Below are 144,179 nucleotides of genomic sequence, written 5' to 3'. Positions count from 1 at the left end.
ATGTTGTATGGGTTTTTTAAACACAATCATTTTGATTGTGTTTTTTTTCCCCGCTGTTATATGATGAATACCTTCAAGTCACTGTTTTTTGTGAAATTTGATACATTCTGAGAACAGCAAAAATAAACCATTTAACATGTATAATTAATTCTGTACTGTTTGCATTTATGATGTACATTTAGAACTGTGTAGGAGGCATGGAGAAGGAGAGGCTTCTGTAAGTGTCAAAGTTGTTGCATACAGTGCTCATATTCTACGTAGTCTTTCATATGATAGACTACATTTCCACAATGAGATACCTAAGCAAAGGAAACACGGGTGATATGATTGTGGAATGAGCAAAATAAATTGCACGTTTTTCAATTATATTACCTGTGTTTCCTAACATTACACATCACATTGTGTAGATGAGGTTTAGGCCTGTTCCTGGAGACAGAGGAGGTCTGACATTTGTTCAAGAGTGCAGTGGACATGACTCACTTCGCTGGTAGGCCTCCACATGTATTATCTCCTCTGTATTCTTCAACAAACCTAAATTCCATCTGCAACCCTGAGTAGGACTTACCTGAAACAAATCTGTGCATAGGTTACACCTTATTGGCATCTTCAAACAATCATTTAAAATGTTAGGGTCAGATTTATGGTGGCCGTGCGCCTCTTTTGCTCCATTGTGGGTCACCTTTGTGTAAAAGATGCACCATGTCGCAAGATAGGTTTCAGTTCATCTCCAGCAAGATACCATCAGTTTAAAATGTATATAATTAGCACTGTGTAGGGAGCATGCAGACGCTGAAGCTTTTGTAAGTGTCAAAGTTGTTGCATGCAGTGCTGCACTTCTGGTTACTGTTTAATATGCTGCACTACATCTGCACTATGAGATACCTAAGCCTAGGCAACACAGGTGATGTGATTGTGAAATGAGGTAAAGAAACTCCACATTTTTCAATTACATCACCTGTGTTTCCTAAGTTTACGAATGACATTGTGCAGATGAAGTTTATGTCTGTCCACGGACACAGAAGAGGTCTGGCCTTTGTTCAAGAGTGAAGTGGACATGACTTACTTCATTGGTAGGCCTTCACATGTATTATCTCCTCTGTATTCTTCAACAAGCATAAATTTGATATGCAATCCTGAGTAGGCCTCACCTTAAACAAACCTCTAGAGATGCCATACCTTATCGTCATCCTGAATCAATCATTTCAAATGTTAGGGACATATTTATGATAGGTGTATGCCTCTTTTGCGCCACTGTGCGTCACTTTTCTGATACAGCGGCGGTGCAAAAGATTTGCTATGAGGCGACAAAATTACAAATTGATGCATCTAGGCAGATGTGTCATGCTGTAAAAAACCCGTGCCACATGAAACCGATGCAGCAGTGATGCAAACGATGCACCATGTTGCAAGACAGGCCTGACTTCATCTCCAACAAGATAAGAAGCTAAGTCTTCTGTAAATGTCAAAATTGATGTATATACTGCTCAACTTCTATGTACTCTTTGATATGCTAGACTCCATCTGCACTATGAGATACCTAACCAAAGGCAACACAGGTGATGTGATTGTGAAATGAGGAAAAGAAACTCCACATTTTTCAATTACATCACCTGTGTTTCCTAAGTTTACGAATGACATTGTGCAGATGAAGTTTAGGTCTGTCCACGGACACAGAAGAGGTCTGGCCTTTGTTCAAGAGTGAAGTGGACATGACTTACTTCATTGGTAGGCCTTCACATGTATTATGTCCTCTGTTCTCTTCAACAACTCGAAATTTCATTTGGAACCCTGAGTAGGCCTCACCTCAAACAAACCTCTGGATAGGACACATCTTATTGGCATCCTGAAACAAACATTTAAAATGTTAGTGTCTTGCGACAGCAGTGCAAAAGATGCACCATTTTTTAAGATAGGCCTCACTTCATCTGCATCAAGATACTGTTAGTTTAAAATGTATATCTTTAGGACTGTGTAGGGGGCCTGGAGAAGCAGAAGCTTCTGTAAGTGTCAAAGTTGTTGAAAAACTGTTTGTCCTTCAATCTTTTCCCTTGTCTTTTCTAATTTTTAAATACATGTTTTAATATTTTTCAAATGTTTGTTCTCTCTTTCACAGATTGAAAGTATAAAAACAAAAAGTGAGTAAGTTAATGACAATTATAAGGTAAATGTTTTGTACTCTTTTCGTTACATTTCTATCACATTCACCTACTAGTAGTTTGACAGCTTCATTTCTTTAACCCTCAGTTTCCTGCCTTTGCTACTTCCCTCATTCCTTTCTCTATTACCTACTTACTCTACTCCTTCCACTCCTTTTCTCAGTCCCTCTCTTCTCATAGTTCCTCACTCTTGTTCACTCACTCCGTCTCTATTACTCTTAGTGTCTTTGACTGATCACTCTTTCAATACTTGTTCATTATGCTTCTTCTGTGTAGTTGAAGCACACTAAGGGGCATATTATGAACATAGCCAATAAAATTATTGCTGTTTTTATTGGCAGAAAAGTGTTGCAAAAGTGGTTTCAGCGGCAGTTTTCCGCCGCAAAAGCAGCTTTAGCGACACATTTCTGCCGATAAAAGCTGCAAAACTTTTATTGCCTATGTTGATGATATGGCTCTATGTTATTTACATTTCTTTGCTGTTTCAATTAATCTTTTTCTGTTATTTTTTCTTTTTTGTTTTCTGTTTTTTCTCTCTGTTATTCCACATGTTTTACTCTGATTTTGAACATTCACTCACATTCTCCAAGAAACTCTTCTTTGTTATTGTTCTACTCTCTTTTTTTTCTTTCACTTCCTTATCTATTTTGTTTTTCACAATTATACCCTCTTCCATCTTTTCTTCGGTAAATAGATCTATTAAACAGTATCTCTGGTTTACTCCCTATAGCTGTCTTTCTTTTAACATTACTCTCTGTTTACTTCCCTTATACTTACTCTTCTTTTTTTTTTTTTTTTTTGGGTTCGCTCCCGGTTCGCGAACCGGGAAGCGAACGGGGAAGCGAACTAAAAGAAATAGAGCTTGCCAGAGTGCTAAACATTCTAGCAATTTTTTTTTGAAAGGAGAGGTAGTTCTGAAAAGAACTTTTTTTTTTGTTTTTGTTGTTTTATATATATATTTTTTTTTGAACATTTTTTGTTTTTTTGTATTTTTTGAACAGTTTTATGTTTTTTTTTGTTTTTGATGGAGGGGAAACAACAAAAAACAGGCATTGAAAAGGGCTCAACAGGAGCAAAAAAAAAATTACTGTCTGGGGCGGTTAGGGCAATTGTGATTTACATAAGCTACGTTGATTAACGTAATGCTCATGTTACCACATGATAGCAATGCACCGCAGTACATACAAGTAAATTTCATATGCGCAAAATTCTCCTGGATGTTTGGCACGGTTTCCCGTGCCTCTGCTCCTGTCAATGATATTAGTGATGTTGACCTGGCCACAGGAGTTGTTGTTGGGTTATCTTCCATGTCACGTATCTCCGCCCGGCTGTAGTTCAATGGATGCCACCTGTTCATGTGACGATGCATTGTATAGTTTCCGTAGCTATATTTTTTATCAGTGCATCTAGATAACCGGTCTTTGCAAATCAGGCAGGTGACATACCTAGCATTTACTTTTTTTTGCCCTCGAGGGAGTGAAAAAAACTGCCAAATAAAGCTGGCTTTCCGACGGGAAACCCGGGGCACCTCCTGTAAGAACTGTGGTCCTTCGGTCTCCTCTTTCTCTAGTTCATCCTCTTCCTCCTCTGTCTGGCTGATAAACTGGGGAGGTGGTCCTCTCTTCCCATGTGGAGGTGGTGGTGGGGGTGCACCAGCTGAAGCAACTACTGAAGCCATTGCTCAACTATCACAAATGGTCTTCCTCTCACAAAGATGAAAGTCAGAGTGAGGAAAGAAGGAGGGGTTTTCATCATTTGGGAAAAACAATAGTTCTTAACCAATCAAAAGTGTTATTTTTAGGTCACCTGACCTAGCCTTACATCATTATGAAACCAAAAAGGGATTGAACCAATGAAAAGTTTTATTAACAAGTCACATGACCTCTTACGCTTAAGTTACGCGCTGCGGAACGCGCCCCGGATCGCTTCCGGGTCGCTGCGCTTCGCGCCTCGGTTCGCGCTCCGGAGCACTTCCGGGTGCGCTAACGCGGCGCGTCATAAGACGCATTACGCGGCAACGCGATACGTCGCGCTTTCGCGACGCGCCGCGGATCGCTTCCGGGGAGCTGCGCTTCGCGTCTCAGTTCGCGTACCGGAGCACTTCCGGGTGCGCTAACGCAGCGCGTAATAAGACGCATTACGCGACAACGTGATACGTCGCGCTTCCGCGACGCGTCACGATGTTGATTTCTAACGCGGCAGTTGCGCTAACGGAACGTTTACCGGTTCACGGACTGGGTCGCGGCATCAAGATGAGCTAACGGAAAGCTTCCCGGTTAGCGAACCGGGAGCGAACAAAAAAAAAGTATTAAAAAAAAATTATTAATAAACATATACAATATATTTTGGGATTTAAAGAAGAATATATTTTACAGCTACAGATATTAGCTTTTAAAAAACCAATGAAATTCACTGAAAAAACCATAGGTTATAGACCATATATAGTTAGGAGTTAGCATTTACAAAACCTTGAAAATTCACTGAAAAAACCATAGGTTATAGACCATATATAGTTAGGAATTAGCATTTAAAAAACCTTATTTTACTCACACAAAACCATTGAAATTCCATATATAGTTAGTTGTACTAACTATATATCGCGCACCCGCAATCCACTGCTGATGATGTCACATATTACATCATTCATGAAACGGTCAGTGCTTTAGAACACTATCATATGCACTCATACACCTATACAGACACTCACACTCTGCCACTCATCCATGGAGTTACTCACACACCTAGTCAGTCCTGTAAAGAATCAATCACACTTCCATTTTCTAATCTATACAGTTAAACATAGAGTACCTTACATTTTCAAACATATACTAACACATACTTACTCTCTTATACAATCATTGATACAAGTACACATTGATCTGCACAGAGTCACACATCTCCCAGCCAGCCACACACACACTCAGTCTCCCATACAAATACTTGGACAATCAATCAATAACCCATATAGTTACTCATATAGCTACTGATCAACACATGCAGCAGTTTACAGAACAACAGACGTAATGATGCACAAATTAAGACAGTTTAGTCACTAACCCATGCACTCAGTGAGACACATTTAATCACTCACTCATAGAGTCAGTCACGCACCTACTAAATCCTTCATCCAGACACTTATACATCTACTCATTCTTCAATATGTAAAACATATTTAAACTTTACAGAAACACACAGTCACTGGATGATGTCATCAGTGATGTCATCAGTGATGTCATTTGAGATGTCATCAGTGATGGCATCAGTGATGTCATTTGAGATGTCATCAGTGATGTCATCAGTGATGTCACTGACCATGTCATGAATGATGTAATATGTGACATGATAAGCAGTGTATTGCGGGTGCGCGATATATAGTTAGTGCAACTAACTATTTATGGAATTTCAATGGTTTTGTGTGAGTAAAATAAGGTTTTGTAAATGCTAATTCCTAACTATATATGGTCTATAACCTATGGTTTTTTCAGTGAATTTCAATGGTTTTTTAATAGCAAATAACAAAAGCTTTAAAATGTATTTTTCTTTAAATCAAAAAATATATTTTACATGTTTTTAATACAATTTTTTTTTAAATTATTTTTTTTGTTTCGCTCCCGGTCCGCGAACCGGTTAGCTTCCTGTTAGCTCAATTTGGTGCCGCAACCCGGTCCACGAACCGGTAAACGTTCCGTTTCCGCAACTGCCGCGTTAGAAAACAACATCGTGAAGCGTCGCGTCAGCGTGACGTATCGCGTTGTCGCGTGATACGTCATATGACGCGCCACGTTAGCGTACCCGGAAGCGAACCGGTACGCGAAGCGAGGCGCGAAGCGCAGCTTCCCGGAAGCGAACCAGGACGCGGCGCAAAGCGCGTAACGTAAACACAACAGGTCATGTGACTTGGTAATAACACTTTTCATTGGTTCATTTCACTTTTGGTTTCCTAATGATGTAAGACTAGGTCATGTGATGTAAAATTAACACTTTTCATTGGTTTAGAACTATTGTTTTTCCCAAATGATGAAAACCCCTCCTTCTTTCCTCACTCTGACTTTCATCTTTGTGAGAGAAAGACCCTTTGTGATCACTGAGCAATGGCTTCATTAGTAGCTTCAGCTGGTGCTTCCCCACCACCTCCACCACATCCAAGGAAGAGAGGACCACCTGCTGAAGTTATCATTCAGCAAGAAGAGGAAGAAGACACCACATAACATGAGTATTTGTAAAGCGCACGTTCACCACTACGGGCATCTTGGCGCTGAAATAACAGATGTTTGTTGTTACCCAACTCAATGGTACTCATTTTATCGACCCCAATGGATGAAAGGCTGAGTGGACCCGCCGGGATTTGAACCTGTGACCATGAGGTCGAACACAGGCCCCTGCAGTAGACGCATTAGACGCATTAGTCCACTGAGCCACCAGACCCGACTGGACCCGAAGAGGAAGAAGAGGAAGAGCAGGAAGAGAGGCATTTTTTGCGTGAGGAGCCCATGAGGTCTCATGTCAAAGAAAATTATATTTGGCAATTTTTTACATATCCCCGGGGCCCAAAAAAAGTCAATGCACAGTACGTAACTTGCCTTATATGTAAAGATAGACTGTCCAGAGGGACCGAGAAGAAGTACAGTTACGGCAATTACACAATGCATCGCCATATGAGTAGGTGGCATCCTATCAACTACAGTGCTGCGCAGTTACGTGACGAGCAAGATAATCGCCCTTCTATGGCCAGAAGATCAGTTGTACAGGAAGTGACGGGACCAGAGGCGAGGGAGATGGTCCCAAATATACAGATGAGATTCGGGGAAGTGAAACAAGTGTGCGTGCGTTGTAATCAGTTCATTTGCTACAGAGAAAGTAGCATCAATCTAATCAACAGAGCTATCGACAATCATGTTTGTCCGAAACGCCCCAGAGAATAAATTCTTTTTTTTTTTGTTGCTCCTGTTGAGCCCTTTACAATGAATCGTTTTTGTTTCCCCCCCAAAAAAAAACCAAAAAAAATATAAAACCGTTCAGAAAATACAAAAAAAGTAAAAAAATGTTCAGAAAAATAATAAAAAAAATATAAAACAACAAAAACAATTTTAAAAAAAGTTCTTTTCAGAACTACCTCCCCGTTATAAAAAAATTGGTAGAATATTTGGAACTCTGCCAACCTCTATACCTTTTAGTTCGCTTCCCAGTTCGCTCTCCGGTACGCGAACCAGGAGCGAACCAAAAAAATTGTTTTAAAAAAAAGAAGAGTAAGTATAAGGGAAGGAAACAGACAGTTATGTTAAAAGAAAGACAGCTATAGGGAGTAAACTCGAGATACAGTTTAATAGATCTATTTACTGAAGAAAAGATTTAAGAGGGTATAATTGTGAAAAACAAAATAGATAAGGAAGTGAGGAAAAAAAAGGAGAGTAGAAGAATAACAAACAAGAGTTTCTTAGAGAATGTGACTGAATGATCAAATTAAGATTAAAACATTGGAATAACAGAGAGAAAAAACAGAATGCAGAAAAGAAGAAGTAACAGAAAAAGAATGATTGAAACAGCAAAGAAATCTAAATAACATAGGGGCATATTATCAACATAGGCGATAAAAGTTTCGCTGCTTTTATTGGCAGAAATCTGCCGCTAAAGCCGCTTTTGCGGCAGAAAACTGCTGCTAAAGCCGCTTTTGCAGCAGTTTTCTGCCGATAAAAGTAGTGATAATTTAATTGGCTGTGTTGATAATATGCCCCTTACTGTGCTTCAACTACACAGAGAAAGCATAATGAACAAGTAGTGAAAGAGTGATCAGTCAGAGACAGTGAGAGTAATAGAGACGGAGTGAGTGAACAAGAGTGAGGAACTATGAGAAAAAAGGGACTGAGAAAAAGAGTGGAAGGAGTAGAGTAAGTAAGTAATAGAGAAAGGAATGAGGGAAGTAGCAAAGGCAGGAAAGTGAGGGTTAAAGAAATGAAGCAGTGAAACTAATAGAAGTTAAATGTGATAGAAATGTAATGAAAAGAGTACAAAACATTTACCTTATAATTGTCGTTACCTTAGTCACTTGTTATTTTTATACTTTCAATCTGTGAAAGAGAGAACAAACATTTGAAAAATATTAAAACATGTATTTAAAAATTAGAAAAGACAAGGGAAAAGATTGAAGGACAAACAGTTTTTCAACAACGTTGACACTTACAGAAGCTTCTGCTTCTCCAGGCCCCCTACACAGTCCTAAAGATATACATTTTAAACTAACAGTATCTTGATGCAGATGAAGTGAGGCCTATCTTGGAACATGGTGCATCTTTTGCACTGCTGTTGTCTCACAAAAGTGACGCAATGGCAGCGCAAAAGAGGTGCACAATCATCATAAAACTGTTCCTAACATTTTAAATGATTGTTTCAGGATGGCAATAAGGTGTGTCCTATCCAGACGTTTGTTTCAGGTGAGGCCTACTCAGGGTTGCAGATCAAATTTAGGCTTGTTGAAGAGTACAGAGGAGATAATACATGTGCAGGCCAACCAATAAAGTTCAGACTTCCTCTGTTTCCCTGGACAGGCCTAAACTTCATCTGCACAATGTGATTCGTAATGTTAGGAAACACAGGTAATGTATTTGAAAAACGTGCAACTTCTTTTGCTCATTTCACAATCACATCACTTGTGTTTCCTTTGGTTAGGTATCTCATTGTGCAGATGTAGTCCAGCATATGAAAGAGTACGCACTGCATGCAACAACTTTGACACTTACTGAAGCCTCAGCTTCTCCATACCCCTACACAGTCCTAATTATATACATTTTAAACTGACGGTATCTTGCTGGAAATGAACTGAGGCCTATCTTGCAACATGGTGCATCTTTTACACAAAAGTGACGGAACAGCGGCGTAAAAGAGTCACACAGCCTTCATAAAACTGCCCTTAACATTTTAAATGATTGTTTCTAGATGCTGATAAGGTGTAACCTATCCACAGATTTGTTTCAGGTAAGTCCTACTCAGGGTTGCAGATGAAATTTAGGCTTGTTGAAGAGTATAGAGGAGATAATACATGTGCAGGCCTACGAACGAAGTGAGTCATGTCCACTGCTTTCTTGAACAAATGTCAGACCTCCTCTGTATCCTGGAACAGGCCTAAACCTCATCTACACAATGTGATGTGTAATGTTTGGAAACACAGGTAATATAATTGAAAAACATGCAATTTGTTTTGCATATTCCACAATCACATCACCTGTGTTTCCTTTGCTTAGGTATCTCATTGTGGAAACGTAGTCTATCATATGAAAGACTACGTAGAATGTGAGCACTGTATGCAACAACTTTGACACTTACAGAAGCCTCATCTTCTCCATGCCTCCTACACAGTTCTAAATGTACATCATAAATACAAACAGTACAGAATTAATTATACATGTTAAATCGTTTATTTTTGCTGTTCTCAGAATGTATCAAATTTCACTAAAAACAGTGACTTGAAGGTATTCATCATATAACAGCGGGGGAAAAAAACACAATCAAAATGATTGTGTTTAAAAAACCCATATAACATAACCAATCAGAAATCAGAACTCCTCAAAAGTAACTTACTTTCCATGACGTCGAAGGATGTCCTATGAACAGCTTACACTCGGTTGTGCTGTTTTTATTTTCAGCCCGCCACTTTCTGAAAGAAAACCTCCATCGTTTTGAAAAATATGTTACATACAATAAATGACTTCTCGCTCTCTACCACACGTTTCCACAAGGCCAAATCATGTAAGAGCCATTTATAACTCTTGGAATTCTTGTAAGCAAATCCCGTCATTTTCTATTTCCGCAACTTTCAGAAAGAAAACGTTCAAGATCACTTTCACAATCCTGGACTAGTAATATCTTACCCTTCTTGCTCACTCATGTTCTACATTTCCTATGACACTGATACTGCTTACTATGAAGCAGACTTACACTACCTCTATGACTACTACAATTATTTAATTCTCTACATCACTTTTAATCACAAAGCAATATAAAACAGTAGATAAAATTATATCAACCCCTAGAATCATTATACGCCAGTTACCTACCCTAAATTCTCTTTTCTGAAAACAGAAAGTAAGAATATTTTTAAGTAAAAAGGCAACATTGTATCGTAGTCAAATGGGAATAATTTCCGAAACAGCAAATTTTTTTACATTTTCAATAAGCTGTGTAATAAGCGGATCTTGTCAAATGACCATCATGCCATATAATAGCTGCAGTTACAAATGTTCTTCCTAAAATCAACGACTGTGTAGCCACAACATTTGTAATTAAAGTTGAAGACTTACTTTCATCAGGTTTATATAGTTGGATTTTTAAAATGACATTATAATCAAAACTTTGGACCAATAATCTAGACAGCATTGCAGACTTACATTCCCTCTACTCCATGTTTTGATTGGCTGCTTGAATTAGCTTATAAAAAGAAACAGTTTTTCTGAACTCATTCAAAGTGCAGTTATTTTTCCATGACGTCAAGTGTTATGGTAAGAACACCGTTTGCTTTGGGAAATACTCTGTTGTCCTTCAACTAATCTCTGCCCACCACTTTCTATAAGAAAATCTTCTTTTTTTCCAGGAACTATTTAAAACTCAAAAATAACTTTTGACTCTGTACTACACTTATCCTCAAGGCCAAATCGTGTAGGAGCCATTAGAACCTCTTGAAATTCCTCAGAGCAAATCCCGAGATTCCTTCTCTAAAATTTTGGTTTTAAAAACACCAGGTAAGAATTTTTAAGGTCAACAGGCAATTTTTTTTTGAAAATTAAAACAGAATCGTTGCAGAATGACCAGCCATTTCTAGACTTTAAATAAGCTGTGTAATGTCCTGATGTTATTGAAGGACCATCATGATATATAATTGCTGCAGTTACAAAAGTCCTTCCTGATATTGACAACTGCGAAGCAACAACATTTTTAATTAAAGTTGTCAATTTTGTTCCATCAGGCCTACATCGTTGGAACATTAAAATGACATACTGGCCATATGTTCGTATAAATAATGTTGACATCATTTCAGATTTACATTGGCTACACTCCATGTTGTGATCAGCTGCTTTTACTAGCTTATTAAAGGAGACTGATTTACTGTCTGGCAAAGTTAAATATATAAATCTTTCTGAGTCTACACTAGTAAAACTTTATTTCCTACAGATCTCGCAGTCATGCTGCCATTGATAAGAAAGCCCAAACAGGTGATCTACATCTACACCTTCAGCATGCAATACATCAAGCATATACATTAAAAACTCCTGACAATCTTGCTGAATGTTTTGAGAGAATTGTGTTTGACCTGAACATCTGTCTAACAGATTTCGAATTTCAGACACACTTTCTATTTTTGTTCTATCAGTGCTACATTTCTCTAACACAGAATTTAACAAACTGCAAAATCTTTGATCAGAATTGACCACAATCTCTTCTTTTACATTTTCTAGAGAAAACAAAACATTAACCACTACATTAGCATAGAAGTTGACACCAGAACTGTTTTCAAATTGAAAACCAACAACATCTTCAACAGAATCCTTTTTGTTTCTGCTTATAATTTCAGGTTCATCGACTTTTCGTCTTTTTGCTACAACCTCCCTAGTATTGGTCACATTTCTTCGTTTCCGGCCTACCACACGTTTCTCAAACAAAGGATATTGAGGCAAATGTGGCGCATACTCTCTTCTTAACCTATTGTATTCCTTAACACAATCTAGATCCGCACAAATGTTTGTGACATCACACTCAATCAAGTACAATCCCGATAAAGTTCTAACTCGTGACAATGCCACATATGCCATACCCTCCTTGAACACAGAACTGCCAATATTCACCAATGCACTGTCTACACTTAAACCTTGCGATTTATGGATTGTCACCGCACATGCCAAGCAAACAGGAAATGGCTTACGGCGAACATATAAGTCTTTTACAAGCAAAAATCTAGCAGAACAACGACCAATTAGCTGTACTTCCTCAATGCCATCAAATTTAATTTTTAAAAATTCAATTCCATCTCTATTTCTGTATTTCACAAAATCCACAACATTACCCATTGATCCATTTACCAGACCTCTTTCAACATGTAAATTCCTTCTTAAAATTATACGGCAGTTTAGGCACACATTCAGAGTCTTTTCAAAACCTGCAGTTTTAGATATAGTCTTCTCTAATGAATCCAATTTTGTTTTCAAATTATCAGACAAAATAATTGTTGATCCCATATGCTCTACTCCGTCAATAGCTTCCAGTTTCACAATCTCTTGGTTTTCTAAATGCAACATTTTGTTGTTGAAGATGGCACATTCTACAAGAGTTGGCATCAAACATATTCCAGATTTCTTCTCAGTAATTTTCTGAAAAATATTCTCAGGCACAACGTCTTGTTCTGGATATAAATTTGACAGTAATCGTGCATGTAAAGCTTCTTTCCCATGCTCGGTCACTTTTCCAATTCTAACATCTTGTAGAATATTCTTGTAATCTTCATCCTTCGCCTGACGCATATTTTCATGCAGTTCAGCATAATTGAAGTTTAACCATATATTGACGTTGCCAATGCTCCCTAGGCACTTCCTGGTATCTTCATGCGTGAGCATTTTGAACACAGGTTGTCCTTTCACTGGTGTCAGCTGCAGAAGATCTCCGAAAACAATGATGTGTTTGCCACCAAATAACACATCATACTCTGTTTTAAGAACTTCTTGCATTCTCAAATGCACAAAGGCAAGCATGACATTGGAAACCATGCTTACTTCGTCAATGATAAGAAGTTTCATTTTCCTCAAGACTCTTGAAACTTCACAACAAGCATCTCCAGATAACCTGTGGTATTGTCATTTGTTGTCATGCTCCACTGGCAGCATCAGTAGACGATGCAAAGTAATACCTTTAATTTTATGTGCTGCCAGTCCAGTTGGAGCGGTGACAACACAAGACAGCGATGACTCAGTCCTTTCCTGCAAATAACATGAAATTGCTTTAATGAGGAAACTTTTTCCAGTTCCCGCTTCTCCACTCACGTACAGTCGGACAGGCTTCAACGACGTACATGAGCACTCTTTCTTCTCATGACTTAATCCATGATCAATTTGCTTGGTAACTTCGTCATATATTTTCCTCTGCTCAACGTTGAGTTGTCTTTCCAAATCTTCTAAGTTTACCGCATCCTCCTGAGCATGTGCCATGGCTCTTTCCACTTCATTCATGGCAGTGGCAGCTTCATTTTCGATAACAGGTCCTCCTAGTGGATCCTGACTCAATGAAACAGAACTCTGACTGTCCTGAGAACTGTCTCTGGCAATCTCGGCTGCAATCGTTGCTTCCTGCTCGATTTCCGCATTCAACATTTCTAGATATTTGGGAAAAGCAGGACATTCTATGGTCTTCTTGGCGGCAGTGAAAGAGTCTTCGTAACAGAGGAAATCTCCAAGCAGTTCCTCTTCTGCATGCCAAGGCTTGAAAAGTTGCAAAAGTGCTAAATAGAAAAACTCCTCACTTCCAATTACAGCATACACTCCTTTCTCAATATCTTCTTTGATGTTCCTCTTGAATATGTAATTTTGTAGAACCTCATACAGACAAACATTCTCGAGGTGACTGCTTCGATTTGGATAATATGTATCCAACATGTTGGTCTTCAAAATATTGGTACTGTTCGGCTCCTTTTCCGCCAAATACTCAATTTCCCGCACAGGTTTCAGAACTCGATTACGCGTTGCAGCAAGACCAAGACTCGCCCAAACGATACTCCTGGATTTGGCATAGAGACTTGCTGAAGACAACCGGTCAGAACATTCGTAAGCTCCAATTTCTCGATGTGACAACATCTTCAGACTGAAACTGTACAACTTCTTGCTGAGGCTCTTTTCATGGGAAATGTCCTCCCACATATCCTTCAATTCTGTCTTTTCTTTTTTGGTGATGTAAGATGTCACATACCGAGCCACAGCCATACAGTTATCAGCCACAAACTGTATATCCATGTTAGCATTCCACATGGACAAAATCACTGGGTTGTAGTCGTTGATGTACTTGGACTCTTCGTTCCTTTTCAAATTGTATGTGTTTTTAGGTGATTTCTTCATCACATTATGTCGCAGCGAAGACATCAACCTGTTTACTCTTCCTTTAGAAATCACCGGTCGTGGAAAGCTGAAACGACATTTGGTGTAGAACTTGTCCTTGTTTCTGAATTTACGACGACAGTACTTTCCACAACGATGGCTTTGGAAACGTAGAACTTGTTCTCTTAGGCTTTTCTTCTCCTTTGCGTTTGGAACAGCACACGTAGAATACTGTTGTATGAAACTCATCACTAAGTCTTCTGGATCTGTTCCAAATTTAGGTGCATCCTTGATCCACAGCAGCATATGTATATGAGGAGCACCTCTTGCTTGGTACTCCTTTCTCCAGAAGAAATCCAACACCTCTCCAAGAGGTGGATTCTTCTTATTCATGATGAAAGACATCATAGCTTCAAATCTATGATTGAAGTACCTGCATACATTCACTGGATCCAAAGAGCACAGTTCTCCGGGTGTCTTGAATTCGATATTTTCAATGTTTCCATTTGCCTCTCGTAGAAATTCAAGTAAGTCTTCCCAGCCATACTCGGCACAGCTCAGAGTGAGGAACCATGTGGGAGTTCCTAAGTTCCTCAGCATACATTTTAAATCACCATGACGACTGTACCAGTACTCATTAGTACCACGCTGACACGCCAGGAGATTAATCAGGTGACAATCCAAAATACTGTCTTGCACATTGACTTTATCCATAAAGTCACTTGCAGAGATGTTTGGCATCTGTATACCACTTTTCAAGATGTGGTTCACTGCATATGACAGTCCAGACAGATCGCTTTCAAACAGGAGATGAAACAAATAGGGAATGCATTGTCGAAACCTAGCATCTTCTGCATACAATCGTAAAGTCCGGTATTCAGAAGCAGGAATTTGATGAGATCGCTCATCATATCTTCCTCCTTGACCTGTTGGAAATAGCTGTGGGAAACACAGAGCTTCCAAACTTTCCTCCCAAACACTAATGGGACTCCCTTTGGCTTGTTTCATTTGAAACAACTCAATAGCATTCCCCATGACTTCCTTGGAATGCAAAGGATGAACACTATAATGTTCATATATTTCTTCACTAGTAGAGGATTCTACTTTCTCAATTTGACCAGCACACAAATTGCTATCCTCTTCCTCACTTACTCCCTCTTCTGCAACATATACATTCTTATAGTACTTATTATTTTTTTTCAAATACAATGTTGCCTTTTTGACTTTCCTAACATGCACTAAATCTTGCCATATTTTCTTACTCTTTGTCGGAACCCCATTAACTAAGATAACCAGAGGTTCCTCTTCCACTTTTTCTACTCCAATTGTATTAATGTTTTTCTTCAAATCTAGAGGCAAATAAACAACTCTTCCCTTTAATCCTCTCTGTAAATCTGATGGAGGCAATTTCCCTGTCTTTGGCTCCATTCTTACAATAGCCTGAAAGGGATGGATACTTTGAATCAAAATAGATTCATAAGTATTTAAATCCTTCAATTCAGAAGGAATCTCAACCAATTCCAGATTATTATGAACCGCTCTAGCAGGCATCTGGTTTTGATTTAATTTGTTACAACAATGAGTACACACACGTTGATCTGATCCCAAATCAAAACAATTTTCCACCATCAAGTATGTTGCAAAATCCTTCCATTCACTATTATTTTCCCTTTCACTTTTTGCATATAAATCCACTAACTTAGTCTGATTCTTATAATAAGTGTGTCGACAACACACACAAGTGAAATTAGGCCTCTCACTTGATTTCACCTGAAACGTCGCAATTTCCTTCTGAAAATTATCTGTACTGGAAACCTGTACACTATCTTCCACATTACCCTCTTCTTCTTGGTCAATTTCAACATTCTCCTCTTTACTTCCAAAATAACAAAACTCAATTTCTTCACAAATATTCTTCACATCTATTTCAGAACCATGCAAAAGAGCAGCGCATAATTGTTTAAGCATAATTGCTGGACTCTTAGCATAATACAACACTCTAACTAATTTCCTCACTTTATTATGATGCACTGCTAGCATCCTGAAATGATGAAAAACACTCTGGCATACTCTCCTGGAAAGACAAGCCAGTGAATGACCATGCAAACCTGTCACTTCTCTCACTCTGCAAGGATCTAATTCTTGCAACAACATCATTTTCTGCTTCAAACTTTTCTTATTAAATGTCCGTACAAAATCACAAAGCAAATTGATGGAATCCTGTTGTACACTGCAAATACTACTACACTTCCAGGTGTACACAGGACCCTTAGGACGTCTTCCTAAAACCTCATTACCTAACACCTCCTCTGTCTCTGTTGTCACAAGTTTTTCTTTTTCAACTGGACAACCATCTTTCACCTCATAAGCTCGACCGCTGGTGTCAACTGCATGCACCAAATCATTATCCTGGAAATAACTCTCCTCATTGAAAAATGCCTCACAACTTGAACTATGCATCCATTCTCCGGAAAAAACTTCACAAAAATTACTACGATTAACTATTCTCTTCCATCTACTATTTCTTTTGAAATCATAAATTGCCTTGTTTAGCTTCCTAATTCTATTGATTATCAAAATAAATAACTTTCGTTTAATTTCAAATGCCTGATCAATAACTTTCTCAACTTTTTTTTTTCTCTTATAAAAAAACACTTTCTGTTGACCTTTCTTAATATTTTTTAACAAATTGCCAATTATCCTGTTGCGGAACATTCGTTTACGAATGTCCCTAAATTGTTGTTTCCTTCTACTATCATGCACAGAGTTATCTCTTGCTCTAGCAGTAACATTTTTGATTGGCCTTTCCTTTCCGTTTAAATTGCTTCTCTTTTTCTGTAGTACTACTTTTTTTTCTACAAATGTTTCTTATGAATGTTTTCGTGGTCTTACCCGGTGCTTTCTTGGTGACTTGACAAGTTTTTTTTGTAGAGGAGTGGTGCAATAATTGATGGACCTGCTGTCTTTGACGTTTTGTAGCCTTTCTAATTCTATCCTTAGTTGGCATTCTCAAATTTTGAAATGATCTGCAGTTGAATCTGTGGTAAAATATAATAAAAAATGTTATTAACCACTATTACCAAACAGTAAATCAATAACAGTCATCAAAAACTTAACACACTACTTGTTATTTTTACATAGAACAATTTTTAGTGCATTGGCAAATTTAGAAATCACAAATAGTAGCAAAGAAATTGAATGCTTCTACATTTTACCTGTGTTGTTTTATATGTGAATCTGAACTAATTTTATGAGCATATTTTATTATTTTAAAAAAGACACTACACACAACCTATTTTTGAACTTTTGTTTAATTTTAAATGAAACGGTTTACATTTTTACTTCTGATTTCCAGTAACTCTTAAAAATAAATGTTTATAGTTCCATAGGCTCAAGCAGATCAGCTTCCCACCCTATGTCATACAATTCTGACAAATCAGCATCCTCATCATATTCTTCATCATCCTCAGGATTTAAATCATCCAAGGGATCTACTTCCACTGACGTTTCAATGACAAATTCAATGATAAGATCGAGATCAACTGATTGCTCATTATCACTCATGCTTGATGTTGTCGTTATCTTTAAAAAAAAAGAACAACAATGAGATGTTGCAGAGTAAGGCACAAATCTCAGACACTATAATAGTAAAATTGTTTAACAAGAGTATCATTTTGCAGCTATTATTTAGCCGTGTCCAGCGATGCTGAAGAGGTGAGGCCTATGTCCAAGTTTTCAGTAAACAGAACTCATCTCTTCTTAACCTTGGATAAGCCTCACCGACTCTGTGTCCCCTGCACATACTTAAATGTAAAGGGGCAGATTTATGTTAACTGGCACATCCCCAGGGATGCACCAGTTAACGTGCACCTCTGCTCTGCCACCCATGGTGTGCCGCATTTACAATGTGGAGCACCATTGAGTAAAAACAGCACAGATGCGTCACGCATCTGTGCCGCAAAAGCAACACATTGCACGAGTCACGTCGTAAACGCGACATGTCTACTGCAATGCACAGGAGGAAGCCACACATTGCATGGTGCTTCACTCCTTATGCCTGTTTCAAACAGCCATAAGGATTTGATTCAGCAATGCTATAAAGCTGACTCAGTGAAATCTTCTAAATTTCACTGTGTTAGTTTTACAGGGCTTTCATGCAAATGAATGCCCACCCTGCAACAAAACACCTATATGAAACATGACGCAGGTTTCATGTGGCACAGGACTTTACAGCATAACACATCCGCCTAGATGCATCAAGTTGTAAATATATCACAACATAGCAAATCTTTTGCTCCGCCGCTGCATCACAAAAGTGACGCACAGCGGCGCAAAAGAGGCACACACCTATCATAAATCTGTCCCTAACATGTTAAATGATTGATTCAGGATGACATTAAGGTGTGGCCTATCCAGAGGTTTGTTTAAGGTGAGGCCTACTCAGGGTTGCAGATTAAATTTACGCTTGTTGAAGAGTACAGAGGAGATAATACATGTGAAGGCCTACCAATAAAGTAAGTCATATCCACTTCACTCTTGAACAAAGGCCAGACCTCTTCTGTGTCCGTGGACAGACCTAAACCTCATCTGCACAATGTCATTCGTAAACTTAGGAAACACAGGTGATGTAATTGAAAAAAGTGGAGTTTCTTTTCCTCATTTCACAATCACATCACCTGTGTTTCCTTTGCTTAGGTATCTCATAGTGCAGATGGACTCTAGCATATCAAAGAGTACACATAAGTTGAGCAGTGTATACAACAATTTTGACATTTACAGAAGATTCAGCTTCTTATCTTGTTGGAGATGAAATGAAGCCTGTCTTGCAACATGGTGCATGTTTTGCATCACTGCTGCATCAGTTTCATGTGGCACGGGACTTTACAGCATAACACATCTGCCTAGATGCATCAAGTTGTAAATATATCACAACATAGCAAATCTTTTGCTCCGCCGCTGCATCACAAAAGGGACGCACAGTGATGCAAAAGAGGCATACATGGCTATGTAAGTTAAATAATCAAAATCTAAATTTGCCAAGCACACATGGGTGTGTATTTACAAGGACCTTCCACCACGAGGAAATGTCTTTAATTTAAATGGGAGAAATAACATCAAAGGGACTCAAATGCCTTTTAAATGTACCCCAAGCAACCTATGAAACTCTACCACTACATATCAGAAACCTAATTGATTTCAGAAATCGTTTTTAAACACATCATCTAAATCAATGATATACCTACATTCAAGGGGAAATGACTTAAAATGGCCTAAGACACATGAAAGCGTTTTTTTAAGGTCCTTGCACCATTTTTGGGTCACTTTTAACATGGCTATGTTAGTCAAAGAATTAAAATCTAAATTTGCCAAGCACAGATGGGGGCGTATTTACAAGGACCTTGCACCACGGGGAAAGGTCTTTAATTAAAATGAGAAAAATAACATCAGAGAGACTCAAATGCCTTTTAAATATACCCCAAGCAACCTATGAAACTCTAGCACTACATATCAAGTAAACTAATTGATTTCAAAAATCGTTTTTAAACACATCATCTAAATCAATTATATACCTACATTCAAGGGGAAATGACTTAAAATGGCCTAAGACACATGAAAGCGTTTTTTTAAGGCCCTTGCACCATTTCTGGGTCACTTTTAACATGGCTATGTTAGTCAAAGAATTAAAATCTAAATTTGCCAAGCACAGATGGGGGCGTATTTACAAGGACCTTGCACCACGGGGAAAGGTCTAAAATTAAAATGGGAAAAATAACATCAGAGAGACTCAAATGCCTTATAAATATGCCCCAAGCAACCTATGAAGCTCTAGCAGTACATATCCAGAAATCTAATTGATTTCAAAAAACGTTTTTAAACACATCATATAAATCAATTATATACCTACATTCCTCGGGAAATGACTTACAATGCCCTAAGACAAATGAAAGCGTTTTTTAAAACCGTTGCACCATTTTTGCATTACTTTTAACATGGCTATGTAACTCAAAGAATTAAAATCTAAATTTGCTAAACACACATGGGGGCGTATTTACAAGGACCTTGCACCACGGGGAAAGGTCTTAAATTAAAATGGGAAAAATAATATCAGAGAGACTCAAAGGCCTAAAAACGTTTTTAAACACATCATCTAAATCAATTATATACCTACATTCATCGGGAAATGACTTAAAATGCCCTAAGATACATGAAAGCGTTTTTTTAAGGGTCACTTTTAACATGGCTATGTAACTCAAAGAAACAACATCTATTTGTAAAACACTTGACACAAAGCAACATTTTGAATACAGAACTTTCTTCATAATTTTCTCCCTAAAGCATACTATTGTCTATCTAAATTAAATTAATCTTTTCTCACCTTAGCAAATACTTTATGAGTTTCAAAACAGTCTCAGAAACACACCAATTTGTCTTCAGAAGAGCAAATGGTATGCACTCTAGAGTCTGCAGCCATGACAAGCACAGAAATGCTGTAATTCATCACACATATCTCTCATGTCACCCAATCAAAACTCTTCCCTCACTTTTTTCAAATCAACACCCTTCCCCCCTCTGCCCTTTCTGCCTTTTTTGCATAGCAACCACCTCCTGAAAGACCTCTGATGTTTGCAAGTTCACACAACAATGTTTCAATTGAACTCTGAACTCTCAGTGCACCTGCATATCCAGTGCAATCTTTCATAAAATGATTTTTTCTTGACCATTCAAATTACATCTTTCAAAGAACGCACCCTAACTTTCTGTTTTCAGCAATCAAAATCCACCAATCACTGCTACTGCTTCCTTAACACAGAAACTCCACAGTTGTTTTAATTTTAAACTCTTATTTTTTCAACTGCCATTTCATTGCCACACTTCATCTGACTGCAGCAGAACCTTCTCTCACCATGTTTTCTGTCTGGATTGTTGGACATAGTTACATCTACTGGGCTCAGAGGTATGCTGATAACAGAAATTTACCTAACCTCAATTTACAAAATGTGGAAATTAAGTGGATTGGCAACAGAGGATTAAAATGTCACCAATTGATACCATTGGTGAAAACCTTTATGCATTTGCCTAAACCTGACCTGTTAATTTTGCACTGTGGAGGTAATGACTTGGGCACTTTGACTGGGGTAGGTCTGGAAATGCTTTTAAAGGACACCTTTGAGCAATTGATGGCACTTTTTCCTCAAACTGCCTTGGTATATTCAAATATATGCCAAAGACAGAAATGGAGGTGGTCAAACCAATTTTGTCCACAAATTGAGAAATCGAGGAAGCATGTAAACAAATCTGTTTCAGCTTACATGAGAGATCATGGAATGGGCTCCATGTACAACAATAACTTGCGTTACTACATGCAAGATATCTACAGAGAAGATGGAGTTCACTTCTCAGATGAAGGGAACAGAGTTTTCATTCTGAATTTAAGACTGTGCATTGGTACCTACTTATAAGTACCTAAATGTACCATAAACCCAAAAGCTCTTCTCAGAGCTACCCTACATCTGATCACTCACAATTATTATTTTACTCTAACTTTTTTCACTAATTTTCAACAAAGTACGCTCCCCGGAGCGCTACCCGGTACGCGAACCGGAAGCTAACCGCGCGAATTTTTTTTTAAAAATGGTTTTTTTTTCGCACATATGGGCCTCCTCAGCCATCCTCAGAAAACCTAGGGGGTCAAAATACGTCTACCATGTCCTCTTCTACCCATTCTGAACATTATTTGCCCTCCATCTTGTATCTTAATTCGACCGAAACACAAAATGGTGGACTCCCGTAACGCTGCAGGTTCGCGTACCGGGGCGCTCACCGGGAAGCGCTCCATTAAAAAAGGTGGGAAAGTAATTTACAGAAGAAACCCTGGAGACACTTTCACCAAATATAGATTTGCTCATACTACATACCAATCCCTACCATTTTCACAGATTTGGTTGTAATTCCATTTAGCCATTTAGCCTGTAGACCTCTCTAAATACCCTGAGGTAAATTACTTCACAAAACACATCTGAAGTGTTTGAATTGACAACCAATTAAAATGTTACTTTCATTTTCTACTTTTTTTACCTGGCGCTTTGATTGGTTATGTACCTGAATATATATAAAAAAAAGAGAGAGAAAAACAGCCTTTTTGACTACTACTTCCTGAACTACATTGCAAGATCATTTTCACTCACAACTTAAACTTGTTTTTAAAAGGTAAGATATTATTTCATAAATTTGAAAACGTTTTCAGATAGTTATATACTATCCCTCTGTAAGAGTTAGACATTGAGAAAGGCTTGTTTATTTTAATTATGGATTGATTTAGGTTTCTGTGGTATAATTATGAATTTACATAGGCTTTCTCACAGGCACTTTTTAATAGTACTACTTCATGCCTCAAAAGTACCTGTCTGAACTTAAACCCAACAGTGCCCTATCTCTACTGATATATTTATTTTGTATTCAAATTTCAGCACAAAAATGCAAGGAGAACAGAACGTTTGCTTTGAAATTGTCCTAGACATGAATAATGAGGAAATAATTGAACCCATTGACTTGGAATTCATGGATGAATCACGGGACCATGAACTTCTACAATGTGTAGAATCTGTGGATTGTTTACTTCATTATGATGACAGTCAAATGTGGGAAGTTATGTTCACTCAACAAGAGGACATATCGGACAGTCAAATGTTAGACGTTCTATTAAATTTTGAAAAAGAATCAGAAAAATAAAATTATATTTAATATTAAAAAATTGTTTGAGTCTTTAATCATTTTTATATGTAATTCATAAACTAGTACCAAATTGATTATAATGTAAAGTCAGACTTATAGTATACTGTGCACAATTCCAAAAATACATTTATATTTAATAATCATTAATACTGCTACTTAAATAAAAAAAACAACAACAAAAAGAACAATCAATAAACATACAATATTTCAAAATATCATAGTCTATCATTCTTTTTTCCTTATAGTACGCTCCCCGGACCGCTTCCCGGTTCGCGAACCGGGCGCTCCCCACGCAAAAAAAACAAAAACATTATTTATTTATTTTTGCCCTGCGGGGCCCTTTTAAAGCCTCCACATCAAACCTAGGGGGTCAGGGAGGATCTACTATGCCCCCTTATGGTCATTTCCCCCTTTGTTTTGGCCTCCTCTTGTCTCTCGATCCTACCGAGAGACAAGATGGCGGCTGCTCCAGACTGTTTAGAATGTTGACAGACACAGGAGAGCCAATCAGCTTCGCTTCGCGAAGTTCCGTTACGCGTCAAGTACGCGAACCAGGGCGCTGCCCGGAGCGCGCTTACAGATATATATTTTTTTGGAACATTAATTTATCAAAATCCACTGGAGCACATATATTGAGACCTAGCAAAGGCACATCGGGCTACCAGTCCCTACAATTTTGCCAAGTTTCGTGCAAATCCATTCAGCCATTCGAGCTAAAAGTGAGGCCAACAGCCCTATGGAAATTAACATGGGAAAAACGTGTTTTGGGACCCCCTTTTTTCTCGGCCCCCCCTTGACGAACCCCCTTCAGTGGCTGCTCAGAAACAAAATGTTCCATTTTCCTGAAAATTTCAGCCAATTCCGTCCACAAACGCCAAAGTTATTAGACATAGAATTTTCAAAAATCCCATAGAGAAGAAATCCTAACTATATATACCTACTGGCGACTGCCAGTAGGTAATATATATATATATATATATTCACCTACTAAATCCTCCATCAGACACTTATACACCCACTCATTCTTCAATACAACTTGGCCAATGCAATTTCTAATTATAATCTTCTTTAAACCTCTGTTTTTTTCAGTGATTTTAAATTATCATTCCATTCTCAACCTAGTGAAAACAGCCGGTATCCCCAGTTTTCCAGCAATAGCTTCCGCCCCAAAAAAAAGCCACAAATAAGAGCAACAACTAAAGGTAATAATATGCAGAGTAAGCGTTCCCGTGCAAAAAGAACACAAAAAGACCACTTCGCAATATTTTCATCGAGCAGCCAAATCTGGGGTGTGATCCAAAAACAGGCAATAAGCTGCTTTAGCAGTATAAATCTAACATTTGCTTTTTATTGGTGTAAACCAGGACAACTACCTACAGTGTGAAAAGGAGCCCAGTCTAGAATCACAGCCGAAGAAAAAGCCATGTCATAAAGTTACTGATCATGCAGCTCCGATACCCAAAAAGACCACAACACCCACTGCCACCAGCATCAGGAGTTTGTCTCCAGACCACCCTCTTCCCTACTACCATGGAGGCAGTGCAGAACAGGACAGTGGACCTTCCCAAAACAGAATCTTCCCTCAGCCACACAATACTTGAATATTGACAGATGTGGCAACCAAGTATGTGTGAAGGACGCAAGTCACCCAAGTGTAGTGGTGATATGCTGCACAGACCTCACTATGCAGAGCACAAAGCTCTCCATTTGTGCATATACTGCTGGTGCTTGTAGTGTTGTGGACAATAGATGAACTATACACAAAGGAGGGGAGAGGGTCAAAAAATGATTCAACTCCACCACCCCAAACCCTCAAGGCAAAGTATACACACAAGAAGGGGTGGAGAGATTAGAGTATACGTGTAACAACACGAAACAGAAAAAATACATCTGTTTTGAAAAACTGCCCTCACTCACACACAGCATGTGTGTGACAGGCTGGCAGATAATCAACGTACCTTACTCCTGCTTGAGCAAAAATGGATCTACCGACTCAGGAGTCATATTGTGGGACTCAATGATGACATACCGTGGCAAGCTCTGGGGAGATAACGTACACCCGATGTGTTTTGGCCAGAAGAATAATCTGCAGACTGTCCTCCTCATTAAACTTACCAGGGGGTTCCTATTTACTGAAATAAGATAGTGGGATCTGAGCATATTCCTGTCAACATCGACAAGAGCCCAAAGGGGCCTCGCGCTCTGCATCCTCCACTGTGTTTGTCTCCCTTCACCCACTAACTGAACAGTTTTCTTTCTCTTTTTCTAACAGACTAATTGTCCCCTCCCTCGCTTCCCCTGGTTATGTCTGGTTTTGGTGTTATTTACATCGTTATTGGTTGGTGTTCCTAGTATGATTTATATCATTACTGGCATAGATACCAGTTTTAATACAGAGGGGAGGTTGTTTTCCGATCCTCGGGAATCCTAGCTGTGGTGTGGTTATCATCCATGGTGGGGCGGTTGCGTGTGGCTATTGATCCATTGATAGAAATAATTTGCACTCTGTGAGAGGGGTGTCAGCAATCTGCCTAACCCGCAGGAACAATTTCTGTCCCACGCGCCCTGGAGGAACTACCTTTCCCGGCATGCTTGTGCGTCTCACGTGTTAAAGTCGTTACGTCGTCACGTTTCTGACGCGAGTCACGTGGGGGTGTCAGGACGTTTGGAGACGGTGATGGCTGCATAAAACATTGAGACTCCGGAGCCGCTACAGGCTGCGCAGTTGGGGACTTTCTGCCTTTGACTTTCAACATTTTGACTGGATGTCTACCGGACATTGTTTGTTTATAACTGCCAATGTGGGCAATGGATGACCGCTCTATGGGATGTAATTACATCAGCTTCACTGACAGTGGGGCTTGGCATGTGTTAACTTGTCTTTGTTCTGAAACAGAGGTTGTGCTCTTGGTAGACCTCCCTGCGTGGCTCCACTTCGAGTTTGTAATATTAATAAACTCGGTGAGTACACAGTCGGGGCCTGTTTTTTGTGATTATACAGAGTCAGTGTGGATGAATGCCTACTTGTAAATATGATAGACTGAAGGAGGGTATACTTACAGTAAGGTGTGGTGATCTGTTTTACGCAGCATTATACATTTTAACATTTCTCCTTTTTATTTACTTAAAACGCAGGGTGGTAAATGTGTGTGGATAATAAACACTACAAGTAACCATAGAATGGGCACATGGTAGACACTACAAAATTGGATGCTTGAGAGGGGAGTCCTTATTCTGGCACATAAATGTAAACGTATATATTATTATGCTTCTTTTCAGTCTTTGTATCCCGTGTTGTTGGGAATCTCCTCCACATGTGACGATTGAGTCATGATCACTAGAGAATAGTTTATTTTGGCGCTCTGACCGAATTGCGTTTGTGCCAATACCAGGACTGGGAACGATAGATGTCCTGAGGAAGACCGGGGTGACCTTTGAGGCGCAGTAAGTCGGTCAAAACATATTGGCACAAGCAGTACCAGGAGGGGTGTTTTGAGAACCTTATCTTCTCCTCTAAACACAACCCATCCTAATTTCTTTTAATTCTGGTTGAGGAACCTATAAATAAAGGTCTGATTGGTATCCTAAAAAACTGTTTTAGAGCAATTTCCCATTAACTGCACTTTGTCGATTCAGCATTCCCAGTTACAGGGTGATATTCACTGATCTATCACTGTGGTTGTTATATTTGTATTTGTGTTGTGTCTTGTGATCTCTAATTTTTTATTTTCTACCCCTTCCCTTATGCTCAGCCCTGAGTGTGGCTACACCAGGGCGTTTTGTAAGCAGACCCGATGATAAAGCATGTCACATACTTTTGTGCAACCATGTTACCTCAGGCATTGGGGAACAACTCGGTCATGTAGCTGTTTTGTCCCCCCCCCTGAAAGCGGAAGCGGAGTGGGCTGGTCCAACATACGCCACTCTAGCGTTGCAGTATGAACCAACAGGCTGGGGCTCAGGGCGTGGTTCACTTGTGTAATGGCCAACACATCTGCCAGAGCGATGGCCCTCACCCTGCCACATGGCTGCCACCATGACCTTGAGCCTCCTTGACAGAGGCCCCCTGCGAACCCAGCGGCACAGCGCCGCAGAGTTATGTCAGTACATACTACTGCCTTCGATCTACACTGCGCACAGCAGGGCTCAAAATTCAGATGGAGTGGTGTTTGCAGATGACGCAGTCCAGTAAGCAGGACACATTGCTTGCCTGGACCCATGGTTTTTCCAGTGAATTTCAATGTTCTTTTAAATGCTAATTTCTAACTATGCCTACAAAGATAGGACATGCGAAGAAAGAGGAAGAAAAGTGCATATAGAAGCATGACAAATGCTGAAAGGGTCAACAGAAGTCCTGAAAGACAAAGAAAAGTGCAGGAAGAAGCAAGAGATGTGCAGAAAGTCCTCCTGTGCCCAAAACATGTTACTGACTGGTACTGGTGGTAACTTACTCTGACTAACTAGGACCAGTGCCAGTGCTAAGCTAAAAGACACTTAGAATACCGTGAAACTACTTACATACACTTGGGAACACTATGCGTTGGGGTACCCCTGTGATTAGCATGCCCTCCTCTGTATTTGCCATGAGTTAGTGCATGGGTCACTGCATGCATACATGGATACTGAGTGGATGATTAGAGTACTGCAAGTAGAGTGCATGGTGCATTTATTAGTGCTTGGGTTTTGGTGGAGTGATTGGATGAGGGCATGGTGCTGGCTGGGTGATTGGAGGTGTGCATGGGTAGTGACAAGAAGATGGCTGGACTGCATCAATAGTGCTCAGGGGATTGCAGCAGTGAATGTGTTAGTGCCTGGGTCATTGCATGAATACATGGGTAGTGTTTGCATGATTAGAGTGATGCAAGGGCAGTGCATTGTTATTTTATAACTGCTTTGGTTTTGGCGAAGTGATTGGATAAGTACATGATGCTGGATGGGTGATTTGAGGAGTGCATGGGTAGCAACAGAGGGATTTCTGGAGTGCATGGGTAACACCTTGGTAATTGGAGGAGTGAATCAGTACTGTGTAGGTAGTTAGAGGTCTGAATGGGTAGTGTACAGGAGATTGTAGCAGTGCATGTGTTAGTGCCTGGGTCATTCCATTAGTACATGGGTACTGACTGGGAGATTAGAGTACTGCAAGGAGAGTGCATGGGGAATTTATAAGTGCTTGGGTTTTAGTGAAGTGATTGGATAAGTTTATGGTACTGGCTGGGTGATTGAAAGAGTGCATGGGTATTGATAGGGTGACGGCTGGACTGCATGGGTAGTGCTCAGAGGATTGTAGCAGTGCATGTGTTAGTGCCTGGAACATTGCATAAGTACATGGGTACTGAGTGGATGATTAGAGTACTGCAAGGACAGTGCATGGTGAATTTATAAGTGCCTGAGTGTTGGTGGAGTGATTGGATAAGTGCATGGGGCTCTCTGGGTGATTGGAGGAGTCCATGGATAGTGAAAGAGCGATAGCTGGACTGCATGGGTACTGCTCAGGGTATTGTAGCAGTGCCTGTATTAGTGCCTGGGTCATTGCATAAGTACATGGGTACTGATTGGATGATTAGAGTGCTGCAAGGAGAGTGCCTGGTGAATTTATAAGTGTTTGGGTATTGGGGGAGTGATTGCATAAGTACACACATGTCATATCAGGCCCCGCCCCCTCCCTTCAGCACTGTGAAAACGCGCCCATGGTGGGTTTTAATTTTGGTGGATTAATTCCCTTTGGATCCTGATGGTCCCTGGGGGCCAACTAGCCCACCAGGTACCTCCAGTAAGCGCCACCGAGCTGCGTTGCAGAGAGGTGGTCTGAGGCCACGTCCCTTTTTACAACTCTGCAATGCAACTCTGTAGCGCTATCTGGGCATAGTTGTTGGACTCGTTGGCCCCCAGGGACCCTCAGGATTCAAGGGGACTTAATCCCCCAACTTAAAACGCGTCACAAGGTGCGTTTGTACACTTGTCACATTAGGCAACGCCCCCTCCCTGCACCACTGTGCAAGCGCACCCCCTGGAGCATTGTAAATGGAGGGATAAAATCCACTTGAGTCTTGAAGGTCCCTAGGGGCCGCCTAGCCCCCCAGCTACCTCCAGTAAGCCCCACAGTGCTGCCTTGAAGATAGGGGTGTAAAAGGGGCATGGCCCCTCAACACCTCTCTGCAACGCAGGTCCCTGGTGCATACTGGAAGCACCTGGTGGGTATGTCCGTTCCCACGGACCCTCGCATTGAAGGGGACTTAATCCCCCAATTTACAATGTGCTAGGTGTGTGTTTGCACACTTGCTATGTCAGGTCTGACCCATCACTTCACCACTGTGCAAACGTGCCCCCTGGGGCATTTTAAGTTGGGGGATTAATTCCCCTTGAGTCCTTATGGTTCTTGAGGGCCAACTATCCCAGCATGTACCTCCAGTAAGCACCACAGAGCTGTATTGCAGAGAAGTGTAAAAAGAGGCGTGGCTTCTGAACACCTCTCTGCAACACTGCTCCCTGGTGCTTACTGGAGGTACCTGGTGGGCTAGATGACCCTCAGGGACCTCAAGAGGGACCGCCAAAAAGTATTCATGCGGCACTGCCAGCATGTAGAAACATCTGCATACAATCCAGCTTCGCAATCTTGTGTAGGAGGAAATGAGGCGAGCTGCACAAAATCCAGCACCAGCAGTTGCAAGCACCTCAGGAGCTTCATCAGCTATACCTCCTATGGTCATAGGGCCTTTCTGGAGCAGCACTGTGTGAAGTGTAAAAAAATCATCTGCTATGGCGAGCAGTCAGTGGAATGATCTTTAATTCTAAAAGTTACCTGTTTACTTTGTTCCTTTTTTTGTTCCGTTTTTAGAAAAACACCCAAAAAACTACAAAATTGTTCATAACAAAAAAATTAAAAACAAGAAAAATAAAATACAAGTTCTTGTCAGAACTACAGTATCTGGTTAAAAAAAAGAACTATAATTGCATGGTAATGTCTGAAAGTTTGGTTGAATATATGTATATAGCATGATTGACTGAAAGAATGCATTAGTAGTTAATAGTGATTTTATAGAGGAAGATCTATGAGGAAGTACTGCAGTGTGGCACTACAAGCCTTTTGGCGGTACCACGCTGCAACACTTCCAAAGCACAGGGATGCAACATATTTGTTTGAATAAGTTGCATCTCTGTGCTTCCCTGTGCAGTGGCGCACAAACTGTAGCCATGCGCTGGCACAGGCACCCTTGCTCAATGGTGCAAGGATGCCTGCGTCTTAGGGAGATTGTTTTTGTGCAGGAAGGGACACCTTCCAGTACAAAAACAATCATTAAAGGAATTTTCCTCCTTCAATGTGTTCTCCTTGTTGTGCCTGCTACACCACCTCTACGGTACACCACCTCTACGGTGGTGCAGATTTCACACGCATCTCCAGATGTATGATTTCTTGTCAATCTTGAGATGTGTATTGTTCCATGGGTGTTGTGTGGGAACATACACAGCAACACCTATAGACCGCACATTCAACACAAATTGCTGCGTGTGAAGGGGTCGTATTTACAAGGAGAGGAAAAGCCATGTACTGTGGCTTTTCCTCTCATTGTAAATATGGAGGTGCACCCAGTGTCACCACTACATCATGTACTGATGGCGCAGAGGGCTTGTAAATCGGTCCCATAAGTGCTTAGATATTGGCGGAGTGATAGGATACGTAGATAGTGCTGGATGGCTGATTTGAAAAGTGCATGGGACCAACAGGAAGATTTCTACACTACATGGGTACTAACTGGGTATTTACATGAGTGTATTAATAGTATGTAACTGGTTAGAAGTCTGCATGCATAGTGCACAGCATATTGTAGCTTTATTAGTGTTACTGGCTAGGCCATTCCTTAAGTACATGATTAGTAACTGGAATGATTACAGTGTTGCAAACATAGTTTATGCTCAATTTATGAGTGGTTACGTATTGGTGGAATGATAAGATAAGTAGATAGTCCTGGATGGGTGATTGGATTGCATGAGATTGATAGGAAGATTCCTAGGATGGATGGGTACTACTTGGGTATTTAGTGCAGTGTAGCAATAGTATATTTGTAGTTAGACATCTACATACATTCTGCACAGAATATTGTAGGTATATTTGTCTTAGTAGTTAGGTCGTTCCATATGTACTTCACTAGTAAGTAGAATGATTATAGTGCTACAAACTGGTGAATTTATAAGTGGATAGATATTGTCAACATGATTATATAAGTACATAGTGCTGGATGGGTAATTAGAGAAGTACATGGGACTGACAAAAGAATTCCTAGGAAGCATGGGTAGCACCTTAGTATGTGACTGTGGTTAGAGGTCTGCATGCATAGTGTATAGAATGTTGTATGTATACTTCTCTTAGTAGCTAAGACATTTCATAAGTACAACTCCAGAAATTGGAAAGATACAGTGCTGCAAACAGACTGCAAGGTGATTTTAAAAATGCTTAGGTATTGGTGGAGTAATAGGATAAGTAGATAGTGCTGGATGGGTGATTGGAGATGTGCATGAGTAGCTGGTAAGAGGTTTATATTCATAGTGCACTGCTGAATGTAGTAGTGCATGGATAGTATTTCAATTACTTAATCTTACCTTGACAGTAGTAGATATCAAAATATTCTGAACATATTTTGCAGTTCTTTTTTATAACTAAAAACTTTCAAACTTTAGAATTAGGATCTGTAAAATAAAAGAAAAAATACAGGTATATTATATAATATTTTAATTTTGTAAACACAACATCATTTTTTTCTTCCTCATCTCACCTTGTCAAGCCTCTGCGGAACTTGTACAGCCATGTTCACTAACTGGGGACCACTCGGCTTACCGCACTCGCTTGGGTCACCTGACCCATCCCCTTTTCGTACGGGGACGTGGTGTAATCATTGGACCAACTAGATCAGTCTTAGACTTCGTCCCCAACTCATTAGAGGATGCCAGATGTTAGTTGACTTATCCTCTACACCCTCATACTCCAGCCGGGCCATAATAAATGATGCTTTAGGCCAGTCCTCTCTTTTTGGGGGGAGGGGATCTTTCCATCTTCTACAGATCTCTCTCCACGCCAATAGGATCATATATAGTACCAGACCTTTGTCCTGCCTTGAAGCAGTCTGACAGAAAAAAAATCATCTCCAAATAAAACTAAGGAGAGATTAACCTCCACCCTAGTTTTAAATACTTTCAAAAGAGTATCCCCCACCTCTTCCCAAAAATGTTCCAACTCTGTACATTCATAGATGATATAGATGTCATTGGCTAGTGGAGTATGACATCTCGGACATTTAGGTGGAGGTGCTGGGGCAAATTTTGCTATCATATAGGGAGTATAATAAAGTATGTTAATGACGAAAAAGTGATTCTTTTTCAAACAGGCCGGTTTTATAGACTTATATAGTGTCTTTAGAGATGGCTCAAAAAGGGCTTCTGCCTGAGAGTGACTCCATACCGCCTCTGAGGGAGGGATCACAAGATCTTCAGCTTTTAATAGGTGATTGTACCACATAGATATTTCCTTTTTAAATGGTAGGGTGGATTGGCACAACCTCTCAATTTCCCCATTTCCCTTTATCTCCTACCATTCTGCACCGCACCAGGATACTAGCTGAAGATATTTGAATCTGGATAATCCAATCCCTATCTTTTGCCCCTCAGATATTCCAATGGATGTACTCCTTCAAAATATATCAATTCCATCCAGGTGGAGATTCCCGCCCTCTTTATTGGTAGTGCCAATGTATCTCTCAAACATTCTGGGTTTCCGGGCGAGTCCCGGACAGGAGCCAGATCTGAATAATAACCAATCCCCCAGCTGATCCTCGCCCTGTGCCACAACTCCAGAGCTGCCCTTAGAACCTTCAGACGAACCTGCTTGAAAAATCTGGGGGATCCAAACTTATACGTGAAAGCCTTGCCTCCACCTCCCCCTTCCACTCTCACCATTTCTCCCAATAATCTACCCCAGGACGACCCATCTGGTTTCACAAGTAGCAACCGAATGCTCTTCAACTGGAATGCTACTGCATACAGGCTGATGTCGGGAAGAGCCAACCCTCCTTTAATTAGTCTTCGTCTGAGCTTTTTCCAAGTTAGTCGAACCCCTTTATCCCCCCATATAAAGCTTCCTATCTTACTCTGCACCTTGCTGATATTCTTTTTTGGGAAGGTTAGAGGTATAGTGGAAAATAGATAGGAAAGCTTGGGGAGAATGACCATTTTCACGAGGTTAATTTTCCCATAGATGGTTAAGGGAAGATTTCTCCATCTACTAAACAGACGATCTATTTCTCTGGTCACTCTATTTAGATTTAGCTGGGAATTTTTTTCCAGATCTTTCACGATATATATCCCCAGATATCGAAACTCTGAACTCACTGGGCCCCTCCATTGGTCCAGATTCCAACACATGACCTCTGTTTTTGATCTGTTTGCCGCATAACCTGATATAGACCCGAATTCTACCAACAACTCCTCAACCTGAGGAATTGCCGCCACCGGATCAATTGTATATAATATCAGGTCATCTGCGTAGAGGGCCAATTTGGAGCTATATAGCCCAGACTGGTACGGGGCAATTGATGCATTTAGCCTCATGGCTTGTGCCAGGGGTTCAATATACATATTGAAAAATAACGGGGAAATAGGGCACCCGTGCCTAGTACCTCGCTCTATACTAAAACTAGATGTTAATAAGCCATTTAGGAGGATCCGCGCAGAGGCTCCCTGATAACAGTTCTGTACGTTCTGGATGAATACGGGCCAAACCCCGTTACCTCCAGGACCACCCAGAGGTACACCCAACACACTCTGTCAAATGCCTTGGCCGCATCTAATGCGACTACGGCCAAGGGTTCCGATCTTTGTATGGCTAGATCTATATTCGCAATTAGGAGGTGAGTCTGATCTTCAATGTACCTTCCGGCCACAAACCCCTTCTGGTCTGTATGGATCAACTTGGGTGCCAATTTAGCCATTCTCCCCGCTAGAATGCCCATAAAGATCTTATAATCATCATTCAGCAGGGAGATTGTCCGATCCGAGTCTGTCCTTAAGGGGTCCTTACCTGGCTTCAGAATTAAGACAATTATAGCCTCTTTACATGAATTAGGCACTCTGCCTGCAGGGGAATAAACCAAATAAAAAATTGTACCCAGAACAGGAGACAACTCTTCTGCTAGATGTTTATATACTTCACTTGGAAGTGCATCCGAGCCAGCAGCTTTTTTATTTTTCAATTTCTTAATCTGTTCTGCTATTTCCTCTACTGTAATGGGGGCAGCTAAGCTGTTCCTGCCCTCCTCAGATAAAGTTGGCAGTATTTTATTGCTCAACCATAGACGTATCGTGTCTGGGGATTGAGCGAGATGTTCTTTGTGAAGATCTGAGAACAGCGAGAGGAGACAAGTTTGCATTTGCTCAGCTTTACTCGATATTTCGATATTTCCCCATTGCCATTAACAATAAGTTCTTTAATATCGTTCTTAGCTCGATCGACTCTGGCTTTCCAGGCCAATAGTGCTCCTGCTTTTTTCCCATACTCAAAATTTTCCATGCTTCTGGAATTCCATTGAGCTCTACAGCTTGCATCCAGTTTCCCTCTATAATCCTGTCTTGCCTAGTCCAGGTCCTGCAAAACTTGCAGAAGTGGCTTTGAGTCTTCACTTTTCAAGCCAGTCCTTTCCTGCTCTAACTGAATTATTCTTCCCTCGATGTCCTTAAATGTCTTAGCCTCTGCCCTGTTCTTAGCACATACGATGCAACGTAATCTTTCCCTTAAACAGGCTTTACAGGCATCCCAAATAAAATCCAAGGTTGAGGAGCAAATATTATGTGGGAAAAATACCAAAGAAAATGACTTAATGGATTCAATATCATCAGAGTTAAAAAGCATAGCTCACTTTAACGTCCATCTCGACTATACCTACAGACCTTTGCTCAAAAAGACAAACTACAATGGAGCATGGTCTGAAAGATGACTAGGCTTAACAGTAATCTCCTCTATATCAATAAGAGATTGTCTATCTATAAAGACATAGTCAATCCTGGAAGATTGTTCGAATTTCTTACTATAAAATGTAAAGCCCTGCTGCATGCCTTTCATGGCTCTCCAAACATCTGCTAGATCTAAGTCATGAATCATGTTTAACAGTGTACGACGTATCTTGGGGTCTCCTATAAAGTAGTTCAGATTGGACCTATCATTTTTGGGATTCAATAAAGCATTGAAATCTCCACCCAGGATATCAGGCGGTGACTCCAAAGTCAATATTGATTGTAACTTGAGCAAGTAGGAAGAATCGTCAATGTTAGGACCATATAATGAAGCACATGTTATGTCTATGTTGTTTAATGCCATTTGGGCCACTAACCATCTCCCAGAGGTATCTGTTTGAGTTCTCCTCATAGAGCAAGAAGTGCCTTGTTTCACCAATATTGCCACATCTCTGCTGTGCGAGGTCTGATGAGACACACTGAAATATTTTATCCAATGAACTTTGGAGAAAATTAAACAGCTTTCTGTTAGGCTCAAATGATCTCCTGCAGGAGACAGACTTGGGCGCTAGACAATTCCAAATATTTAAGAATTAATCTCTGCCTTGAGGACATCTCATTCCGTTAACGTTCCATGAGGTGAAAATCGTCCGACTACCCCTTAATCCTCCGCCATCTTTCCTGTCTACCTGTATAGCCTTTGTTTCAGACTCCTTGACTTGACATGACACAATGTAATGTAAGGTGAGATGAGATTATTTTTTTAGTTTTTACACTATGCTCCCCACCCGGGTGTCCCCCCCACCCCTCTCCCTACATCCCAGTGCCTGTGCCCCTTTGCCCCACGAGGAACCCTCCCTTCTAATAGGCAAAGATTATTTGGCTCCTCCTCCCCACCTGAGATGCAAGATATATTTAAACTATGTTCCTGCTGATATGTCACTCTATAGTACTAAACGCTGAGCAGACAAAAAGGAAATTGCTTTCTTCTTATTCAGTACTTATTACTATTGAAACGAAAAAACCATCCCCCTACTCCTTCTCCCCCTGCTCCTCCCTGATCTTTACAATCAGAGCGTCGGCCTCCTCTCCTGATTTGATCTGATGCATACAGTTATTCCACATCACCCAGAGTAGTGCAGGGAACTTAAGCTGTGCCTTTGCCCCCAACCCATTCAGCTCTTCCAACCTTTTCCCCAGCTCCCACTGTCTAGTAGCTGTTACATGAGAAATATCTGATCTGATTTGGAAGGAGAAGGGATTGGAGCTATTGAATTCAATTGACCTTTCCTTAACTGAATAAGTCATTTCTTGGACTAAGTCCACGTCGTCAACTCCTTTCAAGACTGTTCCCTTCAGCAGCGAGATCACATACCCTTTTAGATCGGCCCCTTCTAGAGCTTCAGGGACATTCAGCAATTTTAAATTATTCCGCCGGGAGTGATTTTCTAGGCATTCAATGTCCTTTTTCAGCTCTCTATTCTGTACAGACAATTTAGCTACTTCCACTTCAGTAGATCGGATCGAGTCCCTCATCATCGGGATTTCTTTTTCCATAACTTCCGTTCTTAGTGTGACATCATTCAGTCTCTTAGTTAGCGCTTCACATGAGGCTTGAATTGCTGCCTGATTTGCCTGGGAAGTTAAAAATCTACTTGCCATCTCGGCTTGATTGTTCTCTGAAACAGTAAATCTATTAGTTATTTCTTCCTTCATAGTCAAAAGGATATACGCTAATGTAGAAGAAGTAACATCAGATTTGCTAGTATTTTCCGCGGTTGTTACTGCAAATTCATCAATGGTGATATCATTATTTACCGCTTCTCCTGACCCTCCTTGTTTTTTCCGCACATCTGCACAGGATCGAACCGTGTCGTAGACTTCTGAATTACTGGTTGCCAAAACTGAATATTTATTCGACAAACTTACTACAACATAATTTTAGCATTATGTAATGTATTTAGTTTGACTTTTTTGCTGTTTTCAGAATTTATTGAATTTCAGTTTGGATAGTGATTTCAATGTTACTCATCACATACGAGCGGGCAAAAAAAACAATCAATAAGATTGTTTAAAAAAACCAAATCTGTGTTAAAAATATTTTCAACATAGCCGACTATCTCTGCACATTACATAAAAACAACATCCTCAATAGAATAGCATATAATACAAATCTCACATATATAAAATGCTTCTTTCTAAGAGAATGTTGTCACTACAATACAAAAGCACAGAAACAATAAGTCAATCAACAATTCTTTATAATTTCCTTATACTCTAAATGATGTCCTTTTGCTGTCAGAATATCCCAGAAGACTGTTTAATTCATGTTAATACCTTTCCTCTAGGCCAAAAGACATTCCTGAAATCCTTCATACTGAAATTGTCCAAAGTATGTGTATTAATGTGGATTAACATATTCCCAATAGGCCGAATTATGTTCTTAGTACATTGTCTTTAAAAACATTAGGTATGAATTTGGTAATTCATTAGGCAAACAATATCTAAACACCAAGGGCCTTATTTATGAAGGCCTTGCGCCGCCGGTGCGTCACTTTTAACATGGGAAAAAGTGACGCACCGGTGGCGCAAGGCCTTCATAAATGAGGCCCCAAATCAGTATCATTACAATATGTCCATCCTTTATTACATTTTTAATAGACAGTGTGATGTCCTGATGTTGTAGAAGGACCGTCGTGGAAAATAATTGCTACTGCTACAAAAGTTCTTCCTGATATAGATAGTTGACTTGCTACAATTTTTTTTATTAAAGTTTCCAATTTTCTTCCATCAGCTGTACAACGTTGTATCATTAAAATTACATAGTGTCCAAATCTTTGTATAAATAATGTTGATAACATTTCTGATTTGCATTGGCTACACTCCTTGTTTTGATTTGCTGCTTTAACTAATTTGTTGAAAGACACTGTTTTACAGTCTGGTATTGTCAAATATATAAATCTTTCAGTGCCTATGTTAGTGGTAAAAGTAAATCTATAATTTTCACGTTCATGTTTCCATTTACAACGAAGTCCAAACAGATTTTCAATTTGTATTCCTTTATCTTCCAATATTCCAAGCACATACATTAGAAATTCCTGAGCATCTTGTTTGACATTCTGTGTAAATTGTGTAGAACCAGAACATATATCCAGAAGATTGCGAATATCAGAAACACTTTGTATTTTACTTTTATCAGTTCTCAAATTTTCATAAATAGAATGTAACAAGGAACAACATTTTTGTTCTCGATTCTCCATAATTTGCTGTTGCAGACTTTCTAGAAAAAATACAACATTTACCACTACAGTAGCATATCAATATATACCTGAACTATTTTCTAACTGATATCCGACAATCTCTTCAATAGTGTCCTTTATTCTTTTTGCTTGGAATCTTAACATCAACTTGATTTTTTTTCTTCTCTTTAACTTCACTACAGATATCATCATATCTTCTTTTTCGACCTTCTACACGCTTTTCATATACAAGATATTCATCTAAATTGGGAGAATACATTCTTCCTAACCGATTATACTCTATCTCATCAAAATCAATCAAATGCAATCCGGATAAAGTTCTGACTCTGGACAAAGCAACATATGCCATACCCTCTTTAAATACTGTACTTCCTATGTTTACCAAAGCACTGTCTACACTTAAACCTTGAGATTTATGAATAGTCACCGCATATGCCAGAGAAAGAGGAAACGGTTTTCTATGAACATATAAATCTTTAACAAGCAACAAACAAACTGAACAACGACCAAATTGTTTTACTTCTTCAATCTGATCAAATTTGATATTCAAAAATTCAAGTCCATCTCTATTTTTATAATTAACATAATCCATTGCTCCATTTACTAAACCTTTTTCCACAGCCAAATTACGGAGTAAAATTACCCGACAGTTTACAAATAGATTTCAATTCCTTTCTAAACCAGCAGTTTTAGATATAGTTTGTTCTATGGAATCCAATATTGTTTTTAATTTTTCTGTCAAAATAATAGTGATTCCTTTATGCTCTATTTTATCAATTGCTTCCATTTTTATTATTTGTTCATTTTCCATCTTTAAAAGTTCTTAATTTAATGTAGAACACTCGCACAGTGTTGGCATTAAGCAAATTCTAGACTTATTTTCTGCAATTTTTTTGTATATTTTTTCAGGAACTATATTTTCATTTGGAAACAACTTTGTAAGTGGTCAACTTTGCAAAGCTTGTTTGCCATGTTCTGTCAATACACTGTGATGTATTCCTATTGGTTCTGTATCGATCCCCCTATTCCTGACCCTGTTCTGGTTAACAAGTTAACTAGCAGCCATCCCATGATGCAGAAACCGTTATCTGATTAAGCCACACCACGGCACAGGAACGTGTTATCTGATTAGGTCATAACGCTTGCCATCTAATTAGACAAGCAATATTCCTCCAGCCCCTGATAAGGCATACGGAGTTCTCAAAACAAATCAAACCTATGACAACCTGGGAAAAACCCTGCGGCCATTGTTTTGATTTCACCGAGAACTTCAGCAAAAGAATGTGCTAACGACCAGTTCGTATGACATCCTTATTGACGTATATATGTCCATCCTTACGTCAATCTCGGCACCTTACAGGTATAAATATTACCGATATTGCCTTAAGCAAACACACGCGGTGGTGACGAGATCGGAGCAGCCAGACTTGCCGAAGCCCAGAGCAGAGCAGACCCCGCTGGCGCAGCCCCGCCTTCCTGACGCGCTGAGAACGAGACGCTGCTTTCTCCTGCCGAGAAATCCAGCTCCGGCGCTTCCGAGCAGCCCTCGCAGGCAGCTTGGAATATCGAGACCAAAGACGAGAGATACCATCCCTCAACCATCCTAGATTCCAGGTACAGAACTGAATAACCCCTTGCAGAGAATTCTTGAGTCAGTCACTTGGCAAAACAAACTTAACTTAAACTGCTACTTTCTATTCCCGCCCACGTATTAGGCTTAGGTCAGGTACACTGGGGTAGGCGTAGTTAGAAACACCAGTTGAGTACGATTAGTCAAATGTATATGTGTATGTATATATTTTATCCATTTTAAACCACCATATGGCTTAGAAACCATATAAATGTTTTTACAGTATTATTTTATACTTCTGCTTTTATTGTACGCACTCTACTTAACCATAAGTATTGCGATAATATCGATCCATTTCTCTTGTACGAGAAAAGAGACTGATCAATAAATAACATCTTTTATTGAACACGCCCGTCTCTTCCTTTTCTCTACAATCTGGTGAGACTAAGAATGCACGTACTGACTGAGTAAAATAAGTTGTCTTTTGTTTTCACACGACTCTAGAGATACACTCTTGATTAGGGGAGAGCAAAGTTGTCATGTTCTATGGTTGTCAGAAACTAAATCCCTTCTTGTCTATCCAGGGAGGTTCAACTCCTCCTTGCCTATTCGAGAAAGTTTCTAGTGAACTCTGAGCTAGCTGGCAAACCCAAAACTTTAAGTCTAATATCGACAATAGAAGACCTAGTTAACGTCTGGTCTAGGCCTATACTATTGAAGGTATTATTCCAATGCGCAGAGCCTATTGGGATAATAGGAACTACACTACAACATCAATTCCTATATCTTAAAGAATTGTTCCATAATCAACATCATTTGCCTGTCTCATATTTGTAATGAGTTCTTTGTATTCAAAATATGACCAAATGTTTACGTTTCCAACACTTCCCAATGACTTCTTAGTGTCTTCATGAAAAAGCGTTTTAAATACTGGTCGTCCTTTTATGAGAGTGAGTTGCAGTAGATCTCCAAAAACTATCACGTTTAGTTTCAAATAAGACATCATATTCTGTTTTTAGAATTTGCTGCATTCTTAAATGCACAAAGGCAAGCATTAAGTTTGAGACCTTGCTCACCTCATCAATAATCAGAAGTTGTGTTTTCTTTAGCACTTTGGAAACTTCATACCAAGCTTCTCTAGATAGCTTGTGATATTCCAATTTTTTTCATGCTCTACAGGTAGCATTAGCAAACAATGTAATTTAATTCCTTTAATGTTGTGTGCTGCCAATCCAGTTGGAGCAGTTACAAAACAAGACAAATGTGAGTCAGTTGTCTTCTGTAGATAAGTGGTCAAAAGTTTAATTAAGAAACTTTTTCCTGTAGCAGCTTTACCACTAACAGGTCGAAATGACGTGCATGGGCATTCTTTCTTTTCATGAAGAAAACCATGGTCGATCTGTTGTCTTATATTTCTTTTTGTTCAACATTTAGTTGTTCTTCCAAGTTTCCTAAACCCGTAATATCTTCTTGAGCTTGATGCATTGCTGTTTCCACTTCATTCATGGCGATTGCCACTTCATTTTCAAGAATTGGCTGTCTTAGTGGATCTTGACTCAATGGAGCAGAACTTTGGCTATCTTGAAAATGGTCTCTATCAATCTCAGCTGCAATAGTAACTTCTTGATCAATTTCTTCATTCAACATTTTGAGAAAATGTGCAAAAACTGTGCATCCGTACGCCAAGGCTTGAAGAGTTGCATAAGTGCTAAATAGTAAAATGTTAACATGAGTTTCACAACTCAGTTTTCTGTGATTAATAAGATTTCCTTTGCTTTGTTTCACCAAACATCCTTCTGAACCAATCACTGCATAGTTTCCTTCATTTATGTTTTCTATAATATTCCTCTTAAAAGTGTAATATTGCAGCACTTCATAGAGACATATGTTTTCAAGAGGATGACTTCTATTTGGATAGTATGAATCCAACATATTTGTTTGACAATATTTGTACTTTCCGGTTCATTTACTGCTAAACATTTGATTTCTTGTATTGATTTAGGTACGCTATTTCGCATTGCAGCAAGACCTAGACTCACCCAAATGATTCTTCTAGACTTTGAGTATAAACTTGCAGATGACAACCGATCTGAGCATTCGCACACTCCAATCTCTTGATAGGATAACATCTTCAAACTGAAACTGTGATATTTTTTACTAGGACTCTTCTGGTGGGAAATTTCTTCCCACATTTCTTTCAACTCTGTTTTTTCTGATGTTGTTATGGAAGATGTCACATACCGAGAAACTGCAATGGAAATATCGCAACATATTGGATATCCATATTAGCATTCTACGTTGAGAGAATAACTGGATTATAGTCATTGACATACTTTGATTCTTCACTTCTTCTTAAAATAGACATATTTTTGGGAGATTTTCTAGTGATGGAATGTCTCACAGCTGCCACGAAACTGGACGTGAAAATCCAAATCAGCTTTTGGTAAAAAACATTTTCTTGGACTTGTACTTCTGTCGACAGTATTTGCCACATTGAAGATTTTGGAATCGTAACACTTGGTGCCTTAAGGTGCTTTCTTCTGTTCTTTTTGATAATCTTCAATAAAAGATAAAACAGTTTCATCCGAATCAGTTCCAAATTTAGGTGCATCCTTGATCCATAACTGCATATGTATATGAGGTGCACCTCTAGCTTTATACTCCTTTCTCTAAAAGAAATCAATAACTTCTCCAAGAAGAGGATTCTTTTTATAGCAGATAAAAAAATACATCATAGCTTCAAACCTATGATTGAAATATTTGCATACATTTACAGGATCCATAGAGCACAATTCTCCAGCTGTCTTTTATTCATTTTTTTTTAATACTTGAATTTGCTTCTCGAAGAAATTCAAATAAATCATTCCAAGCGTATTCAGCACAGCTTAGGGTAACAAACCACGTAGGCATTCCTAAGTTCCTAGGCATGCATTTCAGTTCTCCATGAAGACAATACCAATACTCATGAGTACCAAGCTGACATGCCATCAAATTTATTAGTTGAGATTTTAAATGGTCATCTCTCTGTCTGATGTACTTTATTCATGAATTCATTTGCAGAAACATTTTGAAGATGTACTCCTGTCTTTATTATGTGATTGACGGCATGTGAAAGTCCAGACAAGTCACTCTCAAATAAAAGATGAAATACATATGGGATACATTGTTGAAATCTTAGATCATCTCCATACAATCTGGTTGTCCGATATTCTGATGCAGGAATCTGCACTGATCGTTCCTCATATTGACCACCTTCTCCAGTTGAGAACAGCTGCGGAAAACAACGAGCTTCCAAACATTTTTTCCCATACACTCATGGGAATCCCCCTTCGCTTTCTTCATTTGGAATAATTCAATAGTATTCCCCATCACTTCTTTTGAATGAAATGGATGTACAATATAATGTTCATAAATTTCTTCTCTTTTGGACATGTTCACTTTTTCAATTTGACCAGTTGACGTTTAACTATCATCTCCTAAAAGTATTTCTTCTTCTTCTACATACACATTTTCGTAGTATTTGTTATCAGATATAATGTTGCCTTTTGAACTTTCCTGACATCCACTAATTCCTGCCAGATGTTCTTACTCTTAGTACACCATTAACTAGAATAACTAGTGGTTCACTTTCTATATTCTCTACACCCATAGTTTCAATATTTTAATTTAAATGTAGAGGTAAATATACACATTTTCCTATTAATCCTCTCTGTAAATCTGTAGGATGCAATTTACCTGTTTTAGGCTCCAGAGGAACAATAGCCTGAAATTTGTGCACACATTGAATCAGAATAGACTAATACGTGTTTAAATCTATCAGTTCTGGAGGAATAGTTACCAAATCTAGATTATTATAGACAGCTCTAGCAGGCATTTTATTATCGTCTAATTTGTTATAACAATATTTACAAATATGCTGATCAGTACCCAAATCAAAGCAATCCTCTATCAACAAATAAGTTGCAAATTCCTTCCACTTATAATTATTTTCTTTTTCACTTTTTAAATGTAGATCAACAGTCCTAGTCTGGTTTCTATAGTGAGTTTGTCAGTAACAAATACAAGAATAATTTGGCCTTTCACATGAACTCACCTTAAACTTGGTAATTTGGTTTTCAAACATTTCTGTAGTAGTATTTTCCCCATGTTATTCAACATCTACTTATATTAATGTCTCACTTTCTCCAATCTTTTTTTCTGGTCCGAAGTAACGAAACTCTATTATATCACAACACGTCTTCACATCTGACACTGACCCACGCATAAGAGCACTGTTTAACTCATTTAACATTATTGCTGGACTTTTTACATAATACAATCTTCTGACTAACTTCCACATTTGAGAATGATGTACTGCTAACATTCTAAAATGATGAAAAACACTTTGACACACTTTTATAGAAAGACAAGCTAGGGAATAACCTTGCAAACCAGTATTTTTTTTCCCTATGCAAGGATCTAGTCCTTGCAACATCTTAAAATGATGTTTAACACTTTTTTTTACCTTACTCTTGGAAATAAATTGCGAAAAATTTCAATAGATTCCTGTCGGATACTACAAATACTACTACAATCCCGAGTATACACTGGCGCTTTAGAACATCTCCCTAGAACTTCATCAGCTATCACTTCTTCTACATTTCTGGGAATCATCTTCTCTTTCTCAATTGGACAACCGTTTCTAACCTCATAAGTTCGCCCACTGGTATCAACTGCAAGCAAGCAATAATGTATTGGTTTGAAAATAACTCTCTTCATTAAAGAAAGGCTCTGAACTTGAACTGTGTTCATTCACCCATAAAAATATCACAAAAGTTACTCCTGTTAATTAGTCTCTTCTTCTTACTTTTGGCCTTCATAAAATGCATTGGCTTATCTAGTGATCGAATCATGTTTAAATTTAAAATGAATAATTTGCTATTTAATTGAAAAGCTTTCTCAACAATAGGTTCAATCTGTTTTATTTTTTAATACAATGCTGTCCTTCTTTTATATATCTTCACATCTTTCAACAAATGAAACACAACTCTATTGTAAAATATTTTCGTTCTCCTTTTACCGTACATTATTTCTTTAGAATGCGATTTGTCATTATTTTTTTTTTTATTATTATTATTTTTTGTTTTTCAGGCATTGTTTGTACTTTCCACAATGTGCAAACTCTTTCTAGGTTTTGAAAGTTGTTTAATACATTCCTTTGTTCTCTTATGGCAAGTATTTTCCTTTTTTCCTATATGTTGTAGTTCATCTAATTCTAACTGTTGTGTTTTATTCAAGTAACACTTTGTGTTATTCTAGTCATGAAGCATCTCAAGAGAACGGGTTATTTTCCCTCCCCAATACCACAAAAACAAATTCCATCGAAATATTGCTTGGAACCATTCTCCAGGAGTTAAGAGATTTTAAACATTCCCAAGCCCAGGAGATCTCACAACTGCACAGCAGGCTCACGAAAATGGAAGAATGCTTTGGGAGTCTTCCTTCAAAGGTCACCGAAGCTGAAACCAGGATTTCATCCCTGGAGGATTCGCTATCAGCAATACAGAAAGATCTGCTGGTAGCCAATAGAGAAACCGCCCAGCTCGTAGAAAAACTGCAGGACCTTGAAAATTATAACAGGAGGTCAAACCTACATCTCGTAGGCATTCCAGAGGGACTGGAAGATAAGGATGTAGTCAAGTGGTCAGAGTCCCTCTTGAAAAAAGCCATACCCGAGCTCCAAGGGGATTTAACAATTACAAGAGCACACAGAGTCCCGGCATATAAACCCAATAATCTGAAATATCCGCGCACAATTTTGCTTAATTTTTTTTATTTCAGGGTGAAGGAGAGAATCTTAAACACTGCATACTCTAAGAAATCATTCAACGCAGAAGGTGTAAATAATTTTCTAATCTTTTCAGATATGTTGGCGGCTTCTGCTCACAGACGTAGAGACTTTGTTAACAGACGTAGGGACTTTGTTAAGATGATCAACTCTTTTAAAAGCAAGGGAGCCCAAGCTATGATCGTGCAGCAGTCAAAACTTAATGTATAGGCCAAAGGGAAGTTTTTTATCTTTACAATTGTACACGAAGCCCAGACTTTTCTAGAAGGCCTAGGAGTATAGCTTATAGCTGATTCCCATTCTGTTTCATATTTTCTAGTATATTTAGGAGCATAGCCTATAGCTGACCCCTGTTTTGATTTGCAAGGCGGGGCTAAGGCGACGACAGGAAGCACACAAGGATGCAATGAAATGGCATCCAAAAAGAAGAAACTAAAGAGAAGGACGGAAGTGGAACACAGGGAGGTTCCGTCCACTCTAGGGGGGGATTGGGGGAGTTGGGGTGGTGAAGGGAGGTGTTGCAGGGGAAAAAAGAGAGTTCATATATTGAAGAATTGTTTGTTCTAATATTAAGATTAGCTCAGACACGGCATAGACAAGGTCATCTGCCCTTAACATGGCTCTAATGTGGATAAGGTTCCGGCATTTTTGTAAAAGGGGTATGGCTGAGGCCCCTGTTTTTATGCTTTTGTGTTTTTACACATGGAAGGATCCGTCAACAAGAGAATAACGTTCCGTCTCCTCACCCACGCACACAAAGCCCTCTACGACCTAGGACCCGAATGCTTCAACACACGCCTGTCGTTTTATACTCCCACCCGCCAACTACGATCGTCCAGTCAAGCCCTCGCCGCAATCCCGCGCATCCGTAGATCCACCATGTGGGGAAGATCCTTCTCCTACTTAGCGGCCAAAACCTGGAATTCTCTCCCCACCCACCTCTGCCTTACACAGAACCACCTCTCCTTCAGAAAGCAACTACAAACTTGGATATTCGATAAGTAAAGCACCCCCCTCCTCAAGCGTCTTGAGACCCTCTGGGTGAGTAGTGCGCTATACAAATTTCTGAACTTGAACTTGAACTTGAACTGCTGCTATTAACATGTATACTGCTCATTTGCTTACTTTGCACAAAGAAAGGGTTTGCTGCTATTAATATCTGCACTGTTTATTTGCCTATTGTGTATAAAGTAAGGGTTTGCTGCTACCTATATTTGCTGCTATTACATCTGCACTAAGTATTTACTTATTGATGTACAAAGAGCTTTTGTCTACTTGCCTATTTGCACAAAAGATAGGTTTTTCGATATTTATTATATTTCTGTACTGCACTGTTTATTTGCCTATTTTGCACAAAGTAAGGTTCTGCTGCTATCTATATTTTCTGCTACTATATTTGCACTGAGTATTTACCTATTGCGTACAAAGAGTTCTTGACTATTTGCCTATTTGCACAAAGAGAGGTTTTTAATATTTATTATATTATTGTACTGTTAAATAACCCTTTAGCATACGTACTTAATATATCCATTCTTTAGCATGTTTTTAACTATGGCCTTTTTAAAAAAGCAAGTAGCATGCTGAAGTTTATCTCTTTTAATGCAAATGGTCTGAACAATATTCGGAAAAAAAAACGCTATTGAATGCTGGTTAAAAAACCTAAACCCTGATATTATCTATTTACAAGAGACCCATCATAGAGACCTTGTCGATGCAGATAAAACATTCAAGAGCTGGGCTGGCCATACGATATCCTCCTCAGCTAGATTGTCACAGAGAGGAGTATGTATACTGATAGGAAAACATCTAGGTTTTACTCTGGCAGGCACAGCCACAGACCCCAGAGGTAGATGGGCAGTTGCCCATGGTAAATTACATACTGTAAATATAATCCTTGCTACAATCTATGCTCCCATCTTAGACGATTTTCAGCCAATCCTACAGTTAAAGAATGCTATAACTGGCCTTCCCGGGTTAATAGTATGGGGAGGTGACTTTAATTTTTTGCAAAATACTGTATTGGACTCATCTAAAAAAGATCGCCATCAGAATAAACCCCAATCTGTTTTGGCGATTCAAAGTTGTAAATTAGACCTTGATATCATGGATTATTGGTGAGTCAATCCTCTCAAACGAGAAAATTCATGTTTCTCGGCAAAGTATAATTCCGCTTCAAGATTCGATTTTTTTTTAACCTCCCATGAGTTAAAGCTACATAACTATGTTCATCTACCAAACGCTTTTTCAGATCATGCGGCAGTCTCCATGGAGGTAAATTTGCGACCACAAGACATAAGCCCTATTAAACGATGTTTTTTTAATAAATCTAACCTTCTAGATCCTCAATGGTGTGCATAAATTGAAGAATTCATTGAGGAGTTCTTTACACGCAATAGAGGTACAGCCCCACTAAACACGACTTGGGATGCATTTAAGGCCACTCTACGGGGGTTAATTACATCTAAAGATATACCAAAACATAAGGCAAGAAAGGAGGAGAAGAGCAGATTACAAACAGATCTTACAGAGGCAACCCAAGTACACTACAGGGCCAGAACATCATATTCTAGCCAAAAACTCTCCGAGGCTAAGAGTAGGATGAGGGACTTCTATTATGCCCTGGGCGAAACCAATTACAATTGCTATGCCCAGAGGATGTATGAGGATAGCGAGTATACAGGGAAGCTCCTGGCTCGGCAAATTAAAGAAAAACAGGCATTCACCAAATGGGGTCGCACACTGCTAATACACCAGCGGGATCGCCCCTAAGGACCATGGTCATTGTAGTACCGTTCTCTGCGATGCATCTTCTTTCGAATTTCGCGTATCTTCAAATCTTTGCCATCCCTGTACACGTGTTTCGGGGTATTTACCCCTCATCAGCAGGGATTAGGCTATCTTCTGGGGTTGCTGCATGCTGCCAAATATTACCAGTTATAGTACCACACAAAGGCGCGCAGGTGCGGGGTCCCGAGCTCGTCAGCTCCAAGAAACAAACATTCACCAAATGGGGTCGCACACTGCTAATACACCAGCGGGATCGCCCCTAAGGACATGGTAATTATAGTACCATTCTCTGCGATGCATCTTCTTTCGAATTCTCGCGTATCTTGAAATCTTCGCCATCCCTGTACACGTGTTTCGGTGTATTTACCCCTCATCAGCAGGGATTAGGCTATCTTCTGGGGTTGCTGCGTGCTGCCAAATATTACCAGGTATAGTACCACACAAAGGCGCGCAGGTGCGGGGTCCCGAGCTCGTCAGCTCCAAGAAACAAACATTCACCAAATGGGGTCACACACTGCTAATACACCAGCGGGATCGCCCCTAAGGACCATGGTAATTGTAGTACTGTCTCTGCGATGCATCTTCTTTCGAATTCTTGCGTATCTTCAAATCTTCGCCATCCCTGTACACGTGTTTCGGGGTATTTACCCCTCATCAGCAGGGATTAGGCTATCTTCTGGGGTTGCTGCGTGCTGCCAAATATTACCAGGTATAGTACCACACAAAGGAAAAGAAAAACAGGCGCGCAACAGAATTGATCAACTAACTGACCCAATCACTAAAATACACGCCAAGACCACAGCCTCAATTGGTGAGTGGTTCCTGAAACATTATGAGGGAATCTATGAAACAACAGAAGAGGCCTCATCTGATTCAATAGGGGAGTTTTTAGCTCAACTTACAATCCCCAAATTAGATGATGAAGACAAGAAATGCCTCATCGAGACCTTTTCAGAGTCTGAGTTAGACGAGGTAATCGGCTACCTCCCCAATGGTAAGGCCAACGGTGACGATGGTCTTCCAATTGAATTTTTAAAAAAATTTGAAGGAACTCTACGTAAAGAACTTTTAATCTTAGTAAACGATTTGCTCCAAGGAGGATCCCCCCCAGATTCTTTCCGCTCAGCTGTTGTAGTTAGTATTTTAAAAAAGGGAAAGGATAGGGAGAATATAAACTCGTAGCGACCCATAAGTCTACTAAACACAGACTGAAACATTTTTACTAAGCTTTTAGCAAATCGTTTGAATAAAATAGTGGGAAGTCTGGTAGCTAATGATCAGTGCGGTTTTATAGCAGGTAGGCAGCTCCATACAAATACAAAGTTTGTATTGGAGGCACTAGATTTTTTTAAAACTAATAAAGTGTAGGCCCAAATCTGGTTCCTAGATGCGGAGAAAGCCTTCGATCTAATGTCCTGGGACTGCCTATTTGCTATTTTGTACAGTTTTAATTCCCCAAATGTTTTTATTTCTCTGTTAAAAGAACTATACTTGAACTCTAGGGCACAGATTATCATCAATAATTCTAACATCGGTACATGCAAGGTCACTAGAGGTACCTGACAAGGCTGTCCCCTATCGCCAATATTATTCGCATTATTTATTGAACCTCTAGCGATCGCATTTAGAAATATACGAACTAATACAGTCCCGCAGCTGGTATGACTAATATAAAATTATATGCCGATGATATTGCCCTGTTTTTAGATTCTAACCCGCTAAGTCAAGCGAAAATGTTAAAAATATTTTCCGACTTTCAAAAACTAGGGGGCTATAAAATTAATGTTAACAAGACGGAAATTATTTTATTAAACTGCACTGTAGACACTTTAATACCAGAATTTAGGCAAATTTATAACCCAATGCCGAAGAGATATCTGGGAATATTCAAATCGGACAATTTAGACGACTTGTTCTCACTTAATTATTCACCGCTGCTAAAAAAGGTTGAGTCCCTTTTAGAACGCTGGAATTTATTACCCCTGTCCATAATGGGCCGAGCAGCATTGATACGCATGTCGATCTTACCTCTTTTTAATTTTTTTTTTAATGCAGCACCCTGCGCTATTCAGGTCTCCTTTTTAAAAAAAAATGGATTCCCTAATATCTTCATTTCTTTGGCCCAAAAAGTCTCCAAGAATTGCACTTAGCACTTTATATCTTCCATTTGCACAAGGAGGGTTATCCCTCCAAAATATAAGAGAATATTATTTTGCATCTTTTGCACACCATAGTTTTATGTTTTTCTTTTTAGACACGAACGAGGCAGACAATTTTTTTATGAAGAAGATGTTGCCAGAGGTAAAAATAATCGATCAAATTAGAGTCACTAAAGATCCCAAAAAAATCCGCTACAAGTCCCTCCAATGGATTTTTAGACAGAAAACCTAGTTTCTGAAATCCCATTCTGTTCCTAGGATAAGTAACACAACAGATTTGAACAACTTCAACCTAGGGGAAGAGGGATGTATGGACAGAAAAATAATAAACCTCTGGAAAGAAAATAGTTTTGATAAAATCGATAACTTCCTGGCTGGTAACAGGTGGAAAACATGGGATCAAATTGCCAGCCAGGTGAGCCATTCTCATTCCATTCTGAAATGGTCTTTTTTTATGTTGAATCCAATACTCAGGGAGCTGGATATAGGAAATCTTTATTTTAAGGAAACTATCTCTACAGCACTGAAAAGATAAAACTAAAAAAAAAGATGAGTACTTGGATTAAAATACTAAAAGAGGACAAGAAGCAGGAATCCTCTAGTAAGATTATCGAGAGGTGGAAAAAAAGGGAGGATATTGAAATCAATCAACAAATTTGGGATCAAATAAATAAATTTAATAAAACAATCTTCCGCGGCACTAATTTTAAACGCAGGCAATTTTATAATAAATGGTAGATTTACAGAACCCCCTCTTACCTCCACAATATCTTTCCCCTAGTTGCCGATAAATGTTTTCGATGTGAGGAAAAAGGGACTTGGAAACATATTGTCTGGGAATGTCCTAAAATCCAACCGCTCTGGAGGGAAATTGAAAAATACCTCTCCTTTGAGCTTAAAGCTCCTTTAATATTCGATGATCTAGTCCCTGTTCTAGGCTGCTCAGTGACCAACACCCAACATGACGAATTTCTTTTCATAGCTTCTCTAATAGCTAAATCACTTATACTGCAGTCCTGGAAAACCAACCAAGTACCGACCTTTCAGGCATGGAAGGCTAAATTATTACGAACCCAGGGCAGGGAAAGAAAATATGCGCTTAGATCAGGGTCGCTAAAAAAATACGAAAAGTTTTATAGTGTTTTTGTTTGTAAAAGACACCTTCATAATCACCAGTCTGCCTATATGCACGTTTAAGCACTTTTTGCACTTTACAATTACTTTTTGCACTTTATAATCATGTCGTGGATACCTGATCGTTGATTATTCATTTATATCCATATGCCATGTACTCTACTAAAGTTTTTTACAAATGTATTCTGTAATGCTGATCTTGTTTTTTATGAACTTTCAATAAAAATCATTTTTAAAAAAAAAGCCTGCACAGAGAGTGGCAGTGGGATTGAGGCACTGCAATAGTACTACCTAAGTTATTGCAGCAGTGAATCAGTAGTCTCCAGGGGGTTAGCAGACCACATAAGGTGTGCACATTTGACTGTACCACTGCAGTTATTAAGGCCTGAGTCATTGTACGAGTGAATGGACAGTGACTGGATAGTTAGAGGGCTGATCGTTGACAGCAGAGTCAGTTTAAAAGTGCTTGTGTTTCAGCACAGTGATTAGATGAAGACATGGTTCTGATTGGATGATTACAACACTGCACAGAGAGAGACAGTGTGATTGGGGCACTGCAACAGTACTACCTATGTTATTGCAGGAGTGAATCAGTAGTCTGCAGGGGGTTAGGGGACCGCATATGTTGTGCACATATGACTGTAGCATTGTATCTATTAAGGCCTGAGTCATGGTACAACTGCATGGACAGTAACTGGATAGTTAGAGTGCTTGTGGTTGACAGCAGAGTGAGTTTAAAAGTGCTTGTGTTTCAGCACAGTGATTAGATAAAGACATGTTTCTGTCAGGATGATTGCAAAAGTGCACAGAGAGTAACAGTGTGATTGCTGACTTGCATGTCTACTAGCTGGTTAGAGGTCTGCATGCATAGTTCACAGAATATCTCACCTGTACAAGTGTGTACGGTATTTCATAAGTACATAACTAGTAACTGGAATATATATAATGCTGCAAACAGAGTGCATAGTGAATTTATAAGTGCTTAGGTGTTGCTGCAGTGATAGGATAAGTAGATAGGGCAGAATGGCTAATTGAAGAATTGCAGACACATTCCTAGTTTGCATGAGAACTAATTGGGTATTTACAAAAGTGTATCAAAAGTATGTAGCTGGTTAGACATCTGCATACATAGTACACATATTAACATACCTGTAGTAGTCTTACTGGCTAAGGCTTTCTATAAGTTCACAACTAGTAAATTGAATAATTACAGTGCAGCAAACACAACGCATAGATAATTTATCCACTTCCATGCTCATGATGGCTCCACATCCTCATGATTTTGGAAAAGGGGGGTGGTGATGGACAGAGTTTCTGAATGATGCAGAATACTCTTACCAAGTCAAGAGATCATGGTTTTAATCCATCACCGTTTTTTAGCTCAATGCACCATCCCAGCTCAGAACCTGGCTATATGCAAAATAGTCTGTTCCTGTCCCAGTGCATGATGGGAACAGGGCAAACCAAACTACCAAGCCAATTCTTTTACTGGGAAGGAAACAAGCTGTCCATCACCACCCCCTTTTCCAAAATCCACATCCTCATGAGCCACGGGCGGCGTGTGCTCATGACAGCATGGAGCCGTCTTCAACTGTTGCACCGCCTGCGTGGCACTAATTCCCAGCCTGTGCGGGGAACTAGTGAGTGGGCGGGGTCATAACGGCTCCACGCCGTCCTGAGCCCACGCTGCCCGTGACTCATGATGGCGTAGAGCCGTCATGAGTAAGGGAGCGCTGCGCTCACCACCGAGCCCAGCCCGCTCCGCGGCCAAATTTGCGCCACGGCAAAGAGGTAATAAGTACTTAGGTATTAGGTCACTGAATGAAAAAGTGTATGGTGCTCGATGGGTGGATGCAGAATTATCTCAGTACTATCAGAGCAAGCAAGCAAAATCTTTATAGGATTAAACTACTGCATACATCTCTACTGCTACTTTACCTTTCTACAGCTACTTTTAATGTTACTTCTAGCCAAATTCAAAGCAGATACCATTCACATTTCTCTTCTATACGTCTCACCATATCACTGAAAAACATAAATGACTGTCTCTCTACTACAACACTTACTACAGCGCATACATTCACAAAACAAACTTCAAATTGAAACCAAACACCAAAAATGATGTTGCATATTTTAACTATACCTCTTTAGAGACTTATAAAAACTAGTCTCATCACTAATACCTTAACTCAACATATACATTTCCAATTTGAATCTAACTCCTAAAATTATGCAGTATACTACTAATGTACATATCCACACATTAAAACAATCAGAGATAATCAGCAATCCCTATTCCAAAATACACATAATACTATACAAAGTGTACATTAAAAACATTTAAATACATTACAAAAAACTGCAATAAATACTTCTTCATTACAAAATATATGACCAACTTCAAATTTTATAAATTATATTTTATGTTTAAAACAAAGACACCACATAGTACACCTCACAAATTGATAACTCACCTTTCAAATTAATTTATAGATTCTGATGTATCTGAAACACACACCAGATGTTCTTATGCACACAATGAATACAGTGCACCAAAAAATGGCAAAGTGTCCTTCTCATTCTGCACACATATACATGTAAATATCAAATCACATTGCTTCCCATGTTAATTCAAATTCTAAGACACATTTCTATTGGTTACACATTTCAACCCATGCTAACTGACCTCTAACTGAACCAAAATTGCTTCTGGAATTTTCTGGAGTCGCGCCTGGACCGTGCACTGTAGGCGAAGGAACTGCAGATCCAGAAAAGACTTCAAAAGTATATTACAAATAACTTTTTTTTATTAGTATTTTCAAAGACATAGCATGTCCAAATATTTGAACAACATGCAGACCACTGTACTACAGCATCCTTCATCCCGATACAATAATTGTGTGATGTTACCTTATGTTAACTTTACCACAAAAAAGAAGAAACATTTAAATAGACTTAATCAACCTGGTTAGTGTGCAAATATTCAATCATGCAAATAATCAATCAAATATTTCCAATAGTCCCATGGCCTGGATCCAGTAGGCAGTTCTTCTGCGTAAGTCTTCTACACATCCTGACAATATGCCATATCTCGTAGCCACTGTTTGACTTAGGGGTTTCTCTTCTCTCTCAACACAGTGAAATTTGTCACTTGGCAATTAGTAGGGCAATCATACAAAATGTACGCTTAGCAGCACTGACATTTTGGAGTAACCCTAGTAAACATGTGCGACTAGAGCAAACAACATCAGTACCCAACATTTCACCCAGTATCTGTGTAACCTTTTCCCCAAAATCCCGTACCGCTGGACAGAGCGATGCAGCAAATCTGCTGGTTCAGCCCCGCAACATTTACATGTCACAGCTGCACGCAAACCATATCTATACAGTTTAGCTGGAGTGTAATAGGTTTGATGCAAGTATTTGAAGTGCAATATTCTCAGATTTCCATTGGGCGTCAGCCTTTCTGTAAGGGAGCACGTTATCGACCACTCTTCCTCTGTGAGGTGGAAATCTAGCATATCATTCCAATTTGCAAGCGCTCTATGTGTTGTGTCTGCGATTTCCTTCTGCAAACTATTGTATAGCCTAGACACCAAATGTTTGTTACTGGGAGTGGTGATTAACATTTGTAACACCATTAATTGTGGCGTCTTCGCCGGATAGGTGGGATACAACTTCTTAACTGTCCCTTGAAGCCTATGATATGTAAAATGAAACAATAGAGTTTGATTGCTAATTTAAGTAAGGTCATGTGGCATTTTAATTGTGCCGTTATGGTAGAGGTCCCCCAAAGTTATCTAAGCCAACCTGCTGCAACAGTCCCATGCCCACCTCTTCTTGCGTAACCGATAAATCTGGATGATAGTGCAGTGGCAGGGCAGGGGCATATAATGGCAATTTATGAGCTAGGCTACCCATCTTGTGCCAGGCAGCATTAGTCGCATCAATAGTATTAATGTCTTTATTGTGTAAAGGTGGCCTGTGATGATTGATTACCACTGTTAATGGGATTGGCAATTCATCTCCTTCCTCTATAGCCACGTGTGTGAGATAGGGGATCTGGTGGTACCAATAGTGCGCATATTGTGCTGGCGCACATAAATAGTAAAGCAGGAAGTCGGGTACTTTTTTTTTAATAATACAGTGAAAACACCTATACACTGAGCGTTTGTTGTACCCCTGTGGTTGTCATGACCTACCCTATCAGGATCTAATAAATATTAGGGCAGGGGGATTACATCTACCTAGTAGTTCCTAGCCCAAAATAGGGCATGGTAGTTTAGAGGTCAGCATCTTTTTCTGCACTTGCATGTGTGCACTGCTGAACCCTAAAAGTAGCCCTGCGTGGCAGGACTGCTTTTAAAAAGTAAATGATGCTCAAACTCAATTTTGGGGTTTGAGGCACCTACACATTGATATCCTACAATGTTTTGGCATATTAGGAACCCCCTGGGTCTTCCCTATGTGTCCCAGGGGTAGGGAGCAGGTAATTATATGTAAGCATGGGCTGAAAATTCATTCCGCTCACGGAATTTGCGGATTTGCCGCGATTTCGCGATCCGCGAATCTCGCGAAATCGCGGTAAAATCCACAATCAGCAGGGACGAATTTTCAGCCAAGCACTTACAGGGTTACAGCAGCAGGTGCAAAAGTTGAAGCTAATTTTTTGTAACCTTTTACAAAATGGTTACAAAGAAATTAACTTCAACTTGGGCACCTGCTGCTGTAAGCCTGTAAGTGCTTCCTGGCGCCTCGTTGCCTACTTGCAACTATTCTCTGACCGTGCTCTGACCCTTGAAGCAGGGTCAGAGAATAGTTACAAGTAGGCAATGAGGCGCCTGTCACGAAAATTAAACCGCAACAGGAAGCACTGACAGATATAAAAACAAGCATTTGCAATGCAATAGGTCTCGCATTAGGAAAGTTTGAGCTATTGGTCTTGTAAATGACAATTTTTTTTATTTATGTGTTGGTTTTGAAAATAGCTAAATTAATAGCTTTGTCATTTACAATGCCAGTAGTTATAACTTTCGCAAATGTGAAACCTATAGCATTTGTAATGCAACATGTTTTGTATTTACGTGACTTAGCTGCATTGATATTACAAATTAAATGGCTTTTATTTTTTTAAATAATTAATACTTAAATAAAAGTGATTTTAATTTAATAATGGCAATAGCCTAAACATTTTGTAAATAACTTTTGTGAAGATTATGTTCAGTGTATTTATTGTGAGGAAAATCCAAGAATAGAAGTGAAATATTAACATCTTCTTGTAACATTTGTAATAAAGTTTGAAACATTGTGTCATATAGCTACTGTATATCTTTATAATGCGTTAAGTTAGCATAGGCTTATTACATGTTTAAACACCATTTTTCCTTTTGCTGCTTCTGCACACGACACTCAATTGTTGATTTAGCTTTCAACCTACTAGTTTGTTGTGGTTTACATGAGAATAATATGTTATTGCTCTGATATCAGCTTTTGCTTAATAAACTATGTCTGTACAGAGAGTGCTGAAGCTTCAGGAATAACACGATACGGAATTGTTATGAGGTCTGATCTTCGCGCCTTCATAGGCATAACATAAGTGCAGCTTCTGCCAACTTTGGGCTTTAGGCGGGTTTTATATTGCTTTGCTTGAGGCACACAAACACACTTGATGCTGTTCGCATGCAGAGAGAGCTGGTGTATGCTGATGTGATCTCTTCATTCTAGGATCCTGAGGTATGGGCCCGCCCTAATTCAACCCAAAGAGACCTTCTTAGCTATTAATATAATATGTGAGTCAGGGAGGGTGAGAAATAAGTGTTGTTAACCCTTATTCATTACAGCATGTTAGCATGCTGTCACCATTTGCTTTCTATGGACTAGTAACTATGCTGATAACTTTGCTTCTGATAATATGTCGCCTTGTATTATCTAAGATACTGCGCCTGAGAAGACGGCATTAGTAAATAAATATTTCAAATACGCACGTGTCCTCATTTACTCCAAGTTCTGATTTGAAATGATTGTATAACGAAAGAGTGCTCATGTGTTCCACGTAACCTGAGGTATTGTAAGCTCATGTTCTGGTTTGTCTAAACATTGGGAGTTTGTCATGACCAATGAGACACTGTAGCTAGCTCGGTAAGGGGTTTGTTGGGTACTAAGGTGAGTTTTGGGTCACCCTAATTCGCTGAGGTTCCAATCCTCTGTGCACAGTTCTGTGGGAGAACAGAAACCCTGCTACATGGCGCCCAACAGTTGGTGGTCTTATATCATGACACTCGAGTAGTATATCATTCAAACCTTAACCCCTTCACTGTCGTTTCCGGAAAACGGTGGTGTCGGTGAAACCTGCCTATTTTTTTAAATAGGTCTTTTTTCAAGCTTGAATCTATCTAAAACGGTTTCTTTGAATTACTACCCAGTTGTGCTACAAAGTTTCCTTTGTTCTTCAGTAGTTCCGGTGCAATCATGGTGCAGGCTGTGGCTATCCCGCAGCATAGTCGCATTGCGTTGCGCAACCATTTACAGGCTTTCCAAGTTCCATTGGAGGGCTTGGCTGTGATTTTAGTGGTGTGTGCAGATCCGGCATACCCTTTCGAGTTGTTTTATTCGTGGGTAACGTTTCCGGTAGTGGACGCTAATTCTAACGTGTTCCACACCTACACACCCTCACCTGTACCGGCTGAATATACACCGTACAGGGCACTGGAAAAACCTATTGATCATTGGCAGCATCGCGTTTGGTTTGATGGCGCCCTACCCCACTCTTTATCCGCTGCGAGGTTGGGTCCTTTGTCCATTCCAGGCACAAATTGGCCTGCATTGGGTGGATTCACCCCGCACCCGAATCACAGCGCTTGTCCCCTTGCGGATATTCGCAGACTACATGTTGTCTCGATTGCCGTGATTCGTGCATTAGTGCAATACATAGGTCGTCATCTCCCGGGTGGTCCCCCGGGGGGTCCAGCCGTTCAAACGGAACATGGCGGTTTAAGGCTCAATCCGGTTATGGTCAATTCAGTTTTTGGTAAGCGCCCCGATGATAAAGATGAATTCCCTTTCTGGCTTGCCGAGAAATTTGACCAGCTGGAGGCTGTGTTTCCGAATTCTACTCCTGCTGATAAACATAGAATGTTAACGATTACTTTGCCTAAGGATTTAACTCCTGAACTCGTTGACTGTGAAAGTTGGGGAAAAACTTTTGCGGCCGTTTATACGAGGTGTTTCGGCACCCCGTCTATGTCCGTACTGCCTACGATCGTTAAGCGTGTTCAGGATGATCACGGACCGGAAGCAGCGGTTGAATTGGGTATGCGCCTATGTGGTTCTTTTGAGATTGTTAGCGATCTCATACTCTCCAATATAAAGGGAGATGCAGTGAACTTTCAGGTGTCGAATGCTTTGGCTGCTCTGCCCGATGCCGATAAACCCCGACAGATTGTTGTGGCCGCTAATAAAACTATTGGTCGCACAAGTAAAGGTCTGAAATATTTTGCTGTCAAGGAGAAGAAACAACCACAAGTACAGTCTGCTGCGGCAGATGTCCAGCCCAAGTCCAAAAAACAGAATTGGCCTAAAAAACAGAATCAGGGGAAGCAACAACAGCAGACTCAGGAATCATATCCTGCGCCGCAAGTTCCTGCGCCGACAGAGAGAGTTTATGATTTGCGCGATCGCGCGATGATTAAATCACCTGATCGATTTCAGGTTTCTGATCAACGCTCTCCTCGTTCCTTTCAGGACTCATCGGCCCCGAAGACCGGTGGAGGAGGAGGCGGAAGGGGACGTGGTGGCCAACAAGGACGTGGCCAGCCCCGCCAGGCAGACGGCGCAGGGAAGCAGGAGGATTCTACGCCAAAGAGACCGCAGTTTGCGAAAAAGAAAGTTGCAGCCTTAACAGCGCATCGATATGCCACAGATAGTGAGAACGCGGCTTCGGAACGTGGGCTCTGACCTTGCTGGACAGCGCGGCGGAGATTACCATAGTGAGAGAGGCGCTGCGTCCACTACTGAGGGTGACAGCGACTGATGTCTACGTTGTAATAGAAACAGCTGATACAAGACTTGCTCCCCCTGAAAGACTTTATGAAATTGTCCTGTTAATTGAAGGTGACATACAACGTACCATTAAAGGGGTATTTTGGGAAAATCTTTCTTCTACGTATGACATTTTGCTTTCGGAGGCTGACTGGCCCCCACCTTTTGTGCTCGCGGCGCCGCGAGGGGAGGAGGTGATCCTCCCCAGTTTCGCGAACACTGTCTCGAAAGAGCATGCGCAGCATTTTGCAGAAGAGTGGGCTCGGGCTCTCGCACCTGCTCTGTACCGTAATCAATGTGGTTGGGATAAATTGTCCCCGAGCCACGAAATTCCCTTACGGTCTCAGCCGCAGCCTCAACCTCAATATCCCATCCGGCGTGAAGCAAAAGCTTCCGTCGCGGACATCCTTGATCAATTGGAATATCAGGGAGTTATTGAAACGTGTGTGTCACCAATGAATAATCCTCTTTTTACTGTGACCAAGCCTGACGGATCGTATCGTTTGGTTTTGGATTACCGGCATTTGAACTCGCATTGCCGTAACTGTGCAGTACAGAATACTCACGGCTCTGCCCTAGTGGATAGTCTTGTGCGTAAGCATTTTAAAACAACGCTTGACATTTCCAACCGTTTTTATGCCCACAGATTGGATAGCTTAATCTCCCAATGGACCAGTTTTACGTGCGCTGGGGTCTAAAAACAATTCCGGCGTCTCCCAATGGGCTATAAGAATAGTCCTGGTATATTTACCGCACGCATAGTCTCTCTTTTAGAGAGAATCGATCCAGATGCTTGCTCGTACGTGGATAACATATATCTCACAGACGACGAAATTTGGGAGCATCTGTGTCGTGTAAATTCGATTATTTGTACCTTTGCAGATATGGGTTACAAATGTAACTTTGCAAAATCGCACATTGCTGAGTACACAGTGTTGTTCCTGGGCTATGAGCTCAACAATGAAGGTAGAGGTTTGGCTCCTCACTTCTTGGAGAAATGCGCCCAGTTGCGCGCTCCAACAACTCTGAAAAAATTACAGTCATTACTGGGCTTTTTAAATTTCGGGAGGACATACATTCCGGAATATGCCCAGCGTATCAAGGCTTTGTATGCTTTGATACAACCTACTTTTTCTAAATCATGCTGGCTGCCTGAGCACTCGGCCATCTTGCAATCTTTGCAGGCTGATCTGCTAGCTTCTAAATTTTTATTGACTCGTGATAACCACACCAACCTGGTGATAAGAATTATTCCTGGGACGGTGGGTTTCACGTACTTGACTTTTAATGAAGGAGACACAGTACCTATTGCTTACAAGTCACACTTGTACACTTCGGCTGAGATGCGATTTCCCACTGTGGAAAAGGTTTTAACAGCTGTGCAGATGGCGATTCTTAAGGAACGAGCTCTGTCACAGGGGAAACGCATGTTGGTTGTTACACCCTGTCCTCATTTGGAGGCAGTCACGAAAGCCAGTGTCCAAATTCAAAAGCTTTGCACCCTCGGTGGATTCAGTGGGCTGCGTCCTTGACGTCCTCGGATGTCACGTTTATTTTTGACGCCTCATTGGGGTCGCAAGAGTACTTGCAGTATGAATTTGTTCATCCTGCTCCTCTAGCTATGCGACCTTTGGATGACTTCCATTGCATCATTTACACTGATGGTTCGGCGCAGGTTGCGCATGGCTCTGAACACGCCTACGTTTCCGCATGCGCCATTGTGGTCGGTGCCATGGTGACCGATGAGTTCCAGTCCTAGGCAGTTCACACGTTGCCTCTGGGAGATTGCACCGCACAATTGGCTGAGCTTCGTGCTCTCTTACTAGCGTTGGAGTACGCAGATCCTAGTGTGACAACTCTTATTGTAAGTGATTCTTACTATTGTGTCCAGTCTTACAATGAAAACTTGTTCTTTTGGATTCAAAATGATTTTCGTGATTCCAAGGGTAGCACAATAAAACACAAGATGATCTGGGTTCGAGTGGCAGAGCTTAAGGCTCAGTTGCCGCTCGTTTTTGTGATTCATACTCTCGGCCACCAGCGTGTTGGAGTCCACGCTGTCGGTAACTCGCTTGCTGATGAAGCAGCGAAGTCAGTGGTATCTACATACTTAGTTGCAGCAGTTACTAGGTCCAAAAGTAAGATTGACAGTGACATCTTGGCGGCTGTTGCTGCCACTGAGAAGGGAGGTAAGCATCCTGTGGGTTTCCCTTCGAAGTACACATACCACTTAAGTCCCGAAAAGGTTCCTTTTGTGAAAATTCCTGATGTTGGGGAACGTTTGATTCCCAACTCGGATCGCAGGGCTGACTTGAATTCAGTGGCTCATGAAGGTGTGGCGTCTGTGCATGCGGGCGTCTTGGCCACTGTAACTCAATTACAACAACGTTTCTGGTGGCCGGGACTGTACAAACAGACGCGTGATTATGTCCTTCTTTGTGACATTTGTCAGCAGATTAAACCTTCGACTGCTGCGCGTCCGCCACAGACACAGTTGTACATTTCTAATAAACCGCTAGGTTGTGTTTATTTAGATAACTGCGGTCCTTTTTCATCTGATACTGCGTATAAGTACATCTTAGTTGCAGTTGATTCATGCACACGCTTTGTATGGGTCTGGCCCCATCGCAGCACTGATTCACGGACTGTCATTAGAGATTTGCGTGTCTTTGTAGGGATTTTTGCCTGTGGTACCCTCCATTCGGATCAGGGTCCGGCTTTCGCCTCTAAGGCGTATAAGGATGCCATGACTTCGATGGGGGTCCAAATCAAGTTTTCGTCTCCCTACAGACCTGAGGGTAATAGTGTAGTGGAGCGAATGAACCGTGATTTAAAGCAATCTTTGACAGCCCGAGTTATAGGCACTGGCAGAAACTGGCTGGCCCACCTCAATGGCGTGCAGCGTGCTCTTAATAATCTCCCTAGAAGGTCTCTGGGTGGGCGGACTCTTTGGCATCAAGATGTACGTCCCTGACCTTGACGGTCTAGACTGCGTGGCTCGCGCCACAACCTTTGACGTAGATGAACATTGTACTGTTTTACAGAATCTACAAAAGACCAGAGACAGTCTTGCAAAGGAACATTTGCCCTCCACATCGGATGTTGCGTTGCAGATCCCGGTAGTCGGCTGGCTACCCCAAGCTGGAGAAGTGGTTCGTGAGAAGATCAATAACAAGAAAGAATTTGGTCCTTCCTATCGAGCTCCGGTTCCAGTGCTTGGAGTGAAGGGCACAAGAACAGTCATTTTACCACCACTTCCTGGTCGTAAGGAAAACAGGTTTATCTCAATTGACAATGTCAAGATACACAGAGTGGCCGATTCTTCTTAGCATGACACCGGCTGTTTCCTGTCCTTCCATTGTGAGAAATTCAGTTTTGCCCACTGCTTCTAATCATGAAAATGAAGTGGCCATCGAATTACCTGCAATTTCCAGTCCTTTATTAAGTACTTTGCCCGGTACAGATCATGATGAATTAGACTATACCTACCCCACTGACTTATCCATGCCTGACCTGCAAGCAAGTCTGGCCACAGAATCCAGATTTTCATTTGACTCTGTTTCCAATGCCTCGAAGAAACACTCACGTTTTTCAGTTTATGCCAGCTTATTTAAAAAAACATTTTTTAATTCCCCCTTGGACATATATTTGGTTGGTGCTTTTTTCATTTTACCTTTTTATGTCAATTGGATTTGTGTTTTATTTTTTCCGCTTGGTAAATGGACACTATGTCGAGGAAAGAACATGCATTCGACATCTCAATGGAACTTTGGCCCCCCTTTCCTCATCGCATTCTGCACACAGACTGAGAAGAGACTTGACATTTGTTAACATCACTGCTTGGCCTGTCCTTGATGGGATAGTGTGGGATGCCGTTAGATTTCAAATTCATGGCCCTACTGAGGTTGTTAATGTCCCTAATGTGCTTAGAGTTAATATGGGGGATGTGGTGAAACAAAACATACGTTCTGATGATTGGGATGTTCAGGCCGTAGAGTCTTTGTTTTCTGATTTGAAATACTATGCTGCCTTTGATGCTGAAGATTTGTACTTAGAGTCTGCTAATTATGGTGATTTGTTTTGCTTTCAATATTTTGGCAATCACTTCTTGCATAAAACAACATCCAGAAGGAATACTGTAAATTATACACAATGGGAGCATTGCCCGGCTCCTAAACAAGGCAGTTCAAGTACTTTTTTGAAAAAGTACACTTATTTTACTGACTTCAATCAGTCTAATCCCGAGTCATTTTATTTCAAAATGATACAGAAGCCTATGTCCAAGGTTAGACTTACCGATACCAAATTATTGTACTCGAAGTCCTTTCTGGATCAACTGGCTGTTGGCGGCTATGAATTATGGAAGGAAACTATTGACCTAAAATCTGTTTGGGGTTAAAAAAACTGGCAGGTACAGGCACTGAGGCTTTGCACCGTGCATGTCTCATCCCGAATCAAATGTTGTTTTTGAATTCCACTATTTCACAGACAACGTGCTTTGGATTGGCTACTTCTAAAAAACTAAATTTTCCATCTATCCCAGAGTTAGAAGATTATTCTGGCTGGAGTAATTATACTCAGTTTTCGATTAGGGACTTACAGACCCTATTGCTGAATTTGTCCTTTAACATATCCAGTATGGACCCTATGGGTTGGCTGGTGTGGCACAAAAGTGCTGATACATGCCAGCACCGTTTTCTGGGTTTGTCTGATGGCTTTACACAGGTCAGACCTGATCCACGTTTTGAAACTGAACATTCTGTCACAACTTACTCTGTGGGTAAATTGTGTCAGAGTTGGCTGAAACATTCTAAATTGTCTGCAGTTAAATTACATCTTGCAAAGCTGAATGATGATGTAGATTTAAATGATTTCATAAAAGGCCCGGCTAGTGGTAGATCAAAAAGATGGATATATGCTATTTACAATGAAATCTGGAAGACCTCACAGATTGAGGCAGCGACGCGACTTAGAGCTATAGATCAAGCAAATCTAGAGAAAGTGCTTGCAGTAGTTGAGAATAGTATTAACATGCTTTCTTCCCGAATTTACACTTTAGATAACATTGTGTCATCTGTAGTGGATATTGTACATGATGAAGTTTCTGTGTTGTACCACGGTCAGAATCAATTACGTTCTATCATGCAATTTGTATGGACCCTTCAAACGCTTGAATCTGGCAAGGTGCCATGGACCTACATGAATGTTTCTTGTCTCTTTTTGCCCCCTTTAATTTAACTAACAAGCAGCGCATGCTTTCTATGCGAGATGCTTCTTTTTCAATGTTACATATTGAGAGATTAGAGCCCTTGCTTTTTTCTGTGGCAGAAGCCTCCGCTGCAACGTGGCTTATCCACGGATTAATAACTTTACCTTTTGCTTTGTATAAGTTTACAAATTGTATGAAATATGTTGCCATAGGTCGCTATGAGCCTTTAGGTAGTGCATTTGTCCATGAAGTGTGGTCCCTTCCTTTCACTTATAGATGTTTGAAAGACGGCCAGGAAGTTTATCTGAATGGGGAGGAATGTACAGAAACTCCAGATCACTCGTTAATGTGTAGGCACATACAATTACACGGCTCTTGCAACCAGGACCGACCAAACTTAGCCTGTGTTTTGAAAGGGACTCCTGTACCAGCAATCACCCCAACTTTTACCTTACTGGGGAACGGAAGTTATTTGCTTTTAAATAATGAAGATTGTTGCGGGTTAATTAAAGGTGTAGCTTATGTGGTAACCGTAACTGAACGTGTCGTTTGCTGCAGAAATGTCCTGTACCCACCCACAAATGAAAATAGGGAGGTTTCCATTTGGCCACGCATCTCAACCTTGAAAGCAGAGTTCAACGGCATGAGCAGACTGAGGGCTCTATTGTCCCAGAAAGAAGTGGCCTTGAGTTCGGCTCGGGAAACTTTCATGCTTCACATAGCTAACACCTGGACTGAGGTTCAGGCACTTTTAAATACTGATTTACCGTTGCATTTTGGCGAAATGATACATTCTATCTTGTAACGCGTCCTCCACAACTGGGCTGGCGCATTTTTTTAAAACCGTTAGCAGCGGTCTTGTTACTTCATTTGAAAAAATATTTGGAGTGATCCCTGCTTTCTTCCATTCCATTTTTTCGAGTTTGTTTGGAGGATTCCTGGTTTTACTGGCACTGGCGGCAGGTGTTCTAGTGGTCCTTTGCTTCCTTAAATATGGATGCCCCACATGTGGTAGAAGCCGCCCAGCCCCTTCTGGCGCTGTTTTGCAACCGGATGCTTGAATATTATGGCACGCTGCCGCTTGCGATTTTAAGCACGGCATATGGATTATCGTTTCGATATTCCTACTTCACCTGTGTCCATCCTGTGTTTCATTGCCTAAGCTGTGATTGTGACTGGGCCATTGATTTGTGTCTCTGCGGACCGGTTTCTCCTGAAGTCGACTTTAATCAGCTGATGAGTCCCATCGTTACTCACGAGTTGGTTTGTACTGGCGACAGGATTATGGCCTTAGCAGCGATGCATGGACTAATGGGTCCTTGGAACATTCTTACAGCAGCGCAAGATTTCTTGGCACTGAGCTTTCTTGAAAACCCACCGAGTTGTCCTCTGATGGTAATAGAGGCTCCAGTATTGGGAGCTCATGTTTGTTCTTTTCCCCTTTTGAATTGGATGGCTGAACTGTTTTCGGATGAATACGGTGATTTCCTGTTGGAGGCTGTTGCTGCATATTTTGCATATTCGGTCTTGCCTTGATGAACCTTATTGGTTTATGATGATGCCCCATTTTTTGCATTTTTTCACCTCCCAGTCCTATTGGCTTGAGTGCTGTTGATTTCTGAAATTGAAATGTTTTATATTTTGATTTGATTACTGTACTTTTCTATGATAATAAGGTTTTTCATAGTTCTTGAACTCTACTTTCATGAAGTTGCCCTCATCTTATCTTATCTTATCTGTCCTCGGATCATGGGGGGGTGTCATATAGCTACTGTATATCTTTATAATGCGTTAAGTTAGCATAGGCTCATTACATGTTTAAACACCATTTTTCATTTTGCTGCTTCTGCACACGACACTCAATTGTTGATTTAGCTTTCAACCTACTAGTTCGTTGTGGTTTACATGAGAATAATATGTTATTGCTCTGATATCAGCTTTGCTTAATAAACTATGTCTGTACAGAGAGTGCTGAAGCTTCAGGAATAACACAATACAGAATTGTTATGAGGTCTGATCTTCGCGCCTTCATAGACATATCATAAGTGCAGCTTCTGCCAACTTTGGGCTTTAGGCGGGTTTTATATTGCTTTGCTTGAGGCACACAAACACACTTGATGCTGTTCGCATGCAGAGAGAGCTGGTGTATGCTGATGTGATCTCTTCATTCTAGGATCCTGAGGTATGGGCCCGCCCTAATTCAACCCAAAGAGACCTTCTTAGCTATTAATATAATATGTGAGTCAGGGAGGGTTAGAAATAAGTGTTGTTAACCCTTATTCATTACAGCATGTTAGCATGCTGTCACCATTTTCTTACTATGGACTAGTAACTATGCTGATAACTTTGCTTCTGATAATATGTCTCCTTGTATTATCTAAGATAGTGCGCCTGAGAAGACGGCATTAGTAAATAAATATTTCAAATGTGCACGTGTCCTCATTTACTCCAAGTTCTGATTTGAAATGATTGTATAACGAAAGAGTGCTCATGTGTTCCACGTAACCTGAGGTATTGTAAGCTCATGTTCTGGTTTGTCTAAACATTGGGAGTTTGTCATGACCAATGAGACACTGAGGCTAGCTCGGTAAGGGGTTTGTTCGGTACTAAGGTGAGTTTTGGGTCACCCTAATTCGCTGAGGTTCCAATCCTCTGTGCACAGTTCTGTGGGAGAACAGAAACCCTGCTACAATTGAGAGAACATATTTGAACCAGTTGTTGTTGAATGGTTGCGCAGATTGATGATGCTGGGGTGGCGCTGAGTGGTGCTGTGGTGGTGCTGAGTGGTGCTGTGGTGATGCTGAGTGGTGCTTTGGTGGTTATGAGTGATACTGGGATGGTGCTGAGTGATGCTGGGGTGGTGCTGAGTGGTGCTGTGGTGGTGCTGAGTGCTAATGTGGTGGTGCTGAGTGATGCTGTGGTGGTGCTGAGTGCTGCTGTGGTGGCGCTGAGTGGTGCTGTGGTGGTGCTGATTGGTGCTGGGTTGGTGCTGAGTGATGCTGTGGTGGTGCTGAGCGATGCTGTGGTGGTGCTGAGTGGTGCTGTAGTGGTGCTGAGTGATAATGTGTTGGCACTGAGTGATGCTGTGGTGGCGCTGAGTGATGCTGGTTAGGTGCTGAGTGGTGCTGTGGTGGTGCTGAGTGATAATGTGGTGGTGCTGAGTGATAATGTGGTGGTGCTGAGGATGCTGGGGTAGCGCTGAGTGATGATGTGGTGATGCAGAGGGCAGAAAGGCACTAAAAGCAGTCTAACAAAGGGCAGCAGGGCAGAAAAACAAGGGAAAAACGAGTCTAACAGAGGGCATAAGGGCACAAAAAAACAGTCTAACAGAGGACAGAAGGGCAGAAAAACAAGGGAAAAAGAGTCTAACAGAGGGCAGAAAGACACAAAAAACTAGTCTATCGGGGCAGAAAGGCACAAAAACAAGTCTAACAGAGGGCAGAAGGGCACAAAAAACGAATCTAACAGAGGGCAGAAGGGCACAAAATCAAGGGAACAACAGAGGGCAGAAGGGCACAACAAACGAGTCTAACAGAGGGCAGAGGGCAGAAGGACAGAAAAACAAGGGAAAACTGAGTCTAAAAGAGGGCAGAAGGGCACAAAAGACAAGTCTAACGGGGGCAGAAGGGCAGAAAAACAAGGGAAAAACGAGTTTAACAGAGGGCAGAAGGGCACAAAAAACGAGTCTAACAGGGGGCAGAATGAATCCCCCCCTGCATGTTTGTCCACGAAGATGCCACCTTTTTGTGCAATACCTCTACTCAACTGGAGTACTTTCTACTGTCTAATCAGTAAGTGCTCCCTCGTTGGCTAAATGTATAGGGGCAGATGTACAAGAACTGGCCCATCCCTAGGGATACGCCAGTTATTGTGCGCAGCAGCTCTGCCACCCATAGTGCGCCGCATTTACAATGTGGTGCACCATGTGGCAAAAACAGCAAAGATGCATCACGCATCTGTGCCGTAAAAGCAGCGCATTGCTGGAGCTGCGTCGAGCTTGCGACGCAGCTCCAGCAATCCTCTGGGGGGCCCTATGTCTCCAACATCAAGCCTTGCGGCTGCTTCAAGCAGGCGCAGGGTTTTGACGCAGCATTGGCCTAAAAGTGACTGAGTGAATTCTTGTAGATTTCACTCAGCCACTTTTAGGAGGCGTTCCTGCACAGGAACGCCCTCCCCTGCAACGGAACGCCTCCTGATGACGCAGGGCTTTACAACGTGACGCATCTCTCAGATGCGTCATGTTGTTAATACCCAGCACCATGGCGCATCTTTTGTGCTGCCGCTGCATCACAAAAGGTCTCGGTAGAGGGTGGGAGTGGTGAACCAGAGGGTGGCAGTGATGAACCAGAGAGTGACACTGATGAACCAGACGGTGGCAGGGGTGAACCAGAGGGTGACAGTGCTGAACCAGAGGGTGGCAGTGCTGAACCAGAGAGTCGCAATGGTGAACCAGAGGGTGGCAGTGCTGAACCAGAGGGTGACAGTGGTTAACCAGAGAGTGGCAGTGGTGAACCAGAGGGTGGCAGTGGTGAACCAGAGGTGATGTGATGAACCAGAGGGTGGCAGTCGTGAACCAGAGGGTGGCAGTGGTGAACCAGAGGGTGACAGTGCTGAACCAGAAGGTGGCAGGGGTGAACAAGAGAGTGGCAGTGCTGAACCAGAGGATGGCAGTGGTGAACCAAAGGGTGGTAGGGGCGAACCAGAGGGTGGCAGGGGTGAACCAGAGGGTGGCAGTGGTGAACCAGAGGGTGGCAGTGGTGAACCAGAGGGTGCAGTGCCCATACACGACGGCATGGGTAACTTCGCCATGCAAGCGGCCCGCAAACACGCAAAAAGCCCCGCGAACACACAAAAAATGTTGCGAACACGCAAAAAAACAAAAATCCGCAATTTCGCACGATTTTGCGGATTTTGCGGATTGCGGATTCGATTTCGCGCTTTTTGCGGAACGCAAATTCGCAAATTTCGCCCATACTTAATTAGATGGTAGACCCTTATAAAAATGAGTTTTATATGCCCTGGGTTAAGTGAAATGTCACATTTCACTCCCCACATTGTGATGAAGTGCTGCCCAAATTCAACTTTGATGCTAGGTGCCATGTGGAGAGGCAAAGAAAATTCACAATCCACCCTACACCCTACATCACCACTGATGGCAGGCAACACCGGCCGCACCATGTTTGGATCAACCCAGTGTCCAGCACTTCCAGGAGGAAGCCTTGAATCCCCAGACTGCAATCCCAATGTCTCATGCTGCACCATCAACACATCAGTGTCCTCCTCTAAAACAGACACTTTATCCCCACTGAGTGTAGCTTCATCAGCACTGAGAGTAGCTTAATCATCAGTTGATTCCTAGTGGGCAGAAAACTCACTGCCAGAATATTGCACTACCTCCTATCTCTCAGATGCACTGTCAGTCTCATAATCCTGCTCAGAGATAGATTCAAAAAGCATTCCAACCACCTGCTGAGCAGTAATTCTATGGCTAGCCATAATCTTTACTAATAACAGTAACTTGTCAAACAAGTCAACAACAACAAACACTTTTTAAAATAAGTTATAAACAAAATGTGTCTTTATCACAAATACCTATATACTCCAAACTATACCACTCACTTGCCAGAAACCGCTTGACTCACCACCACCTACTCTGCACAGACACAGTAAGGAGCAACAATATCTCACTAAAAAAGACAAAGAAAAGAAAATTACACATAAGACAATGCAAAACATGCTTAAAACACTAACTAAATATGCTGCCATTATGACACCACTTACAAAAAAATTCACTCATGCATGACAATAATACTAATTTGGAGTACATACAACAAAAATGTTTTTCTCACCCAAAAAAAGAGCCGACCAAAACTGCAGAACAACCACTGCTGAAACCGCAAAAAAAGATTCAAAATCTTTATACTAGCATAAAAAGAAGAAAAACATTTCAATCACATATGCAAATAATGCACCAGTCTACACACAATCCACCAGCCAAGCTAAGGGGTAGGTGGGCCTAAGAGTATAAATAAAATATTCACCTACATAAAAGGGGAGCAACCCTTGCTCTTGAGGCCACTCCCCAACACAAGTACTTAAAAACCCATGTTGTCTAGTGGCTTCTGCCCCCCTTGGTGGCATATGGGCCTAAAACATACAGCTAATCAGGCACCCAAAGAGGGCAGAAATGGCCACAATCTTCCTACCAAAAAGCGGACCAATCCCTGGTGGCCTACTGGCCATACAATTAAATAAATCAGCCAATCTGCCCCCTCAAGGGGCCACTCTCCACAGACATATCCCTGCTGGACTAATGGGCCCAATTCTTTTTTTAAGAAAGGCAAGGTCTGCCCCACTAGGGGGCAGACACAGCCAAAAAAATTGCCCCCAAAGAGGAGCGATCTTTGCCCACAGTGCCAATATCCACACATAAATGCCTTGTGGCCTAGTGGCCATAGAAACAAATCAGCAAATCTGCCTCCTTGGGGAGCAGACACAGCCACACACATTGCCCCCAAAGCAGAGCAACCCTTGCCCAAGGGGTTACTCCCCACAAATAAATCCCTGGTGGTCTAGTGGGCCCTGTATAAAATAAACTTGCGTGAGCTGGCTCCCCATGTGGGCAGACATCCCAAAACAATGCCCACAAAGGGGGGGCACCCCACAAATTAATCCATGGTGGTCCAGTGGGCCACTAGAAAAATTGCAAAATCTGCCCCCCAGTGGAGAAGACAAAGCCAAAGAAGATTGCCCCCAAAAGGGGAGTGTACCTTGCCTAAGGGGCGGCTCACCACAAACAGTTAATTCAATTTCAAAGTAAAAAAAATCCCTGGTGTCTAGTGAGCCTTCCTGATGCCCGATCGTGCAGCAGGAATGCTCAAATGAGGCATCCCTTTTCTTTCCCCGATGAATAAATGAGACACACGAAGAATAAATCAAGACCAATTGCAAAAATAATGCTTATTTTTATATACATTTCAAGACCAAGATTTCGTTCACAAGTATATTTGTTGATTTTCTGTATGTTGTCATTTAGATCCACTTTTTCGTGGTATGCTATGTTGTGGTGCTATTAAGGGTTTTAGTGGGAGGACCTATCCCAACACGATTGAGATTTGTTGCTGTTCTTCAGTGGTTTCAATAACATACACCATCAGTGGTACCTTTCCACACATGGAAGTACATACAAGTATATTTATTCATATGGCATCACTATTTCTTTCCCATCTTCTGTGATATGGCATTGAACACTGACTCTCTACATATAAGTCTACTCACGTGGAATGTCAGAAGCCTTGGTGACCCCCGGAAGTGTCGACAGATACTGACATATATCAACAGACATCATGTACATATAGCGATACTTCAGGAAACACACACTGACCGCTGCAGATTGCCCTGCTTTGGAAGTAAAAGGGCCTCAGATAGGGTTTTCTCATCGTACTCGTCGTACTCTCGGGGCACACTAATTTTGGTTAAGAAGTGCACTCCTTTTGTTTTGTGTGGTTGAAGGGACCCTTCTGGTAGACACTGCATACTTTGGGGTTTCCTGGGAGCACAATCTGTCACTTTGGTCTGTTGCTATGTTTCTAACACCGACTATCCAGATTATTACACCTCTTCCTAGAGACAAATTCTAAAAGTTGGCTCCACCTATATTCTTTGGGGCTGAGATTTGAATACTGCGCTATGCCCTTCACTCGATCGCTCCCACCCCCAGCCCCATCACTATACTAAAACTCATGAAATCATTTTGCAGCTATTTTTGGCCCATAGGCTCTTGGATGCTTGGAGGCATAGTCACCCAGGGCAGAGAGAAGGCACTTACCATACCACTGCTCGCGCCGCTTGGTCTTGTCTTGACTACTGGATTGTCTCCTGTGGGGTGGTACCTTGCATTGTCTCCAAGACTCACATGGCTAGAACACTTTCAGATCATTTGCCTGTAGACCTGCGAATAGCTCCCCCGCTCTCCACAGCAGCCACGTTCTGTTGGAGGCTGGTACCCGAAGCGCTACTTGACACGGTCTTTCGGGCAGAATTAGGCGAAGAGATTACGAGTTTTTTTACTCGCAACAAGGGCACAGTGGAGAAAGTGAGTATGCTGTGGGAAGCTTTTAAAGTTACAATAAGCGGTTTATGCATCGCTAAAAGTTGTGGGGTACTCTATGATATCAGACGTAGTTTGCGTCAACTAGAGAGTGAACTCAAGCAATTGGAGACAAATATATGGTGAGAAATTTCAGGCACTCAGAGAGCTAAGCTATGGGACAAACTCACTGAATGTACTGATACTGCAGAGCTGGATATTCGCTTTCGGGGTAAATATTTCACTGCACATCGATACGGGGAGTGGGAGAAACCGTGGAGGAAGAATTATTTTCTTGACATCTTGGATTCTTCAGGGGTGCATCACAGAGATAGTCGGGATATCCTGAGTGCCTTTACATCCTTTTATAAAGACCTGTATAATGCTCAGCCGTATTTGAACCCTTTTCCTAATGGTATCACCTGGGTTGGCTTTCGAGACGAACGAGTTTTGTGAGGCTATTATGGGGCTGAGATCAGGAAAAGCCCCAGACTCCTATCGGCCTGCCTTCTGACTTCTATAAGTCCTATATTGATCAAATGATACCCATTCTGAATGAGGTCCATATGGAAGTGCTGGAAGCTAAAATTCTCCCTGACACTATGAGAGAGGTGCTCATCATTTCACTTCTGAAGCCAGGCAAGCCTGCGGATCATTGTGATTCGTATAGGCCTCTGTCTCTTATTAATACGGATGCAAAGATGCATGCAAAACTCTTGGCAAATCGCCTTAAACTCCTAATGGAGAAATTAGTACTTCTGGACCAAGCAAGTTTCCTACCCGATAGGGCGACCTCCCACAACCTGCATACACTAGTGTCTGTAATGCACAATTTTGACCCTTAGCTAGCATTCGTGGCTGTCTTTTTAGATGCCACAAAAGCTTTTGATTCAGTAGAATTGGACTATCTGTTTACCATACTTCAATGCACGGGCCTTCCAAATGGGTTTCTTTCATGGATACGTCTCCTCTTCACCTCTCCCACGGCTCGGGTGAGAGTCAATAGTCATACTTCCCCCTAATCAAGCTTGAACAAGGAACCCATCAAGGATGCCCCCTCTCCCCCTTTCTCTTTGCCCTGGCAATAGAATGACTTGCAGCAAGACTTAGACAAAATCATCAGGAAAAGGCCCTTCGCTGCTTTCCATGTCCTATATTGATTTCTCTATATGCGGATTAGGTCACCCTTTATGTAAAAGATCCGATTCACAATCATAATCCAAATCTGCAGGAATTTGTGAGATTTGGCGGGCTCTCAGGAATAATCATTAATTGGGCTAAATCCCAAATGTTCCCAATTACCTCAGCTGCAGTGCCATTTGCGCTGGATTATCCCATTGAGTGGTGTTCGGAGGTAGTGAAATATCTAGGGGTATATATCACCAACAATTGTGGGGAATTGCTGTGATTAACTATGGTTGCGCTCTTGACCGTCTAACAAGCTGTATCAATAGATGGATTGCCCTCCCCCTCACCATTGTGGGCCATATATCGCTCATAAAAATGGTAATTCTTCCCAAATGTTTTTCTTTTTTTCTTAATATACTGCAGAATCCCGGTAAGCCCTTTTTAACATGCTTCAATCATAACTTGTACGATTGGTCTGGGGTGCTAAGCAACCACGGTTGCAGTGGGACGTATGAGGTACTGGGTTTTTCGGAACCGGTACCGAACCGGTAACCCAGCGGTGTCAGGGTACACCCAAAGACCTTGAGTCCTCTTCTGATTCAGACCACAGAAACTCAGAGTCTTCTAGGTGAAGTCAAGGATCAATTTTATTGGCTGCAACCAAGGTAACAAGCATCCTAGAAGTACAACAACACAGGATGTATATTCTCAGGAGACTGCTCGAATTCACAAAGTCAGGCTTCGCTTTTTATATGAAATATTGTGCTTTAGGCAAACAGTCTTCTAATTTTAGTATACCATAGACATGTTACCATTACAAAGAAAAAGCAAAGTCATGATGACAAGGCCATAGTTCAGTTTGTCTGGCCCACAATAAATTACCCGGCAAGGTCCAACATTCTCATCAGATATCGGTGGACCCCCAATAAAACCGGGCACCTCCCCATCATAAAGCAAGTGAGAGCGAAAGGAGCAGAGACAGGAGTGAGCAAGATTCGGCAGGGTGTGTGTGCGATGAAAAGGGTTTATGGCCTGCCTCCTTGATGCTATCTCGTTCGGCCACTGGGAGAGGAACTGACCAAACAGGTTCGGCCTGGGGCAATGGTTCCAACTTGCCCAGGTCAGGGAAAAGTCAATTAAGGTGTACGTGTCCCTTGGGATCGAATTTAGCTGTATTATAAGCCTATGTAAAGGGCAACTCACAAAATGGCTGCCGTACACAAAATGGAAGCCAAGGGTTCAAGACGAAAATGACGATTTCTAGGCGAAATCGTGACTCGAATATAACGAAAATGCTTGTACATAGTGTACTAGCCATTCTCGGTCTTTTGATACCAAATTCGTCATGTTACGACGAAGTTTTTATTCTCGAGTCCAGAATTATTACACGAGTCCAGAATTTTCAGAACCACAAACCCTCCTTTTGCCCTTACATAGGCAAATTAACCTAATCTCATGCTAATCTGAGTCCAGGTCTATATTCCTAAAGTCACTGAGATGTTGCTGTAAACTTAATCTAGTACTTAGCTAGTCTCTTGATACAGGTTTCCTTACACATGATGTAACACAGAGGCCACATATTGCAGGAGCACACTGCACACACAGACAGAACAGGAAAAAAATGGCTAAGACCATCCCAATGACCATCAGAATTTTCCATCCCCAGCCGGATATCAGTTCCCATAACCACCCAATTAATGACCAATCTCCTTTATCCACATGAATAGATTCGGAAATCTTATGCAGTTTGGAGATGGCCTGGTACACTGTTGGAGCGTTATCTGGGATGAAAACACAGCAACTCGATTGGATCAATCTACATACCCCACCTCGGTCTGCAAGTATGACATCTAAAGCGACCCTGTTCTGAAGGGTCATAAGACGATCCGACTGGAGCTCAGCAGTCAAGTTACTAAGGGCACCAGCAGTTTCAATCACGGTGGACTCAACAACCCTTGTTAATTGCCTTATGTTCCTGCTGTTAACCATGGGTCCCCAGAACGGCAGAAAACCATTTTGAAGTCCCCAAATTCTTGACCTGCAGTGTCTTCTTTACTCAAGACACCTCTAACTACCCTTGTCTTGTGGTAATCTGCCGCTGCTGTGTAGGTGGGAGGCAACAGGAACTAAACAAAACATGAGCCCGAAAAGTCAGGGGGCAACCATGTATAGGCTCTATCATGGCAGATGAAATAAGTACCCTTAGCTGCTAAAAACGCAGGGGAAGTCTGAGACCCAAAAACATACGTTTCTGTACAGACACTTTTCCCTAACTAAGCTCTGGGATTCTTGCCAGTACCTTGCAGACACAGGTGACCCTGATGGGGTACAACCCGAATCGGGGACGATCTTTTAGTTTGCGGTTTCTCACTTAAAGTAGCTCCATATCCGGTCACGTTCCATCCTATATATGCAAATATCTCATCTTCCGGGGTAGTTTCATAAGAAATTTCTTCCTTAATCATGTCAACTATACCTTTGACTAGGGCGCTAGTCTTGGGGTTGTCTTTTACAGAACGTAGGGGGTGGACTTCACGTGCGTATATGAACATTGTTCTGTATGCCCACACAGAACCATTATGGCTGAAAGGCAGGACCAGATAAGGGATACCTTTATCCGTTGTGTGAGGCATAAGACCACACACCCAACAGTTAGTTGTGTTCATTACAAGTTGGTGTTGGTGCAAGAAATGAACAAAGGAGTTATTAATAAACTCTAATCTCCTAGCTGATTCGTGTTCAGGGAGGAGTTGAAAAGAGTGTGGGAAACAGTAGAAGAAGGAGGTATGGGCGATGCAGTGGGTGCAAATGTTACTCGAAAAGACAATAAAATATATCCTATTAAAAATATCATCACACTGAATAACATGAAAATGCACAATATCAAAAAGCTTTTCTTTGTCATAATTTTACATAATTTGTGTTTAAAGTTTCCTTGGCAGGTCTCTCCATCACGAAAAACTCCATCCTCTCTAAAGTGCTGCCCGCGATGGGAGGTTGATTCTGCTAAGGAATGCTTCTGTCAGTCTAGGGCAACTCCCTTGGACCAACCAGAACTGCCGACCTAACGTCGTCAGCTGCACCCCAAAGACTTTGGGCAATCGCGGCCCTAGCAGCGTAACCCGGATGGCGGTTCGAAAAAGAAAAATAAATACGTTTCTCAGATGGGAGAGCTGCACTTTCAAAAATAGTACTTGGAGGGGAAAAAAACACTTTTATTAGTTTGTAATTATTAGTTCGTATTTCTCGGCCTCAAATTGTATCTTTGCTTTCCGGGTATGGTGTGATCCCGGAAAAGGAGTTCAGGCTCTGTAGTGTCCAATGGAACTGACGGTGATACAGCTGGTTGCAAGATTTTGTCACTCTCTTGTTCAGTCAGTGTTCCTTTTACTCGTGCATCACTGAAAGGCAGAAAACGTAGCACGGTGTCAGTCTCGGAGTCAGCGACACCCTTCTGGACCCACTGGTCATACGGCATAGGCAGGGGGATCCGCTTGCAGTGGATCCCGTGGATCCAGTTTTTCTTCCCTTCCACTCGAACAGCTGATCTTGTGGAAAGAAGAACGAGGTGCGGTCCGGTCCACCTGGGCTGGTCGTTCTTGGTTCGCTGGAAGTTCTTGACCAGTACACAGGATCCAGGGTCGATGGGGTGACCTGGAGTTTCGGAGACCGGAGGCAGGGTGTTGTGGACCTGTTGATGTAAAACACGCAATTTAGCCGTCAATTCATACAGATAATCAAGCAAAACAGGGTGTTCTAATTCGCTGAACTTTGTGGGCCTTGGCACTCCCCATATGTTGGCCGGGCGGCCAAAGACTATCTCATAGAGACTAAGTTTCACTCGCGAATGCACAGTCATTCTGGTGGATAGGAGTGCTAAGGGTAGAGCATCAGGCCATTTAAGACCTGTGCTCGCTTGAATTGTGGCTAGTTTTTACTTAAGCGTGCCATTGTAACATTATGCTAGTCCAGCTGATTGGGGGTGATTTGCAGCGTGGAACTTCTGTTGGATGCCTAGCCCTTCACATACATTCTTCATCACACGACCCACAAATTCACTCCCATTATCAGTCCAGACCATTCTAGGCATTCCAAATCTGGGGAAGAATTCCTTCACAAGGGCTTTCGCTGTGGACAAGGCAGTATTGTCTTTTAGGGGATATGCCTCTACCCATCTTGAGAAGGCACAAACAACAACGAGTACGTATTTTAAGTTGTTGCACATCTCCATGTGGATGAAATCTAGCTGCGAAACCTCAAACGGATACGTAGGAGGCGCAAAATGACCAGCTGGAGTTGGGGTTCCCCTACCAGGATTGTGTTTCAGACACACAATGCAATTTCTGACCACATTCTCTGCACACTTAGGAATTCCTGCATTTTGCCATACTGGAGCCAACAACTTGCAAATCCCTTTCACGCTGATGTGAGCCATTCCATGAGCCATTGTAACTACTGCAAGCACATACGCATCGGGTAGCAACCATCTCTGATGCTCTGACAATTCAACCCAACAACCATTAGCATCCATTCTACCCGTACTTTCTCTCCACATGTTCAACTCTTTCTCTGTAGCTTCAGCTTGAATGGACTTCACACTCTCTATCGTGTCTTCACACATTCCAACATCACCAACCCATCTTGCAGGGCCTGCAACATACATTCGGCTCATCACATTCCTTGCAGTTTCTTTCGCGATTTCATCAGCAAAGGCATTTCCATGACTAACATCATCAGTCACCTTCTTGTGAGCACTACATTTCACAATCGCTACTTGCAGAGGCAAGGTCAGTGATTCAAGAAGCTCATTCACCAACTGACCATGCTGAATCTTAGCTCCATGCGAAGTCAGGAACCCAAGTTCTTTCCACAATCGTCCAAAACTGTGAGCCACTCCAAATGCATACTGGCTGTCGGTATAGACAGTCACTTTCATTCCTTTTGACAACACACATGCTCTTGTAAGTGCAATTAATTCTGCTGCTTGAGCTAAATTATGTGGAATACGTGCAGCTTCAACGATCGTATGCAAAGTCGTGACAGCATATGCTGCAGTCGTGTCACCATTCGGGAGCTTGAAGCATGAACCATCCACCCACAATGTACCGTCATATTCCGCAAGAGGAGTGTCTTGCAGGTCTATTCTTCCTTTCGTTTCTTCTTCTGTTCTAAGAAAACAATCATGCTGTTCTGAAGCATCTAATTCCTCTACAATTGGCAACAACGTAGCTGGGTTTAGGGTGTTGCATCTTTTTATATGCACATGACTCGCTAACAATGTTAATTCGTAACCTGACAATCGAGCACTAGTTAAGTGCTGTGTCTTGGTTCTGTTTAACAACGTGTCTACTGCATGTGGGACCATCACAACCAGCATATTATTCATTACTAGACCAGCAGACTGTCGAATAGAAACAGCTGCTGCCGCTGTGGCTCTTAAACAACTGGGCAATGCTTTAGTTACCGGATCCAAAGTCGACGAAAAATATGCACATGGACGCTGCTTGTCTCCAAATAACTGTGTCAATACGGACAATGCACAGCCCTCTTTCTCGTGGAGATACAATGTAAAGGGCTTACTGTAGTTGGGGGTACCCAACACAGGAGCCGAACATAATGCTATGCGTAATTCAGAAAAACTTTTCTGACACTCTTCAGACCAAGGAACAGGATTGGGTGTATCTTTACACGTTAATGCCACCAAGGGTTTGGCTAATAACGAAAAATTTGGAATCCACTGTCTACAGTACGATGTAATGCCCAAGAAAGCACGCACTTCTCTCTGTGTTCTTGGCACACTCAATTTCGCTATTGCCTGAATTCTTTCTGGGGTCAGTTTCCTTCCCTCCTTCGATAAGAGATGACCTAAGTAGGTCACTTCTTGTCGGCAATATTGCAATTTGGAAAGTGACACCTTGTGATGCAAATCACACAGGTGACGCAACAATGACAACGTGGCTCTCTTACAGATTTCCTCAGTATCTGCAGCAACAAGCAAATCATCAACGTACTGTACAATGGTAGCACCATCAGGTAAAACAATCGTATCAAGCTGTGTCTTTAAGGCTTGACTATATATTGATGGACTTTCACAGTAGCCCTGTGGAGCTCGTTTATAGCGGAAGCTTCGTCCTCCTAAACTGAAGCCAAAAATATCCCTGCTCTCCTCAGCAATCGGGATGCTGAAGAAAGCATTCTTCAAGTCAATCACCGAAAACCATGTTGCAGAAGCTGGAACCATAGTCAATAGGGCAGTAATGTCGGGGACAACTGGAAATTGTGGCACAACTATTTTATTGACCTCTCTAAGATCAATCACAAATCTGTACACAGGTGGCTGAGAGGGATCAGTTTGTTTCAAAACAGGCAGAACAGGACTATTGCAAACGTTGCCTCTTGTCTCTTCAATTACATCTTTTTCAATCAGATCGTAAACGATCGCTAGCAACGCTTTTTCACCTTCACTAGAAATTTTATATTGGGGAATGCGTGGCATTTTAACATTGGCTTTCAATGTTATAACATATGGTGGTATTTCCAAGAGACCCACATCATTAGGGCCAGTAGCCCAAAGAATATCAGGCAGAAACGACAATTCTGTTGGAATTTTATCCCTTGACAAATACATTGAGGAAACCACTTTCTTACCCAGTGTAACTTGTACTCCCGAAGGAGCACAGTACAAAGTCGCATACAATCTTTTTAACAGATTCAATCCCAACAAGTTTTCACCACAACCTGTTGTCAGAACAAGGGGTGCTTCTAATTCACAAGGACCAACAGAAAGAGACAAAGGGTCAGAAATCAGATTTCTACCTGGGGCGCCAGAAAAACCTACAGAAACATTCATTTCGCCAGACAAAGGTGCGCCAGGGAGATTGGAGTGCATAATAGAACTCTATGTAGCACCAGTATCCAACAGAAAAGGCTCTGACACACCAGATGTAATCACCTCAACGTATGGTCCACTCTGATCTACTGGAACTGAAACAACTCCCTCTCTTTGTCTATGGCTGCCCTAGCAATCATTACCTTCCCAATGCTCATCTTCTGCATAGTAATCGTCAGCATAGTACTGAGCTGTCCTGCCAGATGCGTTATTCTGCTGATCAAACCTATTCATAGAATTTTGAGGTGGGAGAGACTGTGTGTTCTGGGGGATGTTTCCACGTCCTCTACCTCTAGATGCTTGCTGAACACCTCTACCTCTTGTGTTTGACACACCATTTGCACGCTGTAACAGAATAGGGCAACTATACTTAAAATGACCCTCTTCCTTGCAATATGAACACTGATTGGGACCTACAGGGACACGTGGTTGAGTATACTCGACTCTTTGCGAGTTCCTCTGATTCTGTTGAGGCTGCTGATAATTATTCTGATAGTTACTTTGACCACCATTATTCTGGCCACCACCACCACGTGGCGGATATGCTTGCTGTAACAAAACCTTCGTTTTCAATTTTTTAGTTTTCTTTTCTGCTCTATCTTTCTCGTCTTTGTCTCGATTTTCGTAATATTGTGCAGTAGCCAATATCTGTGCTGAAGAGGAAACTGCCCAAGAACTCTCTGAATCCTTCAACTTTTTACACAACTCTGGAAGTAGATTGTGCACAAATTTATCGACGAACAAACGCTGACCACCCTCTGTGCTCATATCTTGACCACTGTGGTCGACAAACGTTTCTTCAAACCTGGTGAAGAAATCAGACACCGTTTTTTCTTTCTTCTGCTTACACGCAGACAACTTATCCCAATTTACACGCGTCGCAGGCATTATCATTTTCATGTACTCAATTATCCTACCAGGGAGATCTGCTACTAAAGGCTCAGGTTTAGCAGCACCAATTTGTAGGACATCTGCAGCCGTAATATTAGCCCATGAGTCACCTAATTCCTGATCATGATCTGTATGACGAATCTTTCCCCATAAAGGCTGTGGAACAAAATTCCCAAACAACATATCGATATTGGCTAAATTCATGATACATGAACCAGCAGTCTGTGACAATTCTTTGTAATACCCTGCAGGATTTTTACGGGGATCAGGCAATGTCTGTTTAAGGGCCAAAACTTCAGCTCGCTTCCATGGGACATGTACCCACACACGCTGAAAATGAGGCTGAATAGGTGGGTTAGCTTGTAGGTCCCCTTCCCTCCACTGTGGGGGAACTTCTCTCATGGGGTACTGTCGCGCCTTTTTTCTACCGGATGCGCCATGCTCAAATAGTGATCGAGACGTGCCCCCTTTACTCCGATACGACAACAAGGTCTCAACCGCTTTTTTGACATCGGGACCTACAGTCATGCCCTCTGCGAAGTCGAACTGCGCACGACACAACTCGGGCGGGTTGCATTCCAGATCATTGTCTTCCAAATCTTCACAGAGAAAAACACACATTTGTTCAAAAACATATCTCTGCTTCGGTGCTTCCCATTGACGGAAGACTTCCATGACAGACTCTACATCATACCTTACAGCGTCCATAACCCATTTATGTGCTAGACGATTCAGTAAATCTCTCTCTCGATAATCAGGCAGTTGACTCCGCAACTGTCTTCGTTCCGTGTTAGGGGTCGTATTAGGCGACCCGAGAAAAGGTGAGAGAAGATTAGTAACAGTGTTGGCCATTCTCTGTCGAACGGAAGGGGAAACTGACGGAAGAACAGGCGGACAAACAGGGTGAGATAAGGCAGGAGCAGAGACAGTACCAGGGGGAGCATTAGGAGAAATAGGAGGTGCACTAGGCAAAGTCGTAGAAAGCACAGGTGAAGCAGATGTGATCGGTGGGCCTTGAGGAGGCTGTACCGAAGGAGCAGGAGCCAGCTGAAGAACAGCTGGTGGGTGCTGCGGAGGAGCAGGAGGCAATGCAATTATAGGTTGCGCAACTAAAGGTTGCGGAGGTGCAGTAGCGTTTTGCGCATAAGGGGGTGGTGAACTTAACAAATGCGATATTAACTGATCTTTTTCAAGCTCTTTTGCTGCATCTTGCTTAAGAGGCGGCAAAACTGGATAACATTTATATATTACCATTTTACGTTGCCTGTGCAACTGCTCACTCATCTGTCATTCTTCATTGTCTTTATACTGCATAGCAGCTTGCATTATCGAAATACCCCTTTCTCTCTTATTTTTCTTCGCTAATTTAATTTCCTTCTGTTTGGCCTCCTTACGCCATAGGCGGAAAGAGTCAAACATTGCCGGCCGGGCTTTCTGTTTAAAAAGTCTAACTTCAAGATTATCTAGGATTTCGGTATCAAAGCTACCATATTGGGGCCATTTTAAAACACCATCGTTTCTGGTGTATGTGATCCACACTTCGTTATATGTGATGGGGCCTACTCCATGTTTTACATACAACTCATAAGTTGGAGTTCCAACCAGAGGAACCGGACACAAGTCCTCCAATCGGGAGTCCCTTTTATTACAACCAAGACAAAACAAATTTCCAAGTCTGCTAAGACCAGGCATCTTCGCTCTCTAGTCTAGCTTCAAAACTTCAAAGGATTATCGATTACGATATTTCTCGTGAATACACGAGTCCCTCGGTTTTGGTGCTTGCAAGTACCAAACAAAACGATCCCAAAGGATACCCAAGACTAAGGACCACTAAGGACTGGGAGACGCTCCACTTATACTTAACTGAGATATCGATGACGTCACCAGAAGACTCGTCTTAGCGTTTCGCTCTACCAAACTTCAAGGGTCCAAATCAGGGCGATAGCCAGGGCAGCAGTCCTTTGTAGCCGTCGGGAAGCGGGGAACCTCGCAGCAAAGACTTTCGGACCACGTCGACATGCAGGGGTCGTTGAAGTGGTTGGCCTTCCTCCAGAATTTTCACACGAAGCTCCGCACGAACCTCTGGCTGGACCGGTACCACTGGTATCGCCCCAAACGTTGTGCGCCAAACTGAGGTACTGGGTTTTTCAGAACCGGTACCGAACCGGTAACCCAGCGATGTCAGGGTACACCCAAAGACCTCGAGTCCTTTCCTGATTCAGACCACAGAAACTCAGAGGTTTCTAGGTGAAGTCAAGGATCGATTTTATTGGCTGCAACCAAGGTAACAAGCGTCCTAGAAGTACAACAACACGGGATGTATATTCTCAGAAGACTGCTCGAATTCACAAAGTCAGGCTTCTCTTTTTATACGAAATATTGTGCTTTAAGCAAACATTCTTCGAATTTTAGTATACCATAGACATGTTACCAATACAAAGAAAAAGTCATGATGACAAGGCCATAGTTCAGTTTGTCCGGCCCACAATAAATTACCCGGCAAGGCCCAACATTCTCATCAGATATCGGTGGACCCCCAATAAAACCGGGCACCTCCCCATCATAAAGCAAGTGAGAGCGAAAGGAGCAGAGACAGGTGTGAGCAACATTCGGCAGGGTGCGTGTGCGTTGAAAAGGGTTTATGGCCTGCCTCCTTGATGCTATCTCATTCGGCCACTGGGAGAGGAACTGACCAAACAGGTTCGGCCTGGGGCAATGGTTCCAACTTGCCCAGGTCAGGGAAAAGTCAATTAAGGTGTACGTGTCCCTTGGGATCGAATGTAGCTGTATTATAAGCCTATGTAAAGGGCAACTCACAAAATGGCTGCCGTACACAAAATGGAAGCCAAGGGTTCAAGACGAAAATGACGATTTTGAGGTGAAATCGTCACTCGAATATGACGAAAATGCTTGTACATAGTGTACTACCCATTCTCGGTCTTTTGATACCAAATTCGTCATGTTACGACGAAGTTTTTATTCTCGAGTCCAGAATTATTACACAAGTCCAGAATTTTCAGAACCACACGTACACACCTGCCCATATTCCCAAGGAGGGTTCGACTTTCCCAATTTTGAATTGTATTATTTATGCACCCAAGGGCACTTTGTACACTATTGGTTTTACCCCCCTCGATATACACCGCCAGTAGCTACGGAGCATTGACTTGGACATCCAATCCCGCTGGACGGGGTTGTCATGTCGATTTCGGAGGGTTGGCCTGAGGGACCATCCTATCTCGACTGTACTATTAAAGTCTGACACCGCTTCTCTCAAAGACTTACGTCATCAATGCTTTACTCTCCGTTGCTCCTACTCACTTGTCATCCCAAAATGCCATTACTTTAGGAGGGAATATTTGCCAGGACCAAATCTAAGTTTAACAACAGCTACTCGGGGGACCTTTATCTAAATGGGAAATTTAGGAGCTTATCGCAGCTATTTCAAGATTCCCAGCCATCCCCTATGGACTACTTTCAATATGCGCGCTTAAGGTAGGGACTAAGGGAACACACACCATCGTATCCTATTGAACCACCCACGATTGGCCCGCTGCATCACATATTGCGCACTGCAGATGCTTCTCATCTCGTCTCTACTTTATACCACAGCGTGTACACTGAAAAGGAATGCACTCCTTGTCCGGCACGCGCCAGATGGCGTGCTGACCTAAGGCATATCATTATAGACCAGCAGTGGGAATATTGCTGTGAGCAGACTGAGCTTGTCTCCTTGAGTAGCAGGCTCTGCATCACACAATATACATTTCTGCTCCGTCTATGCTACACCCCTGCCAGGTTACACCACTATGGGTTACAAGATACTGCCTGCTGTGACAGATGCAGAACAGACAATGCTGATTTCTTTCATCAGGCAGGGGACTGTGGTGTAGTGCACTCTTATTGGCAGCTGGTGTTTGCAGCACTGCAGCGCATGACCATTCTAGACATACCATTGTCCCTGGCCTTACTGGGTTACACAGAGGCGATACCTTCAGCACAGCGTAGATTCATCACATTTTGTATACTACTAGCCAGATGAAGGGTGGCCTGCAGGTGGGGCAGAGGCAGGGCTCCAAAATTTAAGGAATGGTTAAGTATAATTTTGTGGCAGAAACAACTAAATACTTACTCTGAATTAACTCCCGCATCCTCCACACCTCGGGACATATGGGCCCCCCTCACCATGTTCCTGATTAGGTGCCAATATTCACCTACTGAGGACTTTAGTTAGTAGTCACAAAGAGAGAACTGTGCTAGGACTCATGTTTAAAAGGGATTTGTGTTGGAAATCGCTGTATGATGTAACAAGCGTTTGAACCTCTGGATTTCTATATTCCCTCATATTGGGGGAAAGCTTTGTGGGTATGCTAAGTATGCTGGTAGCAGGCCCTATAAAGAAGGGGGCCACCTCAAAACAGGCTGCACAAAGGGACTTACAGGTAAGTATAGGGGACCCCAAATTAGTGAACTGGACACAAGGATCTCAGATCCATGGGGGTTCGGGCAATTCATTGGTACCCAGGTGGGTGGGCTGGGTGCAGAGCAGGTAGGTCAGCCAGGCCCTGTATATCAAGATGGTCTTCACAGTCAAGAACAGGCAGGTTGCAGGGACGGTTTGAGGACAGCCGGGCCACTCATGAATTAGGTTTCAGGGGTCTTGACATACCTTGATAGGTGATAGGTGCTTGCTTACTGGCAGTTGAAGTACAGATTGGACTCTTCAACTCAGTGTTGGTTGCCAGGGGCTCAGTACCCTGGGTATAGCTACGGCATGGCTCCAGTAGCCTCTGGTATCCTCACACTTGGTGGGTAGACAGATCTCATCCTTCTGAGCTGGTATACCCCTTCTGGTTTGGTACAGCATTGGTGTCAGCAGGGAGCAGCAAGTTGATAAGCTGGAATTTTCTTGCTTGATGGCTGCAGACTGCAGGGGCGTTGCTCCTCTACTCCAAGGGAGTTATTTGGCAATTGTCAAAATGATGGAGGTGTTTTCAAGTTCTTTCACGTCTCCCAGCAGCAGGAGGAGACAGCACACAACAATAGTCAAGTTCTAGAGGCAGCAGGCCTGGGTTTTGCACCAATTTTACAACAACAGTCTACAGCAGGTACTGAGTTCCCAGGTCAGCAGCTCTTCTTTGTCCAGTTATTCTTTAGGTCCATCAAATCTGAAGTTCAGAGTTGAAGGGTGCCACCTAAATACTTAATTTAGGGGTGGTACAGGGAGTGAAAGGGAGTAGCCACCAGGCCACTTACCTTTAGGGTGTTTATACCCTCTTTGTGACTACCTAATTGGCTAATGCTCTTCAACGCAAGATGGAGGAATCTTAAAAGGGTGGTCCACATCACCTTCCCCACCTTATAAGTGGTGCTGGCTGAATGTAGGCAAACCTCATAACTCATTTTCCTACCTGTCTACTCACTAAAAGTGGGGTCACGACAGGGTAGTTGGCATCCTCCACTAACCGGAGGAGCCTGGGTTGAATTCCAAAGGCCCTCAAGGAATAGACCCATTGACACCTATTTTTTCCATCATCCACCTGTTTTTAACCATACCAACTAGAGACAAAATTAAAGTAGGGTGACCTACTAGTCAGGTATTTTTAAACTTGTTCATCAGCTACACTCCCATTCTCCCAGGGTCTCAAGGCGCTGAAGGGAGGGGGTGCCGCTAGTGCTCGAAGAGCCAGGTCTGGAGGAGTCTTCTGAAGGCAAGTAGGTCTTGGGTCTGTCATAGGTGGGTAGGGAGGGTGTTCCAGGTCTTGGTGGCGAGGTAGGAGAAGGATCTGCCACTGGAGGTTGTTCGTTGGATGCGGGGGACAGAGGTGAGGGTGAGGCTGGCGGAGCAGAGCTGGCGGGTGGGGTTGTAAAAGCTGAGTCTGTTGTTCAGGTAGACTTGTCTGGCGTTGTGGAGTGCTTTGTGTGTGTCGGTGAGGAGCTTGGAGGTGATCCTCTTATCGACGGGGAGCCAGTGTAGGTCTCTCAGGTGGGGGGTGATGTGGCTGCAGCGTGGGACATTGACGATCAGTCGGGCGGAGGCGTTTTGGATGCAATGTAGTCATCGTAGGTGTTTGGCTGGGATTCCGTGTAGAGTGCGTTGCCGTAGTCCAGTCTGCTGCTGACGAGGGCCTGTGTCACCGATCTTCTTGTTTCGGTCGGGATCCACTTGTAGACCCTGCGTAGCAGGAGAATGAGACGGCATTGACCTGCTTCGACATGGAGAGGGAGGAGTCGAGGATGAATCCTAGGTTGCGTGCATGGTCGGTGGGTGTCGGTGCTGTATCCAGTGTGGTCGCCACCAGGAGTCGTCCCAGGCTGAGGGGGTGTGTCTGAGGATGAGTACCTCCGTCTTGTCCGAGTTCAGCTTCAGACGGCTGTTCCTCATCCAGTCGGCGACGGCCTTCATTCCCTCGTGAAGGTTGGTTTTGGCAGTGTGCGGGTCCTTGGTGAGGGAGAGGATGATCTAGGTGTCCTCGGCGTAGGAGATGGTGTTGAGGTCCTATTGGTGGGCGACTTGTGCTAGGGGGGCCATGTAGACGTTGAAAAGTGTCGGGCTCAGGGATGAGCCATGTGGGACGCCGCAGATGATGTTGGTGGCCTTTGATCGGAAGGGCAGATGCTCTGGGTTTGGCCGGAGAGGAAGGACGTGGTCCAGTCAAGGGCCTTCTCTTGGATTCCGGCTTCTAGGAGGCGTGTCTATAGAGTGCGATGGCAAACCGTGTCGAAGGAGGATGAGGGACTATGTTTCGTCGTTGTCTAGTTGGCGCCTGATGTCGTCTGTGGCGGCAATGAGGGCTGTCTCAGTGCTGTGGTTTCATCTGATCCCGGACTGGGACGTGTCCAAGATGTTGTTGTCTTACAGGTGGCGGGCCAGTATCATGTTGATGATTTTCTCGATTACCTTTGCCAGGAACGGGAGCAGGGAGATGGGCCGGAAGTTCTTGAGGTCCTTGGGGTCCTCCTTGGGCTTCTTGAGGAGGGCGTTGATTTTGCCGTGTTTCCAGCTTTCCGGGAATGTCGCTGTTTCGAATGAGATGTTGAGGACCTTCCGTAGTTGGGGTGCGATGGCAGCATCTGCTTTGTTGAATATGTGGTGGTGGAACAGGTATGACGGAAATCCTGAGTGGATGGAGTTCATGACCTTGCCTGTCTCGTCGTCATTGACGTTGGAGCAGGAGTTTATGCGGTTGGCGCTGGTGGTGTTCTCAGGGGAGGTGGGGTCTGGCATAGTCGGGCGGTCATGGTGTTGAAGCTGTCATGGATGTCAGCGATCTTGCGGTCGAAGAAGATGGCTAGTGAGTTGCATAGTTCTTGTGAGGGCGGTATGTCATTGGCGTTGGCGCTGGGGTATCTTGGCAATCTGATGAGGTGGTGATGTCTGCGAGTGGCATCCTTGTGGGCTGCGTGGTTGTCTGGACTGCGTTCGTGGAACTATATCTTCTCCAGTTTCCCGTAGGCGCATTTGGAGGTCTGGAGTTTGTCGGTGAACCAGGTGGCTCTCTTTCTGGCGTGGCTGTTGGAGGGTTTTGTGAGCGGGGCGAGGGTGTTGGCGCAGTAGTTGATCCACTGTCTGAGGTTGCGGGCTGCGGTTTCTGGGTTGGTGGGGTCGGTGGATGGGTTCTGGTCTAGGGTGGTGATCAGATGGTCTTCGGTGACTTAGCCCCAGCAGCGGCGAGGCGGCTTTTGAGTGCGGTGGTATTTAGTTGTTTTCTTGAAGGTGAAATGGATGCAGTGGTGGTCGGTCCAGTGGAGTTCCGTGGTGTGGTTGAAGGTGACGTTGGTGCTTGTGGAGAAGACGGGGTCCAGAGTGTGCCCGGCGGCGTGGGTGCGTGACGAGTTTTCTGAGGCCGAAGTTGGCGAGGTTGTTGATCAGGGTGGCAGAGTTAGCGTTGTTGTTGTTCACGAGGAGGAAGTTCAGGTTCCCGAGGAGGATGTAGTCCTTGGAGGCGAGTGCGTGGGTACTGGTGAGGTCGCCGATGGAGTCGCTGAACTGAGCACGGGGTGCGGGGGTCTGTAGATGAGTGTTCCTCTGAGGGTGGTGTTGGGGTGGCTGTGGATCCGGAAGTGTAGGTGTTTGGCGCTGTTGTGAGTGTCATCTGCGTGGGTGGGGACCTTGAGGGTGGACTTGTGGATTATGGCTATTCCTCCTCCTCAATTCAATAGCATGCCTTGGAAAGAGGAGAAGCTTTGAGGTGAAGAGCATGAGGTCCCTTGTGTTATGAAAGATTTATAGAGCATTGTCAAGCAGAGAACAGGTCATTGGACAAAACAAGACAATGGTCTCTGCAAGCATGTGAGTTGTTTTTAAGTCTTGACTTCTTTGTGACAGTCGTGATACAGGAAAATAACTAGTCCTGAGTGAATCCCTGCTCCATTCAGAACCTTGTTGAGCCCTCTGCTTTAGCTGTAGTGTGAAGGTAGGACCGGAATGGGTGTGATCTGTGCTAGGGACAGGTGAGTACACGGAGAGCAGGACCTCTTTAAAGTAGCGTGTGGGATGCAGATGGGGTTCCCTGCCTGTAATTGGTTTTGTTTACATTACAGTTGTGCCATCCTTGACAGTGTATCTTGCTCTCTCTCTTCATCCTTCCACTACAATGATGTTGTTGTTGTTACTTAAAATACTTGAACTGCGTTGCTTGTGCGGGCTCCTAGGCCAGAATAATTGCTTTGCTACCTCTGCCCTCTCGTGGAACTCTGCAGAATTTTCCCGTTACTCCACGGATTTCCGCAGAGTGATATTTTATCAAGCTGCACCCAGGACTAGTCTTCAACCCCCAAGACAACTCCATCCACTCTTGGACCCTTAGTTGTGATACTGAAGGTGCCCAGATGTCCAATTTCCCAAAATTGTTCTGAGAATCAGGATGAGACTGGAACAAACCTGGTCACCTATCCACCTGAGGTGCATCCCCGGTTGGATAGACTTCAAGCATTCTCCTCCTACCTTCTTCTCTGCAGTAGCAAATATATTTCAGCAGTCCTTTGGGAAAGGAGATAAGCAATCTCATGGAACTGTATTTGACTACAGCCTCCTGCTTCATCCCACTGGAGATTTTAGACTTCACCACAGTTTTACTCCACAGATATCTAATAATAATGCTCCCTCCCTAGACACTCCTGCAGCCTTATCCCACAGAATTTCCACCTTCTCAGAGACTTTTTCTTAAAAAAGTTTCTTCAGTCCAAAAGTAAGCGCTGACAGGGTCCAAACCACTTGTATCTGACCAGCGGTCCATCGCGGTTGACTACAGTGCTCGTTTTCCAAATAGAAGGACTTCTAGTAAAGGTGGCATAGCTTCTGATTCCAGTTGCATGGGCTGTCAAGATGTGATTTCACTTTCAAGACCCACCACATCTGTGAACTGTGTCTGGAACCTAGAAGCAAATCCAGGTGGTGATTGGACCACAATGGTTGTCCAGGTGACTGCTGTATCGATTGTGGAGATTCATTATTTTGTGTCTGCCAGATCCTTTTTAATTGTCATTTAGGATGAGTCTGTGACATCCAGAGTCACAGCCATGGTGACCAGTGAAGCATTTGCGCAGGAGTGATTATCCACAGCTTTCGCAAGTGTGAGCTGCCAAATGTACTTTTCCTGGACCCGTAGATAGATGTAGGAGTGGCATTGGCATGAAGTATGCAATAGGGTCCAAGACAGTGAATAAAAACAGTATCACTATAGCAAAACAAGTGCATGAGAGGTTTCTCCATACACAGGCAGTGGCGCGCTACATGGGATGCCAGCACTAGGCAAGAACCAGAGGTGTCATTGAAAACATCCAGTCAGTTCCAGAAATCATGTGAGTACATGCAGCATATTAGACCAACTATCTCCAGAAACTGAAAACCCTGAAATTAATAACAGTAACTAGAGGCAAAAAGTAACCGAAGAGCAATGCGGGTAGGCTGTGGGTTGATTCCTTTGTGTGGAGTGTCTGCACTCCCATTCCAGGATGGTGGCCCGGAATGTAGTCTTCTGTCTATGAGGACCATTGCCTGAGATGACGTCCTAGTAATAATGATTCTAGGTACAGCCACTGGATGATCATCTCTGCTTCTGGAGTGCTCCTTATGTCTCTCAGGATGGCTGGTGTGTCGAGTGACATAGCCAGTGCATCTGACAGCAGGATGGAAGATGGTATTCCAGTAGAAGCTTGTGGCCTTCCATTCTCCCAGGAGTATTAGGGATGAGCTGCATTGCCCGATGATGCCAAGCTCTATCCTTTTACATTCAAACATTTATTGCAAAATTTCAAGAAACTCATATTTTAAATGTTAGAGAATGACACAATGTTAATCATTCATAATTCATGGATTGCAACAGAGGTGTAAAGCATACCAACTGATAGAAACAGCACTCTGCACTACACAAGCTTTCATCTACAGGCTTTCTGGAGATATCTACATTTCTCAGAACTCATTTGATTACAAATACATTTCAGTGGAATATGATTCTACAGCAGAATAATATGAAAATATGTTCCACAAAATAGGTTATCTCACATCAGTGTTAAGGACAGTAAGGAACTAGAGCAAATGCATACCATTAAAAATATTGTTAAAAAAATCCGTTAAAAGATAACACCAAGTTCATTATTTGCCTCACTAACGATGTCAGTCGGAAAGCATTCCAGTTTTGAGATGGTTACTGACCGACTCAGGTTGAAGAAGTCTGACTTGACCGATTGCGATGGCTCAGAACACTGTACGGTCGAACTCCCATTGATTTCAATGAGAGACTGTGTTCGGACCAAAAACATAGGCTTCCACTGAAAAAAGGTGTGGCTGAGGGAAAGCTTTCACCCTGTCGCAGGCACCCCATGTTGCCTGCCACAGTGTGCATGGTTTGGAGGAGGGGATGCATTAGTAGCCCAGCGGTCCCCAAACAGAGGCCTCTGGTTAAAGGGGACCTGCTACGGGCTCCCAAAGTCAGATTCTGAAAGCAGATCGATATCAAAGAGACCGATTTGGAAAGACTTTCCAAATCTGACATCATAATAGCTTGGATGGAAATGCAATCAGTAGAGACGTACAAGTCGGCTCTGGCTGACTCGGAGTCTCCGAATGGTGTTCAGACGTGAGTTGGAACCGAGTCGGACAGTCCAAACGGTTTCCAACCATTGAAATCGGTCAGTTGGAAATGTTTCTGAGTCGATCGGAAACAAGGCTTCCAACACAGATTTGGACACACTGAATGCCGCTCTGAGCCTTTCAAACTGACATTGTATTTGGCCCCTATGTGTTAATTTGGGGTCATACCCAATTAACACAACAAGGTGAAACTACATCGAAATAATACAAATTTGTACAATTCAATCAATTCAACATATACAATTCCAGTCATTAATACAGCATAATATCAATTTGCCTATTGCATGGGCTCTCACAAACATTTTCCCAGGGGCCACAAAGTATGGTTTGTGGTGTGACTGAGGGTCGCATTATGCCAGGATGTTAGGAATGGGGCATTGAGTTGGGGCGTGGGGGTTAAGGTTGGAATTCTATATGTGGTGTGATCAGTGAGTTATGGAGGTATTTTGAAGGTTTTATCACATTCTTTTCTCTAAATGAATCTCCTTGTCTCTAGAGGAAAATACATTTAACATTACTGTGTTCTACGGAATCTGATTTCTATCCCTTTACCGCAATAGGGATAAGCCTTCTATGGCTGCTATCACTACCTTGGGAAAGTTAAGTGAAAAAAGAAGAAACTTGATTATTGAATTAAAATGAAACAGATTCTAGGCAGTTGTCTAATTTCACTTTGTCTCCTTTTCATACATTATGGCAAATAAGAGGACCATAATATACATGAGTTTAGGATATACCAGTACAAAACCTTCCCTTGTAACTTGTAGTTCTCCAATAGCATTGTACTTAGGGTGGGAGGAGGCATGACTCTTTCTACGTTGATTTTTAAAACCTATCAGTTTAAAAATAGGCTGCTTCATGTTCCTAAAGTACACTTTTTTCAATTTTGAAGAGACATTACATTTGCGGAAATATTCATTGAAAATGCATGTGTTTCTACAAGTTAAGTGGTGCAGGACTCCTTACTTGCTTATTTTCTTTTACTTCAGTTAGACCAGGAATATATGCTTGCCATTTATTCAACATCTTTCTAAATGTTAGTGCTCTCTCAAGTAAGCAGCACCCCAGTGCAGATGTTGAGCTGCAACCTGCCACTAGAGATGTAGAAGCCAGAAGAATGTTGGACTCATATATCTGCAGGGATATGATGGTCAGTTGGAGTCTTACCCTCCCTACTCCCATGGGCTACATTCTGCTCAAAGCCTACATCTTCCAGTAGCTATATCCAATCGTCTTCACCCCAAACCCTCTGAATGAACAGTAGAGCCCAGTCATAACCAGCTCTGCTGGATATTATCTGATTAACATTTCACAAAGTAACTATCTCTTGGTAGCTGGCAATGAACATCCAGGGTTAGTTTAGGAGACAGGTGCGCAAAGCATTCAAAAACACCAATACATTAAATAAGTAAGACACAATACACAATAAAAATGCAACACCACTTCATAAAAAATAGTTTATATTTATATTAGTAAATAGATACCACAATGATAAAAATCCAATATAGGGAACATGAAATATGAACTTCTAAAGAATAAACACGTGCTGGTGCCTAAAAATCGATAGCACTAAATTGGGAAGTCTGGCAGTGCTTCACCGGGACAAAGTCAAAGTTTGAGACCGACTGTGATGGCGTCATGGTCGGATACAATAAGTGTGAGCCCTCGGTCAAAATGTTACATTCACATTGAAAAACTTTTCTGGAGCCTTTTCTCTTGACGTCAAGCAAGGCAGGGTTTGCGTCTACGTCATCAGCTTGGCTATTTGCAAGGCCAAGTTGAAATCCTGGAAGTCAGGAGCTCCGGAGCTTTCAGCAGGATGAACCGAAAATCCAGGCCAGGTCGCGGTTGAAGGTTGATGGCTTTACTCTCGACATCGAGTTAGTCACCTTATGGTGCTTTTTAACAAAAAGTTCCTAAACTTACCAACACTTCTGGATTGTCTTGCAGAAGGTCTCAAAGTGTCCACAACACCAATCCAGGGATCTAAAATATTTGAGATGATCCTTGGGATGTTGGGACTACAATTCCCACAATGCACCTGGACCTTACAGGTAGTTAAGTCCATAAGCCTTATCAAGCCAAACAAAGTCCTTAGGGTTGTAGGTCCAGATTGTGCAGCAGGTGAAGTCCTTCAAAGTGCAGACCTTTGGGGTACAGATTAGGTTTCCAACAGGGTAGTCCTTCTTCTCCTTCTAGTTTCAGGCAGCAGATCTGAGTTGCATGGCTAGTTTCAAGTGTCATTCCCCCATTGAAAACTAGTTTGGCCACTCCACCCTCTTCCTGCCTGTAGCTTCTGAAGATGTAGTTTTCCTCCCACAGGAAATCAATTTTGTCTCTAGCAGGCTAATGCACCTCATTAAGACAGCTTGGCTTAGCCTGGTAGATGATAGCCAATCAGGACAGTGTATCTGAAAGGCTATATTTTAGCTAAAACAGTTTAATAAGTTATTTTCTGTAATGGTTATTATAGATATGAAAGTGGCACATTGTTGGATTTATCATACCTATTTTTTTAAGTACTTAAATTATATTTTTAGCTTGCTCCTGCCAACATTTATTCTCAAATAAAATATTCCAATGTTAGCATTTCAAGCTAATTTTCTACAATAGGGAAAACATGACAGTTTTTCTCTCATCTGGGCTTATAAATCATATTTTATAAGGTGTCTGGTTATAGTTAGAAGACACCCTTTCCATTGGGCACTTAGAGGTTACTTATATGTAACAATAAAGTTGATTACTACTTTGGAAGCACCTTTCATTCCAAAGGCAACTTTGAATATAATTAAAATTTTAAACGCAGCCTGCAAGTCAGAACTGGCTTTTAAAATTACAGCAGCCAACACAAAAGTGCACACTATAGTGCAGCAAATCTACCACGACTCTAAACATCCCTGCCCTAATATATACTAGGGATGTATAGGTAGTGTGAATCCCTTTTCACCCTATTATATGGTAGGGACTTACACTGTCACTGCCAATAATATACCTAACCATGTATTCAGAGCACAGGCATAGGGTCTGGTTAACAGAGCAGAGGGCATAATCAGAGCTAGAAAACTAGCAACTAGTAGTCAAAGTGGGTACGAAAAGTGGTGGCTGTCAAGGGCTGACTTACATGTAAGTCCCTAGTAAATGGTACCTGGGTTACCCAGTGCATTTAAAGCATCCATACAGGGCTGAAGCACTATTTGTGCTACTCTTAGTGTGGCAAAGGACAACGTGTCTCCCAGCTGCCACTGCCTGAAAGAGCAGTGTGTACATTGCTATTTCAACTTTGCAATTGCAAAGTCACCACATCCCTTAACACTATGAGTCTAATTATGTGTCTGGCGTTCCTTTGGATGGGGCAACAGTGGTGGTCTTCTGACGGCCAAATTAAGACCTTATTGGTTGCGCAGCCCTGGGACCACAAACTGCTCCGGGGAGCCACTGTTCTGTGGCAGTGGAGCAGCGGTCAAGAAGCATCAATATGCTTGGGGGGGCCACCATGGTCCCAACAACCATATTATGACTTCCCTCACCACCACTGATTTCACAGAGGCCTTTCCTTCATGTAAACTGTGGTGCAGAGGAAAGACAGTTGTGTTCCATCTCCTTCTGGGGCTGCACCTGCCACTGTCCTTTCTGACTTCTTTTTCCTCTTCTTCAATTCTGGCCTCTTCTTAAAAAAGGAGCCAGGAAAGATTGCCATGGGGATCTACACCGTGTTGGCTGGAAAGGAGTTTGGGCATATGGGCTCCATCCATATGGTTGCAGTTGAAACTGTACAGTTTTAGGGTAAAATCTTTTATTTCTGCGTGAACGTCCACCTCTTCTTCGACCTTGGGTGCGGTGGGAGCTCCCACTATAGCAACTCCAACCACTATAACTATAGCATCTCCAATTGTGTGCTGTTGGTATTTGAGAAAATGGATGCTTCAGAATTATTTAGTTTATAATCAGGTTTGGAGTATGGGAAAGTACCTCAAAGGAAAATCGCTTGAGGTCTTTCTGAAACATGTGTATTTTTTCTTGTTTCAAGTACTCTTCGTGTTTGTTGATTGTCTTGGTATTTTCATCAAGTTTCTTTTAGAACATGCAAATTTCATCTGTGTTTTCAATCCGTTTTCCATGGTTTTGATCTCAACCAAGAGTGCATCAGAAAGAACAAAGGCTGCCACCGCCCTGGAAGGTGTGATCCCCTCCCACAGGATGGTTGCCAGGGATATTAGCTCATAAGGCGAGCTTCAATGATTAAGCCATCTTTGAAGGGCCACTGTGACAACACTCTCAGTCAGGATGCCATTTGTTTCCTGCAGATAGAGTAGAGACAGGGTTTATGAAGGAAAACTGTTGCTGAAACCTATTTGCCCGAGGTTTTGTAGCACTTTGGTAGCCACACCCGAAGGTGGGCTACCAAACTCCTCACGGTCAAGGAAAGGTTGTGCCATTTTGACAGGGGCAAGAATGTGGAACTCTTGGATAGCCAGATGACCGATATCACAGGAACTTCATCACTTGTTAGGAGTGGTCCTAGAAGACTTTTGGCTAGTGAACGCATGGTCCCCTCAAGGCACGTTCCTGGGATAAATATTAGTACACATCTGACTTGAAGGAAGAACAAAAGACCGAATGCCCTGCTGCCCTTAACCCACACAAAGGAAGGTTGCATGATTGAGAGGACTCTACCTGCTGCATTTTTGGGCTAGTGCAATTGACACTGTATCTGTGATTGTTGACCACAGGAAAAGTTGGTTTCCCCCCTTTAACTACAGCAGTGACTCCAAAGATCTGTCTTCAAGGACAAGAGCCCAAGTAACTTCTCTGATAGTCACCACGGAAGTCTTGCCGCTATCAGACACCAGACACCCCGAAGGACAATTCAGAAATCACCAAATGGTATACCCATGTCTACAGACTTGGGAGTATTGGTACTGACTGGATTTGTTACCCCAAGCGAACACCCACTTCAGCCAAAGATCTATGGACAGAGTCATCCCCACTCACCTGTCAACCAGGGACTCAACTAGACTTAACCCCTGTGGCACGCACAGCTTCAGGAGCATGCTTGAGCATCTTCAAACCTGTTTCTTTAAGCATCAGGACCACTCCAATGGCTCCTATGAAGGTTGTGCTATAGAGTTTGAAACTCTCTTCAGAAGTACTTCTGAGGCCAAGTATTTTCTGTACCCTTAGATCTCTGTCCTATCAGAATTGGTCATTAAATCTGGGTTGGAGTAGTCAAACTAAATCTCAAAAACTTTAAAAAGTTTACAAACTTATTGTTGACCAATACTTTTTTCCAGTCATGATTAAAAGTATGTAAAGGTTCTAAACTCTTTATCTCAAGAGCCCTCTGGTGGATTTTGCTCATCACGGCCTATGAAATTGGCTTTATTTTTATTATATTTTATTGTTGCTGTGTCTCTTCCCTGTTGTGTTTCTTTATTTGAATTAAAGATTCTATAAAAAAAACAATAATTGCAAATACAGTACTACTAAGCAGAAAATAAAAACATTTCAAGTTAAAAACTACACAATTTCTGTCAAAGAAGGCATAGCAGACTGCAGTCCTCATAACATGCGCAAAAATCACAAAAAAATTGATGTAATTAGGGTTATCATTTTTGGAATATCGGGGCATAGCCATACAGTGTACGATCACTTGAAAATGTCATCAACATCATCATTATAAAAGAATAAAAGCCATAAGTTAGATAATAATATACTTAAAATGGTATAATATTAGAAATTCATAATTCATATAGAACGTATAAAATGTACAGGACCTCCAAAGTACCTTAGAGCTGTCAGTCCCATGCTTTTGAAACCAAAAGAAATCAAAGGCACAACCTTAACCACAAACTGAGAGAGAGCTAATACATTGTCTTACATCACTTTTAAGAACCCAGAGTGCTGCTCTAAAGTCTCTAAAACCCAAGCTGTTACAAAGTAATAAGTTCTACTTTCTTCTATAGGCGGCATACGACTGGCAAAAGAGTACAACATAGTAAATTGACTCATAAATCTTAGGACAAAGGGGAATATTCCCATCTGATTTGAATGTGTCTGACCATAGAGACAACATCCCAAACCAAAGATTAATACATAATATTTTAGATTGGGGGGTTTGTTAATGTCCTATAGTGATAGCATCAAATGCGTATGAATACTTTATTGTGTTTGTTTCAGATGTGGAACTGTGAAGATTCAGGCATCAGAGAGGATAAAGAAGACACCAAAAGGTATAATGAATAATATATGATGTTTCTAAAACTCTTTTTTCCTCATCAAATGTATTTAAATTTTGCAACCAGAGTTACTCAGCTGCAAATATTGTGAGCCTGATTCACAAAGGGTAGGTTAGACTTAAGTATAAGATTACTACTTTAGGGTATTCTTGGGTATTACTTTATTAGTAGTATGTTTACTAGTAGGTAAGTTATCAGTAGTAACTTACATTTCTGAATACCAAAAAGTAGCAAACTTAGAATTAAGTACACTTGAACTTAAGCCTTAGTTTACTACTTGTTGGTATTCACATAGGTAAGATACTAATAGTAAGTTTACTAGCAGTAAAGTGACTAGTAGCTCTTTTGCTACTAGTAACGTTACTATTATTAGTATCCTACCTTTGTGAATCCAAAAAAGTAGTACACTTTTCCTTTGTAAACAGGCCTTGCTTCTTCACAAATGAAGTCTTAATTTTTACAACATAGACTGTATAGTACATATATCCTGAATTTTTAAAGGGTATAGTATAATATACCTGAGCAGAGTATGCAGAGTTCTACTCTGTGGAACTCTGCGAAGTGCTGCAAAAACTTCACCATGCTGCTTACATTGATTTTGAGTACCTGGAGTTTTTCCCATACTGAAAAACAGCACGAATCGCACTCGGCATCGAGCTGGAGGTCGCTGCTACTTTATGCCACTTAAGGGGCAACTTCCCTCAATGCGAGCCACAGATTTCTCATCATGAGAGGTCGTGACCTGCAGTGACCACCCACATCGAGAAATCTCATGTGGAGGAGGTTTAGTCCCCCCATTTTACTCGCAAGCTCTTGCCTATGTTAAGCTGGTGAGTGTTCACAAGAGGAAAAACTCTTCTCCCCGTCACTTTATTCAGTTTTGTGGAAATCTGTGGTCCTGGTGAACTTGAATGGAATTCATTCCCCACCCCTAATTTTAAATCAAGAAACTGCCACAGACACATAAAGGAAGCTTTTAATTAAAAGTGTTCCATATACTCACTAATTTGAACTGATTGCAATAGTAAATCTACTGATTTGCTAAATTTAGGTTTTACAAACTCAAAGATGAGACCTAATCCATTCTTCAAGATAATAAATAATGTGCGCATTATATGAGTCAGACATTGTGCACTTTTTCCAGCGATTTTTACCCAGGCTATGTTGATCACATTGAAAAAGGCTTTCTCACTACTGACACTCATAATTACTGCTTTGAAGCTTACCGGGTACCATCCTAGCTCCCGAAAATCACTGTATCGGACACTAATTTTCCCTCGCACTTGCTAACTTAGGGCATAATTATGACAATTGACAGTGCAGGAGTGGGTGGTAAACTACTGTTGCACTCCTGCACCAAAGAAAGTCACAGCTGCCCACCTGCCAGATAACAAGTTTAATGTGGTCTGGCAGGCAGGTGACACGGTGGACCCATGACGATGCCTTAGAAAACAGGCACCGCAATAGGACCACACAACTAGGTTCCTGCTCGCGATGGACTCAAAGGTCTATGCAGTTTAGGAACTGGGTAGATCACACACAGTGTTCTTGGAGTAGGAACCTCCATGACACCGGCGGCCGAGAGTAATCTCGTAATATGCTTGGTGGGATCACAGTGGTCAGAACAAGCATATTGCAGCCTCAATACTGCTTCACCACTGCCAGGGATTGGCAGCTACCTGACTGTTGCAGCACTGTTATGATGGTCCAACCACCCCTGTTGTAATAGGGAGGTTGAAGCTCTGGTGCAGCGATAGCTGGACTGCCACAGCCACGCACCTGTGCTGCCAGCCTCATAATTAGGCCCTTAATATTGGTGAGCCACCCTTGAGAAACAACACCCAGGGTCGGTTGCCAGAATTTTGTTTGAACTTCGTTTTACAAGCATTAAGTGAAGTGCACAGAAGGCATTTATGCATTGATGAGTAAGTGCCTTCTGTGAATACCAAATTGAGTAAGTGCCTTCTGTGAATACCAAAATGAGTAAGTGCCTTCTGTGAATATCAAAATGCTAGTAAGTTTGGGATTTTGTCTTAAGTTATTTCTGTGAAACGGGCCCAATGACATTGACTTTTTTTCAGTTAATTACTCTATTAAAACGTTTTATTCAATAAACTGTAGGAAACTGACCACAAGGTCGCCATTGCCTTTAGCTTCCTGTACCGGGCACTTCGATGGCTCTGCGGATATTTTATTTTTTAACATTGAGTTAATTTTATTAGAGATTAGATTACTAACTATTCTAGCAAGATGTTTAGTATCAGTCACACAAAAACGTATAATCATGTTTCTAACAGCGCTTTTATCCATGGTTTTCTAACAAGATTTGCGGAGTCTTTGCGATGTCACCACAATGCATCTGTGAATCTAAGAACACAATCAAAGAACGCTTCTGATTGTTTCAAAGGAATCTCCACCTTTTCTCCTTTTCCTAAAGGAAGCTCCCACTCTAGTGTAATCTTTGTGTGTGTCAATATTCCTCACGGACATATCTGCTTAGGACTCTCATATTTGTCTTAATTTCTTTGTTTGAATTTGGAAACTGGTGAGTAATGGCTTCAGGAGAGCAACAAAAACACCAGCAAAAAATAGTCCAAAAAACAATTCTATGTTTTGGAGGCATCATTCCAATCAGCAGCACCACTACTGGCCCCAGGAGACTCTGTGTCGACTCAAATAAGTGGAAACTTACCATCCACCTTTTCACCCCACCCAAAATGGGTGACCTTTTGCTCACTATGCAAAAAACATGTGACCATTGAAGAGCAGTCTATACCTTAATTAAAATAGGATGTGGCAACCCCACACATTTTAATTTTTTGTTTGTGGTTCACTACATTCAAGGTGAAACACCCTTTTTTGTTACAAAGTCACACCTAATTTTGTTTAAAAAATATAAAGAAAATTGAAAAACCTTCTTTTGGTTCATAGATAGAAATATATTTTGTATTTGTTAGACTGTAATACATTATATTTTTTACTTAAAGTTTGTGTTTATGCTTGTGCATACATTTCTGACTGATCCTGTATAATCAAATGTGTCTATTCATGAGGGAGGGTCTGAAAACATGTTTGTGTGTCAGTTTGTATCAGAGTGAGTACTTGTTTTTATGTATGACTGAGTGTATGTGCTTTTAGTATGTGTATGTGTGATAGTCGGTGTGGGTGTGTCTTATTGAGTGAGTGAGCGTATGTATGTGTGGGTCTAGTTTGGATGTCCATGTGTTACTGAGTGAAAGATTGTGAATGTGTGTGTACGTGTGTGTCTGACAGGGTGTAGGGTTGTGTAGGTTGATATATGTGTGACTGAGTAGGTGGGGCAATTTGTGCGTGCTTCTGCTTATCCTAGAGTAAATGTCTGCAAAGATGTTGGTAGATGTGCAAGTGAGTATGTCACTGCCTAAAAGTATGTACATAGAATGTGTAATAATTGAAACACAATTAGTAAATATTTAATACAACCTAACGTAATCACTTGCTGCAGTTAGAACTTATAAAAATTAAAAAATCACCATCATTTTTCTTTTTTCTCACAAGTTTCTAAAATATAAGGTAAGACATGTCAGCAGTCTTTAATAAATGCTGTCAAAGAAGACCCTAAATACACTGAAAAATACCTGAAAATTAATACACATTTATAATTTGACCAAGCAAGTCAACGCCGTCTCCTCCTCCTGCTTCAACACCCTCTGCATGCTCCGTAAGATCTACAGATGGATCCCAACAGATATAAGAAAGACAGTCACCCAGGCCCACGTCAGCAGTAGACTCGACTACGGAAACGCCCTCTATGCGGGAGCCCCGACCAAGCTAATCAATTGACTACAATGCATCCAAAACGCTTCGGCACAACTTATCCTCGATATACCACGACACGGCCACATCACCCCTTACCCGAGAAACCTGCACTGGCTCCCCGTCAATAAGAGGATATCCTTCAAACTCCTCATCCGCGCACACAAGGCACTCCACTCAGTGAATGAATATTTATTTATATTGCACAGTTACTTAAAACCATTTACAATACATCTTGCATGCCACTTAAAAAAAAAAAACAGAGAAGTAAGAACGACAATCCTTAAAAAAAAAAACATTTGTAAACGAAACTTTCAAATACAATGTATAAAAGACAATACATGTATTAATATTTGTATCTGTAGATTCGTAAATAAAAAAACAGCAAGAATATACCAGTGTGTCCACATTAGTGAGTTTCTTGCCTGATTTAAAATGTGATAGTTATTAAAATGATATCTTCTCCATCTTGTTAATGGGGAGAGTTGGCTTATTGGTCTAAAGTGACTTTCGTCATGCCTGTCCTTTCGTCTTCTGTAAACCTGTTTCGAAGCTTAGCCATGTATTTCCCAAACCTGGCCTGGTCTGACGGAAGAGTGCAGGAGAAAAGTACCGAAACGGCTTCTTTTACTGTTCAAACCCCGTGTCGTAGCCAAATTTGTTTTAAAAAGATCCGTTGGGGCAAGAGCAGCGCAGGGCAGCAGCAAATCATGTGTAACAGAGATTCGTGTTTGTACTTGCGGAGTATGCATCTTATTTTGTGTTCCAGGGACCTCCACCCGTGGTTTAGCTCTTTGATTTGAACGGGCACTAGTCTGGCCCATATGATGTTTTTGAGTGCTTTCCTTCCTAGTGCTTGGCTAAGGTAGGGCAGTGTTTTATGCCCTATATATGATGTTGCCAACCCGGGTGGCCCTCTTTCTGTTACGAATTCTGCTAGGTCATTTGTGTGTGACAGATGAAGACATTGTTTGTTTATTGCATTTTTAATCGCCAGGTTGTTTGTTGGTGCATCCTTCCAATTTTCAATTGCCAGCCCCAAGGTTTCCACTGCTTTTTCCTTATAAATATGCCACGGGTTAGTGGTCTCTCAGTATATTGGCTTAAGCATACTTTTTAAACTTCCAGCTGGGGCTGTTATAACTTGATAGAAGTATTTAGCATGTGTTCCCAAGCATTCCTTACTTTGTTGCTTTAGGCCAAACTACAAACGAATTAAACTGTTAGGAGTATATTTGGGAAGTTTAAAAATACGTTTGTAGGCCTGGCATTGTACTTTATCCAACATTACCTCCATTTTACCTGGGAATGCTGTTGTGCATATCCCGCGGTTGACCTAATCCAAGCATGTAATACCTTTCTAATGGGTGCGGACGTTGGACTCTGCATGAGTTCATTTAATTTGCATATCGAAAAGAGTGTTGCCTGTGCTCTGGCCTTCATTTTGTGCGTGTGTGATGTTGCTTTGCCAGTTTCACTTAGCCAGGTACTCCACTCAGCATACCTCAACAGACGGCTCTCCTTCTATACCCCCAACCACCAGCTACGCTCGGCCGACCTCTCACTCGCCACCGTCCCGCGCATCCAAAGAACAACCACCGGCGGGAGATCCTTCTCCCACCTCACCGCCAAGACATGGAATGCCCTCCCACTGAGCCTACGACAGACCCAAGACCTGCGGACCTTCAGGAGGAAACTAAAGACCTTGCTGCTCGATCCGTAGCGGCCCTCCCTCCCCCACCCCAGCGCCTTGAGACCCTCGTGGGTATGTAGTGCGCATAACAAATTACTGATTGATACAATTTTGTTTATTCACATGAACAAGCTTTGTGCAGAAAGGAGCCATACTTAATGTATTGGTCTTGTATATCATGTATAACTGATTCTTTTCTAAACTACTTAAAAGAGAAGTCAAGGTACACTTGTAAGGTGATTGAATATGTAATGGGGTTCTTTGTGTAGTGTGTGAAATCACAGTACAGACTCTACACTTTTGATAGTATATTATTTTCTATGACATGGTTTGGGTGAGAGGAAAGAAATTATTTTCAATGATGACTTGTCTACTGAACAAAGGGTGTGTGTAGTTTGGACTCTAACAGACACCGTGAGCAGCTTCATCCTAGACAGTTTGGTAATTAAAATGATTCATAGCTATAATCTAGGTTGTTAAACATTTGTTATACCTAATATAGGACTAACCATTACATATAAAGGTTTGATTTAATTTAAAGGATTTTTTGGGGAGTTCTCAGTCCATACTCTGATATTGAGTGGATTCTATAAAACAGATATAGGCAAAACATGCAAACATGTCTGAAGTTATAAGAGTTCAAAATAAACTGGAGGTACTAGAATAATTCCTTAGGGACCTTCTTGGGAAATTAAGTGATAGACTAGTCTCGATAGAAGATAAGCTGTCTAAAAATAGCAAAAATAGTGAACTGCAACCGCTAGTAAAGGTTAAACAAAATCTACCAGCGAATGCAATCCCTGATCCTAGTACAAACTTTGCAGACTTGAACCCAACTATACAAGGTAGATCAGGAAGGAGGTTCATAGAGAGTGTGGGGGGCAGGTGTTGTGGCTCAGAATGGGTGTGAACAAAATCAGCCTGAGGTGCATGGTCCGACTAGTACAGTGGATATGCTGAAAAGCAATGCCCCGAGCATATAGTATCTTTATAGATCTCCCACCAGCTGTTACTCCCTATGTGGTGATACTTACTAATGTGCCAAAGCTAGATAAAGGGACAGATGAGACTTGGGAAAGCCTGAGAATCAAATCACTTTCATGGTTGGGACAAAGAACAGGCCTGACCAGTAATCCGTTTAATGAGTTTAAAATGGCTAGGAAGGTGGGCTGGATAGGGAGGGGGTATAAAGTATATGAGGGTGATTGTGTCATCTTAACCTTCAAAACTCCACTCTTAATAGAAAGATTTTTGAACAGGGCATATAATGGATCATTTACAAACGTTCGGATTAACATAGTTCCTTAAGGTTATTTCTACAAGCCTGGAGAATTAGACTGTCAGTCACAGATAACAGACATATCTTGGTCACCACCACGTACAAACCATGGAATACCAAACTCGTTTTCGAATGCTGCAGAACCTGGAAGAGTTGGATTGACAAAGCCTATCTAAATGTGCGTCCCCGAGGGTAATTTCTGAACTAAGGGATGTAACTTGTTTGGACAGCACACTCATGAATCTCACAGGTGATATTGGTTTAGGGAGTGGTGATACTGTAGTAAACTGTGATGATACTGCGTCCGTAAATTTTCCAGTAGCCGAAATATCTAATTGTATGGAACCTGGAGGATGTATTATGGCCGAATTCACCAACTCGGCACCAAGAAAAGGTATTCTCGGGACAGGAAACGTAGAAAGTGTGACGTCAATAAAAGGATGTGACGAGAGGGGTATATGTAACTTTATGTTCTGGAACATTGCCGGGCTAAAAAGAAAACTCAATAATGTTTTATGGATCGATTTCAGTCACCAATTTGATGTGTTTAGCCTCCAGGAAACATGGGTCGCTGAACCTTTTCATCTTAATGGTTATAGGACCTTTCATACTGATGCTGTACCATATAAATATGGTAGAGCTAAGGGGGGATTATGCACCTATGTATCTAACCTAATTTCATTGGAGAAAATAGACATGAACATTTTTCCATTCTTTATGATAAAACTGCTAGACAACCATTAGAGCAAACACATACAGCGGGTGTGTTAGAATCATTAAACATGGATGCTTGTAAAGAACAGGGCATATCCGTTACGGAATCATGGAATGTTTTGATGTTGGAAGAGATAAATAAAGCAATAGCCTCTAGTGCGTGAGGGAAGGCCGCAGGTCCGGATGGTGTCCCGGTCGATGTATTTAAAGCTAATATTGCATTATGGGGGCCCCTACTTACCCAATTATTTAATGCCTCAGTCTCAGCTGGATTTATTACCACCTGGTACGAGTCTACCCTAGTACCAATATATATAAAAGGGGATAAAAATGACCCGGCCTGTTACCGGCCTATATCTTTGCTAGATTCAACAGTAAAGATTTTAGGCCGAGTTTTACTGAACAGGCTGCAAGACTGGGCTGAAGCAGGGAAAGTAATTAGCGACGTACAATTTGGCTTTAGAAAAAAGCTAGGCACCATTGAGCAGCGCCTAAATTTGAATTTGAACATCTTACTAAATAAATACATTAAGGCCAAAAAGGTGACCCTATAATCGGCCTTTGTCGATTTAACCTTGGCATTCGATTGTGTAGACCACAATAAATTGTGTTCCACTCTTGAGAAAATGGGCATAGATACCCCACTTATTTCTTTTATCAGAGAGTTTTATTTAGGGGCTAGGGCACAGGTTCGTTATGGGAAAGGAAGTGAGTGTACTAGAAATTCTGAAGTGAAACGAGTGGTTAGGCAAGGGTGCATTCTGGAACCCTTCCTTTTTACTTTATATATAAATGATGTAGAGAATGTACTCGCCCAAGGATGTAAAGATCTCCCTGATGCTGGTAAGCGGCCCATCATCGCTTTATTATATGCTGGTTTGCAAAGGGTGGTTACCACCTTTGCAAATTATATGTCAGAGAGAGGTCTTACTATGAACCCCACAAAAACAATTCTAATGAACTGTGGACCAGGGTGCACTAAGAAAAAATCTATTTTTATTGACCGCATACGGATAGATTCTACAAGAACATTCTCTTATTTGGGAATATTGTTCGATAACACAGGGTCATGGGTGCAATCCGTTAAATCAAGGAGGCTACTTTTTATTAAAACCTTTTCTGCACTTTCAAATTTTAGTAGGAGACTTGGACTCACCTTCATCAGGGCGAGGAGGGCCATGGGGGGCAGGGACAGGTACACTGTGAATAAAGGAACATTATTGTTTTTAAATACAGATATTCTATTTTAAAATCTATGATGATTATTATGTGCTTTTTGTAACCGAATAAAGTATTATTGATTGATTGATTGAACTAAAACAAAATGCTCAAATTCATAAAATACATACTTTTCAAAAAGTTAACATGTAGTTTGTTCCATATTAAAAAAGATACTTAAGTCTACAAAACAACCTGAAATAAATCAAACTACAGGACATATCCTAAACCACAAAAATGCAATTGTTCCTGTGAGCACTGTAAATAATAACAGTTAATAAAAAGAATAATGCCATAAATCCAAAAGTTAATAACTAACTAATACATTTAATTTTTCTTACTTCAACAGAAACCAAAATTGAAAAAAGAAAAATTAACCTACAGAACAGAGAAACAGCAACTACTAATATAAACCCTCAAGAACCAGGAACTCAACAATTTCAAGGTAAACATATCACACTTTTTCAGCAGTAACAATACTTTTTTTTCTACAGGTGAAAAAAAGCTAACAATAAATATTTTCTCTTCACAGAAACATTACAAAAAATCTGCAAAACTTTGTTTTAAATTTATGACAGGCAAACAAAGAATTTTTTTTTATAATGAAATAGCAAAAACCAAAATGTATGCTTTTTTCAAGTTCCCTTTTTTAATAGAATCAGTGGCATCCTCACCTAATCAAGCAAACTATGTGAAATCCCAGAAAGGCAACAATCTTCTAAAGTATACTCGCTACATTTATTGTAAGGACAAGTTTAGTGAGCTTAGGTGTCAATGAAAGTGCATTGAGAACTTTTCATCCATTTCACAGGCAGAGCGATTACTCTGGAAGACGTTAGTTAGGGCAACCGAGCGTAAGCACTCTTCCTCTGCAATGGAGATAGAAGTATGTGAAAGCATAAATAAAAAAAATTAGAACATGCCTCCAACTCCAATGAGCCCTGTGGCTCATTTCTGAGTAGATATCTGAAGGCATTCCCATGCACATAGTCAGCAGTACGCCCACAATTCACTATATGAGGAGAATGATTCAAAGACAAAAACAGGCAATTCATCCCCAACAAATAACATCACAGATTTATGCTGACATTAACACCCCCTCCCCCACCCCTTGAATTTTCAGTAATGTTCTCTGGAGAACGCTTTCTACTGCATGACAATGGAAACCCTCAAGAAAAGAATACTAACATTTAGCACAAACCATAACATTTTAACATTGAATATAGTGAAATGTGGATGATGGCTGGTACTTTTAAATCAACAACACCTCTATATGCCTATATTTACACCGTTAAAGTTAAATAACACAACTATCCCATTAGTATATAGATTACTCTCTGATAAGCAACCTTACATACACTGAATTATTAACAGTTACAAAATCCAAAACAATGATTAAACCTCCTAGAAAAGTAACAATTGGCTGTGAATTATTAATGATAAATACAATTACAACAAGCATTGGAATAGCCAATAGGTCTCGCCTTTGGGACCTTATAAGTATTTAGTTATGCTGCAGGTCCCAAAGGCGAGAACTATTGGCTATACCAATGCTTGTTTTATTTGACTCTCAGTCACTTCAAATAGACAGCAGGTAGCCTTCAGTAAAAGCAACTAGGTGGCAGTATGCAGATTTAGAGGTCCAAACTCGTGGGCGTACATCTGCGTTTCGCCAGTATTTACGGATGTTTTAGTGTGCAGGGGTGGATGTCAAGAATTCACCTGTTATAACTTGATCTTGTACAATTTAATGTATATAACAGAGTAGTATTGATAAGGAACCTTGTTTAAGAATAATACAATTTGGTTTTGCCAAGGCTTGCTGCTTTATTAGGCAGTTTCCAGTGCTTGTTGATTTCTGTGACTAAGCCTTCAGGCACGTTAAACATAAACTTCTGTGCACGTTCCTAACAACAATCTAACTACACGTGTCTCGGTTAGCCAACGCCCTTGCTCTCAGACTATATAAACACCCCTGCTCCCTGTTCAGGCGCTTCGCTTCATGGCATTGACGTCTCGACGAGAGTTCCTGATTTGACCTCCTGACTTCGTCGGTATCCCTGAGCTAGAAAGAATCCTGTTTGCCTTCCGCTCTGCTCCCTGTTTCCAGCGCCCCCTCCCTACCGTCTTCAGGATTTCTCCTTACCTATTCCGCGATCGCTGCAGAAGCCTCTGCGCTCTCCAGTTCCAGTTCTTTACCAGTTTCTCCATCGGAGCAGTTTCCAGCGGCAGTTCCAATCTCGGCTCCTGTCCAGCAGCTTCCGGTGAACCAGTCTCAATAACGACCACGACTTCCTTCCAGCAGCTTCCGGTGATCGCCTGAAGATAGAAAGTAAGATCGTTACTGGTTACTTAGCAACGAGGGTAAAAACAAACAATCCTTTGTAACTGTAACAAGCATTTACTGAATAATCATTTAAAAGGAGTATTAAGCAACGATTCTTGACCTCGTTTGTTGGGCATTTAAATGGAACTTTGTGAAGACAATTCAGACAATTCCAAAACAATGAAGCATTGGTAAAAACAATTCAAAGTGACAGAAAACTGCAGCCTTTGTTCTCAGTCAAGAAACTTTCAGAGGCAATCTTTGATATATGCAAAGTTGATGTATATTTGATATGAGAAATTCATAAATCTGAAGTTAGAAAAAGCATTCTAGACAACTACAGAGGGTTTTTGACAATACCTAAGTTAGATGCTTGCATGTTCTTTTCTTTTCTCTTTTCTTTATTTTTCAAAATACAGAACCCCACTTTAAAGATTTGCATCTTACATTGGCAAGGTACGATTAGTGTGTAGAGTTATTTTCTAACCAAAAACTAATCACTAATCCAAGTTAAATCATCTCGTCCGAGTGATGTTGTAGAACTGATACCATTTTGTATTCATTTAAAAGGTTTGAAGTCTTAGAAAAAACTCCTGCCAATTGTAGAAGTGTCAGAAAGGGCCATTTCTTGAATGGTATGTTTCAAAACAAATTTTGTTATTAGATGTCTTTTGAAAAGGTTATGAATATATTTTGAATGTAATTATATGCTATACAGCGACAATTAAAGAGTCCAATAGAAGAGGCCCTGAACACTTCAAGAGAGAAAACTTCGCTGTCATCTCAAGAAGAGATCCAGTGTGTGCATTGTTTTCTCTGTCCACTTCCCCTTTCCCTTGGAGATTAGTCATTTGGTTAAGAGTTTCGATATCTTGCTAATTGACTGGTTTATGAGGGAGTTGGGAGTTTGCGTTGCCAAGAAGGAGACAACAGGAACCGTGTGAGCATCGTCTTGACAGAAAGCGAAGCCACACATTCTCTTGTTTCCTTCTTGTGACACAACCACGTTAGAGAATAGTCAAAATGGAAATAGAACAGTTAACTCAGTTAATTCAGAATATGACCGAAGAGATGCAGGAATTGCATCAGGAGAATTTATCACTCAGACATGAATTAGATAAAACTGAAGCTGGGTTTACAACGTGGCGAGAGGCAGCTGACGATAGACATCCAATACTGACCCCTCCTAAGTTTGGTGTTCCTAATTTAACCCCTCAGACCATTTCAGGACAAGGTTCTAATCAGCCAGTACAGGTCACTGTTGTAACCCCTCATCCTATTCCTCTTGCTAATCCAGAAAGGTGGTTCCAATCGTTACAATACTTTCATTAGTCAGTGTCAGCTGCCCTTTTTGTGCAAACCACAAATCTTTAACACTGATACTGCAAAGGTAGCATTCATTATTTCATATTTAGGTGGAGTAGCGGCTAATTGGGCTATGCCACTTGTGGATTCTGATGATCCGGTGATACATAACCTGAGAAATTTTTAAATTGCAATGTCCAGTCTTTTTGCCAAACACGTTTTCCTACAGGCATCTGATAATGAGTTACTAAATCTCCGGCAAGGTTCAAAAGATTTGATAACATATATCACTAGTTTTAATAGAGTATTAGCTGAAACCAGATGGCCTGCAGAAAAGAGAATTTCACTATTCTACAAAGGTCTCAGTGATAATTTAAAAGATTCTTTTGGCACACATAGTAGATTTACCTGATGACTTTTCCGATTTCCAAAAGTTAGTAGTTAAATTAGATCACAGATTAGGCGAAAGAAAAAATGAAAGACCAAAAGCTGATTTCAGACAATTACATTTCAAATCAGAACGCAGAGAAGTTGAGGATAAAAATGCTCATGTAGAACCCATGCAAATAGGTGGAATAAAGGGTCCTCTTACTCAAGAGGAAAAAGATCGTAGGCGAAAAGGAAACCTATGTTTGTATTGCGGTAAATCTGGGCATTTCGCTAAAGATTGTCCAGTTAAACCAGTTAAGAAAAAAGTTATGGTGATCGCATCCGAATCTGCTCAACTTTCAGAAAACTAATTATCTCGGGGAACAAAGAGATCGACTCCTCGGGAGGTTCAAGTTTGATGATCTCACAATATGTTACCAGTGTGACTAATCACATACCCAGGCTTTTCACAATAAGAATCATTTCGATTCTGTCTAATCAACAAAGACACAGTATTCCCATTCTTATTGATTCCGGTGCAACAGGGAATTTTTTTGATTTAAATTTGGCTCGGAAACTAAACTTAACTCAAGTACCCAAGAAGGAACCTGAACCTGTGAGAGCGGTTGATGGATCAGCGCTCTCTTCAGGATTAATTCGGTTTCATACTACACCTTTGATTCTTGTGACTGACAACGGGCATACTGAATTAACCGTTTTTGATCTTATTGATACTCCTACTTTCGGAGTAATTTTAGGAATTCCTTGGCTAGAACTTCACAATCCTAGGATTGATTGGATCAAACATTCAGTAACTTTAGATTCATCTTATTGCAAACTTCATTGTTACCAGGAGACCAAAGACCCTGTAATGCCCTTATATTGTGCTACGTCTCACTGCAAACATGATTCAATACCCATGGATTACTTAGATTTTGCTGATGTATTTGACCTCATCAAAGCTACTAAATTACCCCCTCACAGGATTTACGACTGCCGAATCCACCTGATTCCAGGAGCTAAATTGCCCTGCAGTCGCATTTATGCTCTAACAGAACCAGAAAATCAATATTTACTTACTTACCTAGACGAATTGTTGGAACTTGGTTTTATCCGCCATTGTACTTCACCCGTGTCATCTCCACTCTTTTTTGTGGCTAAGAAGACAGGTGATCTCAGGGCTTGCATAGACTTTCACGCAGTCAACAAGGCAACTATTAAAAATCGATACCCATTGCCTTTGATTCCTGTATTGTTAGATCAGGTGAAAGGTTCAAGCATTTATACAAAACTGGATTTACGCGGAGCCTATCATCTGGTCCGCGTAAAGGTAGGCGATGAATGGAAGACCGCATTCCGTACTAAGGGGCTCATTATGATGGAGGATTTTCCGCATCCTCCGGGCCGGCGGAAGCCACCGCCGGTCTGGAGGATGCGGAAAATCCTCTGCGGACCCACCAGAGACCCACCGCCACATTAGGATGGCTGGTGGGTCCTGGTTTAGGTCCGCTGCTTTTCCGCCGCGGTTGGCTTACAACCGCGGCGGAAAAGGCCTGATATGGTGGCGGTGTCTCTCAGACACTGTCCACCATATTAGGATGTCTGTATTTCAATGCCTTTACACGGCGGCATGTCCGCCGTGCGAAGGCATACGGATTCTTGTTTGGAGGCCCGTTGCGGGCCCCCAGGGGTGAAGAGGGGGTGTGGGGGTGCACATGGGGGGTACCTATGGTACCCCCCTGCATTTGCGTGCACAGAGCGGCAGGCACCACGCGGTGCCTGCCACTTTGTGCATGCAAATGCAATGCGTGCATTTTTAACATTGCTGCGGGTGCAGCTTGAAGCCGCACCTGGTGCAATGTTAAAAATAGAGGATGTGACCACCAGGGTGGCGGTCACATCCTAATTGCACAGGAGGGAACTCCGCAGGACACGCGGAGGTTCCCTCCTCCTCTATGGTCGGTCCGTCGATCATAATGTGCCCCTTAATTTGGTATATTTGAGTATACAGTGATGCCATTTGGTCTCTGTAATGCTCCAGCAGCTTTCCAATACTTTATTAATGAGGTCTTACATGACTTAGTGGATGTTTGCGTAATTGTATATATTGATGACATCTTGATATATTCAAAAAAGTCCTGAAGAACATACTGGACATGTTCGAGCTGTGCTCCAGAAGTTGAGAGACAATTCATTATTTGTTAAATTGGAGAAATGTGTTTTTAACACATCAAATGTTGAGTTTCTAGGATATTGGTTGAGTCCTGAAGGAATCACAATGGACCCCAAGAAAGTTGATGCTATTTTGAATTGGTACAATAGGGGGTGGTGATGGACGGAGCATCTGGACTGTTCCCATGAGGCACAGGTTCAGAGCTGATTTGCATATAGCCAGTGTCTAACCCAGGGTGGTGTGGAGTGCAAAAAAACGATGGATTTAGGCCCAGATCCTTGTACTGGGGTGAATGTATGACATTGTTCTACATTCTGTCCATCAACTGTGTTTTTTGCTATTTTGAATTGGCCATCACCAACTTCTGTTAAAGAAATTCAACGAGTTTTGGGGTTTGCAAATTTTTACAGACGTTTCATTTCTCTATTTTCCAATATTGTTTCACCAATCACACAATTGTTACAAAAAGGAAAAAAGTTCCTTTGGAGTTCAGAAGCTGAAGCTGCTTTTCAAACTTTGAAAAAAGCCTTCACCACGGCACCAATTTTGGTGCATCCAGACTCGGACAGACCTTTCTTTGTGGAAGCAGATGCTTCTCAGACCGCCATAGGTGGGGTCTTGTTACAAAAGGATGTTACTACAGGTCATTTACATCCAATAGCTTTTTTTTTCTCGAAAATTGTTGCCTGCAGAGCAAAATATACAATAGCTGAACAAGAGTTATTAGCAATTAAGGCAGTTCTCCAAGAATGGAGACATCATCTCCTAGGGGCTAAGCACACAGTAACCATCTACTCAGACCATAAGAATTTGCAAATCTATTCCACTGTAAAAGCGTTTACACCAAGACAAATGCGGTGGCTGCAATTTTTCAGTGAATTTGATTTCATAATTACTTATCGTCCTGGAGTAAAACAATTACCTTCTGACACCCTGTCACGATTAGTTTGTGAGAAAAATAATGAACAGCCAAGAGAATTACAGAGTATTATCCCAACTGAAAAGGCGTGTGCAAAAACTACCTCAGACGACTTTTTAGCCATTTTAAAAAACAAGACACAAAAGATGGATCAACAGCAATGGCTTTCGCAAAAACAAAACACTATTAGAGATGGGTATTTTTTCTTTAAAAATAAATTGTTCATCCCAGATGTAGAGTTGAGAATTAAAATTATGAAATGGAATCATGACATTGCAGCAGTTGCACACCCAGGCATAAACAAAACGTTAGAACTCTGTCAAAGACACTTCTGGTGGAAGAATATGGGTCAAGATGTACGACAGTATGTGATTACTAGTCCTATCTGCACACAACAAAAATCATTACACACATCTCCAATGGGGTTATTACAACCTTTACCAATCCCACCATTTCCTTGGCACACTATAAGTGTGGATTTTGTTACTGATCTACCAAAGTCTCATGGGTTCAACACAATTCTTGCAGTGGTAGATCTTCTTTCGAAAATGGGACATTTCATTCCTCTGACTAAATTACCAACAGCTCCAGAATTAAGTAAAATTTTCCTGAATAATGTCATAAAACTTCATGGTTTGCCACAGAATTATTCACAAACACTTACCCGCAGTCAACTGATCTGGGTTTAATCCATCACCGTTCTTTAGCCCACTCCGCCACCCCAGTTCTGGCATTCCAGCCATCTTCAGCTGGGCTTGCTTGAATCCAGTGGCAAAGTGAGCAAGGAACTCCCGTTTGAGCATACCCTGCCAACTTAGGGCAAACAAAGAAAAACCAAAGGTGGTGATGGACGGAGCGTTGACAATACAATCACTCACCCCCAGTCAACTGATCTGGGTTTAATCCATCACCGTTCTTTAGCTCACTCCGCCACCCCAGTTCAGACATGGCCATATGCAAATCAGTCTGACCCTGTGCCTCATGGGAACAGTCCAGCCCGAACTGCCGAGCCATGTCTTCCCTGGATCGGAATCAAGCTTCCCAGGACGGGTTTCTGGCATTCCAGCCGTCTTCAGTCGGGCTTGCTTGAATCCAGTGGCAAAGTGAGCAAGGGACTCACGTCTGAGCATACCCTGCCAACTTAGGGCGAACAAAGAAAAACCAAATGGGGTGATGGACGGAGCATTGACATATTTCCTTCAAGTTATGTCGGTGTCCTGTTGTCATATAACTAGATATTTCTTCCAAATGTTAGACGAGACGTAATTACATTCTTATTCAAAGTGACTCGGTATCAATTTTACCCACACAATTTGGGCAGACTTGAGTAATTTATAGCATCCTCCAAGTCGGTCTTTCAAAAATTCCAAAGTATAGTACATGATAATCCAAATCAAAATGTTTCTCAAGAAAAGTCATTTTCAATTGTTCGGAATATCGGCGTTTGGGCAGATATGACCCAGGGACCCCCAGTATGCAAGGGGAATTAATCCCCCCTCTGCAAACGCGCCAGTGGCCTGCGTTGCAGAGAAGTGTAAAAAGGGGCATAGCCTCATTACACCTCTGCAATGCAGCCCCCTGGCGCATACTAGAGGTTCCAGGTGGGCTACTTGGCCCCCAGGGGCCCCCAGTATGCAAGGGGAATTAGTTCCCCCTCTTCAAACATGCACAGGGCCTGCGTGAAAAGGGGCGTGGCTTCATTACACCTCTCTGCAATGCAGTCCCCTGGCGCATACTGGAGATTCCTGGTGGGCTTTAAGGTCTTATATAGTTATGAATTAGCATTAAAAAAAACTTTGAAATTCACTGAAAAAAACATAGGTTTCCGGCCTTATATAGTTAGGAATTAGCATTTAAAAACTTTGCAAATTCACTGAAAAAACCATAGGTTTCAGGCCTTATATAGTTAGGAATTAGCATTTAAAAAACCTTTAAAATTAACTCAAAAAATTATAAGTTTTAGGGGTGTTATAGTTAGATGGACATTTCACTCATACAAAACCATTGAAATCGCTCCTATATAGTTAGTTGTACTAACTATATTTCGCGCACCCGCAATCCACTGCTGATGATGTCACATATTACATCATTTATGACATGGTCAGTGACATCACTGATGACATCTCAAATGACATCACTGATGACATCACTGATGACATCATCCACGTGACAATCACATACACCTTTTCATACACTAGTAAAATCTTTCATCACTCTTTGTAAAATACAGAGTATCATATTTGTATCCATTGTTACAGCAATATAAGTATCTAAAAACCCACTCAGTGATTCATAGATGTATACTCACATCTAATCACTTACCTGTAGATTCACTCATACATGCTGTCAATGAACAATAGAACACTATCAAAAATACTTATACACCTAAATCGGCATTACACACCAGCACACATCCTATTCACATATGTAGTCATCCTACTCACTTATGCAAACAATGGATCATACTTACATATTCACTCACCCAAACAACTGTTAGAACATGTAGTTTTAACTTCATATATCTAGTGAATCAACTATTCACACATCTTTGGGCAGTCACACACCCCCACCGAACCACACACACATTCACTCTCCCATACAAATACTCAGTTAACTAATCAATAACTGATATAGACTTTCACATAGCTAGTAACCAACTGGAGAACCAGTTTACACAACATCTGACAAAGTGATACAGATATTCAAACAGTTTAGTCACTATCCACTATATTTAGTGAGACACTATAAACTGGTCAAGTAAACAGTCAATTACACTGCTACTAAATCCTCCATCCAAATATTTTTTTTATATATCCACTCATTCTTCAATGCAAATTGCTATATATATATTGCATATTTAAATAATGAAGCAAACCACATTCACTGGATGATGTCATCGGTGATGTCATCAGTGATGTCATTTGAGATGTCATCAGTGATGTCACTGACCATGTCATGAATGATGTAATATGTGACATCATTAGCAGTGGATTGCGGGTGCGCGAAATATAGTTAGTACAACTAACTATATAGGAGCAATTTCAATGGTTTTGTATGAGTGAAATGTCCAGCTAACTATAACACCCCTAAAACTTATAGTTTTTGGAGTGAATTTTAAAGGTTTTTTAAATGCTAATTCCTAACTATATAGGGCCTGAAACCTATGGTTTGTTCAGTGAATATATATATATATATATTCACTGAAAAAACCATAGGTTATAGACCATATATAGTTAGGAATTAGCATTTACAAAACCTTGAAAATTCACTGAAAAAACCATAGGTTATAGACCATATATAGTTAGGAATTAGCATTTACAAAACCTTGAAAATTCACTGAAAAAACCATAGGTTATAGACCATATAGCGTTAGGAATTAGCATTTAAAAAACCTTATTTTACTCACACAAAACAATTGAAATTCCATATATAGTTAGTTGCACTAACTATATATCGCGCACCCGCAATCCACTGCTGATGATGTCACATATTACATCATTCATGACATGGTCAGTGACATCACTGATGACATCACTGATGACATCTCAAATGACATCACTGATGACATCACTGATGACAACATCCAGTGACTGTATGTTTCTGTAAAGTTAAAATGTGTCTTACATATTGAAGAATGAGTGGAAGTATAAGTGTCTGGACAAAGAATTTAGTAGGTGCATGACTGAATGTATGAGTGAGTGACTAAACTGTCTTAATTTGTGAATCATTATGTCTGTTGTTCTGTAAACTGCTGCATGTGTTGATCAGTAGCTATATGATTAACTATATGGGTTACTGATTGATTGTCCAAGTATTTGTATGGGAGACTGAGTGTGTGTGTGGCTGGCTGGGAGGTGTGTGACTCTGTGCAGATCAATGTGTACTTGTATCAATGATTGTATAAGAAGGTAAGTATGTGTTAGTATATGTTTGAAAATGTAAGGTGCTCTATGTTTAACTGTATAGACAAGAAAATGGAAGTGTCATTGATTCTTTACAGGACTGACTAGGTGTGTGAGTAACTCCATGGATGAGTGGCAGACTGTGAGTGTCTGTATAGGTGTATGAGTGCATATGATAGTGTTGTAAAGATGAATGATTGTATGGGTGAATGAGTGAAGGTGTGTGTAGACGTAGGAATCAGTGAGTGCGTATGTAGTAACTAGTATTGGTGTGTCAATGGTTTCAAAAATTATACTCTGTATTTAACACTGGGTGAAACAGAGGTTATATTAAAATGTGAGGAGATGCATTGTATTGTCACATGAATGATATCATCAGTGATGTGGTCATTGATGTCAAATGAGATGTCATCAGTGATGTCATCAGTGATGTCATTTGAGATGTCATCAGTGATGTCATCAGTGATGTCACTGACCATGTCATGAATGATGTAATATGTGACATCATCAGCAGTGGATTGCGGGTGCGCGATATATAGTTAGTGCAACTAACTATATATGGAATTTCAATGGTTTTGTGTGAGTAAAATAAGGTTTTTTAAATGCTAATTCCTAACGATATATGGTCTATAACCTATGGTTTTTTCAGTGAATTTTCAAGGTTTTGTAAATGCTAATTCCTAACTATATATGGTCTATAACCTATGGTTTTTTCAGTGAATTTTCAAGGTTTTGTAAATGCTAATTCCTAACTATATATGGTCTATAACCTATGGTTTTTTCAGTGAATTTCAATGTTTTTTTAATAGCAAATATCATAAGCTGTCGAATGTCAAGTACGTGGTAAGTAAAAACATTTTCGTGTTTATGCACACTGATCTGCTTTGAATGCTGCCCCCCCCCTCATTTCTATTAGGAGTACTCTCTCTTTGCAGATAGTGAAGGGTAGTTAACGCAGGCCTTTGCCCCCGTTCTAATCCGTCGTGCCTGCTTCTCTCTCCATTTGATTGATTGTTCTCTTTGGTTCATTCTACATTTACAAACAAGCACAGAGTCTCAATACTCTGTTTAGTCTTTGCAGATACCGAAAAATCGTGTAAAAAAACAAAAGGAATCGAGCAAAATCAGTAGGCCACTAATGGGATCTCTTTTTGACCTCGCTAAAATAGAAACATTAGGAACAACCTGTTGAAAATAGCAATGTGTATGTACATAAGCGGCGTTCATTTGTGTTCACAGTACCCCTTGTTGATTGTTTGAATCGAGCATTGAATTGTTCGAAGTTGGTTCTCTTAAGGATCTTCTCTGCCTGCAAACGTCTCTCTCCCTTTGCAGATAGTGAAGGGTAGGTAACGCAAAGCTTTAACACGTCGTGCCTATTTCGTTCCTCATTGATTGATTGTTTGCCCGAACATTGACTGTTTGGGAATTGGTTCTTTTTGGAGGTATTCCCTGTTTGCAAATAAACGTAGGAAAATCTTTGCAAGTAGTGAAAGGGTACGTAATGCGGACCTTTCTCCCCCGTTGTAATCTGTCATGCCTATCTACTCCCCACTGATTGATGCACCTGTTTCACCCGGACCATTTACTATAGATAGGTCATCTGGCCCGACCAGAGAGCACCCCTAGTGAAAAGGACATATGCAATAATAACGAAGTGATCACTGTATCCTGTTAACAGAAACTTTAGCATGAAACAACCTGGAAAGAAAAGAATAGGAAAACGAAAATCAGTAGGCCACTGATGAACTTTTTATTAAATAACAAACAAAGAAACGATAACAATACGTAATGATAAAACCTATTATTGTCCTAGAAACAAGAAACATTAGAAGTAAGCCAGTAATAAGAAACCTGAAAACATCGCCCCTCACTGCCCCAAAACGTGTCTGTCCCACCGCCTGCCACGGCCAAATAACGTCAAACTGGGAAAGATACAAGTCAGCAGACATCCGCCCCATTCTAGAAACTTCCAAAGTGCAACAGGTTTTCGGCTACGCCCAGCCGGAAGCAACACATATAAGGCGGGTCCTGCTGCCAACCGTCGGCCAGGAGATCATCACGTAGGGTGTAGCCGGAGGAGAGGCCGAGGCCAGCGGGACCCGGCCAGGGGGATTGACAACACTGGAGAGTTAAAGGGGGGGGGGAATGTCCGTGTCCTCGACCCTCCCCTCTCTCTCCCAGTCCGGCCGCGGTGGCCCTTGAGAGTTGCAGGTTGTCCCCCCGCACTCTCTCCCGGTCCGGCCACCAACGGCCGGGGGCTGGGGCCGACGGGATCCGGCTGCAGCCGATGAGCCAAGGAACCCGTTCATGGGGCCAGAGCAAAGGGCGCCCGGCCGCCAACCACCGGAAGCCCGGCCCGAAGACGGACGGGACATTTCTTCTTTCTTCTATAATTGCTGCAACAACCCTGGGGGGGGGGATGTCTTGCACATGCCTCCGACCCCCCCCCCTCTCGTCCTCATCGCCTGGTCCGGCCATAACAAATGTCAAGCGAGACGCCGTGGGGTGCACTGGGAGGGAGAGACGGTGCGAACAGGCCTCTCCCGCCTCCCCAGGTGGAGGCTTCCCAGCTGCACCTCAGCGCTCCAGGCGCCCGGAAAAGGGTTCTTCCAGTGTGGCGATGCTGCAACGTCTCGCCCGGCAGGGTGGAGCCCGTCCGCTCATTTGACCCCGCGATCGCCAGTAGCTACCGAACTCTCAAAATGGCGGTCGACCTGGCAAGAGCGGGCCCAGCATAAAGAAATGGCCCGGTCACTGGTTGACTCCACCACCGTACTCCTCCACGACCTTGAAGATTCTAGAGGAGCCGCGGGAGTCCCCGACCCCCGCAGACACCCCCGATGGGGAATGACTGCCATGATCGCCCGTGGAGTGACAAAACTGTAGCCGCGGATGTCGGCGCTCCCATGCTGGCGCTAGCCTCAGTTTGAATGACTAGAATCCTGCAGACCTCAGTTCCGGTGAAAGCACAGTGTGACACGGTAGGAAAAATTGTTGCACCCCCTCCCCTTTTTGACTGATGGTTCAAACCACCGATCCTTTCCTTTGCCCTTTTAACGGAACTTTGGACTGCCTCCCCCCCCCCCCGCGGCGCCCCACGCCGTTATTTGCTGGGCGGCAACTTACTAGACATCACCTTCGTGACATCCAGATTTCAGCGCGTTCTGCTGCCTTGGAACTATTCGCACAACAGACCGCTACTGACAACCCACCCCCCGGGACGCCCCACGCCGGATACCCAAATCAGTGCGGCACCCAGGCAACATCTTCTGAATTTTCATAATTTGAAAGAACTAGTAACATGTCCTCATCAGGAATTTCCTCTTCAATCATCTCATCAGGAATTTCCTCATGAAAAGTCTGCAATGATGATTCTTGTAACTCTATGGTCTCCAAACATTCGATAAATTCGCCATCAAGAGATTGATCAAAAAAATCATTCAAGTCATCTCCTCCTTGTGAGAATATTTCATTATTGGTGCTGTCAATTTCAATAAATGTAGTGGATAATTCAAAAGAAATTGCCACGGTCTCTTCGTTGTTTAAATGTTTTTACTGTTTTTGTTTTGTTGTATATATATTTATAAGTTATTAAAGTTTTATATTCCTACTACTTTGTTGGAGTGCTATATATTTTTAATGTGACACATAATTGTAAAAACTTTGATGTACAAAAAGTCATCCCTGGAATCTTCCGCTTCAGGCTCGGTCCCCTCCCCAATCACAATACAGGATGGTTTTCAGATAGTAGGAACACGTGTGGTGTGACGGATCTCATCGGGTGTGGGCCTTGATCTACTATAACTCCTTTGAAGAGGGGTGATTCTTTACAGCTGGGGCCATAAACTACATCTGCAGGGCTAGCTGATAGCCTGGACAATCGGACACAGAGGAAGAGGAGTGTCAGAGGGTGCGGTAGTGAATAGGGCGAAAGGGAGGTGTCGGGCGGGCACAGAGTGTGATTCTCAGGGAAGAGCAGCGCAGATGGGGGGAGGTTTATTGCCCATGCATAAGACAGAGAGCGGGGGTGACCAGCGCCTGGGGAAGATGCTTGCGAGGGTGGGGAGCCATGCTACGAATCGACAGCGTGCAGAGAGTGGGTCTGGTCAAGGCATCTAAAATGGCTGCCGTGCACGACAAAAGTGTGGCATTTCAAAAAAGGCAAGATGGCGCAGACAATGTTTTTCAACACTTCCTCATTTCCTTCGAATCAAACGTTAACAGACGTTGGTGCATATTACCAAAGTTAAGCGATATTTATCGCTAACGATGCTTAGCAACGAATTTTTTACCGCTAAGCATCGTCAGAAATTATCGAAGATAAACCTTGCTATTATCAAGGTTTATCGCAAATGCGATAAAAAACGGCCGCAATGCATGAATATCGCTAAAAAGTCAGCGATATTCATGCATTACCGAGCTAATGCTCTTAGCCATGTTATCCACCTCCCATTGGATAACATGGCTAAGAACTGCTCAGGGCAGGTGTTAGTTTTTGGAGATATTCGCGCTTAGCGCGAATATCTCCAAAAGTTGGTAATAGGAGATAGATATCTTGCATGTTGTAATGCAAGTTATTGTGGTATATGGAACTCATACCATAATCTCTCAGGAAAGCAGAAACTGATCCTTTTGGGACCGCCTGAGAAGGCCTAGGGGGTGAGGGGTACTCTACTTTGCCCCCTTTTCACGTTCCAAACTATTTTATTTTACTCTCTTCTGTAATTACACAAAATGGCAGCGATAAGATGCATCAGAGACAGACAGTGAGAGAAAGGAGGCCGGAGATGAAGAAGAGATGTCAAATACACATTGGAGATAATATAGTGGGAGAAGGGAAGTAAATATGAGTAAACTTACCATGTAACATAAAAATGTTGCACTCTATACTATAAGTCTCATTTTATACTACAATCACTTCGCTACAACCTCATAAATTAAAAATTAAAATGAATAATGTCTCAAACAATTTTTGATTTCTAAATATAAATTTATTCTTCTGAATTTTCAAAATTTGAAAGAACTAGTAACATGTCCTCATCAGGAATTTCCTCTTCAATCATCTCATGTGGAATCTCCTCATGAAAAGTCTGCAATGATGATTCTTGTAACTCTATGGTCTCCAAACATTCGATAAATTCGCCATCAAGAGATTGATCAAAAAAATCATTCAAGTCATCTCCTCCTTGTGAGAATATTTCATTATTGGTGCTGTCAATTTCAATAAATGTAGTGGATAATTCAAAAGAAATTGCCACGGTCTCTTCATTGTGAGCCATTTTATTTTGAAATTGCTTGCTGTAAATTGCAGAAAAAAATAATCACTTTCATTTATCGTTTTTAGTAATACATAATATAAAACTAACTTTATCAAGTATTTAGTATAACAGAAGGACTGTAAATAAATAACAGAAAACATTTTTCAAATTATCTTCAAGTGTACAACATAGTTCCCCTTACAAATTAACAACTCACCTTTTTAAAAGTAGGAGAAGTGTTAGTACTGTGTAAATCAAACACCAGAAATTGACCACCAAAAATTCCTCACAAATTTACTAGTAGGTAATATATATCTATATATATATATATATCTATATATATATTACCTACTGGCGGTCGCCAGTAGGTATATATAGTTAGGATTTTTTCTCTATGGGATTTTTGAAAATTCTATGTTTAATAACTTTGGCGTTTGTGGACGGAATTGGCTGAAATTTTCAGGAAAATGGAACATTTTGTTTCTGAGCAGCCACTGAAAATTTGGGGGGGGGTTTGTCAAGGGGGGGCTGAGAAAAAAGGGGGGTCCCAAAACGTGTTTTTAACATTGAGTTTTCCATAGGGCGGTTGGCCTCACTTTTAGCCCGAACGGCTGAATGGATTTGCACGAAACTTGGCAAAATTGTAGGGACTGGTAGCCCGATGTGCCTTTGCTAGGTCTCAATATATGTGCTGCAGTGGATTTTGAGAAATTAACGTTCAAAAAAAGATATATATCTGTAACAGCGGACCGGGCAGCGCTCCAGTTCGCGTACTTTTCGCGTTACGGAGCTTTGTGAAGCGAAGCTGATTGGTTCCCCCGGCGTCTGTAAACATTCCAAACAGTCCGTAGCGGCCGCCATCTTGTCTCTCGGTAGGATCGAGAGACAAGAGGAGGCCAAAGCGAAGGGGCAAATGACCATAAGGGGTCATAGTAGATCCTCCCTGACCCCCTAGGTTTGATGTGGAGGTTTTAAAAGGGCCCCGCGGGGCAAAAAAAAATAAAATAATAATAATCGAACGGCTGAATGGATTTGCACGAAACTTGGCAAAATATTAGGGACTGGTAGCCCGATGTGCCTTTGCTAGGTCTCAATATATGTGCTCCAGTGGATTTTGAGAAATTAACGTTCAAAAAAAGATATATATCTGTAACAGCGCTCCGCTTCGCGTACTTTTCGCGTTACGGAGCTTTGCGAAGCTGATTGGTTCTCCGGCGTCTGTAAACATTCCAAACAGTCCGTAGCGGCCGCCATCTTGTCTCTCAGTAGGATCGAGAGACAAGAGGAGGCGAAAGCGAAGGGGCAAATGACCATAAGGGGGCATAGTAGATCCTCCCTGACCTCTTAGGTTTGATGTACCATCTTGCCAAGTTTGGTGTAATTCCGTTCAGCCATTCAGGCTTTAGACGTATCTAAATGTCCTATGGAAAATTGCATGGGGAAAACACATTTGAAAGTGTTGAAATTTAGAACCAATTAAAATGTTACTTTGGTTTTGTATTTGTGTGTGATGAAAGTTAATTGGTTATGTATATATCTAAAATGAGAGGAAACCACAGCCATTTTGTGATACTACTGTCTGAGGTACATTTGTGAGGAATTTTTGGTGCTCAATTTCTGGTGTTTGATTTACACAGTACTAACACTTCTCCTACTTTTAAAAAGGTGAGTTGTTAATTTGTAAGGGGAACTATGTTGTACACTTTAAGATAATTTGAAAAAAAAATTCTGTTATTTATTTACAGTCCTTCTGTTATACTAAATACTTGGTAAAGTTAGTTTTATATTATGTATTACTAAAAACGATAAATGAAAGTGATTATTTTGTTCTGCAATTTACAGCAAGCAATTTCAAAATAAAATGGCTCACAATGAAGAGACCGTGGCAATTTCTTTTGAATTATCCACTACATTTATTGAAATTGACAGCACCAATAATGAAATATTCTCACAAGGAGGAGATGACTTGAATGATTTTTTTGATCAATCTCTTGATGGCGAATGTATCGAATGTTTGGAGACCATAGAGTTACAAGATGAGGACATGTTACTAGTTCTTTCAAATTATGAAAATTCAGAAGATGTTGCCTGGGTGCCGCACTGATTTGAGTATCCGGTTTGGGGCGTCCCGGGGGGTGGGGTTGTCAGTAGCGGTCTGTTGTGCGAATAGTTCCAAGGAAGCAGAACGCGCTGAAATCTAGATGGCACAAAGGTGATGTCTAGTAAGTTGCCGCCCAGCAAATAACGGCGTGGGGCGCCGCGGGGGGGGGGGGCAGTCCAAAGTTCCGTTAAAAGGGCAAAGGAAAGGATCGGTGGTTTGAACAATCAGTCAAAAAGGGGAGGGGGTGCAACAATTTTTCCTACCGGGTCACACTATGCTTTCACCGGAACTGAGGTCTGCAGGATTCTAGTCATTCAAACTGAGGCTGGCGCCAGCATGGGAGCGCCGACGTCCCGCGGCTACAGTTTCGTCACTCCATGGGCGATCATGGCAGTCATTCCCCATCGGGGGTGTCTGCGGGGGTCGGGGACTCCCGCGGCTCCTCTAGAATCTTCAAGGTCGTGGAGGACTACGGTGGTGGAGTCAACCAGTGACCGGGCCATTTCTTTATGCTGGGCCCGCTCTTGCCAGGTCGACCGCCATTTTGAGAGTTCGGTAGCTACTGGCGATCGCGGGGTCAAATGAGCGGACGGGCTCCACCCTGCCGGGCGAGACGTTGCAGCATCGCCACAGTGGAAGAACCCTTTTCCGGGCGCCTGGAGCGCTGAGGGTGCAGCTGGGAAGCCTCCACCTGGGGAGGCGGGAGAGGCCTGTTCGCACCGTCTCTCCCACCCAGTGCAACCCACGGCGTCTCGCTTGACATTTGTTATGGCCGGACCAGGCGATGAGGACGAGGGGGGGGTCGGAGGCATGTGCAAGACATCCCCCCCCAGTGTTGTCGCAGCCATTATAAAAGAAAGAAGAAATGTCCTGTCCGTCTTTGGGCCGGACCTCCGGTGGATGGCGGCCGGACGCCCTTTGCTCTGGCCCTATGAACGGGTTCCTTGGCTCATCCGGTGGGGCAGGCCTTGGCGTGTGGTGCCTCTCCTGGGCCTTTCGAGCAGTGGCCTCTCCACTCCCAGGCCCTCCATGGATGCTGGTCCAGACTGGGAGAGAGAGGGTCTAACCTGCAATTCTTCAGGGTTACCGCCACCGCGGCCTCTGGTTGATGGTGGCTGGACTGGGAGAGGGGAGGGTCGAGGACACAGACATTCCCCCCCCTGCAACTCTCCAGTGTTGTCAAAGCAATCCACCTGGCCGGGTCCCGCTGGCCTCGGCCTCTCCTCCGGCTACACCCTACGTGATGATCTCCTGGCCGACGGTTGGCAGCAGGACCCGCCTTATATGTGTTGCTTCCGGCTGGGCGTAGCCGCAAACCTGTTGCACTTTGGAAGTTTCCAGAATGGGGCGGATGTCTGCTGACTTGTATCTTTCCCAGTTTGCCGTTATTTGGGCGTGGCAGGCGGTGGGACAGACACGTTTTGGGGCAGTGAGGGGCGATGAAGCCTCGTTGCCTTGTGGCCGTTGCAATGTCACACTTGGTTTCTCTTACTGTTTTCAGGTTTCTTATTACGGGCTTACTTCTAACGTTTCTTGTTTCTAGGACAATAATAGGTTTTATCATTACGTATTGTTATCGTTTCTTTGTTTGTTATTTAATAAAAAGTTCATCAGTGGCCTACTGATTTTCGTTTTCCTATTCTTTTCTTTCCAGGTTGTTTCATGCTAAAGTTTCTGTTAACAGGATACAGTGATCACTTCGTTATTATTGCATATGTCCTTTTCACTAGGGGTGCTCTCTGGTCGGGCCAGATGACCTATCTCTACTAAATGGTCCGGGTGAAACAGGTGCATCAATCAGTGGGGAGTAGATAGGCATGACAGATTACAATGGGGGAGAAAGGTCCACATTACGTACCCTTTCACTACTTGCAAAGATTTTCCTACGTTTATTTGCAAACAGGGAATACCTCCAAAAAGAACCAATTCCCAAACAGTCAATGTTCGGGCAAACAATCAATCAATGAGGAACGAAATAGGCACGACGTGTTAAAGGTTTGCGTTACCTACCCTTCACTATCTGCAAAGGGAGAGAGAATATTCCTATTCTTCCTCGTTTGTAGGCAGAGAAGATCCTTAAGAGAACGAACTTCGAACAATTCAATGCTCGATTCAAACAATCAACAAGGGGTACTGTGAACACAAATGAACGCCGCTTATGTACATACACATTGCTATTTTCAACAGGTTGTTCCTAATGTTTCTATTTTAGCGAGGTCAAAAAGAGATCCCATTAGTGGCCTACTGATTTTGCTCGATTCCTTTTGTTTTTTTACACGATTTTTCGCTATCTGCAAAGACTAAACAGAGTATTGCGACTCTGTGCTTGTTTGTAAATAGAGAATGAACCAAAGAGAACAATCAATCAAATGGAGAAAGAAGCAGGCACGACGGATTACAACGGGGGCAAAGGCCTGCGTTAACTACCCTTCACTATCTGCAAAGAGAGAGTACTCCTAATAGAAATGAGGGGGGGGGCAGCATTCAAAGCAGATCAGTGTGCATAAACACGAAAATGTTTTTACTTACCACGTACTTGACATTCGACAGCTTATGATATTTGCTATTAAAAAACCATTGAAATTCACTGAAAAAACCATAGGTTATAGACCATATATAGTTAGGAATTAGCATTTACAAAACCTTGAAAATTCACTGAAAAAACCATAGGTTATAGACCATATATAGTTAGGAATTAGCATTTACAAAACCTTGAAAATTCACTGAAAAAACCATAGGTTATAGACCATATATCGTTAGGAATTAGCATTTAAAAAACCTTATTTTACTCACACAAAACCATTGAAATTCCATATATAGTTAGTTGCACTAACTATATATCGCGCATCCGCAATCCACTGCTGATGATGTCACATATTACATCATTCATGACATGGTCAGTGACATCACTGATGACATCACTGATGACATCTCAAATGACATCACTGATGACATCACTGATGACATCTCATTTGACATCAATGACCACATCACTGATGATATCATTCATGTGACAATACAATGCATCTCCTCACATTTTAATATAACCTCTGTTTCACCCAGTGTTAAATACAGAGTATAATTTTTGAAACCATTGACACAACAATACTAGTTACTACATACGCACTCACTGATTCGTACGTCTACACACACATTCACTCATTCACCCATACAATCATTCATACATACAATCACTCATCTTTACAACACTATCATATGCACTCATACACCTATACAGACACTCACACTCTGCCACTCATCCATGGAGTTACTCACACACCTAGTCAGTCCTGTAAAGAATCAATCACACTTCCATTTTCTAATCTATACAGTTAAACATAGAGCACCTTACGTTTTCAACCATATACTAACACATACTTACTCTCTTATACAATCATTGATACAAGTACAGATTGATCTTCACAGAGTCACACACCTCCCAGCCAGCCACACACACACTCAGTCTCCCATGCAAATACTTGGGCAATCAATCAATAACCCATATAGTTACTCATATAGCTACTGATCAACACATGCAGCAGTTTACAGAACAACAGACATAATGATGCACAAATTAAGACAGTTTAGTCACTAACCCATGCACTCAGTGAGACACATTTAATCACTCACTCATACATTCAGTCATGCACCTACTAAATCCTTCGTCCAGACACTTATACATCCACTCATTCTTCAATGTGTAAGACATATTTTAACTTTACAGAAACATACAGTCACTGGATGTTGTCATCAGTGATGTCATCAGTGATGTCATTTGAGATGTCATCAGTGATGTCATCAGTGATGTCACTGACCATGTCATGAATGATGTAATATGTGACATCATCAGCAGTGGATTGCGGGTGCGCGATATATAGTTAGTGCAACTAACTATATATGGAATTTCAATGGTTTTGTGTGAGTAAAATAAGGTTTTTTAAATGCTAATTCCTAACGATAAATGGTCTATAACCTATGGTTTTTTCAGTGAATTTTCAAGGTTTTGTAAATGCTAATTCCTAACTATATATGGTCTATAACCTATGGTTTTTTCAGTGAATAGATATATATATGACGCTCCAAATCCTCCCAAAACTCCAAAGAAAGGATAAAACAGCACTCGGAGGGCGAAATGTTGCCAACACGCTAGATTTTATTCAGCGGAGAGGCACACACAGACACGTTTCGACGTGCTGCCTTCGTCAGTGTGTGTTACACTGCGTTTAGTGTCGACATGTTTTTTAAACATCATTTTGCCAAACCCACATTCGGGACATCAACAAAGAAAAGGGACTTATACCACAGACAAAATAGGGGCGGCCATCTTACAGTGTTGACTGCGGTTATTAAGACAGAATCATCACCATATATGTGAATAGCATAGAGCCCAAAGATGGCTAATTACCCTATTCTGATTGCGGTATATATAATATACATATTCCAAAATGGAAAAGATAATCAAGCCGTGGATTGCTTAATGTCCCTTATCAAATAAATCGATACAGTCCATCAAATTATAAGACTTCAAGTTCGATAACATTCCATTAGAAGTTACTTATAAATAAAATTAGAGGGTTCATAAGGCTGGATGCTGTATACGTGGCGGCAGGTAGTACAATTTGATGAACTTCAGGAAAAATTATCTATAGTTATAGATATAATACTTCATCTCTGTAAAAACGTAATCATCCAACAATCACTTGAACAAATCACTTGAAAAATAATAATGCATCATATTTCAGTTCATACCAATGAGGTTTGATAATTCCAATTTCTAGTGGCTTTCTTTCAGATGATATAGATACACACAAATCACAGTTCTCTAAATTGAATTGCCATATCTTCAAAGACACATTGTTAATGAAGGGACTTATATATATCATGTGATCCCGTTACAGATTTTTTATCCCAAGGTGTCATCAGATAATAAAACATGGACAGCATATCTCTCACTGAAAACTCAACAATATATGTACACATAGCACTATTCTTCATCTGACAGATTTTTTGCAATCTCCTATGCTAGTGTGGGGCCTCTTTATTGCAGATCCAGTGTCAATCAGATAGGTCTTATCACAGCTATATCAGACTGATATGACATATTGGATCTTCTTGTTATTGTTAGGGATTAGAGTTAATTTATTTCCCCAAGTGAAAGGCCATCTCCTCCCCACTATTTAGACCTTTCGGAAATTTTGTTGAAAGATCTACGATGTATCTAGATTCTAATCTCCTTAACCTACGTAGACGATCACCACCACGTATATTGGGAGGCACAATGTCCAGACCGAAGTATTGGAGTTTACTGCGGTCCTGCTTATGAGTCTCCGCAAAGTGGCGAGCCACAGGATAAGCCTGGTCCACTTTGTCAATGGCTCTTAGGTGCTCAAGTATTCTTAGCTTGAGCTCCTTGATCGTACTCCCAATGTAGCGTAAGCCACATGGGCACTGTAGACAATAGACGGCATACTGCGTGCTACAGGTGATGAATTTGTTAATGCTAATTTTTCTACCTGTGTCAGCTATGATGTACGAAAGGACCCGTTTGCTACCAGCGCAAGCTTTGCAGCGGCCGCAAGGGTAAAAGCCTTTTGGGTCCCTCAAGGTGTTAATTCTCTGAGCCAATTTCTCAAAGTGGCTGGTCACTAGCATGTCGCCTATTGATCTAGCTTTACTGAAAGTTAGGAGAGGATGGGTCGGTAGGTCTTCTTTCAGCACATTGTCCGTTAGGAGAATGTGCCAATTCTTTTTTCGCATCTTTCTTAGATTCTCGGCCCCTGATGAATAGGGAGTTATTACTCTGAATTTTCCTATGTTGTTACCCGTTTCCCCTCTGTGTCTACCCCGTTCAGGATTAGTAGTCAAAAGGGTATGTCTTTCAATTTTCCTTACTCTATTTAGGGTGTTGCTTTGTAGTTTTTCTCCGTATCCCCTGATCTTAAACCGGGATACGTACTCCGAAGCAGCCGCTTCGAAGTCAGCCTCTCTAAAGCAGTTTCTGTGAAGCCTAAGTAGTTCCCCATAGGGGATACTTTTGATCAGTTGGGGAGGGTGGATACTGCTGGCAAAAAGTGTAGAATTGCCAGCAGTTTCTTTTCTGAATAAGCGTGTGTGCAGGTGTCCCTCTTCTACAAATATCTTCAGGTCCAGGTAGTCCGCTGCCACCGGACTCACTGTTCCCGAAAAATGGAGGTTAAACTTATTTCTGTTTAGCACATTAATATATTTGTGTGCTGTATCCCAATCGCCACTCCATACAAGGAACAGGTCATCGATATAAAGATGCCAGCGTATGACCTTACCCTCTTTTCCTCCAACTGCGCAGCTCCTGGGCACCTGCTCCTCCCACCAGCCTACGAACAAGTTCGCATAGCTGGGGGCAAAGCAGGTGCCCATCGCCGTCCCAGACCTCTGAATATACAGTTGGTCCTCGAATAGGAAAATATTGTGGGTTAAACAAAAGTATACGAATTCAAGAATCATAATATTATGTCTTGCAAAGCGCAACTGACGTTGTCCCAGTGCATGCTTAACAGCTTCTAGTCCATGTTGATGTTCTATTCTAGTATATAAACTAGTGATATCTAATACCATCAACAGGTATCCTGGTTCCCACACAAGGTTCTGTATCTTCATCAAGAAGTCTTTTGTGTCTCGCACATAGGATTCCATAGTTGCTACCAGAGGAAACAAGGTGTTATCAACAAAGCGAGACATATTCTCTGTTAGGCTCCCAATAGAGGAAATAATTGGACGACCGGGTGGGCAGTCATGATGCTTATGTAGTTTCGGGAGGTGGTGAATGTAGGAGTCATGGGGCAGTTGGTTCGTAAGAACACATGTTCGTCCTTATTGAGCATCTGAAGGTCGTACCATTTTGTGATCAATGTATCGTAGTCTTGGATACTTTGTTGGTAGGTCTCATTGGTACATTTACTATAAAACATCTCATCTGAGAGTTGCCTCAGAGCTTCCTGCTTATAAAAGTCCTGTGTCATTAAAACCACATTCCCGCCCTTATCTGAGGGTTTCGCAATAATATTCGTGTCTGCCATTAGGGTCTTCAGTGCATACTTTTGTTGTTCCGTAATATTATGATTGAGATCATGGTGGTCCGCTTTCCGATATTTTAATAAATCATTGTTCATAGCTTCTGAAAATACATCGACTGCATCCCAAGGGGATTGAGGAACAAAGATTGAGACTGGCTTAAATCCACTTCCGTCCCTCTCTTGTTCTATCCCTTTCATTTCGGCTCTTTGCGCCATATCCAATTGGGCAAGGTCCTGTGTCTGTTCTAATTCTAGGTTATCCAGTGTCTCCATTGCATGTAGATCTCTGATGGTTAGAGCATCAGTAGCAGTGATCCTGGAGCCTTTATTTCCCTTATCTTGTAGATGCGGTCGTGATTTAAAGTATTTATGTAATTTTAACTTGCGTGTGAAGCGGAACAAGTCTATTTTGGTCTGGGTATATTCCAACTCATTGTTGGGACAAAATGTTAATCCAAGGCTTAGGACTTGTTCTTCATCAGTCGTAAGCTCTCTGCATGTTAAATTAACCACTGTTAGATTGGGTTGGTCCTTTCTGATGTTGGGGGTATCGGGGGTGTTCGCGTTATCGCTGGCAGGTGGCATTATTTCTTGTTGGTACGGTTCCGTTTCGTATACAAATTAACATCCACAGGAAAAAGATACATTCAAAACCCTCACCTGTATCTTAATTCTTACAAATATATAGATTGTAAATCTACAAAATGGACTGTAAAAATGCCAAAATAGTTTACAAATTGTTTTTCTATTATAATAGCCAAAAACAAATCCATTCTACAAAAAAATGACCCCCCCCAAACTGTAGTAATATACATCTTTCTATTTCAGCAATAATAAAAAAATCAATATCAGAAAATCTGTTAATTAAAATACAACTTCAAAAAAATATCACTGTTTCAATATTGAAATAACGCCAAAAAAACCTTGAAGAACTGGATTCAGTACACCCATCTTCATCCAACAGCCACATGATCTTTATTCTGAGAAGACATCATGTAGGCAAGAAATGCCTACATGATGTCTTTAATTTTGCATGTATTTCTAATTTTGTGTGTATTTCTAATTTTTGTAGAAACATACGTACAATTGCGAGCGTCAAACAGCACATTAAAAACAGAAAAAGGGCATTATTTGCTATTTAACTGAATGGTAAAACGTGAGGAAGAAAACGCTTAAAATGTTTGAAAAACTTGTCATAATACATTTGATTCTATTTTTTTAATATGTTATATTATTAACAATTTGTTTGCAACATTTTATTATTTTTTTTACCATCTTTAAAAAAATATATAAATATTTCACCTCAGTACTACACTTACATCTTCTCATATAATGTGTTAAAATATAATTTTGATAAATCCATGTTTTACATTAATTAATAATATTTAAAAGAATAAATATTATACACTTCTACTTTTTTTTTACTTAAATAGATTACCTTCTATTACTAATCAATATTCACCTCCTAAACAAATCCCTTTACATCCTTTATATCTCAACCCTAAACACTAATTAAAATTTCTTTACAAATTCATCATTTTAATATTATGATTACTTTTGCAAAGTTCCAAACATTATATATTAATACTAAAGTATTACAACTAATACCTGAGTATTAATATATTTCCCAAACCAATACCTCTATATCTCTTGCATTGCATTCCTAAATATTCATTTAGCTATTTTAATACAGATTTTGAAAAATAACATTATTATTAAGTTATATCTATCACAATTCATACATATTAATACTAAATTATTAAACATAATACCAATGTATTAATACACTGCTCCACTCAATACCCCTACATCCCTTGCATCCCGTCCCTAAAGACTACTTTTTCAATTTGATTAAATGATCAAATTACTATCCAAAAATATGAATATTAAAGTATTACAATTAATAACTGTGAATTAATTCACTCACCTGCCCAATACACCTATATCCCCAACATCCCATCCCTAAAACCTATTATGATTTAAAAATATATATACATTAATACCTGAGTATTAATACACTTCCCCACTCAGTACCCCTGCATCCCTTAAATCTATCCTTAAAACTAATTATCATTAAAATATATAGAAATAATAATCACCAAATACCTATAACGCATTAACTAAAATATGTATACTTACATATTGATGCAAGATAAACATATTTATCTTAATGACACTAGTGATAAAACACATAAGTACTAATGCTACTGGTAGTAAAAAAATGTGTGGTATTGGCTCTAGTTGTTAAGACTTTTGGCCTGATTACGAGCTTGGCAGTCATAGAGTGGGCTGCTGCACCAGTGACCCGCTCCAAGACCGCCAAACCTGTAGTCCGTACGCCCACCAGATGAGGTTGTAATCTTGGCAGGCTGTCCTGCTACAGCGGTCTCACTGTGGTGCCTTTCCAAGGGTTTTATGGGAGTCTAAGAAAGGCACCACAGTAGGAGCACCACAGCCCTTTCTTGCATGGACAAAAATGCACAGTGAGTGTCCAAGAAAAACAGGAGAGCACAATGAGTGCCCTCCTGTATGCAACCCTTCCACAGAGGCAAAAGGGGGCATGTGGGGCCCCCTTAGTTTCCTCATTGCCACCCATTATCATTACTGTCTCATGAGAAACTCACAATATGCTTTGAGGTGCCACAGCAGCACCACCAGCATATCTCGGCCTCCCACCACTGCACACCGCTGAGGGATTTTGGATCTCCGGCAGTTGCTGTGGTCCTATGGCAGTCCCACCATTGTACTTGTAGTACAGTGGGTGGGCCTCCAATCTGCTGGTCCAGGGATCACCATCATGGATTCAACAGTCCCATGGACCGCCAAACTCATAATTAGGTCTATAGTAGTTTTAAACAGGTGCATCGTTAAATCTATGTTGTAAAGGTACATTGTGGTTTAGACTGACCATTAATGATATTTCTCTTTCCTGAACTGTGGAATGGCAATTTGTCTTTGCTGCTACTACCTCAGGGTAATGTGTTTCATGCAGAACTTGCCTCTTCAGGTTGAACTTTGTTCATGAACTCAGTTGTAGTTGGAAGAGGCACCACTTACTAATAGGTGATTTGTGTTGTGGGGGGCTGGTCTCTTCAGGCTGAATTTTGTTCTGGTTGAAACTTGGAAGTAGAAGTTAATAAGCCTATTAATAGGTGATATGTCAGGGGACGGACTCTCCTCTTAATGCTGACCATCGTTCAAGAGGACAGCTGTATATAGAAAAGGCTCAGACTAGTGATATGTGAAGTGTGACCTCTTAATGCAGAGCTTTGTTCAAGGTGATAAATGTATGTAGAATAGGTGTTCCCTAGTAGTATATGATCTTTATAGTGGGTAACAGACCCATTCATATTGTGATTTGTTCTGAGGGACATCTGTATATAGAAGATGCTCTGCCTGCATCTAATTAATGTGTCTGATTGGTAATTGCCCACTTGAGACTGAGCTTTATTCGGAGAGAAATTTGTATGTAGTTTAACCTGTTAATAGGTCATGTGTTTGGTGAGGGACTAGCCTCTTCCGACTGACCTTTGTTCATGGAGACAGCTGTATGATTAAAGATCAGCCTGAAGTGGCCAGTTCCACAACACATACAACACACACATGAACTAATAGTAGGCAAGATTGGAGCTGGATCCCAGCTGCCCTTGCGGGTCATTAAGAGGATTGAGTATGGCCTCCATAAACTCCTCCTCGGACAATGTGCTCAGAGAATCTAAAAGGCCCATGATGAACAAACCCTAAACAACTGAAAGCATTTTAAAATCATTCTTCTGCAAGAAGCATGGTGTTAAGTCTCCACTCACCTTAGATCTGGTATCTTGTGGAGCAAAGATTGTTCCCACAATACCTCCCAAAAAAATCCCCAACACCCCAAAAAATGTACTTTGTGTCTGTGGATTATGCCTAAGGGCCACAGGGGTGTACTGAATCGAAGAGGATAGGACGAGAAGACAAAACCCCTAGAATTGGCGCCTCAGAGGACATTCTCCTCAGTCAATATCACTGTGTCTGTGGTTCCTATGTAAATACAGCAATGCAATCATGAGTATAGGAGAAATGCATGCTTTCAGCAAATATATATTTGAGCCCCCTTTAGCATTTGTAATTTGTTCCGTGCCTGTACCATTGTAGTGTTCCTTATGTTGACCTATATGTACATGACATAGGCCCTATTTGCCTTTGCACACATTACTATATAAAGATGCTTGCCTTTGTGCCCCGACTTGTTATTCTGTTCTGGTCAGGCACTAGCACTGAGACACAACACAGAAATGCAGCTGTTGTTTATGAACATGTAAACCTTGTCATATATAGGTATGTACAGCAATATAACACTGACTTAGAGAGAAGATCACGGCTGTATCTAAGACATATAATGTCCGGCTGTGTATGCTAGGATACGAGTCTGCTGCTAATACCAGAGGACCTTATTGTATGATCCGTTTGCTGCTATAGAAGGGGAGGGGGTAGGCTAATCTGTGTTATTATTAGAGCTCCTGGTATTATGGTATTTATATTTTGAGCATCTCCATCTGTATTTATCCATATTTATTCTTTGGGCCAATTTATTGGTATTTATCATATTTATGTTGTGTTGTGTTAACAGATGAGGTGATAACTTGAATATTTCCACATTTAATTAACATATCAACATGCACTCGTACTGCTATGCCTCTCCAGTTTTAGCACATTACACAGCCAAAAATAACAAGATAATAAGCACACATTAAAAAAATGGTATATTAGCACAAATATATGTATGCTGTAATTTAAGCAAATCTCAGTGAGCTTTGTACCGCGCCATTCTGCCAACATGTTATGTTATGTTAAGGCCGTACTTTTAGAGCGCACGGCTGCCCAAAGGGGCGTCCCGGCGCTTTGGCAAAGAGGCCTGAGATCTACAAACACATAGGGAAGCAGCACTGTTGTCACAAAATTACACAGAAAAGAGCAGAGTCTTCAGCTCTTTCCTGAAAGCCAGGAGGTTCGTAGCTTTGCGTAGAGGGAGAGGGAGCTCGTTCCAGCATCGGGCTGCCGCAAATTGAAAGGATCGTTCTCCCATCCGAACACGCTTAGCCGGGGGCACCTCCAATTTAGCCAAATCGGCAGATCGTAACACCCTCCGCGGCACATAGAAAGCAATCCGCTTCCTAATATAATTGGGACCGATGGAGTGAAGGGCTTTGAAGGCCAGCGTAAGAATTTTAAATCTGATTCTCTTAGAAATAGGCAGCCAATGCAGCCTATTCAGAAGCAGTTGAGCGCTGGCTCTCCTTGGCAAGCCGAAGATAGCTCTGGCCGCCGAGTTTTGGACAATTTGCAGTCTGGCCAAAAGATACTTGGGCAGACCATCAAAGAGCGCATTAGCGTAATCTAACCTAGATCCCACTAACGCCTGGACTACTGTCTTCCGGTATTGTAGGGACAGCAGAGGAAGAAACTTCCTCAGCATCTTGAGGATGCCAAAACATTTCCCGGATATCCCCATGATATGGGGGCTAAAAGAGAGAGCATCATCAAACATCACTCCCAGATTTTTCACTTGGGAAGATGATTTCTCAGGGGGAAACATATCCTGGGGCCACCAGGACTTCCAGCCCGGGTCAGGAGCACAGCCGAAGAAAAGCAACTCAGACTTATCCGAGTTGCACTTCAGGCTGTGTCTCTGAAACCACGCAAAGACTGCGCTCAAACAGCCCTTAATCCTGTCGCCGTCAAAAGCCTCACCTTTGCTGCAGGTGAACAAAAGCTGGGTGTCATCAGCGTATGAGATGACCCGGGCCCTATAAGCCTCCGCTACAAGCGCCAGAGGGGCCATATAGATATTAAATATGGTGGGGCTCAGAATGGACCCTTGAGGAACCCCAACCTCTAGCGCTTGCATTTCGGCGGAGAACGGGGGAGCCCAGATCACCTGCCGGCGGTCCGATAGGAAAGAGTGGAACCAGTCCAACACCGTCCCCCGCAGGCCGATCTCCCTGAGTCTTAAAAGGAGACCAGCATGAGGGACGGTGTCAAAGGCCGCCGACAAGTCCAACAGGACTAACATAGCCTTACCCCCAAGATCGAGCGTCTCCCTCATGTACAGCTAAAGGCCTGAAAGTCATTAACCTCAGCGTGGAGAGACACTCAAAAGAAGGCAAATTATTTCCATATTTCTGCTTTTAAGAGAGTACTATTTTAAGAGGGTGCATTTGGGTGCAATGCGGTGCCAGACAGGAGAACAATCAGATAAGGGAATCCAGGTAAATGCTGTCTTGTGGGAAAGCTCGGAAGGCACAATGGTGAGTTTGCTATGAGCCCAAGCAGGAAAAAGAATCTAGGGAAGTATAAATTAGCTAATTTAATATGAATACTAGAAACGGGATGGACATAGAATGATAGGAACTTAAGACAGGTTTTTGGAAGGACAGTGAAAACTGCATGTGGGGAACAGGGGCAAAGGAAAATAAATTAGGAATGTAGGGCATGGAGAAATCTCTGTAGGGCATGGAGAAATCTCTGTAGGGCGTGGAGAAATTTCTGTGGTAGCCAGACCAAAGTCAAAGCGCCCTCTAAAAATGACACTGTGTTTGTGTATTCCTGTCCAAGATGGCTGCCAGCCCACACACAAGTCCACAATCTAGTGATACTTTGTGTATGGCTGTGGTAGCCATCTTGAAGGAATAAATTGGCGGTCCTTTAGTCAGTACACATCAGTACACATTGGCCCACAAACAGTGCAAGTGCAGATCAAGTGGTTCACAACAGTTCTCTCCCCTAAAGCCAACCCACCAGTTAGTGTTTTTTGGGATGTAATGTATGCAATCTCTGTAATAAGTAGGGGGCGGGAACTTGACCTGCAGCTTCCCATTACCTATCTTTAGGAGGGTAACATACCCTGTTCATCAGGTAATAGAGACTCCCTTTCTTTCTTTTTTAAGTAAATTATACGATGGACCTCAAATTCTACATGACCATCCAAAACTACAGGTGGTGGACGGGGTTCAACATGTGAAGCAGTGTGGAATGGCATCAAAAGGGATGTGTGTTCTTTAGGAAGTTCGAGCTTGATGGCCACTGGATCGATAACCTGGGAGATTGTATAAGGGATAATGCAGCATGGCGCTGTTATCATCAATTCTTTGATGATAACTACACTTGACCCCAAGTGACCCTGGACAATGATGCCAATCCACCTGAGCTTTCATCTGTGTCTTATAGTGCTGCAATACTGAGAATGCAACAGTCTAGATTTTTATTGCAGGAATGGATGTTAGTTCTGGTGGAACTTGCAAGGGAAGAACATTTGGGTAGTAACCAAATGAAAAAAAGATGGAGAGTCTTTAACAACTGAATGCCTGTTGTTGTTATGTGCAAACTCTACCTGAGGTAATGTCAGCACCCAATCCCTAGTATATGTGCTTAACAAACAACATAAGTACTGCTCCAATGACTAATTGGTACATTCTGTTAGACCATCAATTTGTAGATGGTGTGCAAAAGATAAACAATGGTCTAGCTGTAAGGTGGAACAGATTTCTTGGTAAAACGTAAAAGCAAATTGCACCCTTGGTCTGAAATAAATACAGTACATAGTACATGCAGACAGATGATCTGGTTAATGAAGATTTCAGCCTATTTCTTCACAATGGTCACCTTCTTAAGTGGGATGAAGTAAGTCTTCTTGATCAACAAAAAACTACTAGGATAATGTCAGCCCATTTACTCGGGGCATGTCAGTAATAACATCTGTGTTAATATAATGCCAACTTCCCATTTTCTGAACTTCCCACTTGATAGTCAACAGTTGTCATTCAGGGAGGAGGAGCTACACAACAACCAAGATGGCCGCATAGGCTCCCGGCTGCGCCGACCTCCGTCTGCTGCTTGATGATCCTGCCAGATATCCTGATTTTACGCCCGACCCCCGTGTGGATGAACTGTTGCTGAATCAAACGGTGCGGTCCAGAGAATTTTATTGCCCTGATTGACGGAGTTGTGTCGTGTTTAAGATCTCGGCCTACCCAGCTTCTGAGCCGGGGCCTCGAGTACTTGCCCAGCCGGGTTGCAGTTGGATAACATCGGCCGTGGGACTCAGACAGGGTTCGGTCTCTTGCAGTGGAGGTTATCTTGGCCTGTTTTTGGTGCAGAGCGTCTGGTCTGTTTTATACTGAAGGAGTGGTGCTAGGCTTCGTCTGTGGCTGTGGGGGGGGGAGTCCCCATCCCCGGCGACCCGGTCGCCACCCCCCGGGTCTGCTGGGCCAGGGCCCTCGCTCGCGGTGGCGTATTGCTGACCGATAATGCACCCTCCGTTGCCGTCCGCTCCGCTCTTGCCTCTTCTCCCGGAGAGACCCGGCTCTCTGAGGAACCCGCCCATGCTTGGAACCGAGCGAGTGGAGGTGGATCGGACGAACTGTAAGCTGTCCTTAAAGACCGTAATGGCCGCCATTGGGGCACTTCAATTGCATCTGGAGACCATTGTCCATAATATGATCGCTGGTGACATCGAAACTGGACGACCGAGTCTGGGCTCTGTTCTACTGCATGACTTTCAACAAACTGATTCTCCCACTATGCCCGTAGTAGAGGAGGATGGAGACCCCGTGCGCGAAAAAGTTTTGACGCCTTTGATCTGTTTACAGAATACTTGCAGAATTGTTTCTCTGGGGGTATCGCTGCATCCACCATCGCAGTCGATTATTGTGGAGCTACCTGGTTCTTCACTCCTTGAGACTACGACTAGTAAGAACCGAAAGTCACTACCGTCGCTACCCGCCCTTGTGGTTCTTTTACATCTACGGAGGAAAGGATATCTGGACTGCATGTCGGTGAGGGAGATATTACCGGTGGCGGATGCTCGCAGAGACTCATATGTGTTCGACTGGTCTCATATTAATCTTAATTGAACTTCCTACGAACTTTGACTCTCCTGGGGCAGTGATGGTGTTACCGGACAGAGTCCGCATGGAAGGCGGAGAGGTCAATGATGAGACTGTTGGTCTGGGTCTGATTTCGGGTCTTTAGGGGACATGGTATTCACTAACGTAATGCTTGCTTTATGGTTTCTTTATCTCACGCTTTCCTTTCGCTCTCCTTTCATAATGTTGGGGTATTATCCTGATCTCGTATGTATTCCAGTATCTGGTAACCGTACTTCTTTTTCTAGCCTGGCTTCAATGGGTGGGCGAGGTCTGTGTGCGGGAGACTGCGTCGGGTTATAGATCGCTTTGTCGTACATCCTGTTTTGTGCTTGCTAGCGCAGGCGTCTCAGTCGTTCCCTTTAAATTGATCTGTGATTATTCTATTTTTTTACCTGCTCACTTTATTATAGTGTTTAAATGTATGGCACCAGATATGTCTGTTTTTTTTACCCTTGCTTTTTAGGTTGGGGGGTTAAACATAAAAATTAGAGCCTCTGACACTGCAACTCTAAAGAACAAAGAAACTATGCCCCCAAGCCCCACAGCCCACATCCGAGGAAACTGACGGTGTCCTTGATCTCCAGAGCTGAGCATTCTTTTGGGTTCTGCTTGCAGCCCCTTTTCTTACAGGTACTTTCTCTCATTCACATTCGCTAGTGAGACTGAAGGCTACCTCGATGACCAGCACCTCTGCTCCTAGACACCCCAGGGCAGGAGACATTGTACAGCTGGTGGTTTCTTTGTACTTGATCCCTACTTACCATAAGTACAGAACAATAGTCCTGTAAGCTGAATGCAAGTGACCCTATGCAGGGAATATTTTTCGTACAGAGAAACATTAACGCATAAAAGCGCATTGGTGTGGTACTTTTATTTAACTTTAAAAACTGACAACTCCAAAAAGTACTTACTTACTTGCGAAGTACTTAGTGTTAAACATTACTTAAATATACCTCTTATTTTTCTAAATTGGTCTTCAGTTTCTTCTTGAGTGTGTGTTTCATCTATTGACTCTGTGTGTTCAACAAGTGCTTAACACTATCCTCTGATAAGCCTAAACTGCTCGCCCACACTACCCCAAATAGAGAGTATTTGGGATTATTAATTTAACTCCTGTAAACTCAATAGGTCTCACCTGAACTATCTGTATAGTGTACAGCTACATTTGGTACACTACATAAATAGCAGCCTTCCTGCAATGGTACTGCTTCTCTTTTTCATTATGGGACAAAGGACCATGGACTTCCACAATCTGCATGGGTTTACTGGTAACTGGAGTCTGTTTCTCTTGGTTTTCTTTATGATTCACTATGTGTGAGGCATTTCATTTCCAGCCTTTCCCCTTTCTTTTGCCCCCACCCTGTGCTCTAAATTGACTGACAGATAAATGAACCAGAACATGTTATTGGAGGAACAACAATCTGAGAAAGCACAGTGGTTTTCTGTGACTAATCTATTAAAGTTGGCCACATAAATTCGTAGATTGTTTGAACCCTGTTTCAGATTAAGCAACTCATTATCCCTTACTCCGCATAAAGTTGGGTTTGGCAAATAAACTAAGAATTATTTCTTGTAATCTGAAAGTTCACAAAATAGGGTCATCACTCTCAACCATGGAAGTGCCCAAACAGACGCATTAGCTACTAAATAAGAGATAACACGGATTATTTTTGCAGCCTTGTTGGGGAAAGAACAGAGTTGGAAAAGAAAATGAAAAAGGCACTGGTTAATAAAGACAAAATTCCTGGACCTCAGCAACCATAAATCTCAGTCTGAAGACCCCAATATCTCTTGTTCTTTGATTACTTTGTAAACAGATACACAATAATAAGTATGATTGAAATGCATGCGTTCAACATGTATGAATTTGAGTTTCCAAGCCCTTTTCAATCAGTCACCCATTAATTGAA

The sequence above is a fragment of the Lissotriton helveticus genome, chromosome 4_1, assembly GCF_964261635.1.
Source record: "Lissotriton helveticus chromosome 4_1, aLisHel1.1, whole genome shotgun sequence".
Lineage (NCBI taxonomy): Eukaryota > Metazoa > Chordata > Amphibia > Caudata > Salamandridae > Lissotriton > Lissotriton helveticus.
The sequence above is the reverse complement of the archived record's forward strand: the minus strand, read 5'-3'. Positions refer to the sequence as shown.